Source organism: Zosterops lateralis (genome assembly GCF_965231275.1).
Source record: "Zosterops lateralis genome assembly, chromosome: 2".
Classification (NCBI taxonomy): Eukaryota; Metazoa; Chordata; class Aves; order Passeriformes; family Zosteropidae; genus Zosterops; species Zosterops lateralis.
In genome coordinates, this window is record NC_139763.1 from 48906354 (window position 1) to 49050532 (window position 144179).

The window sequence follows — 144179 nt, forward strand, 5'->3', positions numbered from 1 at the left end:
AACTCTAGAACTGGGAATGTCAGTGTTTATTTATTTATTTATTTATTTATTACAGTTACTCTGAATATCACCACAGAAGTGTGATAACAGCACAGTTCTATAAACACAGAAACGTTCAAAAACTACCTCATGGAGACAAGCCTTACCCAGTGCATTAAATGTATTTGTGAAAACCTTTTCGTGATCACTAATTTGCTTACACCATTGTGCTTCCAAATGGCTACAAAAGCAGTTTAGAGAATGAAATATCAGAAAAGTTGCTACTGTGATTATATCCATTCATTTATGTGGGGAAGCCTTAGAAGCTGTGGCTTTTTGCTGGCTGTTGTATATACAAGGATCAAAGGTAGTTGCAATGCTTGTCTAAATTATTTTCACAAGACACTGGCTTTTGTAAAGAATTGAGGGACAGATTTGAAACCAAATTAAGATTCTTATCACAATGCCTAATCTCTATGTGCCTGTCCCTTCAGAGACCCATCAGAATCCCAAGGTTAGTGACCTTTTTTACATGTTCATGGGGAGTTAACCTACAAGTTGGTGACTGTGAGTCGAGGACTTTTTACATGTTTATAGAACAGTCTCCAGAAAATTTCAGGCTCTGGTGATTTTCTGTCTACTGACAGGATGTGCTGTTCATTCTCCACTATGCAGGGAAACTGAAGTGTATCTTGTAATTGGGAAGTCCTCCTCAAAATACCTACTAAACTGGCAGCTTATTTGGTTGGCTTGACACATTCTCCAGTCTTCAACAAACTTTCAAGGATGATAATCAAGTCACAAATAATAGTGTGCAGGCAGCCTTAGCCTCCTCCAGCTCTCATTCAGCTATCTCCGTGACATTGAATTACCTGCAGTTCTCTCTCTCTGAGAACACCAGGCAGGCAGCTCAGGAGTCACCCAGAGAAAGGCAGAGTGAATGATTTCCATGGAACACTTGCCTTTGTGAGCTGCCTGTGCAGAATGCCTGGCTGGGGAGCTCAGGTGGGATGCAGATCTTTCAAAAGCGCAGATCAATCTGACTGAGGGATATCAAGGGGGGACATTTTTTCAGTGCTCGGTTGACCGCGGGTACCAGAGAAAGCAGCACGTATGTAACTCTTCATGGGAAGGGGCCACGCTGGTGGGCACAGGTGTGCAGGGCTGTTCCATGTGTTCCCACCAGCGCTGTCCATGGGGATCTCCGAGCAGCGGATGGGCTGGGCTCCCCTGCCAGGTGCACCCTGAGGAGCTGGGACCCCCTGCCTCAGGAACTCATGGAACTTTGCTGCCAACTCCCATGCTTTCAAACACAGTTTTGTTTGTTTGTTTGTTTGTTTGTTGTTTTTTTTTGTCCCACCTCTTCTTAAAAAATAATACATCTCTATCTATATATATTTATTATTTTTTTTTTTATGTTTTTCCTGTTCTTGTCAGTTGCAAACATTTATGGGAGTTTGCCTATGGGGAGCCGAGGGAGTACTGGCTGTGCCTCCCTTCCTGCTTGTCCAGGGTGTGGTTCCTTATTGCAGCAACTCCTGCTGCCCGGGAGATTGGGGAAAGCAGCCCTGCAGAGAAAGACCTGGGGGTCCCATGGACAGCGAATTGTCCATGAGCCAGCAGTGTGCTCTGGTGGCCAAGAAGGCCAATGGCATCCTGGAGTGGGTCAGGAGAAGCATTGCCAGCAGGTTGTGGGAGATGATTCTGCCCCTCTGCTCAGCCCTGGTGAGGCTACACCTGGAGTGCTGTGTCCAGTTCTGGACTCCCCAGTAAAAGACAGACATGGAACTCCTGGAGCAGGTCCAGATGCCATGGAGATGATTGAGGGGCTGGAGCATTTCTCTGACAGGGAAAGGCTGAGGGAGCTGGGCCTGTTCAATCTCAAGAAGAGACAACTGAGGGGGATCTCATCAATAATGACCAGAAGGAGGGTGCCAGAAGCAGGAGCCAGGCGCTGTTCGGTGGTTTTGAGCAATAGGACAAGAGCAATAGGCAGAAACTGATGCACAGGAAGTTCCACCTGAATCTGAGGAAGAACTTGACTGTGTAGGTGACCGTGCACAAGAACAGATTGTCCAGAGAGGTTGTGTCCCTCAAAGAGCTATTCAAGAACGATGTGGAAGCACCCCCGTTCAGTGTGCTGTGGATGTCGCTGCCAGGGCAGGGAGGTCGGGCCAGGCGACCCAGTGTGGTCCCTTCCAACCTCACCCCGTCTGTGACTCTGTGATCGTGTTAGGCAAGGCTAGCAGCGTTTCCAGGAAACAAAATAAGTACATGCGCATTTCAAACACCGGTCAGGAAGACACAATGCTATTTATTTCGCCCGTAGAGCACTGTTCCGTGCAGCCGCAGCCCCACCGGCCCCGCGGCCCGCGAAGGCTCCGGGGCCGCCCCACAGCGCGCCCCGCCCGGCCCCGCCTCCCGGCAGCCCCCGCGCGCCGCCGGGCCTCGCGAGACTCTGTGCTCTCGCGACAGCGGGGCGCCGCCATCTTACCCGCTCGCTCGGGCGCTCGCTCCGTGGGCGCTGCTCAGGCGGCGGGGCCCGCCCGTCCCGCACCGCACCGCGCCGCCGGCACCCTCCGCCGCGCCGCCTCCGCCGGGGGAACCCGCGCAGGCAGCGCCCGGGACGCGCTCCCCGGCACAGCAGCGGCGAGAGCGGGGCCCGCGGGAAGCAGCCGCCGCTCGAGTGGTTCCGCCCCCTCCGTGTCGCTGGGCCTTCGGCCCCCACCGGCGGCCTCTGCCGGACCGGGAGCGGCGGAGGGCGCGGGGAGGCGCGGCGGGAGCCGGGGCGCCGGCCGGCGGGGCGGCACGGACCCCGCCGCCGGGGCTGCTGCCGCCGCTGTTGCTGCTGGCGGGGAGGCGGGGGGCCCGGGCCGCTCTGGATGGTGGTTAAAATGATCATAGAAAACTTCGAGGCGCTGAAATCCTGGCTCAGCAAAACCTTGGAGCCCATGTGAGTAACCGCGACCCTTCCTCACCCCCTCGAAATAAACCTTCCCCTCGCAGAAGACGGGGATCGGCCGGGGCGGGAAGCGCCATCCGTGCCGGGAGTCCCGGGAGCGTCCCGGGCGATGCCCTCCGCGCCCTTCCTTCCCCGGCCGCCTCCCGGGTGAGGGGCTGCCTCGTTCTCCCGCTCTCCCGTGGCCGTCCTCGGCTGGGCGGTAGGACCATCTCCCTCCGGAGGATGCAGCTTCCCCCCCTAGCGACCGCGCTCCGGTTGCCTTTGTAGCGGGGAGCGCGGGAGGCGCGGTGTGTGCGAGAGCCGCCGCCGTGCCCCGGGAGGCCGCCCGTGCCGGGACCCCAGAGCGCTCGGGTGCCGCCGGGGCGGCCTGCGGGAGCCTGGGACCTTCCCAGGAGCGTTTTCTGCAGACTCGTCCAACATATTTCTTGGTTATTTTGAGTATTTGACGCTCTCTGGTTTCCCTTCCCCCAAATAAAAATTGCATCAGTAGAGGACTTGGGAGTAGGAGCTCCAGAGAATAATTTGCCTGTTTGTGAATACGTGCGTGCCCTCTGAGCATTACACTCATGTGAGTAAGTGGGGCTCTTCTGCAAAGGCGTCTACCTTCTCTGAATGGTATTTTAGTGGAACTGAAGCGTGAACTTAGTTTTAAAGGTTTATTCTCTAGAAGTGTGGTGTCTGCAGATGAAAGCATACACTTTTCTTGTCATTCTGAACCACTGTTTTAACATGCTGGAATTAAATTGCTGGACTTTGATTTGAGTTAAATGGACTAGAACTCCTGAATTCAATCTGGTGTTAACTTCTGCGCTGAGGTGTTTGTTTGCCCACTGCACGTTTTACTCTTGGCGAGATCAGATGGGGAGGAAGGCAAAAATTGCTTTACGGCTTCCATTGCTGTTAGTTAAGTATATGTATGTACAGATACAGTTTGTAGAGCTTATGCTGAAATAACTTTAAAAAGTTATAAAATGCTGGGACGTTTTTAGGAGAGCTTCACTTGGGTTCTTCTTTTTTTTTTTTTTTTTTTTTTTTTTTTTTTTTTTTTGAGTCGGGGGTGGGGGGTAGTAGTTCTTCTTTACTCTATCTAATCCAGACCACACTGGATGAACTATGAATTTACTTTCTGTGGGCTTTGCATTAGGCCTGCAGCAAATTGCATTGAGTGTCTTCATTATAAAAGGTTTGACGTTTAAGATTTTATTTTTTTTTTGAGGGGAAAAAAGCTGTAGTTTGGGGAAGATGAATTACTTTTTCTCTTGGGTCAGTATAATACAATATGTTGTGTTCTGAGGTAATAGACTTCCCTAGTCCTCTGCTGCATAATGCTCAGTATTAGTTTCTGGGTACTTTCTTGTGTGAATATTTTGTTAATGGCAATCAGTAGTTTGATATCCGTATTTTAGAGTGTGCTGGTTAAGAGGCTTGGAACAGACTCGGGGTGGTCCATGTTTCTTTGTTTGAATATTAAACCGTGAGCGCTCTTAGCAATAGTCAGAAGTTAAAGGGTGAAATTGAGATTTTCAGCTTTTGTGATCAGTGCAATTTTCTGCCTTTTTTTCACTAAGAAGACCAGTGTGTATGTGTTAGGTTAAATGTGGTGTCTGAGCAGATCAAATGTGGTTATCGTTTTGGAAAACTCTGGCGAGCCAGGGAGATACTAGTCTGGAGGATGATGAGTTCTCTGAATTTTTAGCTTTGGGAGGAATCAAACCAGCGGTGACTGTCATTCAGTTTTCTGCAGTGTCCTGTGTAGCTGCATTGTTGAATAGATGTTAGAATTGGTGGAGATGTATTGTCCCTTCCCAGCAGTCAAATACTCTTGAGGTGCTTTCAGTGTGAGCTTTCTGAAGTGTGTGACTACAGCCGTAGCTTGTGGCTGTATGGAAATTTCAGTGTGCAGCTACTTCTAAAGAAATAACTTGCACTGCTAGTACAGTGAGATGCTGACTACTGATCCTCTGGAGTTGTTGCTATGTTGTTGTAGCCCCAAAATGATTTTTGACTTGTCTTTTCCTGTTAATGGAACAAAAGTGCCAAATGTTTTTGTCTAGTGGCTCTTTCAGAAACCTTTAGCTGCAAGATATGTGGTTTAACCTCCTAACGACACTAAGAAAGACCCCACTGTATTAGGTCATTAGGGAGGTGATGTCTTGGTGGTTTTAAGGGGAGAAGTGCATTTAAGAAGAAACAAAAATTCTATATAAACCTAGATTTATAGATCTAGATCTATATTTATGTGCTAGTTACCTAGAGCTGAGTAGTCAGAACATGCTGCACTTTCCAAGTTGCCTTTTGCAAGGAGGTAACATTTTTTAATCAGGATGTATAACTTACTCCAAAGGCCATAATGCGTGTACTTATGAAACCTAATGTTTCAGAATAAAATATAGCAATAGCCACAAAAAATGTCTCATTTTATCTTTAAACAGTTCTGAAAATGTTGACTTCTTAATATAATGAAACAAGTGTGTTATGTAATTATATGGACTGGACACGGTTTGGTTGTTGGATTGCTTTCACATGAGGTCTCTGGGAGATGCTGTTCATAGACAAGAATGTTAGGAGGAGAGGGATGGTGGAGGATTTAAGATTTGGAATTTTTTGTTGGTGATCGGTTGTTGGGTTGCTTTGTTTGTTTTGGACCTCTCTAATGTCTTTGGCAAAGCCTTGGTGATCATCCATACAAAAAGGCCTTATCTGAGTTTTGTCTTGTTGCAGTGAGGCAGAAACTGCAAATGCTGCCATGCCGAAGCACTTGCACAGTCCAACTCCGTTTGAGGGGTAATGGGTCTCTAGGAACTTTCAAGAAGAGGCTGCTTTTGTGGTTTTGGAAATAACTCTTCTTGCAGCTCTGTGTGGTGTGCAGAGAATTGCTAAATATACACACAGAATCATTGCAGATCCAGCCATGAAAACGTAGTACCCGTTCAAATAAAGTGGCAGGAGGCTTTTTGTGCTATGGTTTGCTCTGTGTTTGACTGGAATTATCTTGTATGTTCAAGTCCAGTCAGCTCTGTAAAGAAGGCATTTGTTACCAGTCATCCTTGTTGCTTGCAGACAGCAATGAGCTAAATTTCTAGTGTTACACACTTTCTTGTCCATGGCACGGTTTCTGTCAAGTGTTGGAAAATAATGTTAAACTTGGAATATAACTGTATGCCTGTCACTTCTGATTTCTGCACTAACAAGGCACTCACTGAGCCTGTCAATTGTGATGGGTTTCTTTTCTGCAAGCCCATTCCAGATACCCTATGAACTGTGGATGTAGTCTTTGCTGGAATATCGGGATCGGGCTGGGCAAAGTTCCAAGTAGGGACTTCTTTAATTTTTTTTTTCTTGAATTTGTTTGAATCTTTACTTGTGAAAAAAATAGCTTTTTGTATGAATGCTACACTCACAATTTCGCTTTTAAGACATTGTAATGTTCTCCCCCTTGCCTTAATTCTCTACACTGGAAGATTTCCTTGGTTTTAATTACTTTGTGTAAAATAAATTAAGTTGAAATATTTCTGTGGCCCACTGAATTTTACTTTCAATTTGATTAAGGCTCCACTTCACTGTATTTACATTTTTGTGAAGGCTTATTCTTGTACTAAATCAAACTTGAAAAAAAAGATTAAATGCCTACAACATTTATGCAGTATTTAGGCACCTCATTGAAATGGAAAGGTGTTTTGCATTGGTGGATTCTGTAAGTGAATGTGGTGTTGTAACAACTTACATCAGATGGAATAAAATGAAAATTGTTTAAAGAATATTTTGAGTATATTTATCATTCGAATATTTTATGGCAAATGATCTGTGTCCTGGTGTTTTGCCCTCACTATTCTTTGTTTGTCAACCTTTTCAGCCCTTTTTTTTGGCTTCACAGGTTACTGACAAAAGGTAGTGAATAAAAGAGGTTTAACAGTGATGTAAAGAATATGCTAATAAGCCAGGACATAGAAAGCATAGAAATAAGTTAAAATCAAAAACCTTGTCATTCCTTTTGTGTGGCGTATCATCCTACCCATAACATTCATTGGGCCACCGTGAGATTTCTCTCATTTTCCACAGAACTTCCTAAGTTCAGAAGCGATAAGCGTTTCTCTTCATTTCACTTACTTTGTTAACACTTTGCATGAAGCTGTTTGTAACTAAGATAAATAAAGCACAAATGCACATCAGTAGTATGTAATTTTTAACACTAGTTACTTTTCTGCATCTGTTATGAAACTTGATAATCTGCTCACCTGGACTCACAGAGCTACTGAGTTTGAGAAATCAAGGTTCCTAGCTTAGAGTGCTGATACTGCTAAGCTTCTGGGTAAAAATACTACTTTAATATTAAAAGATGGGTATTATTATGTATAGTTGAAATCAGAAAATAAAAAGGAGAAAATTACTGCTGTTACAGAAAACCATTTTTTGTTTTTACTGCGAATATCAGCAGTGAAGTGAAACCCCTTTGACTGCATTGCAAGTCACAGAGACGCTGGGATGGGTTTTGCTCTCTGCGTTGAATGGGTGTTGGAGAGCCAGCAAGCTGACAGCTGTTCTGCCTCATGAGAGCTGCCTTCAATCTAGGGGTGGCATTCTAGGCTGCCAATTACTGCTGCAGCTGTATGAACATGTCAGATCTGGGTATCATAATAATTTAGAACTGATTTAATGGCATCATTAGCTTGAATAGCAGTTTGGAGTCTGCAGCATTCCTCAGTGTCTTTCTGTTGCTTTAAGTACTGTTAGAGAGTTAATGAAAGCCAGTATGGTGAGAGTGGTCCTCAGCTACGATAGTGTCTCAGGAGAAAAGCTAGGTCTTGCTGAATGACTTTGTCATTCATTTTACTTACTGAACACCATAGCTTTTTATAAATTTTGGTATTCTTTTTTTAGTGACAACAGAGTGGTGTAACTGCCTGAATTAGGCTGGCTGCACTGCCCAGTGTGCAGTGTACATCTTTCTGCACCCACTCAGCCCTGCAAGTACAAAGCATTTCTCTCAGTCTTCAAACACAGCCACATCCACCTTGGTTAATATCAAGAACTGAACAGTATTTTAGCAATCAGTCTTCAGGCAACAAAACTAGATTCTGAAATTTAGGTTATTAACTCTCAGGATCAGAGCATGACAAATAGCAGGCACCTACATGTTATTTCCTTCACAGCAACACCATTTGTTGCCTGGAGGACTACTGACTTGCTTTTGAGGTTTCAGAGTATTGTGGTAGTTTAAATTTGCCAAGGAACTAGTTTCAGGATTTGCAACATCTTTTCAGTTTGTACATTATTTTTAAAACTGAAGAAAAAAACCCCTTGGTGTAGTTTTTTTGCATCTTAAAGAAGTAGTGTGTGCATACAACCTAAGCTATATGTTGATAAGGGCTTTTGGACATACAGCTACACCAGTAATGTGTTTTTGCAAACACCTTTAATACCTATTCTGCATATACTGCATTTCTCAGTTAAGACTAATGTCTGTAGTTACCCGGTGATTAAAATGTCAAAGCGTGTTCTCAGAACAGATTTTATATTTAAAAAAACAGAGTATTGGAAATGGATAGGTTAAAAAGTGTTTAATGAATTACAGAGCATTCAAATAAGAAGAAAAGACTGTACTGAGAGGTGACTCAGCCAAATTACTTTTCCTTTTTCTAATATTATCTACAACAAAACAAAACAAAACCAAAAAAACCCAACAAACCCCCCCCCCAAAAAAAGCCAACCAACCAAACAAAGAAACACCAAAAAATCCAAACCAAACCAAACAAACAACCCCAACAAACAAACAAAAAACCCCTAAAAACACCAAAAAAACAAGGCTTAAATTTACCGTGACAGCTTCAGCTTTTCTGGTTTATTTGAAATAGTATTTTCAAATAATGACTGCAAAGTCAGGTGAGGTCAGAAACGTGGCGTTTTGAACTTTCTGCGAGCTTTGTTGAACTTCCTTCTGTGATTGAGCAAAATATTTGATTAGGAATTGCTTTCCTTTTTGAAGCTTCTGTTGCATAGCAATTGGATGTAGTCATATAATTCTCTGAAGAACATGTAGAGATTTAGCAAGAGAATTCTTCCATCTATGCCTATATATTCAATACTGTGTATTAAACAGGATTACATGAGCAGTCTCCCTTGTTTAATAGAGAGGAGTAGGCACTGTATATTTTCTGACTTAGAGAGTACAACCTGCAAAAAAGTATTACTAGAGGTAAAAAAATCTAACATTGCTAGGAATGATGATACATATTCAGAAATCAGGTAAGAAAACACGCTACAGTGTTTAATGGTAGCACACACTGGGATGTACTTGCTGCAGTGGAAATGAATTCAGATTACTTGTGCCAGCTGGTGTTTGTTTGTTAAAGAAAACATAAAAACGAAAACAGGAGGAGAAATTTGTGATTACAGATGTGTATTAGTGCTTGCAGCACATGCCTACAGAATGGAGGTAGGCAAATCAGAGTTGAGAAATGCTTTTCTACATGCTCTGATGAATGTGACCATTTTTCTAGTAGCCAGGTGTTACCATAAGAATGAAGTGATGTGTAAAGTTCTGTCACATGTGTAATGCACAGATTGTGTTTATGGTGACAACTCATGTACTACACTATATTCAAGTTTACCTAAGGATTTAAACCTGTATTTAATTACTGAAAATGTATATCATTCAGTGAGTGGTAGAAGCAAAGTATAATTTTTTTGGGTTTTTTTTAGAGCAACTTTCTCTATTATCTTTCAATCTGCAAGAATATACATATGCATATATTGTATAATAAATCCTTGTTCTACATAATATGTTTGCTGTCATCAGCATGGGTGCCTTTCCTGTTTTCTTTACTCTCACATTACTTGTTAACAAAACAAAGTCGATTATAAGAGCATAAAATGCAAGACAAAGAGGTTTAGAAAAACTGACAAAGCTAGCTCAAAATGAGCGAAAAATCCATGTATGCACAACAAAGACAGAGCAAGCATATTGCGTATTATTCACACACAAAGGCTGCTATTCTCTAAGAAAATACTGTTAAACTAGAGAACATAAGATCTTGTTTATGAGGAAAACTCAAGGCCTCATAATCCAAACCAGCGGATTGTGACTAAACTAGTGGATGGAGAATTTATACAGAACGTTTCAGAATTGAGTTTGAGTGAAATAGTGGAAAGGAATTGCTTTTTATAAAAGCTCCCCCCAAACAAAATGATTAAAGATCATGTCTAGAATTCTTGATAGCTATAAACAAATTTTTATGCAGACTTCCTTTATTCACAGTTTCGTAAACCGTAAATTTATTTTTTACTTTGTGAGACCAGTTGGTCCTCTCTTCCACCACTTGAAGTTGTTAGCAATTTAATTTTAGCATCATCTTAAAAAGCATTTTACAAGAGTTTGAAAAGCAATAAAAGATCAGATTATAAACTTATTAGATCTGTTTAAGATACTGTGTTCAGAAACAGTCTTCACAATAGTGTGGAGAAAACAGATAATTTGTGGGGTTTTTTAAAGCTTTGAGGAACAGATACAGAAGAGGAGACTTCTGTTTCAAGTCAGTACCTAAAAAAGGACATCAGACTCTGTGTAAAGATCATTTGCTGTTTAACTTAAAAAAATTAAAATTTAATTTAGAAGAAAACACATAAAATCCTAATGTTGGTTTCCAAAAGCATCTTCATCTCACTCTACCGCAAAACTCTCTGTATTCATTAGCACTTAATTAGTGTCAATTTGACATAATTTGCCTGTTAATATTTTTTTAAAAAGTAGTATTTGTTAAGTAGCCAAAATTGAAAGCATGTCAATTCTTATTGTTGTAGAAATTCTGCTGTACACACTGAATAATAATAATAATAACAACAGAGTAGAATTCAGTATGATTGTTTTGCATTGTTCATATGTGGTTTTACTGGGTGACAAATGTTGAAACGTGCATGAGTGCACAGCAGAAGATGATCCCATGTTTTGCAAATTATAAGTACATTTTCATTGAGAATATTTTCATAAGCATATATTGGAGTTTGGTGGATGAGTTCAAGTCTTGGGGTTGACAGTGAAGTCTGAAGTCATCATGGCAGGGAGGATGAAAACATTAACTGTTCATTTTTTTTAAACATCTTCTGTTTGTTTGGGGTTTGGATTTGTGTTTGTTGGTTTTGTGCGGTTTTGTGGGTTTTTTGGCTTGTTTTTTGGGGGATAGTTTATGGTTTGTTTATTTTGTTACAGTCTAGGTGGCTTTCCAGAGAAGATTTTCCAGTTTTTATCCTGCTCATGAAAGGGGAATTGCTTTATACTGAATATGAGGTTGTTGTGCAGTCAGTACTGCAGGAGCTGGAGAATTAAAACATTGGAGTAGCTAAGAGCAGTAGGTTTTTACTTTCTAGACTGACATGGGATTTGCCCCCTGACCCCCTAAATTTTGAGTGCATGTGTCATTTAAGTAAGTTGTAGCAGATTTTGAGCAATGACAGCTGACTGTTTGTATTATCAAATGAAAACCAAATTTATGGAAATGGAAATTAAAGAAAAACTGAGGATAAAAAAACACCTATCATGATGAAGACAGCACATTAATTTTCCATGGCACGATTCAACTTGAAACTGGGAAAGTATGGAAAATCTCAAGTGCCGTTGAAGGTGCATGAAGAAACAGTAAAAAAAGTTAATAACTTTGCAAATTCAAGGATTGAGAGGTTATGAAATGCTGGTCTTAGGGCCTGCTGAAGGCAGAGAGAGCCCTTGCTGCAGCCTGTGGTGAATACTGTTCAACTCTGGGCTTTTAGATAATCTGCTTGGCTGATGTGCTCAGGTGCTTGCAGTGTTAAGGAGTCCTGCTGCTCTCGCTGTAGAAGGTTGTGTCAGGTTGTGCACGGACTTGATGCTTGGGCAGTATTTTCTTCTGGATGAAGAATTGTTAGACTGGAATGGAGCAAAGAAATGTGAAAAATTTCTGAAGAATTTTCAGTCGGTGTGCAGTCTGGTTTTTGATTTGCAGTATATATTTTCATTTTGTTCGTTTACTGTGCGTAGGTTTTTTTGGAATGTGGGCTGATTATGAACTCCTGTTTCCTGTACCTATAAATAATGCAGACTAACATGGAATACAGTGGTATGTCCACTAGCAGCCCAAGTTGCTTTTTCAGCATGAAATTCTACTATTGCCTGCTTTCTAGAGGATGCTGGGTTACATTTGAAGCTCTGACCTTTAACTTCAGAGCTCTGTGTGTTGGGCCCCAGCTATCCTAAGTGATGCTGACAGATCAGCTTCATTTGCTTAGTGGATATGTTTGCATGAGGGATGTTGCTTGCTGTGCAGGAGATAAGTTTCTCTGATGAGAGGAATTAGGTGGTGTGATATGTTTGTTTAGGGATTTGGATTCTTTTGCTCAGTGTCCAAAATAATGTCATTTCAATGATCAACATTTAGATTAGTAATTAAGCTTCAGCATTTGTATCTTACTGATTGTGGAAGGGACTTCAAACTTCTTAATCCTTTTCTATGACTGTTGGACCTCTGTGCTAGAGCAGTATTTGTGTCATGTTCATATTCAGTGCAACTCCCTGACTGCAGATTAGTTTTTCCTGTTGGTTATTTTTGCTAGAAAACATGTACAGTTGGGATGCATTGATGCAGTTCTTTTCTTCTTGTCATTCTTCAAGACATCAGTACAAACTTAGATGACCACCCAAATCACTTGTCTGTACCACATGATCAGTATGCATCCATTGAATCCTGTGTTATTTCGTGGGACCTGAAGTCTTCCTTTGGTATATTGTAAATAAGGAGATTATGTTGTTTAACGCCAGTGTCTCACCATTTCATTAGTTACTCTTTATTCACTGTTTATGAATAGTTTTGTGCAGGAGTCTTGCTTGCTTTGGCAGGCTTTGCAACACCACCACGAAGTTCATTGTAAGTTCTTATTTGTGAAATGTTGTAAAAAAAATGCCACTTATATTAAATAATGTTCTATTGGATACATGGCTTTCTTCATTTTAAGTTCTTTATTGATGTGCATATGAACATCAGCTTCTACATTGAGGCACTCTGTATGTAATTGTTGGTTGATTTCTGAATTCAGGTATCACCTTGATAATGACCCCTAAATTTACCTCCATTTTCGGTGTACCTTTTATAGAAGTGTCTGTTAGAGTATATGAATTTAGGCTTTTGAAACCAAGTTTGAAACTGAAAAAATCAGTTTCTGTTTCCGTGTTGTTCATATGTAAGTAGTAATAAGAATGTTGAAAAGTGTATTTAGAAGAATACTCAAGGGTCTGATTTTTTTTTTTAATAGCATAGCTCACCTCTACTGTATCACTGTATTAATTTGTAATTGGATAGACTGACTTTTCCCAGATAACAGTTACTTAAGTGTTACATTCAGAATTATTGATTCCGTGTTTAGGGAGTTAGAGAGGTATTTGTTGTCTTTGTTTTTAATACAAAGCAGTTTGGCAGTTGAGGCTGTTTCTTATGAAGTAGTTTGTTCTAGTTTGCTCTGATGTTCTCTGCAGTATTGTTAGGAAATATTCTAGGCAATTGTTCGCTTGAAAAGGAAAGTGATAATTAGAAATGTTATGTATCTGGACTGTTTCGAAAAATACATCTGAATATTTTTCAATTGCTTTGGTAGGAAATGGTTTTGCCCTATATATGTATTGGTCATACCAGTTTCAGACATAATTTTCTGTGATTAAATTGCCTTTTTTTTTTTTTTCCTAACCAATTTATTTGCAGATGTGATGCAGATCCATCTGCCCTAGCTAAATATGTTCTGGCTTTGGTAAAGAAAGATAAAAGTGAAAAGGAACTGAAGGCATTGTGTGTTGATCAGCTGGATGTATTTCTTCAGAAAGGTATGGGCTTCATCATAAAATTAAGATAGAGTGACAATTCTGTCTTGTTCAATTTATTCAAGCAATCATTTACCATAGAATTGGGCTTTGATCTCTTTATTTGCTTTGTTACTTTGTAGAATGTAATTCAGTTTTCATAAAATAATTTTAAAAAGCCCAGGTGTATAGGTTAGCATGCCTATATTAGGTGTATGTTTTGTTAGTACTCACAGAGGCCCAGAATCATAGAATAGTTTGGGTTGAAAGGGGCCATAAAGATTCTCTAATTCCAGCCCCCTGTCCTGGGCAGGGACACCTCGCACTAGACCAGGTTTACCAGGGCCTTGTCTGACCTGGTCTTGATTGCTTCCAGGGCTGGGTCATCCACAGCTTCCTGGGCAAGTATTGAACCTCTGTATATATATGGCAGAAATATTCTTCCAGATGCTTTATTAAGAGACATTAAATCATTCAAGCATTGCAAACTTTTGTGAAACGTTGTTCATTATTAACATGTTCTTTGACGCTGTAAATGTCCTTTTAAAATGTAAGTTAGGAACACAGTATTTAAAGAAATTACTCTGTTTTAACTTTTAGCTGAATGCTGGTTTTGGTTGCTTGTCTGGGTTTTTTGGGTTTATTTATTTATTAATTTTTAAAGCAAAGGTTAACCATTGTTTTGTATAATGGATATGCATATGCTCTTTACTTTTAGAAACTCAAATATTTGTGGAAAAACTGTTTGATGCTGTGAATACAAAAAGCTACCTACCTCCACCAGAACAGCCATCATCAGGAAGCCTGAAAGTAGAATTTTTTCAGCACCAAGAAAAAGAGACAAAAAAAGAAGAGGTGGGCTTTTACTTTAATTTGCATGTACATCTTTTTCCTCATTCATATACTTTGCTTCTGTGTTTAACTTCATAGTGTTTGTTAATAACAGTTTTTAGTAATTTATTAGAGTTTATATCAATAATAATTAATTTTATTAATAATTACATGATAACATTAAAAAAAGTCAGAAGATTTGTACTTGGCATGTTGAGCGCTGCTGCATGATTTTTCTAACACAAGTGGGTGTTGCAAAGGTAAACCAAAATAGATTTGCCAAGGCAAAGGTGAATGAAGTCATTGAGTAGTGGAGGAGCTGCAGTACAACCTGCATTAGTTCTCTGGTCAAAATTGCTGTTGTAGTTGTGCTGCACTTTAATTCTCCATAAATCCAGGCTGCCATTCTAAATGGCAATTCTCATTCCTTCAGCTGCTTGATCCAGATAACATCCTTTTGTCACAAGTGTTTATGTTGTTCATTGAGCCAGAAGAGTGGGTTATGCTTTTCAATAGCAGCCGAGGTTTGCCTGTGTGACAGTGTTTTAAGCGTAAACTGAACTAGATAACCTGCTGATGAAAAGAAGACTTTGGTGTTGGTTGTTGAATATCCATGCCTTCTCAAGTCTTCCCAAAGCCTTAAGATGGTTTTTTTGTCTACCTGCAGTAAAAGCAGCTGTATTTTCAGTGCAGCACTATAAAGATTGGTTATTTTATATTCTCTCAAACAGAGCTTTGAATATTACTAGAAATGGAAATAAACATGTTATAAAGATTCTCTTAAGTATGTTAGAGACTGAAATATTTAATTTAGTGTTACTTCTGATTGCTCAGTTTTTATTTGGTTATGCAGAAGTCTGCATTTTTGTGTACTCATGTTTTGATCTAATGTATATTCTTTGAATTCAGATAGTTAAAGAGGAAGAGCGAGAGAAAAAGTTCTCTAGAAGGCTAAATCACAGTCCTCCTCAGTCAAGTTCTCGCTACAGAGACACCAGGTAAAAAACTTGGCTTACCCCCTTGTATTATATCAGTAATCAGATGGATTTGGATTTTTTACTGAATTAAATACTTTGTTCTGTTGTCATCTAATAAGCCTAAAAAGATTTTCGTTGCTTTTATGCATATGTAGTTAAGTGACAAGGGTGTGTCAGTGTAACCTGTCTCTCGAGTTATGCACAGCTATATCATCCTTGGAGTTTTAGGAGTGATTCTGTTGTTAGATTTGTGGTTTATATTGCAGTATTTATTCTGCTTGATACTGAGTTTGAATTTTGATTTAGAAGTGTTCCCTTCAATAAGTCTTGGTGTTTCCAACTTGGGAAATAGCAGTATTGGGCAGAAACAGAGATTTATGTATGTTTTAAAGTCTTAGGTATGGTAAAAATAAAATTAATAAGTGAAATTAATTTTAAAATCCTCCTGAGAAGAAAGGAGTAGCCATAAGTTACGTACAATTTGTAGCTCTTCTCTAGTTTGCCATTTCTTAAAGTTTTTGAGTAGTTAAGATATCAAATTACAGCTTCATAATTCTTGAAATTAACCTCTGATATTTTATTTTTAGAAGTCGCGATGAAAGGAAAAAAGATGAACGTTCTCGGAAGAGGGATTATGACCGAAATCCTCCCCGCAGAGATTCCTATAGAGATCGATACAACAGACGGAGGGGGAGGAGTCGGAGCTACAGCAGGAGTCGAAGTAGGAGTTGGAGCAAAGAGAGGTTGCGGGATCGTGATCGAGACCGGAGCAGAAGCCGGAGCAGAACGCGAAGCAGAGGTACCAACAGTTGGTCTCTAAAATACGGTGAATGTTTTCTACAAAATTTAGAAACTAAACTTGAAAACTGTTAAAAATGTACTGGAGTATTCTCTGTTGTTCTTGTTCCTTTAATCAAATTTAGCTTTGTGTTCTGTGGAAATGAGGCTTCTCAGTGCTTGTTTTCCTCTCTTACCCTCTCTTCTTCTTTAATACCTTTGTATTGAGTGGACTGTGCTGGCCCCTTTTAAACATTGTTTCAAAAGAGGCAAAAAAATACACGTTAGTTGCATTTTGTTAAGTTTTAGGAAACTTAGAATCTGGTTTGGGGAGATACAGAAATTACTACTCATCTACAAAGATGGAACTGACAGAAATTGCCTGTTTGGCTGTAAATGACTTGTCAAGCAGAACAGTACAGCTCAGTTATTTTGGTCTTGTCCCCTCTTTAGTGTCATAGATAAAGGGCTGAAATCATTACAGTAAATATTTGCATTTGTGCACATATCTGTAGGACTTAAGGCTTCAGTACAGTAGTTTGTAGAATTAAACGTCTTCAAAAAGAGGGTTGCTTTTTCAGCTGAAAGGACTGCTTTTTCCCTCAATAGTTTTTAATTGCAAATTGAGAAAGAGCAGTGAAAGTAATTTTTTGTCTTTGTCCTGTCTTAAACAATGTAAAAACACTGGTAAACCTCTCCTTTGTATTATTTTTCTTGCTGTAAAACAGGCCTTGGTAACCCTTAAAACCAGTAATGCAGATTTCTGAAAATATGAGAGCAGTTATTTTCCAAACAACTTGCTAACAAGCAAATTAAATAGCATGCAGCAGTTTAACTAAAAGATTGCAACATGATTAAGTCTTAATTTAAGGATTATTTACATAAACTGAGATGATAGTACTGTATAGACAATATTTTATCATGAAAGCTTTGTTTCTTGTTCTTAGAACATGAAGAAAAGCCTGTTTTACCCACACTGATGAGCCATCTTTAAGCTATTTCATAATGTTCCTTTAATGTGTAGTTTTTTATGTCTATTAACTTATATCATGACATAACTATTCTGTCTTAATTGGGATACTTACTGTTTATTTGGTAGTAATGATAGAAAAGAATGAATAGTTTGTATGTATTCAGAATAAAAGGTCATTTTACTTGCTGTATCTGCCCAGGAGTGTTCCACACCTGTCAAGCATTATTATTTCACCTATTATGGCAAAGCTTTGCATGCAATAAATACATGCATTCTAGTGGAACAGCAAATGAAGATCAACAAAATGAAGATACAACAATAACATCGTCTTGAAACGTTAAAGATTTGTAACTTTTATAGTATTTTCAAGCAATGGTTACCCTTTTCTTGCCATTGCTTCTCTTATTAAAAAAAACTTTCCATCTGAAGTTCTTACAATATGTCCATCACTAAAGAAGATGTACTCTGCCTGAAGTTAAATAGGGTGTCTGCTCTACTGTGGATATAGCTACTAAAATAGCCCAGGGTCTGACTATGTACTTCACAGATTATTATTTTTCTGGTTAAACCTTTGGAATGTAGAATCATGGAATAGTTGTGGTTAGAGGAGACCTCTGAAGGTGATGTAGTCTAACACCATTTATAAAAGCAAATGAACTGGAGCAGACTGCTTAGGATCAGCTGGGTTATAAATAATTCCAAGGGTGGAATTCCACAGGTACTTTGGGCAACCTGTAAAACATTTCAAGTGCTGTGTATGTATATTGAGTTGATGTGGAGTAAAGATAGTTAAAGAGTAGTGGCTGCTTCTGGTGAAAAGGTGGATAAGGAATTATCCAGTATAACTTTTATTTCTATTTTTTAATTACAGAAAGGGATTTGGGAAAGCCAAAATATGACATGGATAGAACAGATCCATTAGAGAACAATTATACTCCCGTTTCTTCTGTGACAAATATTTCATCTGGCCACTACCCTGTCCCTACACTGAGCAGTACTATTACTGTTATTGCTCCTGCTCATCATGGAAATAACACTACTGAAAGTTGGTCGGAGTTCCATGAAGAGCAGCTGGACCACAACTCCTATGGAAGACCTCCGCTGCCAAAGAAACGCTGTAGAGATTATGATGGTAAGTACATTTTAATTTTTAATTGCTTCCTGCAGCTATGATTGTCCCCTTTTTGAAAATATTGAGATAATTCACCCTTCTTTTTCTGATCTTCTCTAGTATAGTGGGGTTTTCTGTTGCACAATTCTTGAATGCAAATTTTGTACCACTTCTTACTGACTTCAGACAGCTTGCTCTTTTAGTGTTTGTATAGTTTTTTAACTTGCTAGGACTATTTTCTATAAATGAAATGTAGTATATTAAAAAGTTATTTAAAAAAATCCAGTTTTACCCAGGTTTTTTGTCTTATGTCATGTTCCAGCCAAATACTGTGTTTGATGGTTTTGACAATGGTTAGCACCATACTGATCTCATCCTATTTTGTTCTATCCTGTCAAAGAGACAATTTTTAACTACAAAGGTCTAGAGCTGAAACTTCCCAAGCTTATGTTAGACTATCATTTCTTTCCGTGTAGCTGTTTCTTAAAACTAGCTAGGTTTTCACTTATCTCTATCTTAAGCTTTCTTTTTAAATATCTTTTGCCAAAATATGCACAAGAGGCTGCTGTAACTGCTGGCAGTGCCTTAACTGAATTCAGCCGGTCAACCTGTGAGCTCAGGAGAGTTGAAATCTCCCCGTAAAGTCGCTTCTGAGGGATTTTGTTGTTGTTATTGTTGTGTACTACAATGAGGAGTGTAAGTTCTAGGCCAGTTTACATTCAGAACTCTGATTAGAATTTTTTTTAAGTAAAGAAATGGGAAACTGAGCTTTCAAGTGTTGGCAGAGTTGTACTTATGAAGAATAGCTTTGCCAGTGTACATCACAGCAATGCTGTGGAGCAAGTGGAATTGTGAATGTGTCATTTTGTTTTGAAGTTTTCTCTCTTCAGTGGCTACACAGTTCCATCATACTGTTCTTCCTATCTGCACTTTCAAATTTTCAACTTTACTCTCTGGTAAACTTTTTTTTAAACATTTCAATTTAATGTGCTGTATAATTCTTCATACTGCTTCCCCACATCATGTTTTGAGGAAGTGGACACTCCTCTTTCTTCCTATTTTACCAGAAGGTGTTTCAGCCTTTTCCCTGTATTGTGTTAACTGGTATTTTGGTGTTGTTTGTTTTTGTGGGCACGGATGCTAAACAGATAATAACAGAACAGTTTGGGCTAGAAGGGCCCTATAGGAGTCATCTAGTGTAGCATCCCTACAGTGAACGTGGTCATCTTCAACAGGATGTTGTTCAGAGGCCAGTCCAACATGACCTTGAATGTTTCCAGGGCTGGAGCATCCACCTCTTTTCTGGGCAACCTCTTCCAGTGTTTCACCACTCTCATTATAATAATTTCATATTTTTATATTTACTTTGAGTCTATGGTGTTTTAGTTTAGAACTATGTCCCCTGATCCTGTCACTTCAGGTCCCACCAAAAACTGTGAAATACTTAAAGGGTGCAGTGAGTACTTAAATTCACTGCTCTGAACATTCTCTTCTCCAGTTTGAACAGCCCCAGCTCTCTCAGCCCTTCCTCATAAGAGAGGTGCTTCGGGCTTCTGGTAATTTTTCTGGCCCTTCTTTGACCTGCTTCTATGTTTGACTTGTTGTAAAAGAAAATAAATGAATGTATATTCATTTTTATTTATATGTATTTAATATTTACAAATGCATACGTTATATGTAAATAGCAATTTTTTTTTCTCTTATGTAATCACGTGAAGCTATGGCAAATGTTTATAACGCTTCCTGAAATAATGACAGAGGAGGAAAAAAAAGATTGAATTTGCTCCTGTTGGAATTTCAAAATATTAATATCTAACTTTTAATAGGGGTTTCTCTGTCCTAATGTCTGCACTTTTTGCTTAGAAACAAATTGATTTTGTTAATGTGATGACTACTAGATTTCATTCTTTGCTTTCACTATTTGTTATAATTCGGTGCAAAATTAGTTCTTCAAGAAGAATTGAACAGTTGTGCTAGCAAGTTTCTGCAGTGTCCGTGTGCTGACTGTTAACAGTTCAGTTTAACGGTCAATTTCATTTTCTAATCTAAGTTCTGCTGGTGTGCGGAGCTCTTAATTTACAAACTGCCACATTACACATTGAATGTCTCGTATCTACCCTGAATCAAGCTACAGCTGTTGAATACTAACATCAGTTCTTTTTGATGTTTCAGAGAAGGGTTTCTGTATGAGAGGAGACATGTGCCCTTTTGATCATGGAAGCGATCCAGTAGTGGTAGAAGATGTGAATCTTCCAGGCATTCTGCCTTTTCCAGCACAACCCCCTGTTGTCGAAGGACCACCTCCTCCTGGACTTCCTCCCCCTCCACCAATTCTGAGTCCTCCTCCTGTTAACCTTAGACCTCCAGTACCACCACCAGGCCCCTTACCACCCAGCCTTCCACCTGTAACAGGTAATTAAAAATGATTAAATTCCATTTCTTAGTAGAAAAGCCTGGATCTTACTTAAATTGTATGCAGTGAAAAAAGCTGTTTTGAAGAATTCCAGCTGTATTATAAAAAGTTGAATGAGCTCTACTGTGGCATAGCTTACCTCAGAATTATTCTTTCTGATGATAATTGTTGGAGAGCTGGTTGTTGTAAAATGTTGTATGCTAAATGTCATGCTTTAATATGGAATAATATTTTCAAGTAAAATCATGACATGGCAAAATTAAATTCCTTGAGTGTTACAGAGAAATTGTCCAAAATTGACTACTGTTAAAGAAGGGAAAATCATGGAAACAACAGATCCTTATTGTTTCATTTGTATTAATAGAAGTAAAGATAATTCATGACCACATCAAATTTATACCTGCAAATATAATTTGGGATTAATTTTGAAACAAAACTTGTAACTAAGAAACTCTTCACTTTGTTTCTTGTTTCACTGGAAAGTACTTCAGCTGAAGCGCTAAAAATTACATGAAAACTTATGCTTGGCTACATTTGTAAAGTAGCCAAAGTTTAGTACTCAGTTACCTTGTGTGGTTTAAAAGCTATTATGTTCGTTTTATGTGATTATTCCTTTCTCTCTTTTTTGTTAACTTAAGTGTCCCACTTGGTAAAATTATTCAGGAGTAATTGATATTTGATACTGTTTAGAAATTTCTTAAATGGATTTAATTTCCTGTTGATAGTATCTTTAAGAAAAATCTGAATTAATATTTTCATTTCAGTTAATACAGTATATAACCTCCTCTGGGTTGGTCAGTTCTAATTTACATGCTATTTTTAGATCTGCTTCACAAGTTCAGAATTATCACTTCATAACTTCTTCTAAAACCTGCTCTTCTCAATGATTAAATTGAAGATAGGGCTTGACTGCTTAGCTTTGAAAGTGTCACATTATCTGTTGTAAAGAAAGTCAAACCAACCAAACAAAAAACCCCCTCAGTTTTAAGAAGAGTTCCATTAGGGTTGAAGGTTTCTTCTTGGGTGTTTGAAAAATAATTTCAGTCAAGTTAGTTACTGTCAGCACCGAATATTTTCGTTATATTAAGAATACTTTTTTCATTTTAAAAATAGAATTTGTTTATTTGATCAGTTTTTATTGAGCTTTAAAATGCTTCTGTTGGTAAAGATGAATACTGGGCTAGGGATTAAATTTTGCTTGTAGAGAGAAGGTGTTTGGAGAAATGTTAAATGATTCAAATGCTTTTCTCTCTAATCCAAGTTCTGAGTCATTTGCTGTTGGGGGTGGTTTCATGTGAATTTATGGTACAGCGTCAAGTCTGCAGATGTGCCCTCTCAGTTTTTTTTTCTTAAATAGCCTTAAAAGCATTTCAGATCAGTTTCCTTTTGAATGGAGTATAATGAAAGTGTAGTGGATAATAAGTTAATGCAGTGTTTTGCTTTGTTTTTGACAGGACCACCCCCTCCCCTTCCACCATTGCAGCCTGCTGGCATGGATGCCCCCCCAAACTCAGCAACCAGCTCAGTTCCTACTGTTGTTACCACAGGAATTCATCACCAGCCGCCTCCTGCTCCACCCTCTCTTTTTACAGCAGGTGTAGTACTGAGGCTTTGCCCACAAGGTTTGCTAAATAGAATAACATTGATTCATATTATACTGTACTTTATAGAGATTATAATGTCATAGTTTGGGAGAATAAGTTTGTACTGTATAGATTGTGATAGTAAATTAACATTCTTCTTTTCAGGCTTAGTTCAAGATGGAAGTAAAATTTGCATATAAAGTGAATTTTGACTGGAGAGTAGTATTTTCATTGTGTTTAAGCAGAAAACTTGGCATGACGGTTTTTTATGATAGTGGTTATACAACTCTTCTATTGTAACTCTATCTTGTAATTAAATATTATATTATATTTGAAACCTTAGGGGTTTTAACTGCAATTTATTTTAATTAGACAATTTCTTTGTTACCAGAAACGTATGACACAGATGGCTATAATCCAGAAGCTCCAAGTATAACAAATACTTCAAGACCTATGTATAGACATAGAGTACATGCCCAAAGACCAAATTTGATAGGACTCACATCAGGTGATATGGATCTACCACCCAGAGGTATGCTCTCAAAGCTATACTTAGTTTAGCTGATTTTCTTACATTAATACAGGTTGAGGAACTTTTCAAAGAATACGTGGAAAGCATTGCATTTTTCTAAAATCTTCTGGAATTAAGAGATGTTTAGTTGACTAGGGAACTATGTCCATAATTGCATTGTGTGTGCATTCTTACAGGTAAAATGAAATCTCTTGCTATAGTATTGCACAGTTTACTCTTAGCTGAAGTAACTGCTCCCTCTGTATATCTTTTGTGCAGAAAAAAGTTAATGTTTCTGTAGTAGAACTTCAGGATGATTTTTGCTGTAGAGAGGAGGGAGTCATTTTTATCTGGTAGTTTTGTGTACAAGTAGTCTTAACCTCGCAGTTCCTGTGGCCCTGCGAAGAAGCAGCAGCACATAAAATGAGAATGGAAGAGGAATAAAACCATTTTTAATGTGGTTTTTATTTGCATTTGTATGTTTTTATCTTTAATCTTACTATGTTTCTGTTGGTGTATTTTCAGTGAGGAGTCCCCCAGTGTGATTCCTGTTCTTCAGCAAAAGTGACTCCTTTCCCACTCCATCCATATATCTTGCTCCTAGGTGTTAGTGCCCTGGAGTACTGTGCATTTCCAGTCATGACCATTTTTGTGTGTGCCATCTAATAGTAGAATGGAGGTGTTAGCTGGAATGGTGTGAGCCTCAGAGTATTGCATGGGACATTGTGAATCACTGTGAATCTGAGCGCAGTCATCTCGAGGCAGATGCCTTCTGTCACACCTCTTTTGCATTCTGTATGTGTGATGTTGCTGTGACAAAATGAGTGCTATTAGCTATTTTCATCTGTCACAGCATCTGTTGATAGTAAAGAAGTCTGTGACCAAGGTTTGATTCAGTCAGAACAAGAATCATAGTAATTTCAAAATAAGCAATTGTGCTTTGCAGTGCAAATTCAGTGTGAGCAGAATACTTCTTTATAATCAAATACGCAGAAAATAAAATTTAAAAAAGTAAAATCTTCTCATCTATTTACAGAAAAACCTCCTAATAAAAGTAGTATGAGAATAGTGGTAGATGCTGAATCCAGAAAAAGAACAATTGGTGCAGGGGATGGTGGAGTTCCTACAAAGAAGACTTGGTTTGACAAGTGAGTGACTATTAACACACTGTTGACTTAAGAGTTGGAATTTCATGAACTGCTTTACTGTAATCTGAAACGTGTATATGTCTGTAAATCGCAAGTGAAACTGTGAGTACACTGATGGTACTAAAGTAAATCATACTGTAGTGTGATCTGTATTTGACTGTCTTCTCACAAAGGTAGTATACAGATAGATGAAGTTGCTTTGGATGATACTAGATCTGTTCCTTGAAAGTTGGCATGATCTAAGAAACAGGGAAGCTGCAGTATGATGGTTCTTAGAGATGACTGATTTTAGTTGTGAAATGTGAATTTTATCGCTGCTATTTTGATATGAGTTGCCAGGTATGTTACTGAGAAAAAAACAGAGAGTGCAAAGTTAGAAGAGATTTTAAGGGAGTGAGGAGAGCCTTGAAGTAATAGTTACTTGAAATAGTAGTGGGGAAATTTCGTGGAATAGCTAAGAAACAGTTTTTGGAGAGAAGCAGTGTGGAAGTCAGGAATTACTGACATGAGCAAATAACGTGAATTATCTCGCAGATTTATGTGCCAGGGTATGCTGAGAGTATCAGTGGGGAAGATGGCCATGTGTATGGGCCTGTGTCCTATACTCTCCTTCATTTTTCTAAAATTGCATTATTTTTTAACTCTGCAGATCTTTGTACTTCATACACACATGCTTCTTTGTAAGGCATATACAATTTAACATTGTGTTGGCTAGTTTGCTATGGATTTCTGGCTTGATTTTTTATTTGTTGCAGGCAAAATTTTAACAGAACAAATAGTCCAGGTTTCCAGAAGAAAGTGCAGTTTGGAAATGAAAATACAAAACTCGAATTGAGAAAAGTTCCGCCAGAACTTAACAACATTAGCAAACTTAATGAGCACTTCAGTAAGTTTGGAAACTTAGTCAACTTGCAGGTAAGAGTCAACAAAGAGAAAGCAGTTTGCTTTGATGCAAAGGTAGTAGTAGTTGCTAAAAGCAGAATGCTAAGTTTTTTCCTGGTTCCCTGAAACGCTATTATTTTCCTAACTTGTTTCTTTGACAAGATCTCGTTTTTAATGATATTGCCATTGAAGAAAGAGAAATGAAATGTTCTAGTCATCTTTTAGATTTTGAGCAAATGTGTTCCTCAGAGATAAGATTTTGAGACATTGTTTAAAACATTGAAAATGGATTGCACGTGGGTTTTTCTCACCCATTTTCTCAAGTTTGGATCTGCTATCATAAACGCTCCATATATTCGGAGATAAATTGTAAATACAGAAACCCTGTATTTCTCATCCAGAAAGCAGTCCCTGTGGCGTAATTGCTTCCTAGTTCCACAGTAATCATGATTTGTCCCTTAAATAAACTTTGTGGTTTATCGGAGTCACCCAGTAAGCAATTAAAGAGAGAGGAAAGCAATGAAAGAAGTAGGGCCAGACTTAGACTGATGTTACATATTGCAAGCTGCTTATGTAATGTCAGTATTTCATACCCAGTGTCTAAGCTATTCAGTGTGACCTTTCATCGTGCTTCTTTATCAACAAGTTTTAGATGCTATCTTGCATTTTTCTAAACCCTTTCCTATTTGCACTGAGGGCTGGAGTAAAGAGGTGCAACAATATTTTTGTACATACTGAGACAGTACTGAATAAACCTTCTGTGCCTGTCTGAACACTGTGGGATTTAAAATCTCTCTTAATTGCTTTTAAATATTTCTTAAGCCTTTCTATAGTTCACCTAAAAATACGGGTGTATTAGCAGGCAGTATTATTCATTAAGATAAGTAAAATATGGATGTGTATGGAGAGACAGGTATATATATGGAGATTGCAAGCTATACTCTTCTTGCAAAGAATATAATCTTGGCTTTTGAAGCTAAAATAATGTGTTAATGCTCAAAGGAGGGAAATCAAAATGAACTTTGCCATCTAGCTCTTATATTAGATAGGACATTTACTATCTGACCCCTGCATTTTTTGTGGTATTTTTTTTTTTACTTTGCTGATGCTTCCTTTTGTCTTTCAAACAACTACTCATATTTACAAATGGAAATACTGCTTGACTGGGGGTTTTGCTTTACTTTGTTTGAGGTTTTTTAACTATTAAAGTTTATTAGCATAGACCCAAAGTTGATTTTGACACCAGGTCTTTTAAACAGGCTCGTGAATGGAAAGTGTTAATCTAATGACACATGTTGGGTGTAAATTGTAAGCTTCTAAGTCTAAAAGCTAATGATTTAATGATCATTTAGACACAAATGAGAATCCTCTGTGTAGTAAGTTTTGTTCTTCTGTTTTTAAATCTTAGGTTGCCTATCAAGGTGATCCAGAAGGTGCCCTTATTCAGTTTGCCACGCATGAGGAAGCAAAGAAAGCTATATCAAGTACAGAAGCAGTATTAAATAATCGTTTTATTAAAGTTTATTGGCATCGAGAAGGCAGCACACCACAAATCCAGACTACTGCCCAGAAGGTAGAAGGCTAGAAGTCTGTTCTAGCATATTATGTAAAACAGAATCTTCAAAACATTCTTAAGGGAATGTTTATATCAAGTAAACCAAGTCCTTTTGAGATAATGACTATTTCATGTAATTAATTTCCAGAAGTCACTCTTAAGTTGTAAATTCTTTGACCTCATACACAGCATTCAGCAGTTGATTAGTAAGATGAGACCAAAGATATTTAAAGAAAGCTCTTTGGTGATTTTTGGTATATTCCACTCTGTTATCATCTCAAGCAAGATTTGATGCAACTCTCTGCTGAGTAACATCTGTTTTGCTTTAACTAGTATAGACTTTGTTTATTTCTTCTGGTGAGGATAAGAAAGGCAGCGTAGTTATATTTCTTTTAGTGAAGGATGATCGCCATATTCTTGCAAGAGGTTCTGTTTTTCCCTGTTCCCTGTTAAGCACCTTTCCTTTTCCTTTCCTTTTCCTTTCCTTTTCCTTTCCTTTTCCTTTCCTTTTCCTTTCCTTTTCCTTTCCTTTTCCTTTCCTTTTCCTTTCCTTTTCCTTTCCTTTTCCTTTCCTTTTCCTTTCCTTTTCTTTTCCTTTTCCTTTCCTTTTCCTTTCCTTTTCCTTTTCCTTTTCCTTTTCCTTTTCCTTTTCCTTTTCCTTTTCCTTTTCCTTTTCCTTTTCCTTTTCCTTTTCCTTTTCCTTTTCCTTTTCCTTTTCCTTTTCCTTTCCTTTCCTTCATGCATATTGTTGTACAAAGTAGCAGAAGAATTTGTTTTACACAGAGGCACCCGTGTATACACAAGTATACACACATAGATCTAAAGACTTGCAAAAAACAGTAGAAGAGGAGAACTGCATTAGAGAGACTCATTTTCTAGGAAGGGATCAGGGATATTTTTAAGTAGGGAGGTAGTTGCTGATCTCTGTGAAATCCTGGGACAGGATGTCTGGGAATGGATTGGAGGTGTATCACAAGAGGTCCAGACTGGATATGAAGCATTTCTTTACTGAGAGAGTGGTCAGACAGTGAAATATATTTTCTAGAGAGGTGACTGATGTCCCCAAGCCTGTCACTGTTTAAGAGATATTTGGACAATGTCATTAACGATGTACTTTAACTCTTGGTCAACCCTGAAGTGACCAGACAGTTGGACTAGATGATTGTTTCAAGTCCCTTACAACTGAAATACTCTAATCTACTTTTTTAAAATTGAATTGCAGAAGAACACCTTTTGGAAGTTGTCGTGTTTGTAGCAGCATTGACAACATTAAAAATAATAAAACAGCAATTATTATTTTGAAGGGTAGATTTGTAACCTGTGTCAAGCTAAATCAGACTTGTCAGCAGGACAGTAGTGGCTCTACTCAAGCAGAAGAGGAACCTTGGGTTCTCCCTAGCTCTGTGGGATATTGAGTAGAGTCTTCTCAGTTAGCAGCTGGTGTAGCAAGTCCTTCAAAATATTTGTGTATCCTGGTCTACTGCATTTGCCATCAGTGTGGAACAGCACATTCTGCACTTCAAAAATATGAGACAGACTCAGTAGAAGAAATGATCACTTTATTGTATATGCTGATATAATATGTGAATGACTTGTTAGAGGATTCTTTCAATTGCTGCTCTGAGTTGAGAATTCCTACTTTCTCTTCGTGGTGTATGTCATCATCATTCAGAATCAGTGACCTCGTTTTCCATGGCAATCCTGCTGTACGGCATTTTAACGGTTTCCTTTCTCTCCTGTAAGAAGTGCCCTGATTTTTATCTTCAGAAATTCGGTTTTAATGACATCTGTCTCACTATCTTCCCTGTTATTATCCTTTAGATCTTATCAATATCCTTAATGCTTTGTCTAAAGTAGTGCTGCTCAAAATGCTATTTATTTTCTAAGCTTGATTTTCATCTCAGCCAGAAGAGGGCAGTGGAGTATGTCATTTGCATCTCTGCAGACATTCCCTTTTACTTAAAGGATAGCTATGCTATGACTATGCTATCAGCTTATTTGCTGATTGTGCTATTCAGAGTATTACTGGAGTATTAACTCTGTATTTCCAAACAAACATTTGATCTATATATTTTTTTATTTTTAGTAGTCCCACAATTTTTAGTGGTGTTAACAGCTTCCAATCACACCCGCTGTAGCAAGTTAACTTTGCTGGTTAGAGAACAAATCCCCCTTAGTCCTGGGGACGGTATTAAATGTTCCTGCCTCACCAAGAACAGCCATTCAGCACATGTCAGCAGACTGCATTTTGAAGTCTGTTATCAGCCACAGAAGGCACATAGTAACAAGAAAAACTTTTAACAGGAAATTAAAATTTTAAGTGCAATGCTTCTGTGTTCTTCTACCCCAAGATATAACCTTTAATAAATTGTTGAGTCAGTAAACAGGTATTTTTTGTTCATAAGTCTTTCAGGAGCATGAATATTTACTTCTCTTTTCATTGAAATTAATATTATATCTGTGAGTATCGTATCTGTGAGTAGTATGGAAACTTTATACTCCTTTGTATACTATAAATATTTCTATTTTTGTCAAGATTTCTGTTAAATAATTTCAGCTGTATTTGTAATGGCTTCCAACCAGATTTTGTCGGTCAGCCACCAAAGACAGGCTTTTGAATTTTCTTCAGTGTAAAGTCAGTTGACTTTTAAATTATCCCTTCAGTAGTATCTGGTCCAGCACAATTGCTTAACCATTGCTGTTATATCAGCAGGATTACTTTGGAAAATTTTTGCTGTAGAATTTTCGAGAGTGGTGGAAGTACTTAGGTAAAAATGGTGGGAGTCCACTATAATAAATCATCAAATAAAAGGCTTCTGCCAGGAAGCAGAAAATGATATGCTCTCCATATCTGATGTAAAGAAACAGGAAGTTCTTGACTTAAAAGACAGCACAAAGAGATTTAGGTTAAATATTAAAAAAATATTTTCTAATGCCAAAGCCTACTGAAGCACTTTTGCCTAAAGAGGTGACAGGACCTGTTTCATTGAAAAATCTGTAAGAATGATCGATAGATGTTGTCAGTAATGGGATAACTGACTTTGCCCTACAGTGAAGAAATGGATTAAGTGACCTTCTGAGAGCTATAAATATGAAAATAAGCTTGCTTGGGAGCATATTTTTTGGTCTTAACTGTTGAATGTTTTTGTCAAAGAAAAAAAAGGACCAGTGTTAGCTGTCAGGGTATACCTATCCATGGTAGATTCAAAAATTATCTGCTCCCTGTTCTTTTTCTTCAGTCCATGACTGTGTGTTTCTATATCCTTTTCTTTCTATTTGTCCAAGTTAAACACATAGGAGGTGAAAAGTTACGTTATCACTGTAAAAAGTGAGAGTCTTTGATGATAGTGAGACAAGTTTGTATTCTGTCTTTTCATAACTAAATGGTTGATGGCGAAAGAGTTGTGAGAGGAATCAGAAGACTTCTTTATTACCTTTTATTTTGTTCTAACAGGTAGAATTTAAGTTAAGCTGAGTAAATGTAATTAATAGAAATAAATCAGAGTTGTTTGGTCACTTCTGTAAGCTGCAAGTGCAGCATGGATGTTACTGCCACTCACACTACACAAATATTTAATATTACACAGTAAATGAAGTGGTTGTTGATCCCATCAGGTGAAAAAGCCGTTGAATGGTAGTAGAGAAGAAGCACAAACGTCAATTCCACTGTAATTTTGTTGTGTACTAACTGAATGACGTGTGTAGCAGCCTTTTGTTGTTAATCTTGTGCTGTGCCTTTTGGGGGCTGTGGCGGTGTTCCAGGTGATCCAGCCCTTAGTGCAGCAGCCCACTTTGCCTGTGGTGAAGCAGTCGGTGAAGGAGCGGCTCGGCCCAGTACCTGCAAGTAACATTGAACCTGCAGAAGCACAGGGTGCCAACACAGAAGTCACTCAGGTTTGTATTCTAGTGACAAATTCAGTTCCCTGTTCTTTCTGAAATTAATTCCGTAGTTTGTGAATGTACCAGCTACTTCTGTAGAGCAAGTACATATTTACTACTTCAAATTGCATCTGCTTACATTGTTAGTGGTGTTTTCCTTTTAAAATTTTCCTCAGTGCAATGATATTTGGCTTTTTTACCTGAGCATGATACTTAATCTTGTAGTATCATAGCTTTTTACATAGTTTAAAAAGAAAAAACTGACAGACTGTCAGACTGTTTCAGTATTGTTGTGTTACATAGCGGGTGTCAGATTTCAAAATAAAGTGAGTCTCCATTCAGGGAACTAAAAGCAATTTTTTAAAAATGTATATATATTTTATCTGTTAAACACCTAAAACCATTAGAGAGTGAAGCTCTGTATCTGGAAGAATTTTCAGAATTTGTACATCATGCCTAATAAAAGAAACAATGTAACCACAGTACCATTGTGAACAATGACAGAATATGGTGTGTTAATGCCGTTAGAAATAGTCTTTAATGTTTTACTATATTAGCAACATTTCATTATTAGCATTACACCCCTGCTTTGGTTTTACTTCTGGAAAGGAAGACCAGCACAAATTGGAGCACATTTGCAGTTTAAATTCAAACATCTTCCTGCATTTGAGGCAGATGTAATCTGCAAATAGCAGATTCTAGAACACAAGAACTGTAGTGTATTATCTGCCTGTGCAGATAATCCTCTGCCATCTAGCATGTCTTGGACTTCGTGCAAAAAATACGTAGGATAATCTTTGATTCCAAATTTGGCTTCATATTTGTCTATACTCAATTATAGACATATACTAACTGCAAAATCAAATATCTAAAATTAATTTTATCAACAGTTTGAATATTCTTCTTGTTGCTTAAGAGGCTCTGGTTTTATTAGTTAAGTATTTTTTCTAAATTGCTAATGCTTGTGGTGTACATCTGAACTATAATTTTGCCTTGTTTTCTTAGAATGTGACTAAATTATCTGTGAAGGATAGACTGGGTTTTGTGTCAAAGCCAGTTACTCCTACGACTGAAAAGGTAAGAAAATGTCTCATATTCTCTTTTCTCGTATTCATTGTCAGTAGAATTTTTAATGAAATCCCTTGTGTCAATATTGTTTCATAACTATGAATAAAAAAATTTGTGAAGGGTTACTTTAGGAAGTATAATGAATCAAAAGTCAGCAGATGGTGAAATGATTATAAGAAGACAAAAGCTGCTATTTCATGGATTTTGTTTAATCAATCAGGTTCTTTTATTCAGTTGTAAAAAGAACTTCATCTGTTCTATAATCCTGAGTTATGTAGAAATATACAAAAATAAATTTTAAAAATAAGTAAATTTTGACATTATATATGACACTATAGAAAGCAGTTCTGTAAAAATGTTTCTGGACTTCTGTGCCCCAAAAAGGTGATGCTGTAAATATTTACCATTTTATTTGATTTTACAATTTGCAGTACTTGTGAAAAGATAAAGGTGGAAATTAATCAGTATAGAAAGGACAAAGAGAGGTAAGGTGGGAAAGGTGCATCTGAATTGTTGTTATGAGCTATATATTTTGGCCAGTGGTTCCAATTTTCAGAATACAGAGTGGTTGGTGTGTTTACTATAGTAGCAAAGTTTGTAATGCATGTTTCCAGATCTATTTAGTACTTCAGGGGACAGACTTCTCCCATGTTTTTAACATTCATTTGAGGAAACTTGTAGAAAGACAGCAAGTTTTACCCAGTAACAGGATTCCTTTGTGTAGGTATGTATGTTTTCTATTGGGAGTAAGCTTGACCTGAAATAAATAAAGTGTCCACTCTATTTCCCAACACACATCCCCTCCCACCCCTTTCCAGTATGGCAGTTGATGGATTAAGTGGCATCTAACAGGTAAAATTCCAGAGATACTTAGCATAGAAAGGTAACAATGCTTGAAGTTGATAATATTAGTTGTAGTATTAGAGAATGTGTCTGATTCATTTCAAGCCAAGCAGTCCACCTAAATGCATTGATCAAGGCTTCTTGCCTGTATTTTGTTACTACTTTGATTAGTTCCATTCTTGGTGCTCTAAATTAGTTGCAGATAAGTAACTCGCTGTGTATTCCTGAACTGCATTTTACATACGTAATACATGCTTACTTTAGAAACAAGGAAGTTTGCTTCAGCTTGAGTGGAAATACTTACTTTTCCTCATTGTGTAAGAGTTGGGTTATCCTGAAACACTTTTCTACAAAGAGTAAATTTTGTGCTAGAATGTTTTTCTGTTCTGTTGTCTTATAATACAGATGTGATTTTGCTGAGCAGCTGGGCTGTTCACTGGATTTGTTGTGAGACAGCAGTTTCCCTTGACATTTTTAGTAGGATTCTGAAGCTTGATTTGAGTTATTTTTACCTACTACTTATTTTGCCTTTTTACAAGGAAATAACCTTGCTTAGTTTGCAGTCATTGTATTCTGTTAGCATTGGAAATAAAATAATTGACATCCGTCAGAAAACAGAGGTGTCAAGTCCTACCTAGATGGTTTTTTGTGCCTGATGGAGTCCACAGTTTGACAAGAACTTGTGAGAATAGTCCTAGCAATTCTTCCCAAAAAGCAGGAGGAAAAGGTGATAAAATGGTCATTGTGAGACCTTGTAAGATCTGTATAGGGACTTAAAATTTCTGGACTTGTGAAGAGATTCACACTATTCACACTGTTCCTTCTCTTGAATAGTATTAAGCAATTTTGAAGACCTTAGTGTTGCTTTTGACCTTTGTTGGTGCAGTGGTGCCTCTCCTTACATCTCCTACATAAAAGAGATGAGGTGGTGTGGTTCACTTTGCCCTGAAGACAGTTCAGGGTGAAAGTAATGTGTCAATATTTTTGTCGCTTGATCCTCTGTTTGTCTTGTAGCCTGTCCTAAAGCTACTTTGTAATAGAAACTGTATGATTGGGATATGCATACTTTAATGTTCTTTAATAGATTTTAAAAAGTCCTTCATCTTTGTAATGGCCTGCTTAGAGCCTGCAATTTATACCACCTTCTATAGTACCCCATAATGTGTTGATTCTTTTTGCTTTTGTTTTCTATGCACTGCATACTCTTGAAAACACTTTACTGTGGGAAGAAATAGTGTAAATATCACACTGAAGTCCAAACGAACTGTTTATATGAACTGTTCCTGTTGTAAATTCTTCTAATCTCTTGGTCTTTTCTGTCTTTCTGTTTCTTGTCTGTCTCTTTTTTTTCCTCCTGTTGGTGGGCATTTTGTCTATTTTATGGAGTGCATGGGGACCAATAGAATCTGCATGCATCTTTTAATTTTCCACATACATAGAAAGTATTTTCAAACTCCTGGAAATCATACCAATTACATACTTTCTTCTATTTGATAACAAGGTGGACAAGATCATGCCTATATTATCTCTAGGACTTAGCCATGGAATTTTCAGTATTAGCATGCCCAAAAAACTCTTGAAGGAACATGCTAAGAAAACAAAATAGATCAAATCTTGAGGTATTGAGGAGATGTGCATAGTATGTTTTAGAGAGATTGTAAAGCAGTCATCAGTGTTCTGAGTAAGTGATGGAGAAATTTCATACCTCATTACAAATGTAGGAAAAAGAGAGACACAGGAGTCTCTTCCTTTGCTGTATAATGTTGAAGACTTCCTTATACTTGAGTTACTTCTTGCTGACTGTGCAAGCTCTACTTCGCACCAACTGCATATAAAAAAAACAACCTGTTGTCTCTATGTTGGACCTTAGTCTCTAAAATTATGTTGAAATTTTGCTTGGAAAATTCATGCAGCCATGAAATACTGTATTTTAGACCTCAAAACACAAAAACAACAGTTACTCTTGCAAAAATCTCAATCTTCTGTTTCCTTAGTTATGCTCAAATACGTAAATATTTATGTATTTGAAACTTGGAAGTACATATGAAATCTCAGTGGAGAGGATTTATAAGCTGATAGCTTACATATCTGATGTGGTGCTGCCTCTTCAGAAATTGCTTAACTTCAGCAACTCCAAATATAATTGCTACACCAAATTTTTATATGCCGTATCATCAAAGGCGACAAAAGAAAAGATGCTTATATCTTTTTAAGCACTCATGTGGGTTTTTTAAAAGATTGAAATTCACTGGCAAAAAAATAAAATGATTTCCTCCTATAGGTTTTATCTACTTCTACTGGCTTGACAAAAACTGTGTACAACCCTGCTGCTTTGAAGGCAGCACAGAAATCTTTGCCTGTTGTTTCCACTTCCGTGCTAGACTCTAATGAAGCACAGAAGAAAAAACAGGTAAATTAAATATGCTTCTTTTTAAAATGGACCTAGGTTGGGAACTTGTGACCTAGACATAGAGCACTATGTATATTCATCTCAAGAACGTAGATGAAACTTGTTGCAAGATTAAATTCACTATGATGTTTTTTTCCCTCACATATTACAAGAACATTCAGCATTGTTTTGTTATTTTTCTGTGTATGTTCAGGCAGTGTAAGCAGGTTCAAAACTGTTGAAATTCAAAATGTCGCTTTTTCCTGGAATCAGAATCTACACAGTGAGGCATGAATTGTCTATTGTGAGTGAAAGAGAGTATAGTATAGTCACTGTTCTTCTCTCTTAAACTATTCTGGAACTGGCCTATATTCTCAGTGTATTTTGTAGGTGTGACCAAAATTGTTTCTTCAAGAGAACTGAGAATTTTATGACTCTGCATACTTTTTGTTTCCAATCTATAGATCTTCTGCACCCATTTTTATTTTTGTGTAGGGCTAGACTTTCTCTTTTTTGTTCATGTTAGAAAGGAAATGCAACAAAAATGTATTTGGCCTTAACAGGTCACTCAGTTATAGTTTAGCTTGCATAGAGTTTTTGTGAGAGCACACAGCAAAGCTCCTTCTTCATATTTATTCTTACCATTTAGAGAAACAAAATAGAGGACATCGTTTGCCTTACTGTTTTTTAACCACAAATTACAAATACAATATTAAGTTACGTCCACATCTAAGTGTTGAAATTAGTATAATTGTTAAACAAAGAATTTGGTCACATAATGCTAAATTTCTGTCATTTATGTCTAAGGTAATTTGAACTAGGAGTCTGTTAGCTGCATGTGAGTTTTGCCATTCGTCCGGAATTCAAAGAAAGCAGTTCTGATTTTGAAATTTCGTTTCATGTTGGCCCCCTAACACATACTTTTAGAATTAGAGCCTTTACCTTTCAAGTTAAGATGCTATATGCCTGTAAAATGGCAAAAAAATTGTAATAAAATTGTTGACTCATAATGACAGCTGTAGAGGTTTTTTTAAGAGAAGACACTGAAGTTGTGCCTAAGTGATTGGCTCTTTTTTCGTGTGATCTTGTGCTCCTTCCTGCCTTCAGAGATTTCTGTTAAAATATACTAGTACTTGTGGAAAAACATGATTTTGTGGGACTGACTCCCTTCTTTTCCTTCTGTCTCCCTAGCTATTTTTCGCGTTCATCCCCTTACCTTCCCTTTCCCTTCAGAAAAGTGATTGCACACAATTGAATTACTAACATTTCGTGTGGCAGAATTTTTCAGTATTTGGGAAGGCATACAGAAACTTGACTACTATTTCTTTTTCTATGGCTGTTGTGCATTTACAGTCTTTGTATAAGATAGTCCACTTGCAGTTGATCCCAGTTAATCGTCTTCTGCCTCTCCTCTACTGTTCCATTAAATATGTTGATATCAAAGCTCTTAAGGGTTTTCTGCTAAGACTTCTATATTCTGAATTTGGGAACAAGAAGCAACTGCTTTCTTACAGGCACCATTAGTAGGCGCTGAGCACAGGGGTGGCATCTCCTCCTGCTTCTCATTCCAAGTGCAATATTGTCACTTACTGATCAGTTTCAGTTCATTTCGATTTGCCCATGCCTGGTCAAGGTTCCATTGTTGGCAGATGGAATAGCTGTACTTGTCACTTCCCAGTTAGAGTGCTCAGACACAAAAAAGGTGTTTTTCTTTAGGTGACATTTCAAGTTTAGAAAACAGAATCTGTTTTCTTTTTACTTGTAACAGTTCTGGGGACTGTGCTTTAATTAATGGCTCTTGATTTATAGTTGCTTTCAAGATAATTGTGCTTGCACATTTAAACACTTGCATGCTGTACCTCTGGAGGTAGTGTAATATGTTGCCTTTCAGCTTTCAGTGGAGTTGTGTAAGATGTTACTTTATATGTGAGCAGCAATTAAATCTTCACAGCACAGATTTAACTAAAAAAGGTAATTAGATCTTTCTTTAATTTGGTGATGCATTGTTTTCCAAAACATAGTTGAAAATACCAGTACACCTTGCATTTCCTGTTACTAATTTTTTCCCTGTTATTGTAAGTTGCCATTGTGTAGTCACCAGGTACAATATATTATTCTAGCATTATGTTTCAAAGTCTAGAAACTTTCTGTAATCTTTTTATGCTTCTAGGAAGCATTGCGACTTCAACAAGATGTGAGGAAAAAGAAGCAAGAAATCTTGGAGAAGCACATTGAAACACAGAAGGTAAAATATTAGTGTTAAAGACAGTCACCAATTCAGTTATAAAATCTCAGTTCAGTTTTATAAAATATTTCAGAATTCAGAATAGTTCACTTGAAACTGTACAAGCTTATGCAATTTTTGTCCAATTTTAGTTGATATTGCCGCATTTGGGAGGAACATGCATATGTTTGGGAGAAGAGAAAGCCTAGGATCTGTCTGACAAGAGCAGGATAGAATGATGTAGAAAATTATGCATGACTGCACTTAGGCCTAGGTAGAGGAAAAAAGCCAAAATGTCATTTAAGTTGAATAAAATATTGAAATAATTCAAGTGAGTTTACCAAATCTATCAAAATGGATTAGGAATATCAGGTATATTAGGAAACAGATCAGAGATTTAGATAAAGATTTTAATTTAATACGATGTGTTAAAAGTCATATGTGTTGATTTGTAGGTCACAGCAAAAGAAATGAAGTATTAGTTTGGTTTTTTTTTCCATTAGTTTTAATGACCACTGGAAAACAGATGTGTAGTAGTAGCAGCTGCTGAGTAAAAAGACTCTTTTTTTTCTGAACTGGACAGATGCTGATTTCAAAGCTGGAGAAGAATAAAGCCATGAAGTCAGAAGACAAAGCAGAAATCATGAAAACACTGGAAATTTTGACTAATAGCATTACCAAGTTAAAGGATGAATTAAAAGGTGTATCACCAGGAGGAGGGACTCCTTTAAAAAGCATGAAAACTAAAACTCAGGTACTCAAGTTTTGATCAGCTTTTTAGTAGATGAGTTCACATGTTTGTTTCAGAAGAATAAAAATAAGTATCAGCGGTATTTTAAATCCTAACTGGTTTATTTTTTAAGTCCTCTTTGGAGTGCGATTAGTTTTGCCTTCTTATCAAAGAAACATAGTTAATTAAAAAAAAATGCTGTTGTCTAAAAGCTGTATCTGCTGTTACACAGATACTGCATCATCTAGAAGATCAAAAAACCCAAATCAAAAGTCTTACAATTCTTTCTTTTACTTTATCTAGTGTTTTGTGTATAGTCTATTAATAATAATTTCTATTAAATTTTTAATAGAAATTACAAAAATAGTATTTCTTATGCAAAATATTATAGTTAGGCAGCACAAATATATCTTCTGGCCAGGCTTAATACACAGAACAAACTGGTACATAATTTCCTGTGACCTTTTGTGTCACAAAAATTTGTCATATATTAACCTTTTAAAATAGGAGATTATACTGGTCAGTATAATTTTCCTTTGATTTTGGTGCCCATATTTGGATTTTACCTGTGAGAACTTGGTAGCTTTTTCCTCTGCTACTATTCTTGTTGATAAATTACTTCAACAATTTCCCAGCTGCCTAAAGATGCAATTATATTACCTTTATAAAATGCAGTATTTTGCCTTTTATAGAATTATCTTTTCCTAAACAGATGACAGCCTTGAAAAGAAATACCAGGAAGAAATACTGAAATTAATTCTATGTACTCAACTATAGCTTCTTATGTAGTTTGTCAGGAAAAAGTTGAAGCAATTTGTATTTATCCTGAAAATGGGCATAAATTGCTCAGATGGTCAGACAATAAACTCATTTCGTAGTGGACAAAGTGTTCATTATCTGTGTGCAGTTTTGTTAACATTCGAAATAGCAAAAATAAATCAGCCCCATCTGACTTCTGTAGAAGTGAGGATTTTACAGAGCCCTTGGTTAAAATTTAGAACTTTGACAATTTCCTGAAAGACTTTTGTTCTTGGTTCTCTTGCATTTTTTAAGTGTTTAAGACCTAGACAGCTCTGAAGAAGACCTGGAAGATATGGAAGATGAGGCCCACATGACTGTGCCATTACCTTTACCTATTTTAGTTTCTTCCAGTTCATTCAGATTACAAAAGAGTCTTCCCTCTTAAGTGAGAAACCTCTTGATGTGTCCTGAAGGAGGTATTTTCCTCTTCAGACTTGGCACAGCTCTGTAACAGAGAAGTCTTCATTTAGACCACTAATAAACCTTAAGAGTCTTTAGTACACCTGTGCCACTGGCTCTGTGAGTGCTAACTGCTGGTCTTCATTAAACTTCAGAAGCACTTCTTTTGTCATGTCGTTGAAGTGTCGCAACACAGTGAGATTTGAGAGAAACTCTGGTTCCAATTCTGAAAATTTGGAAAACCATGATACAGGAGATAATGGATTTTTTTTCATCTGGTTGCAGTAGATAATGAGAAAATGGGGCCAAATGGACTTGAGGTTGAAGTTGCCAGTTAAATAATCAGGTTGTGGGGTTTTTTTTTCTTCTAAAGATTCCAGGAGAAAAACCCCAAACAGAAAAATCACCTTTCTTTATCAGTGGTGATACTTGGTTTCCAGCTGTCACAAGTGCAGAACACTCATCTCTGGACATGCAGCCTTTGCAAACATTCCATGCTGTTGTTTTGGATCAACACGTGTAAACATGAACTGTTTTACAATCCTCTATAGTATTTTTTATAGTTAGCCTTCATTTGTGTTGTCATTGAAATGTTTGGGTCCTGCTTCTTCCATTAAAGAAAAGAAGACAGAGAAGTTTTGCTTTGGATCAAAGCTTCAAATTAAGTTTTCATGGTCACATAAATCTTTCCTTGCGCCTCAGTGGTTGCAGTGAACATATCTTAATTGGGGTTCAGAGATACCTTTCTGTTTCATATATGTTTTCTGAACTTTAATATTTTTTTTTTAAATACTGTGTCCTGGAAGGTAGCTTTGAGTGCATCAGTCTTTTGTTAGCAAACGTCTTGTTACTTCCTGTGCTTTTTCACTGTGAACAGAACTACCAGAACTACAGGCTGAACAGAACTACCATTTGTGCTTTTGCATTATGACATTGTAATAAATTTTGATGCTTTTTCTCAGTACTGATCATAGATTTTGTGTTCATTGATAACTGTACTGCCTTTGTTTTGTTGTTGTTTTCAGTTCATCTCATCACCATAGCCATATAATTGTGAATTTTTATTGTATGTGTCTTTAGAAGAAATTCCATTTGCTTTGGCTTTGCTTGGTAGTTTAAAAGGTTTGACATGGCAAAGCTCAGATGGAAGTTTTACCTTGCCATGAAGGCTCCTAAGCTTGTTCTTGGTTTGTTTTTGAAGGTGGAAACCCAGTGTAATAAGCAGTATACCTGCAAAGTTACAGGTTTTTATTGAACAGTTGTTTCCTTAGTAGAGAATGTGAACTCTGGAACTAATAATTTACCTTAACAATTTCTTAGATGCAGAAGGAGTTACTAGATACTGAACTGGATTTATACAAGAAGATGCAAGCTGGGGAGGAAGTTACTGAATTAAGACGAAAATATACAGAACTGCAGCTGGAAGTATGTTTCTGTCTTCTTTTGTAGCAATTAACTTTTAATCAAATATTTTCCTTCGTGTTTATTAGCTTCAGTATTGTATCATGAACTATTTTTATCCAGAGTGCAGTATTAAGTTGCGTGTAGATGGAGACATATGGCAATAATATTTAAAAAAAATATTTTCTCTACTTCAGTGGAATTCAGAAATAGTATTGTCTTTAATTGCAGTTGCTAATCTGTTTAAATTCTGTAACTATTTAGATGATAGGATATTTTATTGATTTGTGGTGGTAATGCTTTCTTGAGAATATGAAGTGCTTTTAAATTGTTGCCTGAAGGTTGTTTTGTGTTTGACATAGAAAAGTTAAGAGACACTGCCTGATCTTCTGTTCTTAAGTTCTTTAGCATCCTTTTAATGAGATTAATCAAAAAGGTCTGAGGTGCCAGAAGTACTGTTATTACAGTGTTGATTTCATGGGGAGAACTTAACAAAATCAAATACAATGTTTCAAGAAGTATTCAATGTGTAGAATTACAATCTTTACTTCAGCTGCTTGCTTTGAAAAGAATTTGGGATGGCTGTACAAAATTCTTCATATGCGTGTCTAATTTTGAGAAATTATGAATGCTGTAGTCTATGTTATATTGCACTTTTTGCCTATAAGATTGTGTAATATCTACTTGAATCTCTTGATAATCTTATCTCCTTTTACTGTTAAGCAGGACTGCTGTGTTGCTTAAATTGCCCTTGTCTTAATGAAGTTTGGTCATGTCTTAAGAATACAGTGCCTAGGAATACATGCCTATGGATACAGTGCACATGCAGCAAAGTTGCTTTAAAATCTTACTTTAAAACTTAAATTGTTATGCAGCTTTGGTAATTGTGAAAACAGTTTTACTAATAAAACAAGCCAATTGAATCGAGATGACACAAAAGCTTATGTTAACAATGTATTTTGTGATGGTGAGTATACTGTATAAGTGTACTGAAAGCTTGTTTATAAATTCTACATCTCAGAAAATATGTGAATTGAATGACATGTAAAATAGGAATAGAAAAGTAGGTGCACATTCAAGATAAAATAACATCATAACTGAGTGCACTGATCCTCCATCTCTCACTAAGGTTGGTTGTATTTTGAGTTAGGTAAAAAAGTGCTTTCAGGACACTAATATTTGAATTTTCTGAAGCCTTTAGCAAATACCAGCAGAAGTAGATGGAGAAAAGCAGGGTTGCCAGTGATGCCCGCTTACTGAAATATAACCCTTGTACAAATTACAAGAGGGATATGGGTTTTTTTCCCCCATTCATGTTTGCTTGATTCTTCAGTATTCTTAAAAATTATTTTAAAAACTTCTGTTCACACATTTTGCTTGTGACTTTGACTCCCATAGTATTTTATGTGTTGCTTCTTTGACTCATAACCTGTTTTTCTGTTCCAGGTGACCCTGACTTTACTGAAAGAAAATCCAAATAGTTCACAGATTGTTTGTTGAGTCAGCATGCCCCAAATTACTCATTTAAACATTTTAAAATGTTAAAAAAACCCAAACAAAAAAACAAAATTAAAAATACCCAAATACCTCAGGATTCTGTTCATAAAAAACTAAAAAGCAAACTAGATATTATTGTAAAATTATCTGAATAATTTAATGTGCAAAGCCAGAAGAAAATTATCTCCTCATGGGTGATATCACTGACATGCATTAAAATAGTGCCATTGCTGTTTGAGTTTGTAAACACTGTAGGATTTATTAAAAGCATGGTGACTTCATTTAACATTTGATTCCTATGACAGATCTATTTGGGTTTGAAAATATTTTTTTCTTGCTGTAAACATTGAAATTAGATACCTGAAAGGGGTTTTTCAAAACTTAAAATAACTTCTGGAAATTATTTTTTAAATGACTGCCACTGTCATCAGCCTGTTGATTGTTCTTGAATAGTATATGCCAGGTTTTTAAAAAGGGTACACTGATACTATGGGAATGCATATTTTTGAGTACCTTTTGCCAAGTGTTCAGTGAATATTTTGTCCTTGGAGGTGCCCCTTAGAAGACTTTGTTTCACATCTCACAATTCTGAGGCCAAAAATTAAGCTGCAGTAGTTCCAGTCAGAATAGTCTTGGCTAAACTTCAGAGAGAAACAGATAAAGAGACTAATTAAGTAGTTAGACACTATATCAAGAAATTTTGATAATGACATTTTAGTTGTACAGCAATTGCTTTTTCCTGTGAGAAGTTTACCTTCACAGCTAAGGGCTTTTTTGATACCCAGTTCTTGTGTCCTATTTCCATCCCATTATTGGTCTGGTAATAATTAACCTTTAGTTAATTAGCTTTTCAATGTTATTTAAACGTTCACCTTCTGTTATTTGAAGACCTGCAAGCTGCTCTTTCTGGGGCTTTCTTGGGAACGCGTTTTCAGGAAACATCAGAATACGTGTTTGTTAATTCTATCTAAATATGTGGATTGTGAATTTTAATCTCTCAATACATTATGTGTGACCTTTGTAGGCTGCCAAGCGAGGGATTCTCTCCTCAGTCCGGGGCAGAGGGGTTCACGCGAGGGGCCGGGGGGCGTCGCGCAGCAGAGGCCGAGGAATTCGGGGCCGGGGCAGAGGCCGAGGGGTTCCCGTGCACGCCGTGGTGGATCATCGGCCCAGGGCGCTGGAAATCTCTGCCTTCACCGAAAGCGACAGAGAGGATCTTCTGCCTCATTTTGCGGTATGTCACAACTGCACTGGTTTTTTCCCCTTTGGATAACATTCTTCCACTGAATGGCTTGTTTTCTCCTGATTCAGTTCAGCAGGAAATATTATGTAGGAATGAATCTTTAGCATGATAAGCAGAGGATGCATTAGGAAAAGGTAAAAACGGGAAAAATACACTATTGCTTCAACTAGTTACAGCTGTAATCACATAGCATTTACAAGGCTTTCTTATTTTCTTACAGAGAAAAATGGCTTGCAATATTTATTTGCTCAGGACATATGTAAATTTTTTACCATTTTTAGGTACAAAAAGATAAAATAACTGAAGAAATGGTGAGAACAAAGATCGATTTATTGCCAAACTTTCAGTACCTGTTTGTCTTTGTTGAAGTGTTATAACAAGTGCTTAATGAAAGTTTTCTTCAAACATTTTCAGTGTTTTTGCCCAAGTTTCTGAATTAAAAAAAAAAAAAATCAAGCAAGGACCTGTCTTTATTCTTATAGGAAACTTGCTATCTTTAACAAGCCAAAATGTTAATCAGAAAGAAACTTAGTAACATGAACAAATACAATTCCATTCACTGTGTTAGTAGGATAGCTACTAATAACTACTGAGAAAAAAAAATTATTTAATTTTGCAGGTTGCAAGTTTGCTGTTTTAAACTTGTTCCAAATTCCATTGGAAGTGCTCTGAGCTGTACTTCTGTTTCTGTGATATGATACCACAGCCCTGTGCACAGGGCTGTTTTTGCATTTGCACAGATGTGGTTTTTTGTTGGCCTTTGCAGCTTACAGTGATGGCAGCATCAAAGATAGTGGTGCCATTGCAGCCAAATACAGGAATAGATTGGTTGTGTTATTAAGATGCTGAAATACAGTTAAGTTTTCAAACTTTTTCTACAGCTCCTGACTCGAGGAAATATTTCTGTTGAAGAGTTTCATTAACAGGCTAATGGAATCATTTCAAGATCCCTTTTTTCTAATAAGAAGAGAAATACTGAAGCAGAACAGCCTATTATTTCTATCATAATTTTACCTCATACCTATAGGAATTGGGAAATCTAGAGACAAGAACACTTTGGTGTTTTAGCAAGGCAAATACAAGTAACTGTATTCTTGGCTAGGACAAGTACTCTGGCATTAAGACTGTGAAATACACACTGTTCTAATTTTCTACTTTTTTTTTTAGGGCATTTGATCTAGGACTGCATTTTTAGAGGTGGGGGAACTATTTTACTAAACTTTTTTTTTTGTTTATTTATCAAAAGCAATATGGTGAAATTGAAGATTGCCAGATAGATGACTCTTCTCTCCATGCGGTGATTACTTTTAAAACAAGAGCAGAAGCTGAAGCTGTGAGTATAGTCTTTCTTGAAAATAACCTGCAGCATTCAAATACTATGTTTGTTACACTTCTGCATTTGATAAAATTTAATACTGCTAGCTATTCTAAAGCTATGGACACAAAAGTTTAAATTAAACAAAAGTGTCAGAACAGTATCGTACTGAAATACTTAGGAAATTAAGTTTATAGCAAAGCAAAGTGCAGGATGTAAGAGGGATATTAAAAGAAACACTTAGGAATTGATATTTAGTTGTCTTGGTTTATCTTCTTTTAATTGCCAGTTTTTTTCACCTGAAGACTTTGTACCCCTCATAGTCTACCTGGAATTTCACTGACATCCTGCAAAGTCAAGACTGTATATTTACTTTGGGATCATTTTGGTTTACCTTTGTCTGAAACCTTGTGGTAGTGTAAATGGGATTTGAACTGATTGGTTTTTTTTCCTTTTTACCATATTTTTTAGAAATTTTTGGAATTACAGAAGCATAGAATTGCAGAAGTAACTTCTAGAAACTAAAATCCAGAATTGACTTAGGTTATAATTCAATATGGCTGCATATGGATCATTAGAACATAATACACTTGGCTCAGCAGGACTCTGACCTTACTTGGTCCCTGGTACAGGCATATAATATAGGTATATTATGTGATCCTGAACAAATTAATGAACATAGCTGTTCTGCAAATGATTTTTTTTTCTTTAAAATCCTGGTGTCACTGGTGGGACTACAGAAAGAATGGATTGATATTTGCAGTATGGTTGTATGGAAAGATTTTGTTTTATGTTTGTATTTTGCTCAAATTCTATCCAGTGGAATTTATCTGAATGCAGTTTTCATACGTGGCCAGACTATTCTCTTTTTCACCTTGAGACAGCAGTGAGCTGGTTGACAGAAATAATGTTATTTACAGTGCAAATTAACTGCTGGGGACAATAGTTTTGAACACTTATAGTATCATTTATGGTTAAATATTTTGGTATCCATGTGCCAAAGATGTTTTACAAGAAACACAGAATTCTGTTTTGTTTGTGAAACTCCTAGCTATAGCAATGATGAGCACTGAGAGTATGGAGATAGTATTTATTCTGTGAAAAAGGAGGTGCAATTAATAGTACATGGTGTATACTGACTGATAGGGGAAAAACAGCATTGTACACCTGTAGTGATGGGACACAGTTCAACAGTGGACAGAAGGTTTGTTCAAAGATAAAAGTTGCTGTAATTAGTATATTTGTAAATGAATTGAATTAAAGTTGGAATTTTAGTTTTGGTGCTTCCTGGTATTGGATACTTCTTTTTGCAGTTCCATGTTCTTTGACATTGTTCTTACATAATAAATACTCTTAGGTGTGGAGAGAAAGTTCTGCTTTCCTGAAAAGAAGACCTGGAACAATGATCTGTTTTGTGGAGTATCCAAATAAAATGTTTACTTCTCCCAGATGGAGTATGATTCACTGCAAGGATCAGGATTTATGATCAGTGTTTGAGATGTCCATGCTCTAGTGAGCATTAAAACATTTAATTGTCAACTTTGTGTTTGATTAGACTTTTGTGTCTAATTTCACCTTCTTTTTTAAATTAAGATTTTTTTGAAAGCTGGGTTCAATCAAACCTAGGAAAATTTGTATTTTCTTTAGGATATTCTTACATATTAAATATATTTCCATTGAAATGTCTGTGTTTACAACTAAAGCATTAAGGCTGGCAATTTGGGAAGTTGTAGAAGGTAATCATTAAAAACCTCTGCTGAGGCAAATTGTAAAGTAAATGCAGCTAATATTTTACTTCCTTAAATGAAAATAGGCCTAGGCTTTATGATCATGTATGGTGTAGCCTAGAAGGAAGAGGAGGATTCCCTATTGTAGAATGCTGCATTTTTATGAAGTAGTAATTTCTCCCAAAGATTACAAGTTATTTCTGGACCTAAATGTCACATGTAAGTACTTTTAAAAATTCTAGTTGTGTGACATTGTGATGAGACCATGGACAAAAAGCTCCTGAGCTGCATTTTAATAAGCATGGAATCTTTTAAATTTATCATAAATTTATATGTACAGATTTAAAATTTATACCTGGGGACTTTAATATCACACAATTCATGTTCAGATGTCATTGAACATGTAATTGTTTCTACATTTCACATTATGCTGTACTTTCAGATTGTACTATAAATCTTTTGTGACCATGACGGTTATTTCGGAATGTTGCTAACACTGATTTATGCTCATTCATGTTACTTTAATTTGAACATACTATTTCCAAAGCAGCCACTTAATGCAGCTGCTACTAGAAAGACATGAATATCCCATAAGTTAAAAATTTTTACATTTCAATTACAACAGCTTTACAGGAAGTGGAACGTTTTCCAGTAGATTAAATTGTAATCACAAAGGGGCTTTTTTTTTCAGTTGTGTGGTTGTTGGGTTTTTACAAAATATGTTAAATAACTTGTGGTGTGTCTTACTCCTTCCAGTAAGTTATACATTAATAGTTTTGTGTCTGTGAGGTGAGGAGCCCAGCAAAATAGTACTAGAAACCAGGAAGGTGTTGGTTCAGTACATTACCCACATTACCAAATGATTTGTGGTTTTCCAAGCTTCTTTTCTTTTGAATGTATTTTCATCATTTTCCTCAAAGGATGTGTGAATTCCATGTGCAGTGAATGAAGTTGTTTCATTTAACCTAGTAACAGTACTTCAGCATGAACGTATTACAACTTAGACTTTCTTTTGTAAAGTCATGTGTAACTAAGATAGTTAAACTTGTTTTAGGCCGCAATTCATGGATCTCGTTTCAAAGGACAAGAGCTAAAGTTGGCATGGAACAAGCCTGTTGCTAGTATGTCAGCTATTGAAACAGAAGAAGCTGAACCTGATGAAGAAGAAGTAAGCTTGCTTTTTCTTTTTTTTCCTTAATTTTTCTTTTTTAAGATGCAATAATACAGCTTTTTCAAAGAAAAAATTATCTGTGGATTCATACTTGTATTTTTTAATCTCTTATTTTGGTATCATAAAGTAGATTTCTGTATATTTCTCAGGGTTTAGGGTGTTGAAATCAGATACTTTGCTTTTCCTTGCAGAAATATTTCATTTCTTACATAACAAAAAGCTTTAGAGGATATATCTAGAAAATGGAAGGCACAGGTTTGAACTTGCATGAGAGAAACTGAAGATTTTTTCTGAAACATGGGTTCGTGCCATCTACTTTTGGCACTAATTTCTTAGAGGATCATATTTCAGACTCTAGTTTTCCTTTATAGATATGGCTCAGAGAATACAGGTGAAGGAATAATTCAGAGCATTTTCTGACTTCATTCAGACATCTAAACTGCCCTTGCTGAGTGTTAGTCTTCATCGTGGTACATGAGAGATACTAAAGTCTTGTCCACATAATCCTAAATGGTTAATTAGGAATAGTGGGGCAATATGTATTGATGCAATCTAACTCATTACACTCAAAGTATTTCAGAAAAATAAATGTCACCTGGGGATAAAGTCAAGCAATCATTTTCCTAATGTATTTACTGTCAGTTAACTGTGTTCATGTAATTTGCCTAGAAAAGTTGAAGTGCACATTGACTTACTCAATGACAATATTTTGTCTGCATCTTTTTTCTGTGGCATTCTGGTGGATCTACCACAGAAGCAGCTTCACAAGTTTCTTTGATACAACCAAATTTGGTTAGTTTTCTTACACTTGGTAGTTGTTCACTTGCTGTTTTCTTCTTGAAGAAAGCCACTCTGTCTGTTTGCTTCCTGTCTCCAAAAATTTGTTTGTTTCTTGTGTGCCAGTTGAAGATAGGTGCCTCTCATATTAGACATTTGTGCTTTCCAGTTTGCTGTGAGTGAACAAGAAACTGTATTATGGAATCTTCAGAGCATCTTAGGTTTTATCACATCTCCTTCAGGGAAGTCTTGCCTGGGAAGATGAACAGCAGTGTGTTGGTGCAAGTAGTCTGCATTATTGTGAGGTCTCCTTGAGTAACCACTTCACTGAGACTTTTTGTGTAATGAAGGAAGGGCATGCAGGGATATGCAAACAGTTCAGCAGAGTAAAGGAAAGAAAGTACAAATTCCTTGGTAGGTGAACTACAGAGATCTGTCTTTTAACTGCCTTAGCTAATTATTCCTGTGGAAAATACCTTGGAGTTGAACTTGGATCAAAATCCTTAGCTGTTCATTGGTTTTGTCTACTTGCTACTTACTTAATTTGTTTTATAGCAGTAATGTAAACACATGAAAAAGGCTTTCTTCATTTTTCTGTATCTGTACTGCCATGTTAGTTCAGCTGACTACTAGGCTAGAGAAGGTAGCAGGCTTAAGACTTGAATGAAGTGGGAAACTTCGTCTCGAAAGAAGAAAAGAAAAAGAGTAAGACATAAGACAGCCTAGTGAGATTCTTAATAATGAAACGGGGTTCCTAGTCCATTTATGAAAATAGGAGGAAAGTCTTTTGGACTTGAGTGCTTTAGAAAAACCCTGGTGAGTAGCCACCTAATTACAAAAGCATCTGGTCTTCCCAGATGCCTTATGTTCTACACCTGGGTGCCTAACAAAAGAGTTGACTGCTGAGTCAACAACTGATCTCTAGAAAGAGTGTAAGTAGAGATAAGCTTTTAATCATTGAGGGTTTGCAGTTCAGGGACCTCTAGAGTCAGAGATGCGGTTTTTTTGTAGTTGAAAGGACTTGACATGTGTTTATTGTATTAATTTATCTGGTTTTTTTGGTATCTGAATAACATCTGTAACAGGGAATGCTACTGTTCAACTATGTGTTGCCTGAATAAGTATTTTCTATTGAATCTGCCACCTAAATATTCTCTCTTTGCTTTCTTTAAGATACTTAATATAAGAGGGACACTGTCATACTTTCCCTCAGTTATTTCCTCTCCCTATGGTTGTTCCCCTCTATGGAAGCCTGGCTTTTTGATCATCTCTACTACCACTCAGTCTTGTGCTCTGTAGAGTTCTGCACTGTGCGCTGCCCAGGACTCCTCCTCTTTGACTATTGCAGTGTTGCGTTTTAGCTCACTGAACATCAGGGAATATCAGCAAAGAATCTAACTCCTCAGAAAGCTTCTGTGTTTGTCAGGGTCAGACTACACAGGCATACATTGACAGAAAGGTCAGGTGTCATCAGAGCTCCTTTTGAAACTGTGTTTTCCGTATGCAAGAGCAGCGAAGATAGTAGTTTCTCCCTCTTGTAAAAGAGCCTACTGGAAAAAGAGAAGGCTTAGTTCTAGGCTTTCTTTAGCCGAGAGCATCTTCTCTCTTAGAAGACTTCATAATTTTGCAAATCAACTTTCACATCTCCTGCTGAATTTGGAAATACTGTAGCCAAAACCTGTAATTTCTTAGACACAAAGAATAAGCAAGAAAGAACACAGCTGTTACCTAACAGCTGAGCAGTTTTCTAGGGAATGACATCCTTGTGTTTTAGTCCTTTCTTTAGCTATGGCAGAGTTTGCTATCTTAGGTGTTATCATCAAAAAATTTCCAAGATAGGATAGTTAGTATACATCCCTGTATATGTAGATAGAAATTCAGGCAACTTACATTCAAAGGCTTTGAAGTCTGTCAAGTTACTGTGTTGTTATGGAATGGAATTGAAAATATACTAATACAGTTTGTCTGAATTTCTCTAAATACCTGTCTCCCTGCCTTAATTGTTTAAATTTCTGTATTGATTGTAATTTTGATTAAGCCATCAGAACCAAAAAATCCCAGATTCAACCTTTTTGATACTGTGGAACAAGTGGATTAAGTGCTTGATGGAAACAGACATAGATACTGTGAACATGCAAAAAAACGTTGCTTTTCAGTATAGCATATTAAGTTTCATGGAAACATAGGAGTTTGGACATGAATGGTATGCTGAAGAATCAGAAGAGCTGTTTAAGGATGAGGTGCATGTGTCATGATCATCTTAAAGTCTATTGAAAAAAGTTTCATTTGCCATGTAGTAATATATGTATATAAAACATACACATCCAGTGTACTTTCTTGAAAGCATTAATGTTTACCTATTCACAACCAAATATTTTTCTTTATTGAAGTGCAAGTGCCAGAGATTTGTATTTTGCCTTTTGATTTTTAACATTTTCTGATATAACAGTTATCACATTTTTCTCTTGAAGTTTCAGGAAGAATCTTTGGTGGATGACTCACTGCTTCAAGATGATGATGAAGAGGAAGAGGAGAATGAATCTCGTTCATGGAGAAGATGATTCGACTGATCAACGACAATGCTAGAACTGCACCTGTGTTGCATTAGTATTACCTAATGTACTTCTGCATCTTTGTATTAAAAGGGGTTTTGTGATGAAGTTGGATTCAGATATAGATTAAAAAGCAGCTGGTCAGTTACACATTTTGAGAGATTGATGTTTGAGTTACATTTCAGTAAATGATTGCTAAAGACATCATACTAGGAACATATGCAATGTTTTTATTACATAGTTCTACAGAAAGTTACAGAATTCTTTGGGTTCTTTGTAATTTACTGAATTGGTCAAACACAAATGACCAAAAGTTGTTATAACATAGATAATTTTTGTTCTATTCCAGATACGGAATGAAAATTTGCATTTAAAATCTTTGTGAATGTTTTCAGAAATGAATAGATAACAGTACTAAACTGAAGTCTCTAAAGTTATGTATTCATAATATTGCATAGTAGTATGCTTAGGCTTTACTATGTACTAGCCTTTTGTTGGATTTGTGTACGTATTTTACCTATGGGTTTTAATGATAAAGTGTATGACTGCTTTGCATATAAGTCCTTATGACTTTAAGATGTTAAAAAAATAAAGAAATGGAATGGTCTTAAAAAAAAAAGAAAAAGAAAAAAAAAGCAATAACCAAAAAAAGCTAAGGCAATGGTCCTTCATGATGAAAAAAAAAAAGAAAAAAAAAAAGAAAAAAAAAAGACAAAAGACCATTCCAAATGGCAACCCCCACCCCCATGTTCACAAAAGGAGCTTGAATCACTATCACTTACACTAAAATAATACTGAATATATAAAAACAATCTCAATCGTGTTTTACCTACATTAAGCCATGGTGTACTCTGCATAAAAACCTTTGGATGTTCTGAATTTAAAGTGATGTGAGTCAAATCTTGACTAGAATAGTAGTCCAACAATAAGGAATTTTTTTATTTTTCTGCACTGGGCAACTCCAGAAGAAGGTTTGATGCTGCAAAAATAACATGCAGCACTGAAATATAATTTAGAAAAATACATGAGGAGAATCTGAATACTTAGTAGGTAATATTCTAAAAATTTGAGTACACAACTAATGCATTTTTTTAAATTCCTGTGTTTTTATGATTACATTTTTTCATTTCAAAAGTAACACTTGGAAAATCCTAAGTTCACACTATAGCACATATTCACCATTCAAAAATATATGAAATATTAGTATACTCCACAGAAAATCTCCATTGGCTCTTTCTAGCAGGTCTTTCTGGTATGCAAGGTCTGAAGTTGCTTCTTGGAAAGGGGAACTGCCTACTCCTGTGCAGTAAAGGACTCCTCAGAAAGACTTGGTTTTATATCCATTTAGTGGCATTTTGCTGGACTGGTTTCAAAAGGAAACCCATTTGTTAAGTATTAAAGTCTTGGATTTTGTTTTTGTTGTGAAGGGAGTGGGTGGGGTATTGTTTTGATTTAATATTTTTTTTCTCCCATTAATTCGTTAATGAATGCATCATAAAACCACTCTTATTTATCAAATAGATGGGCATGAGCCTGTAGTGCCATTCACATCGGTGTTGGACTTGATGATCCCTGTGGGTCCTTCCAACTTGGAATATTCTGTGATTTTGTGATAGTAGTTGAGTTAATAGAGTGTTTTCTTCAGTCCATGTTTTTGTCTTTTGCTGGAAAGAGCGAGAAAACTGGTGTAAGTCATGTCCCTGTCCTTTTTTTTTAAGTCCAGAGTAGGACTGGATGAAAGTAGAAGTAGTAGCATTCTAGAGAGAAGAGCTTAAGCTGTAGAATTTTTGTTTGTGCATTTCCATTATTTGAAGGGATTTTAAGAACTGGATCCTGGTTTGGGGATTTTTTTGTTGGACTTTTGGTTTGGTTTGGTTTGGTTTTCCCCTGTGTCCTGATGTGTATGCAAAAACATGCACTTAAATTTTTGTACAGTCCTAGTTTCACATTGAAATGTCACAATTGACTGCCATGCTTGTTACGCTAAGTTCTAAATTTTGCCATAAGGAATTGTATTTGGGAAATTGATTTCCTTTTACACTGAATTTCAGGCAAAATAAAATATTTTAAGAACATTTTTATCCAGTGCTCTGAATGAGCGGTTCTAATTAACTGAATTAAGTAGACTCTTTCCTACTTTTGTAATTAATTAGGTACATTTGAAGAGTGCCAAATTGACACTCCATGAGGTGGAGATTTTTTGTGTGTTGTCTTACAGAACAGATATAGCACAGGAGAACACTGTCCATGCTCCATAAAGTGTTTGTGTGGCATGCTTTGCTGCTCAAACCTGCCTTTTCACTGCAGTCACTCAACACAATCTAATGGCAACTGTAGGATGTGTTTTTTTCATGGGTGCTTCTTACAAATCATCTGAAATTACTGTATTGTATAATTTGAAAACTTGGGTTCCAAGTCTGCCTGCTTGTTTTGAATTCAGCCTGGTAATGCATCCATCCAAGATTCATTTAATTGAAACTTTGCACTCTGCTCTACTGGTAAGGGGAGGAAACCTTTTAAAATTCTTTTTATCACCTTCCTTCTGCAAACTGCCTACTGGTGTGTATTTTGTTCCCTGCTGTTACCTTGTGACATTCTGAATGGTTGTAAAACACCTGGATCAGAATGGTTTGGTTTATTCTCACTTTAAAACCAACTCCAGTCAAAAGCAATCTGTGTTTGTATGTCATTCAACAGAAGAAAACAGTGTCCCAGTTGCAGTCTGAATGGATTCTATACAGATTTCTGTCATTATCAAATTATTTTCCTAATTTGATTTCTTGTTGGCTTGCTCTGTCTTCATTGTCTAGTTCTGCTCTCCCCTCCATCTTTTTGCTACCACCTTAGCCAACTTGTTACTTCAGTTCACTCAGATAGATCCTCATTAACATAGCTTGCAGTGAAATATTTTGTCACCTGGAGCAGCATCCTTGTTTCAGTCAACAAACCAAACATCCTGCTGGCTTGGTTTTCCTCAAGACAGCTTTTCAAAATTTCCATCGAATAAAAGGTAACATTTAAGACGGTATTTTATTTTCCACTTGGATGCTAAAAGGCTTGAATAAGATGTGAGCTGACATGCAGTTCAATGGCAATATTGTTTAAAACTAGATTTGGTTGAACTACAAAACGTTTGAAGAGAATCAGTAATTCAGACTATATCACAATCTCTACAGAACAGTAAGTTAACAAGAATATCTCTTTGAAGCAAAGCTTATGGCCAGTACTATTTGTATTTTTGTTTCTCTTAAGACCAGTCATACCCTACAGTTGTACAAATGCACAAAGTAATATAAAGGAGTAGAGACCTTCAGTGAAACACCTCATTTACTTTAATTCAATTTTGATTTTTTATGTTGCAAATAATGAAGAAATAGTCAGATTTAATCCTATATTACTTACCTGTTACTGCAACTAGGACAGTAAGTTATTATGAAAAAATTAAAAAGAGAGCAAATGAACAAATAACAGAAATTTGAGGGGTTTCTGGGAAAACAGTTGGAATTTGAAAAGATTTTACTGTTCATCATACTGTTCTGAGTGGAGCCGTATCTTACTGTATTGATGTTATAGCTCTTGGTTACTTTCAAATGAACCTGTTAAGTCAGACGAAGTAAAATTTCTTGATCAAGATAAAACAAAAATTCATCTTTGTCATATGAGCCAGTATAGATGGAAACATATCCTTGGGGAAAATGAATCTTTAGTTTTTGTGGACTCAGTGTAAAGAGGTCAGCATAGACCTTTATAAATGCACTAGTTGTGGGTGTTATACATGTGCCTAAATGCTGTAGTTTTATAGGATTATTTTTTTTTAAGTATGCCTCTGCATGTTTTATCCTGATACATGTTTTAGCTCTGAGGATGTCAAAAATACTCCTAACAAAAACAGACTTTGGTGATTTCAATCTTTATTTGAATTGTCTTGAAATCTAATGGGCACTCTAATGAGAAGGATTTAAAGAACATAACCACCTATACCACCCATACCATCTATTTTTCCTAACATAATTATTTAAAAAATCCTTCTGTATGTATTAATGCTAAAATTTATCTGAGCGATTGTACTTTGTTCTTGGTTTGTGTGAAGATTAACATTTTTTTCTTCTTCTTGCAGTAAGCTTTTAATCCTGAGACCAGTTGATGTCTTTGAAAATCATCTCATCTGACTCTGTGGTATACTGTAGTAATTTTGATATTATAATTTTAATTCTTGAATTCCAAGATCATTCCTGATTGTTAGCAGAATAGACTAATTCAGTTTCTCACCTGTCTGTGCCAAGTACTGGAATACCATGTTTAGCAAATCTGTCTGGTCTAGTTGGTGAACTGGATTTTAGTATTTCCCTATCAGCAAATGGAAAAAAATGTTTGAGACATACACTCTCCAAAATTCATTTTGCTGAAAAACATTTGCAGTAGACCTGTTTGTTTCATTTTGACCTCTGGATACAGAGAGGGTAGAATAGTCTTTTTACTCTTTTACACTATTTTATTTTTCTGTGTTGCAGATGCACATAAATATTTTGGTAGTAATTTGATGGGTAAAAATTTCTCTTTAAAAAATCAGATCCTTTAATATCATGTAGTGTATACTCTTCATTTGCAAAGAAAGGGGAGAAAAGTAACTGTGTTAAGAGTTCCTCCTGACAAACTGTGAAGATTATTTGAAATCAGAAATATTTACAGGCTCCAAAACCTCAACAGTGTAGGTGTACTTTTCCCAGTTGCTGAAGAATGACTTCTGTTTCTTAAACCTAGTGTTCTTCTAAATGCAAAAGGAAAAGAAACACTAGCTTCTCAAAAATGTTTTTGTGATGATCTGTGGCCAGATAGGATATGTCCTGGCTCTAAGGCATGACTCTTTTCTAAATAATAATTTGCTCTATAGGGAAATGACAAAAGTTTCTTAGGTTTTAAAGGTCATAATTTATTCTTTGTCTTGCACAAAATTTTGTGCAATAAAGATATTTGAGCCAAAGAGGAAAAAAAAGACTTAACAAAAATGTGTGTTGATCTATGCATGTAAAAATCTATATCCTTTAGCATGTTGCTAATTTATGTGTGTGTAGTGTAGCTGAGATCTACTGAAGCACAGAAATTCCTTTAGAGTAAAACCCCATATTTTTATAGAGCTTCCCAGTTCTGCAGAGCTCTGCTGCATAAGAGCCAAGAGTCCTTTCCATTAAAGTACCTTGTTTTAACATGAAGAAAATTCTTCCTGTCATTTGCAAACTGTCCTTTCTCTGCTTAAAAAAAAAAAAAAACCAAACAAACAAACAAACAAACAACCCACAAAAAACCTACTTCTGATTTATTGTGTGGTTGGTTGGGTTTTTTGTTGTATTTTTTTTTTGGCGGGGGAGGGTGGAGGGGTTGGGAGGGGGTGTTTTTTGGTTTTTTTGGTGTTTTTTTTTTTTTTTTTTTTTTTTTTTTTTTTTTTTTGTTTTTTGTTTTTTGTTTTGTTTTGTTTTGTTTTTGTTTTTTTTTTTTTTTTCCCTCGAGATAAAGCCTTGTGTTTTCCCTTTTGGCTGCTAGAGGGCACTATGGCTACACAAGTCAAACACAGAAGCTGGGAAGTGTTCCCATTTTAACACTTCAGTGATATTTTTCCTGTTTCAGTTCTCATGCTAATATTTGCATTTCTTGCAAAACCCTGTATACGTCTCTACTATGTCAGCAGAAATTCTGTTTGTGTGAACTGAAACAAAATATCTCTCTGGATTTAGATACCAATGATGAAACATGACTCCAGGTGTTTAAATCTGAATAAAACAGAAGAATGTTTCTGTGTTGCAAAAGGCATGTATCTGTTGCCTTTTCTGCTCTGGGAGTTGAATTAGAAAAATTTGGGTAGTTTCATCCTGTTTGTCAAAGCTTTTCATAAGAATTAATCTTTAAAACATGTTTGTGCTCTGGAATAGGGAAAGCTAAAATTTATTGCTGGAAAGTGGAGGTGGACAGAAATGGCACACAACACTGGGTTTTCATACAAACTACAAAAGAAATCACCAGCCTAACATAGTTTGAATAAATTTCACCACTGTAGCTGGTTATATTTGTGTTTTGGTAGACTCATCTTAAATACATCAAATAATTATTACTGTAGGTCCACCTACAGCTGGTATGCTGTAATTACACAAAACTTTTCAGCTGTGACATGGAATACTTGCTCATCCTTTTACACCCGTTCACTGACTCTTACTGTCTTGCCTGGGTGCCCCAGGAAGCTGCTGGTAGCCCATGCATTGTAACACTGGGTGTGCAATGGAGCACTTGGAAGTTGCAGTGCAATGCCCTTGCACATGAATCATATATAGGCCACACCATGCAGGACATGTATGTGACTCACTCTGTGTTGTTTTCTATTCCCTTTCAGTCACTAGTGCAATGTCAAAAAGGGCTGAGGCACCACAGATTTCGTTACACTCCTCCTAACTCATAAGATCAGCTCTGTGGAGATTATTACATGTTTTCCTTTTTGTCTTGAAGGAGGCCGCTGTATCAGCACCTGTGGATAAACCGCACAAAATGCTCCAAGACTTCTAGGAGTCAGTATCTTTGAATTCACCTAAAGATGGGAACCTTACTTACCAGAAGTGATTGTGAGAAGAGGAATCCTGGTTGTAAAAATTACTTGTTTTTATTTATCATGATTATTTCTTTGTATTCAGATCTCATTATTAATATTTATTCACTGGTGCCCTCAGAGAGGTGTTAGTTAATGTTTAAAATTATACATCTTCCATGTGATATTTCCTACTTAATTTTCTTGTTAAGTAGGAAATCAAAGAGTATTTTAATACAGTTTTTTATAATATTTTCCCATCTACTTTCTCTGTGGTAATACTTTACATTAGAAAACAGAGATGAGTGTTTGGCTACTAATTATTTGCTTGCACAGTTCTACAATCTTCAGCTTTTTCATTGGTGTTGTTTTCAAAATCTGCCTATTGGTTGTTACCATCATTCACATATTAGGCAAAAAATAAGTTGTGTAAAGTTAAGTAGAATTAGAATTTTTATCAAGAACACAAAAATAGAAATATCCAGTAAGAAGCAAGTGAGCAGGTTTAGAAAACTTTCCTGCAGCATAGAATCTTGTATAGATGTTTAGAAAGGTGGACTTTCTATACCCAAGTAATTGAAATCATCACCACCTTTCAAACAAGTTCTTACACTGAAGGCAAAGGTTACCTGCTTATACTTGAAAACTTTGCTTCCATGCATCATTCTAGTAATGAAATGGACCTGGATATGGAATCATAACTGCTTATGTACTTGAACACATTTTAAATGGAGTAATCTTTCTATAGAGAGATTAAAGATCTGATTTTGCTGCTACGTTGAAGAGTACATATTCAGTATCTGTGGGGTAATCTATCTACTTTTAAAGTACTAAGTCAGTAATTGGTGAATATTTGTTTCCCATATTCAAAAACTTGAACGCTGGTGGTCCTACAAGCTACTTCTGTTGGATTTTTTCTTTGTTTTTTTTTTCTCCTGGTTCTGTTGGCGTTCTTGTTTTTGTGTTCATTTTTTGTTGTTGGTTGGTTTTGGGTTTGTGGGTTTTTTGGGGGGAGGGAAGAGGGTGTTTGTGGTTTTGTTTGGGGTTTTTTTGGTTTTTTTTCCAGTGGTAAAATTTCATCAGTTACTTTGCAAAACTACCTTTTCTTATTTAGGATTTGGAATTAATTGTTCTTAGAAGCAACATCCTGTGTATCGCTTATTTTGATGCATTAATGTGATCTAGCCAAATTTATCTGTGAGAGTATTCTGTTACTGAAAAATGTGAGGTTAAAGAACAAAAAGCAATAGCTGTAGCCTTTATGGTGGAATAAGCATAGTGCTGGTCAGCAGACTTACTGCCTGACCTGAATTACAAAATAAGTTTTCTATTAGAGGTAATATAAGGATATTAGCAGTACAACAGAATGATATAGAGCACTTTTTGCTGTCAATATATAATGAAAAATTAAGGAATGTAAGTCATATTAGACCTTGTTAAGTTTCAGTGGATTAGTTCTCTTTGTATGTGCAGTTTTGTATTGGTGAACTCCCACAATATTATTTGCATGTCTTCACTAAATTTATGTTCTAATAACTTGAATATTAAAATAATTAAAAATATATTTATTTCTTCAGTTTCTGTGTTGAACTGTCTCCAAATATCCTTTCAAGTGAATTTAAAGTAAGTACTATTTATTTTCCATCCTTGTTTTCTGTGATCCTTTCTCTACTAAAAATACAGAGATATATTGCTCTTTACTGGCTCTTCTCTGCAGATGTAGTATGTATTGATTTTTTTGAAGACAGCTTACCAGGAAAACACAGAATAAGAGAATAAGTTACAGAAATTTGAATCCGAAATAACTAAAAGATAAACCAGGAGAATTTGGTACACTACCATTTTTAAGATGGCAGTATATCATGCTACAATACTATCTGTAGATAAGCTTTTGATAAACTTTTAAAGTAATTTGAGTAGGTAATTACTAGTGTGTTAGTAGTCTAAGGCAAGATTGATGGCATCTTGATTGGCTGTAGCAGTTACTAAAGTTCACATTTTATGATCTCCTTAAAAATATTAATTTAGAAGCTTATGAATTACTCTCTAGAGTCACCCTGAATTAACAAATACTTTCTGAATCTTTCTGTGAAATAATTTCTGCCCACTGTTGAACTTTATAGTGTTTTATAGAATTAATTTTCTAGATAAAACAGTATTAACTCTCTGATGGCCAGGACTAAGTTGTGAAAAATGTTCTCATAAATAGTCTTGTTCCATGCCAGCATCAGAGAGGACCCTGGCTGGTCACTACTGTCCTCTGTGCTTGACACAGCAGGTATTTGAGTGACAATGTAGTAACTGGGGAACTGAGCTATGCTTTAAAAATGGGATAGTACAAATGTATTACCTTCCTAATCTACCAGATGACTGAAAAGATGTTTTGGTGAGGGGTACTGGGACAGGAGTGAGGAGGTGAGATCAGTAGACCTCTTCATCCCATGATTCTGTTTCAAACCATGCTACATTCACTGAAAAAGCCCACACCACTGTGCTCTCCTTGGCACACATATGTTTGGCTTTAGCTCTTGGTTTGTCTCCTCTTCCCCTGATTTACCAGAGCCAGGATAAAACATTTAATAAAACCTTTAGTGAGCACAATGTGGAAGCTGAAATGCTTCCACAGAGGAGCAGTTGAGAACAGAAGCCTTGAACTTTGCACAGGACTCAGGACAAGCACAGAACAACCTATGCTTCAGCTGTGACCCACTAAATTGAATGCTACATGGCCCTGCATTTGAGTTGACTCTCTGGGCCCATTTGCATTCTTAATAGCCTTGCAAATAGGGACTTTGCTATAGGAGCTCTGGCTACTATTAGCATATCGCTCAGTGGTTCTGATGGGAAGACAGTCTCAAGTCAGCCAAAGATCACTTCCAAAAGAGGTGTGAGAAACCTTGAAAGATACTTGTCTGACTTTTAGGACCTTCGTTTAGCTTACTGTGAGCATGAAAACTTTGTGTCAAAGGCTGTGTGACTCGTATGTTAGTGCAGTGCTAATGCAGCAGCAGCAGGGTTTCCTCTTCTACTCACCATTGTGCAGCAGAGCCACTGTGCTTGCATTTGCACTTCCTAGGAGAACTCAGCTTTGCCAGCTGGGTGAAGCAGCCCTGAGGCTAGGTTGGAGCAGGAAGAGATCATTTTCTCTAATGGATGTGTGTAGAAAAGCTAAACCATTGGCAAGGAACAAAGGCAATTCTCATACCATTTAGGGACCTTAGTTGGGGAACACAGCAGGTGGGAAGAAAACAGAGTAAGTGTAGGGACGTACCATGCACTGTAGGACTTGAAATTAGGTTAAATGTTAGAAAGGCTGGCTTTGTTTAAATGGTATTGGTGAAATAAACTACCAGTATTAAAATTCTAGAAGGAGGTACTCAGGCAGATGGAAGCTGAGGTTTCAAGTTCTTGGCCAAACAATTGTTTATGTGCAGGTTTCCTTTCCTGCAATCTAGTCTCTGTCTGCCACACCTGTGGGTAGCCTAGTTTGTTGCAGACAAGCTATGCTGTAAAAAATTTGGGAAATAACTACTAAATTCAGAGAATAAGGCCAGGAAATACTGATTCTGTCTAGTACTTTCATAAAGGCTTCCATCTGGAACTTTAGAATATCATCCAAGATACCTAGAAGTAAAGAGAAGCCTCACTTTAGTGATTACTTCTGCATGGCTTAGTGACTGCAGAATTTAGTGTTCCTTGTTATGAGTCCCTGTGGAGTATGTTGTGTCAACAGTCAGTTACTCTTTGAAAGACTGCTTTTCCAGGCAATGGGTGTTTGTTCAAACCTGTTCATCCAAGTTAGGTAGGTTAACATCAACAAGTCAGGTAATGGAGCTTTCCTGTTTTTTAAGCTGTTTAACCTGTTGCTTGAGTGAACAAATTAGGAAGCAGTTACATGAGCAACTTAATGGGCAGATCATAATATCAAATGAGAAATTGCATGATGTTGAATTACTGTCATGGAACAAGGGAATTCTCTTTCATTATCATGGTGGCAGAGTAAGATGAAAGGTACTAGTCTAAACTCTTATGGTTATGTTAACAGGAGCTTGTGTCAAACCTTCAAAGTGCACACTTTTGCAGTGCAAAGAATTTCAGTGCCTAACTCCTTTCAGATATCTCTCCAGCTACACAAAGAATCAATGGTCTTGTCATGACTGTCTTTCTCTGAACTGATTTGTAGCTGTTCTGAACCTTAAAAGTGTTAGGAGCCATCCCCTAGTACTGTCGTATTTGAGAGAGGTTGTGTATGTTTCGATGTCTGCTTTCTAAAATCAGATAATCTTAATCATTCAAAATCAAAATATTTGTGTGACAGAAAGGCCAGCTGTAATCTTCAGTCTTCATTGGAGTCCAAAAATCACAATGAAAAGTAATTATCTACTTTTATCTCCATGGAGCCACATGGAAATCTCTAAAATATCTCCAAATACCAAATATACTGTTACTTGCAAAAACACACATTGGCTTTTGAAGAACTCAGCATTTTGTTTTCCTCCAAATATCTGAACAAAGAATGATTAGTCTTCTCTAACCATTCTGTTTAGTATTGTTTAGTGGTTATGGGAACAGTGTGTTAGGAACCCTCTGCATTAATTTTAAATGGTATTTTGCATTGATGTGGGTATCCTAGGACAACCTTCTGAATTTTTCTTCTACCCCAACAACCAAACAAATGGTGAGAAAAGCCCATGAATGTACTTGCAACACCAACTTATGCCTATAGCAACTTGCCTAAAGATCTTAAAAGGTGCTAGACTGTGGTGACTTCCAAATAACTCCATGTCACACAGTAATGCTGTGGTTTAGTTGCTGCATATCCAACACTATCACATTTCAGCATGTCTTCATAGCTTTTGTTTTTAGTAGAACTCACAAGAGACATAGGTTATTTCAGTGTCTTGTTCCCCATCTGACTGTTGGTATTCAGTCTCCTGGTCTACATAAATACTGGTAAATTAAACATGGCTGGGACCGTTCTTGATGCTGAGGCCAACTGGCATGGAACAACTCTCACACACACTATTAGGCCTCAAAATAGGAGAGCCATATCCACATTCTCTGCTGGAAATATCTGTCTTGGGATAGTTGATCTGGGTCTCTGAGGTGCTATGACCTAACAACATAGTAGTTGTGGAACCCACAATAGGGTTCCAGTGCTTATAATGGGTGCTGGACCTGTTTATTTCACTAATTCAGATATGTGAGTTGCCAAGCCTAGTCCAACAGTAGGTAATATGATTTGTTTCCACTGGTAGATGAGGGGACCTTAAGGAAAATCTGTTCTTTTTCAAATGCAGTGACAATTGTCAACAATGTTCTGCAAGGACTCCATCCTCTCTAGAGAGAAATGTCACTAACTGAAAGAGGGAATGGGCACTAAAAAAATAAAAATCCTGGTACTGTAGCTAATGGACAAGTAAATGGCAATTAACAATTAAAATTTTGTAGACCACAGTAACTACTGGATTTAATGAGAGGTGTAAAATACATAGTGGTCTTGTGAGGTACAGAGTTAGAAGAAACCTTATTAAAGAATATTAATAGTAATCTTCAAGCTGAAATTCATGTAGGTGATTTTATTCAAGCTTTTCTATCGTTTGTAATGTTTGGAGGTCTCTTGAACAATCTCTGAGTATTACCAACAGTCTTGAAAATTAACGTAGCAGTAATGCAGTGGTGTAGTCAAAGGGGCAAGCTGCGATACTTTCCTGGTACACCTTCCTCTAGAATTTCAGTTTCCTATAAACTGGCAGAGGGGGAGCTCTACACAGATAATTCATCCTTTAGGTCTTCATGTGTAAGTGTGCTTTTAGCACAATACATCACCTTAAGTATTATACCTTCTACAGTATATGATAATTTCTGCTGCCAAATTACTTGCAAGTACATTGTGAAAATATTTTCTGTGTCTGTATATGTATTTCATCAGCCATGCTCCCATCTGTGAAAGTAGATTGATTGATTCAATTGCCTAATCAGCTTTCCAAGTCTCCCATGCAAGCACAAAAATATCACAATGAGTTGTAGAATTACAAGGTTGGTGCATGAGCAATTATTAGAGATACCTATTAGAGTTTTCCCAAGTTCCTTATTGTAGTAGGCAACAAGCATGTTGGATTTAGCTAGATTAACAGTATGGTTATTTACTAGCAGAAGCTGATGGTTTTTCTCTCCTCTATTTTTACATTTGAGAATAAAATACAATTTATATTTTGGGCGTCATCTTGTGGAAGTTCTAAATCACTTCATGAGGCTTTCAGCCTAGGTTATGTCATTTATCCATCAGCACTCAGTCCATTTAATCCAGACCTCTCAGCTGTACAGACCTAGCTCCTGTTGTGAGTGATCGGCCTGCTTGAGTGCTCCCAGCTTCTCCTGTCACATCACATTTGCATAAAAGAGGACGGATAACCAAATTTGAGCACACAAATGAAAATGCTAAGCGCTGAACCTGTCACAGTTGTTGTTCAACTAATTGTGAAAAATTTGATTTGCTGGCTTTTCACTGTTTATCATGTGGACCCCCTTCTCAAATTTGCCTTGGCTTCTGCTTCTGTACATGTAGCTTTTAAACTCTCTACACAAGCAGCCCACCCTAGGGATTACTTACCTCTCCTACCAGCTTTTAATGTTGGCTCATCTACTTGACTAAATTAGGCCACCATGGCAAACAAACACATAATTAAAAACCTGGGAAAGACAACTGCAGTTGCACTTCTTAAATTGATTTTGCAGTCTATTACTGGTATATGCCTTTGCATTTTGCCATTTTTATCTTGTCCTTCTGTAAGCCTGGAAAATGTCTTTTCTTTTGATTGTATATAGGAGAGAGATACATTATTTCGAAATGAAAGCTAATATTTTCTCCTGAAATGGAAATAGTAAATAAAAACACTTTCTTATTTCTGGGTACTTTGCTTTATGACAGCTTTGCCAGTTTATTACAGAGGTGCTATATTCATTTGAAATTAAGACCCATTTTTGAACTGGCATTGAAAGATCTTGGATGAAGGATTTTTCAAATTATTGTGATTTTTCAGGATTCTGGAGTTTGACTCTGCTTTCCAAATGTACCTGCAACTGCTGTTGTATTTCTAATTCAGAATACTTTCTCTTTACTTAGTCATAAACACTTCTTATGATTTATACTAAGAGGTCACCAATTAAAACAGTTGAATATCATGTTGCTTTTTTGTGAGGGGTGAGGAGGTTCAGCCAAACAACTGTCTATTAAAAAAAATAGAATAATCTACAAATCAAATCATCCACCCCTCTGGTATTGTCATTGGTTGTACTCTGAATGCCAATAGCTGTCATCATTTAAGAAGGTAGAGAATAATATGGGCTTAGTGAATATAAATCTGTTAAAACCATTGAAAGCTTCTAAAAACAACTTGATAAGAAAAACTGGTATTTAGATGTATAACAAAAATCTGTATTTTTCTAGGAGTTATAAAATATGAAAATAGTTGTTTTCAAATAAAAAAAATATTCATCAGCTATGGCTGAAATATTGCTGAAAAAAATAAAATTGAAATTATTTTGCTTAAAATCCTTTTTAATTTCATTTTATTGTGTCTGTGAAGGGGTAGAAGTCCCTAAAGTGACTTTCATGTCAAGTGAAATTCACTGAAAACAGTTGTAAGTAGTAGGATGTAATCTCTTGTAAACTGATCAAGATGTATCTTAAAACTGTTGAATGTTTTCAACTGTTTCTCCAGTAAATCTGTACAACAAAAAAAAAAAAAAAAAAGCAAACAAAAAGTAACCTTATAATGCCCCCCTGCCCCCCCACCCCTTTCATATTTTCTTTTCATTTATGTAATTTGTAGCCTAAACGGACTTTCATCCAGGTTATCTGTAGTTAGGTGTCTTTTGTTTCAAATGGCTTTTCTCCCTTCATGATGTTTACTTCCTTAAGATGTTTGTCAAAAGCTGTCACTTGAAAAACTGCAACTATTCTGCCAACAGGTTTGATTCTGAAGATCAGTGAAGCAGCAACTCCTGGTCCAGAACAAAAAGACCGCTTGCAAATCTCCAGAACGTTGTCACATCTTTTAAGTTACTCTAAGCAACCTTCAACAAGATGTTCCGGAGTGAAGCTAGTATTTCCTCCCAGTTTCTCCCATTTACAAAATACATCCAATTAGCTGAAATATCCTGAGATATCTTTGTGACCAAAGAGGCAGAAGAAGACTTATCTACTCAAGGAAATAGGTTATGTTTTCAAAATCAATTTTCTTCATATAAAGAGAAGAACAAAAATTTTGTTCCCCCATTCCTCAACAGCAGGACTAATGTTTATTGCTGAACTGTTATCTCACCATACAATGATTTAATCTGAAAATCCCATAGATATGTTAAAACAGGTAGAACTGAATTAAGTATTTGGGCTTGTATGCCATTATCTGTCTTAGAAAAAACTATGATTATGTATAAGATTATTTTCTTAGATTTTAACCAGAGAACAATACAAAATAATATCTTGCTTTGTTTCTGACTTAACTTCTTGAAGCATGCAAATTTTATTGTTAAATCCTTACATTTTTGTGTACATTAAAAAAAAATAATCCTCATCCTTTTTTTTTTCCTCCCCTATCTTTCTCTGAACTTATGTGTATTATTATATTTATTCTGAAGTAGTGTGAAAAACAGAGAAGGGAAGAGAGCAAATTAAACAGCCGAAAAGCAAAATATCAGCTCTGAGGGTGTTTTACCATCAAAATACTTGTGACAGTAGGGCTTAAAGGCAGTTTCTGAAAAGGGAAGTTAGGTTCTGAACTTCCTTCATGAAGTTAATCTGTCTCCTAAGTAATTGGGAATATGCAGGTCTCCAAACTTGGATCTTGATGTAAATGTCTGATTTATAATTTCAGAAACTAACTTGCAGAATTTAAGTTCTATATTCTAATATCCTTATCCATAAAATGTTTTGCTAGGCAAGTGAGAGAAATGTCAAAGAGTGAGGGAAATAAATGTATTTAAAATTTTGAAGAAGTATTAGTGAAAAATGTTGTGCCATATTCCCTTAGCTATAATAAAATGTGCACTTTTCATTTATCCTTCTACTAGATATCTATTGATATTTCATTAAAAACAGTCTCCCCTGCTTCTGTAAGTACCTTCATGTAATTCATGGGGATTTTCTCATTTTCCCAGATCTGCTTGGGTAAATAAAGGTTTCTCCTTGACTTAGTCTCTTCGGTTGGATGTCTCTTAGAATAAACAAAGTTCCATTAACGTGTGTTTTGTTTTGCTTTAGATTGCAAGTAAATTCATCAGCATGTAAGAGAGACAACTGGTCCATCATTCCCTATATATTTCATTATACAAGGATGACCTCTTTCCCATGAGCTTTTCTCTTGACTAAATGCAAAAGAGTAACACAGAGACTTGATTAGCAGGTTACACATACACATCTCTGTGGTCTGGGTGCATACAAGGAAAGATATATAATAAATTGCCTGTTCTTTTTATATAAAAATGTAAACTTACTTACCCTATGGGTAAAATATGTATTGACCTACTGCATTACAGAACATGCATGAGCAAGGTTACTTTTTCCCCCTTTCTGCTAAATAATAAGGCAACTCATGCTGAGGGTGCACTTAAACTAGACCTATAACTCTTGGAAATTCATAGATCGTAAGGCCAAATGGGACCATTATGATCATCTTGCCTGACCTCCTCTATAGCACAAGCCATAGGGTTTCGACAACATAACAGTATTTGTAATTTCGTATCCATTAGAGTGCTATTTATAGGATATATATTGTATTGAAATGGCAGAATATTCATTGCTGTGAAATTCTTCTGGATAATTTTACTACTGTAGTGTTATCTACAGAGTTCTCTGTTGGTACCTATTAATAACCAAAAAAACCCATACAAAATTTCCAGCAATTTGCTAAAAATGTGACTTCATCCAATAAGCAAATTGCTGGTGACAACAGCTGCAAAACTATATATTTAATGTAAAAATAAAGTTTGATATAAAAGAATCCTAATAATTTATTAATTGCCAAGTACTGTAGAATCTGAAGTCTTATTAAGAAAAGAAAAATAATGACCAACTGGTCCGTTGCACTAACTGGAGTATTTTAGCAAAAATAGAGAAAACTAAGCCTAAATCTGTACAGTTTTCACAAGGCTTCTCTTGTCCTGTGTTGAAGATCTTTTTTCATTGCATTGATATCAAGAACTGTGGTGCATAATTTTCATTTTCAGGGAAGCCCTTCTATAAAATGTCTGTTATAAATGAAATCTGATTTTAAATGGTGAGTAGGGCAGAAGTAGGCACTGGCTTTTTATACATATAAAGCAAACTGAGGTAAATTCCCTGCCTTGCTTTTTAGAACTATCATTGTTACCTCTCAGTTTCATTTCCTGTCTATCTGAAAAATGAGAAAATGTTCTCTCCCTTTTCTGTGGGAGTCAGTAATGAAGAGTACTACACTTAGCAGTCCTAGAGATCCTCAACAAACCAAACCAGCTTCAGTGCTCAAATCTTTGAAACAGACAATAGGCCTTATTTTTAGAGATAAGAATCCAGATATCACCCAGACTCGTATTTGTTGCTGGGAGGAGAGTAATGAAAGAGCAATTAGGATTTCTACTGATCATTGGTTAAAATTATTTAACCAATCTTTTAGCAAGGTAGTAAAGGCTCTCAAAGTAATTATATAATTTTGTTAAATGCTAAGAATGATGAGACAAAAAAGCTTGAATTTTTTGGTCAAAGATGTTTATCTTTGTGTGTGTTTTAAAGGATTTTAAGCATTATCTTCTAGAAAAACCTATGCCATTCAGATCAATCCCTTCCTCTCCCAGTCTTCTCTAAAATTGTACAGATTTAAAGGCATACAAACAAGAATGCCTTAGAAAACCAGATAGTTTACAAAATTTTTCACTTAACAGAAACCTACAGAAATTCAGTAAAATAATCAGTAAAATACTAGTAAAATAACCAGATTTGGTATAAATGCTTTGTTCAGTGTCTCCTTGCTATGCAGGAGCTTTGAAAAACTCTTGTGACGAGTGCAGAAAGGCTGTGTCTCAAGGTTTGCATTTTGATTTCTTCACTAGTAAATTCTCCAAAAGCATAGATAATGACAACATTTAGCTAACAAAGGTTAGTTTAAAAGCAATTTTAAAATGTATTTCAATGGAGGGAAAGGGAGAAGGGCTGAAGAGACCAATTAACCAATTTTTCTTGGTCTTTCTCTCACACGCAGACACATTCTATACAAACCCCTGTTTTGATGTATTATTTTAATTAATCCCAGTCTTTTGATTTCTACAAAAAAGAAGGTTAGCAAATGTAACAATGCTCGAGAGTTTCTTTATCGTAAAAGACACATAATTTCAAGCATTTAATAAGGTAGATTTATTCTGGGTAGTTTAGTTTGCACATTCACTCAAACAGCCCTCCCCAAAGACAACATTAAAAATGTGATTAGTTAGCTGCCATCAATAACACAAAATAGGAAAACACTCTCTGAAGGGACAGCTTTGTGGAGGGCACTGCACAGTGTGTAGTAAAAATATATGGCCTAATAAGTTTACATTTGCAGGCTCATTTGTTAAAACTCTTGAATTTCTAATTTGTGTCGGAAAGATAAATGGATGGGGCCTCAGTAAAGTGTGAGATTAATACTGATGGATGGGGATTCAGATTTTTGCTAGCCTCTTACTTCTGTACAACCCAGTAGGCAGTTTATGGGGAAAACCAAATGTAAATAAAAAAGAGGACATTATTTACCTTGGTCAAGGCCAATTACCAGTTATATTGTTCTTTTCAACTTTATTGTTTGGATGTAAATTATCCTTATCTAATTATTGTTTAATGCATTTTGGTAATCAAGCTCTTACAAAGTGTAATTAGATGCTAAAAAGGACAGGCACCCCACGGTTACTTTGAAACACTGCAAATAGTCAAATAGTAGAAATGGAGGCCTCTGGGACCTTTCAGGGTGTAAGGTGGAAGAATAATAATAAAACATATTATATAATAAAAAAATTGCTTTATACCTGAATCAAAATGCTAACATAAAACTAAAATTAACTGAGGTTAGTATGAATAATAAAATAGGTGGATCTACGTATGCTGTACACAGCTGATTTCAACAGCTTTTCTTCCACATATAGTGCCACCACTGTGCTGCAAAGAGACAGACGCCAGAAGTAACAGTGGAATTTCTTACCTGTCTGGCAAAAGATACCTCTGAACTTGGATGAACTTTACCAACAAAGAGGAAGAAGTTTTTCTAACAAAGTAAGTTGATGGATACCTTTTCAAAGTAAAATACATATATATGGCAGAAGGGCATGCATTAGTAAAGGGATAAATTAAAAGGAACTCTTCAACATGAACAAAACAGAAGTCACTGCTGCTGTGCTTCTGTATGTGTAGTTTCTTTAAACAAAAGTTAATCCAGAAGTCTTCAATATTGGTAAAACATGTCAAAATGTCAGTAGAGGTTTGTAGCGGTTGCCAGATCTGAAGTCCCCAAAGAGGCACAACTTCAGGAGCCCAGCTCTGACTTGTGATGAGGCTGGAATGTATTCCCAGTAGGCAGATGCACAAGTGTGTGTGTACAATACATGTGTATAAATAAATATATCTGTCCTACCACACAGATTAATGCAGGCAGACACACATGAACACAAGTGGCACATGTGGCTTTGTCCTATTCTCTGGCTGATCAAGATGAAGGCTTGATTGTGGGAAAAATACAGATATGTATGTAACATGGATATCTCCAGTAGCTGGGCTTGGACATGCAGCCTGTCCAGTAAATTTTCCCTGGATCCTCTCTTCTCCAGGTGTCCCATGTACACCCACACTCTCAGACAACCCACAAGATTTGTCCAGCAGATGGATAGGACTTTTGTGGTGCTTCCAGTAGGCAGCTTTTTCCATGGTCTTGTCCTTAGATAACCCCTGGCTCCTGGGCCACTTTGCCTACTCACCAGCTAGTTCCTACACTGACTGTCTCACAGCAGGTCCTGTGAAATCTCAAATCACTCCTCCTTTGCATCCCATAACATGCCCCATGTCCCTGGGAAGTGATCTCCCTCAGTCCAAAAGGTATTCTGGAGATCTGCTTCCCTTGACTGGTGGTGATTGGCTTCACCCCTGAGGCTGATATCTCTTAGTTGATGGAGCTAGAGGTTGCTAGGCAGGGCTTTAGTTTGGCTATCCCAGTTACCATTTGTTCACCTTTGTGCATGTAGAGATGAGATTTTTATCACATAACCTAGCACAGACTAGTACCTTGATGAGCTGTATGCTTTAGGAATTTGAACAGACATTTTTAAGGAAGTAGGCAGAGGTAGAGACAAGACTTGTAGGTAAAAATGGTGTCCCTCCCAAAAAAAAGGAGACAAAGTGTTGCAGTGCATTTTGGGTTTTCAAAAGTTCTGTATGGTTTTTGTTACTAAGTTTCTGTAATAGTTCATCCCTACCCAGCCCCCCTTTCCCTAATTCCTGTCGTTTCCCCTCACAATAGGCTTCTCCCAGTTCTTTATAATCCTTCCCTGATAAGACACATTGACACATCCTAGTGCTCAATCACTCTGGCAGAGCCAGGTGACTCAGCCAGGCTTCAGGTATCCCCACTCCCCTTTTGCCCCAAAATGGCCATGCCAATGCCCCCTATTCCTAAGACACTCTCCCTCATTCTCAAAGGTAACGCCCCTGTACTTCAGGACAGGTTAGAGCTAGAACAGGCACTCACACCAGGGCCATTGGCCTGAATAAACCTTCCTTACCACCAAGTGTGAGTCTGCTCCTTCTTCCAGCCTGGAACACGTCTCTGTCTGGAATCTGGACCCACAGGAATAACTTGTTTATATGGTTATCTGAAAAGCAAGCTGGCCGGGAGACCAGCTCAGAAGAACCATAACAAAGGATCAAAATTGTCTTAAAACTAATTTAAGATGTGGTTGCAATCAGAAAAGTGATTTATATCTTTTTTACCTTTACTGAAGTGTAATGGAATAGGTGTTTTCTTGATCTGTACTCTTCCTCAACTATTAGTGGTATTTAATTATTTTTTATTCTCTGTTGCAGAGGAAATATAATCGTCAAAATTTGTAGGAAGGTTTTTCTTCAGCTAAAGTATCATCCATTGAAATTTAAGTTGCATTATTGCTATAGGTATTTCAACTTGTAGCCTTACTCCACAGATACATGGATCAGGATATCAGTTCTCTGTGAACCAAAGAAATCAAATCCCAGCTTCCTTTTCTTCAATAAGAAAGGGAGCTAATTTTCTTCATAGCAGCTCATTTAGAACTGTGGTTTAAACTGGTGACCAAAATGGTGTAGATAACACTGATTTTTTAGAGGCTGCTGAGGCAGTACTTAAACAGCTTCAAAGGCTTTCTCTGTTTCTCACTGTCTCCTCCACCAGTGAGGAGGCTGGGAGTGGGTAAGAGGTTGGGAGGAGGTGATGCCTGAAGAAGGCTACCTGGAACAGAAGCTAGACAGAGTTAGAAGAATAAGGTAGGTATTTATGGAAAGGTCTTCACAGGGTACCCCTTGGGTAATGCAAGAGTCTCACAGAGACTACAACCAAGATGGTTGGTTGGACAGATATAAGCTTGGTTCATCTCCATATCAGAAGCCAATTGTCCAAATATAGCTTCAGGTAGTGGAGTCCCATTCTCCAGTTTGTCCCCCTCTCCTTGCCGCTCTTTGTTGTTTACATTTTTTGGGGCTTGGAAAAACAGTGTCCTTGAAGATGGGACCTAGAGAGAAGTTGAATAAAATAGTAAGACAGTAGCTGACAGGCTATGGAGTTTTAGAGTTATACATTAAAGCAGTGCTCATCTGGAATATATAAAAGTTAAGCCATCAGAGGCACAGCCAGAACAGCTGACCCCAATGGACCAGAGGGGTATTTGATGGACTACATGGTGTCATGCTTAGCAATAAAACTGGGGAGTAGTTCAAAGTTGCTCAGAGGCTGGCTGAGCACAGATCTGCTAGTGGAAGGTGATTGCCTTTGCATCGCTTGTTTTGTGATTTTTTTTCTTTCACTTATTAAACTGTCTTTATTTCAACCCATGGTTGTCCTCTAGTTTTCGCTTTCCCAATTCTCTCCCCCATCCCACTGCAAGACAAGTAAGTGAGTGAGAAGCTAGTGGATGCTTAGTTGCACTACAGTAGATACGGCATATGCAATGTGTTTGTGTGTCTATATATATATAATATACTGCAAAAGTAAAGATAAAACTGAAGAATATATCCTAATGGACATATGTAAGTAGTTCTTAGTTTAGTTTTTTTTTTTAAAGATGAGCCAGTAACTTAAGGTATTCTACATAAACAGAAAGTCCTTCAAACTAGGGGTAAATTTTAACAAGGATAATTTAGACAATAATTCACTGTTATGTGGCATTTTTAAATTAAGATTTGATGTCTTCTTAAGGACAAGGCTGAGCCAGTTCTCTGTCGAGTGAATGCCTGTATCCATGCTTCTCTCTTGCACACAGGCATTTTGAGCTCTTGAACCTGCAGCTTTGGAACAACCTGCCTCACTGCCTGTTTTGCATTGAGAACATAAAAGGGCAGGATTCATCCTCTTCCTGCAACTCTTTCCTAAGTGCTGTGCTCTAATTCAGCCATATATTACTATACATGATGTAGAAACTACTGACTGAAATTCTACAGCTGGTGTTAATACAGAGGTCAGAATAGATATGCTCATGCCACTTCTTACTAGCTTTGCAAAGTCTGATTTTCTTAAAATGGATACTTATGTCTCATACGCAAATAATAACTGAAGAAAACTGATGGCTGTTATTACTATACAAGTTTAGCTCTAGTTTCTCTATTACTCATGCATTGATATGAGTGCATGTTTAAATGCATGTTTATTTGAAAAGGTCATACAATAATCATAGCACTAATGCCAGAACAGCCCTTTTGCTGTGAATAAAGATATTGCCTTATTTGTAACAGGCTGCCGCTCTACATTCTGGCTAGATAAAGAATCCATTTGTATACAGAAGCTCATGGCCTGAAATTTGAATTTCATCACTGGAAGCAATTACAGTATCAGTGCAGTCTCTGCACGTAATCCCTCATTTAGTAATTTAATTAAAAACAAGTAGTACCATGAGCACCAGAACTAATGAAGCTTCGTTTTCAATAGAACTGTGTCATGTGGTTGATTGACTTTTAGCTGAGCTATGAGGAAGCTTCTGTGTGAGTCCCTCTTCTGTTTCCATAATTCAGGAAAATTTCCTTTTTCTAGTTCAACAGCATTAAACATTTTGTATGTCTATTGCTCCTGACATAATTCAGCACTGCAGGAAGGAAGCAAGTTTGGCTGGGGCAGCTATAGCAAGAAAAGGATTCTCAGAACTCAGCACACACAACCCAAACAACCACTGCTTCAAGCATACTAAGCTTGCTTCCTCGCAGCTCTGAATCATGGGTTCTGTACAGCATAAGCCTGGGCAAGAAAACCAGTAACAATCAGAGTTGTTCAAAAAATTCCATTTAGAAGTAACAGTTTCTACAGATACCATATACTGGGCTGCATATCCCCAGAGTTCATTAGTTTCCCAGAACTTGTGTACACAGAACTGGTGAGCATACTTGCTTTATTTGTAAGGTTCTCTGGCTACAGAAGCTTAGCTCTTTTAGGGAATTCAAACATGGCTCTGGAAAGCTCGGTTTAGGCCCCTGCTTTAAAAATGTGTTACCATGCAAAACTTCAGAGCTGTACTAAAAATGTAACACAAAAAAATTGACCTGCTGAAATGAGTCCAGAAAAGGCTGCTAAGTTGATCAGAGGGCTGGAGCACCTCACCTATGAAGATGGGCTGAGAGAGCTGGGGCTTTTCAGCCTGGAGAAGTCTCCAGGGAGACCTTGGAGCACATTCCAGTACCTGAATGTGGCTTACAAGAAGGCTGGTGATGGTCATTTCACAAGGGCATGTAGTGTCAGGACAAGAGGGAATGGCAAGTGCAAGAGAGCAGGTTTCAATTAGATATTGGGAAGAAATTCTTTACTGTGAAGGTGGTGAGATACTAAAACAAGTTTTCCAGAGAAGCTGTGGATGCCCCCATCCCTGGAGGTGTTCAAGGCCAGGTTGGATAGGGCTTGGAGCAATCTGGTCTAGTGCAAGGTGTCCCTGCCCATGTCAAGGGGATTGAACTAGATGATCTTTAGAGTCCCTTCCAATGCAAAACGTTTTATGATTCTGTGATTCTAAATGTGAGATCAGAGCTGTATGCTCAAAAGTTTCAGCAACAAAAGGGTCAGGAGAGGGCAGGTTCGATGACCCTGGCTTTACTGCACACCTGAATGAATGTTAGCTAAAAAGTGTGTAGTATTCTCAAAAGTTAAACCAATTAAGTAGCAGAACTGGGGCTGGCTGGTTACATTATTCTTCATGAATTTTATGCAGAACAAGTGTAAGTTCTGTAGTGAATCCATGTGCAATTGCTTTCAACTCTTCTCCAAGTGGATGACAGTGCTATGCATGTTCATCCACATTTGCAGCTCAGAAGGATCACTATGTTTGACATTTCAAAGACTAAAAATGATCTAAAAAATAAACACTGCAATAATTTTGAAGGCTGATCAGCCTTTTAATGTAGTGTCACTTGACTGTATTTTGTAAATTAGGCAGCGATTTGATTCTTTATCAATTTTTAGTGGTGTTTAACATCCCCTAACTCATGAAGAAGGCAGCATTGGTAGCCTGAAATGTAATGAAGCTTTAATCTACTTGAGAAACAATGACAAGTCTTTTAAAAATTTGGGATGACTTAAGAATTCATGAAAGAGATGTAACACAGATACCACGCCAGGGTGCCTTGTGAGCTTCTAGGCAGTGCTCTGATAAGTCCCCTCCATCTGCCAGCAGCAGTTTTAGGAAGGGGTATCTGCTTGAGCAGTGAATCTTGTTGAAAAAGGGGGAATTCGAACCCAAAGAGGTGATACAGATAGTGAGTTCCCCTGGATTTGGGACTTATTTGTTTCATGTCTCCAGCAATGGAAAGTATACTCCCAAAAACACTTAACAGGGGACTGGCTTTGGTGGTTTCAATGGAGGGGAACTCCTTAAGCCTCAGTTTTGAGGGATGACTATAATATTATTAATGTGACTCAGCCAATGTTACTGGTAATCAGAATTGAAACAGGTGTTTCATTTGGTTTAGGAGGGGTTTTTATTGAGGTTTTACACATGCCACAGATTTTTTTAGAGGATTTTTTATTTTATTTTTGAGGAGTTCAAGATCCTAACACAAAAACATAAGAGGCATCATGCTGTAGGGTGTATCTAAAGAAAGGAATTTTGTCTTGAAGAGGTGTTTGGATCATAGAATCATAGGATATCCTGAGTAGAAAGAGATCTACAAGGATCACCAAGTCCAGCTCCCAGCCCTGCAAACGACCACCCCAAGAATCACATCATATGCCTGAAAAATATTATATAAACGCTTCTGGAACTCTGTCACTTTTGTGCTCTGACCATTTTCCTTGGAAGCTATTCTAGAACCCAGCCACTCTCTGGGTAAAGAATCTTTTCCTGATAGCCAGCCTAAACCTCCACTGACACAGCTTCAGGCCATTCCCTCAGGTCCTGTCCCTGGTCACCACAGAGCAGAGATCAGCGTCTGCCCCTCCTCTTCCCCTCACAAGGAACTTGTAACTTCCATGAGGTCTCCCCTCAGTCTCATTTTCTCTTGACTGAACAGAACAAGTGACCTTAGCCACTCCTTGTATTGGTTCACCTCTAGGTCCTTCACCATCTAGGTAGCCTTCTTTTGGATGCCATTATTAAAAATGATAAGATATTGTAAAATCTTCTGCAGAAGACCTTTGCTCACAGAGATATTGAACACTTCAGTCAAGGCTACCCTTAAAATTTATTTTTTACTTCTAAGTGATTTTGTCAGAGACAGAAACAACTTCATTAATAGCTTTCAGCACAATACATTAACAGTGAAATTGCTGTCCAGGTATTTTTTCTTTCCAGTCTCACTTTCATGGAGGTGAAGAGTGTGTTTTGGATTAATTTAATTTACAGTTAAATTTGTCATTTGAATTACTTGACCATAAAAGAACAGTTCTGTGTGTAGCAGACAGATCTGTGGTAGTGTGGAAACAATTTGTGTTGCCTATAATTTGGCTGGTTTGACTATAATTTAAAAGAGAAAAGGTGGATTTGAGGTGTCTTGAGTGGACAAGCAAATAGAATATGGATTTGATTAGAAATAAAGTGCGGTCTACTCTGCATCTAAATTACAGGTGATGACGTGGTTGGTTACCCTCCAGTAAAATTATTAACACCAGCCATCACCAAGTGAGTTAGGTTTTTCTAAAAAGAAAGTTGACAATCCTCCTTACAATATTTTCCAAAAAACAGGGAGTCTAAATTCTTTATACTTGTGCCATCAAAATGGCATAATGACCTGTCTTTCAGGCCTTGAGTTCCGCCTTAACACAGAAAATTTTGTCTTCTGTGAGTTCTTACCATATCAGGTAAGACAGTCTGACTTCCGAAGTCAGCTTCACCAAAACTGGTTTTCTGAACTGCAAACCTCACAGGTATTTGATGGAGACATAGATGCATTTACGACAAAAATTCTGGCCTCTCTTATGCCTGAGTGAACCCAAAGCAAATGTAATGAGATGCCTCAGGGATGAGGAAGCAATGCCATGCAGGTGAGGAGTCTTCTGGATTGCAATGCTGGAACAATGGCTTACTCATTGGTTGTACAGCTCCTAAAAGTGGTAGCTAATAGTTTCAAATATACTCTCTCTTTTAAATGGTGAAATAATTACCTGTGCATAGTGACTATTAGGAAGTATATGAGCAGCAAATAATTTACTGCTGGCATTATCTAATAATTATCTCTAGATGAAATTGCAAGACTGCAGTGGGTTTAGAGCCCATTTGTGACCCATAAAATGTGGGTTAAAACCTCACATTCCACCACTTGCTTTTGCAATTATTACTGCAAATGGTGGGAAAGTATAAAGTAATCACCAGTAGAAAAGATCTTTTAATTACTATCATTTCTAAAACTATTAAAAAAGATAGAACTTACCCAAAAACTTGATAGCTGATCTCATTATATTCACCAGTGAGACAACATAAATGTAACTTGTAGTATTAGTTTAGATAACTTTCCATATTAATCTTCTTCTAAGTGATAATATAATTTTTCTGTCATAAGAGACAATTAGATAGTCTAAGCTTACATATAGAATGGAAATTAAGGCAGTAAAGGATGGTCCAGAGCAGGATAAGACTATCTTCTAGAAACCTATCAGGCCACTTATGGGGGAAATTAGAGAGTTTCAGCCATGTCATAAAATAAGTTTTTCTCATAATAAAGGTATGTGACAGATGACAATAATTTATTCTATTGATTACAGCAACAACAAGAAAGCACATGAAAAATGGGGACAAAGCACCAGAAGGAATGGTTTTAATGCAGAGTTTCTCAAATTCATGAGAGAGACAATATGTTCTACCCAGTCATTGTCAGGAATATTGAATTGGAGTTCTAAAATTTTGTAATGAAAATGAAACCTACAGTCAGGGAATATTATGCAAGGAAAACCTTATCACTAGTAGTGCCTCCTATAAGAGATATTCATGCTCTTGGAAAGCTCACACAATGTAAAATTTAGAAAATGTAGCTTGGGACTCAAGATACAATCAAGAAAAATTTAGGAGCCCAGTTCTTGAGCCCTAGTTCTGAGACTAATTTTCATTTTATTAGATCAGATTCAACATCAAGTTTCAGGTCCAAAGATAACTTAAATACAAAATAGGCTGCAGGCAAAGCATGAGAGAGAGATGTCTGCAACGTTGAAGAGGATATGTAAATATACAAGTGAAAGGCTTTAACCTTAGAGGCATGTTGACTTCAACCAGTAATAACCTTATAAACTCTGATGACTGGAAGCAAAAAGTTTTTTCCAAACTGTTTGTGTAAGAAACCAAACCGAATCCAGTCGAAACCAAAACAAATCCCTGTGCTCCTGCCCCCAGCAGAGTGAAAATAAATGAGCTGATTCATGGCAGATGTCTGCCCTTTCATGGAATCTGCATTCCTCTCCCCTCGCCATGCTGCATCCCTATCACTGAGTGGCACTGTGTTAAAGGAGATCCACAGGCACGCCACAAGTATTACAAAGCCCCATAATCCAAAATGGTTACATGCCAATGTCGACTTTCCCTGGCTCCACATAAAAATACTGACCTATTGATGTAAGAAAAAGTTTCCCTTGTCTCCACCTCTTGAGATCAAAAGTATTTAGAAGAAACTAGGTGTGAAACACAGTGACTTCATAAATGCATTCATGCTTCTTTCTTTTCATTCACAGGAAATTTTGGAAGAGGTGTTACTGGGAATATTGAAACAGTAAAAATTGAAATTATGAAATTGAAAATATGAAATTATGGAAGTAACTGTAATTCATACTGATCTCACTGGGACCGTATTTTATGATATCATCCCAAGCTACTCAGCAGGGACCAACATAATCTGTGTAGCTGTGGCTTCTGCAGAAGAGTCTTGGGCGAACCCGTGGTAGAAACCATCTTCTCCAGACTCTGAAGAAAACATATCAGCATACAGCCACTGTTTTGCTGGTGAAGTGTATAGGGATAGGTAGAAACTGAGTCACTCACTATGCATTTGGATTTTTTTTTTCTGGAAAGGTACCTGCCCTGATCTATTAAGAAAGGACCCCACTTCTAACTGAGACATCCTTGAGTTTTCCACAATTTCTCATTTGATCGTTATTGCTACATTCCTTCTTGAAGATTGTTATTGCTACATTCTTTCTTGAACCTCTTTGGTTTGAGCCGTAGCTCAAAGGAAAGGCACTTTGCTGCACAGTTCAATGTAAAAAACTTTGACAGTAATGCAGTAATCTGCAACACTAGATACCAGAAACACTGGATACAGTGTCTTCAGTAAGGAATTTTGCTAGGCAGCAAGGAAGAGGGAAGCAGAAAGGAGAAGGAAGGAACTGGGATTCCCACAGTTTTGTCTGAGCCATTGATCAATCGTGAGCAGGAATCTCAGGCGTGTCACCTGCAGCATCACACATGCTTTACAAAGATCAGTGTTCAGTGTTGGGATAGACCTCCCCAAAACACGTTACAATAGATGCCATCTCTAGTGTCATCAATTACTCCATTACTCTTAAAAACATAAAAGGATTGATATTACCTACTTTAACTCCATCAAAAGAGAGTGAGATGAGGTCAGGTATCCCTTATCTCTGACACTGTGGTGATGAGTGCAATGAAAATACAATATCACTCTCCATGCACTGTAGTCCTTTTCCGCAAAAGGCAATTTCGGGTGCCTCATGCTTTAAAAATTACTTTCTAGTGCTAATTTGCTAGTATTTTTGAACTTTCCTATCCATCGGTTCAATAAGATAGGAAAAACTCTCAGTTAAATTTTGTGAATAAAATAGAAGCATTTAAAAGTAGCACGGCCCAAGCACTGCTGAAACCTGAAACAGTGCAACACAAGAGACATCTGATGCTCTCTCTTTGCAAGTGAAAGTGACACTTGACTAAACATGTTTCCATGGAGGAGAGAAGGAGGTAGAAACTGACCCTGACATGTATAACAGGGGCCTAATAGGCATCTATTCCACTCTCATTACCTGCAATGCTTTCTTGTCTTTCCCGGTCCAATCTAGCTCTCAAGGGAGAATGTGTTCCAGGATCTCCCTAACAGTTTCAACAGCTCTCACAGCTACCAGGCACAAATTCCCACAGATGCTGTTTGTCTCCAAACTCACTTTGAGGAAGGGAAATGGAGAAAATCCTTTCTCCAGAAATGATGCTGTCTTGTCCATCTAATTGAGAGGACATCATCCATTCCACCTCTGTCAGAAATGAATACTGCTCTCGCAGAGACTCTAAGTGGCACAGCTTGGAATGGGAGAGAGAAAATATTATCTAGAAACCTGCATCCATGGATAAGGTTCTTTTGAGTTTTTTTCCTTTTTTTTTTTTTTTTTTGGTAGGGAGGGTTTGGGGTGCATGTTTTTTCAGATTTAATTTTTACACTGGAGTTTTGGAACAGGCTGAGAATACAAAGTTGGCAATACTAAGGTAGTCTTGCAAATACTTTGGGGCAAAAAATAAGTCTGAAAATACTAAAATATCTAGTTAATTTCCAAAATTTTTCATTTATTACAATCTTGCTGCTTTTCAAACAGCTAGAACTCTCAGCCTTTCAAATCAACAAACATAATTATTTTCTTTGGAACAAAATACTATAATTCATCTGTTTTCCCAAGAATATGAAAATCACATGATTATACTCTGTCGTCATTTGTGTATGTACACGTTGTCAGGCATGTATGCATACCTATCTGTACTGCTCAGGATAATAGTTACAAATGTATTACCCAATTTCAATGCTATTTGATAAGTTGGTACATTTTTCCAAGTCTTGTAGATGGTTATAGAAATCAGCAGGTGTTCTATTCCTTCCCCAGAGGACTGAAAGGCTACAATGCAAGTACTGACACTACAGGTAATTCACACAGGAGCTGAGCCTGAAGATGTAAATTCTTAAAAAATGAGATATCTACTCTGCTGGTTTTGGAACAAGAAGTAAACCAATTGATAACTTCTTTGAGAAACAAGTTTCTGCTATAAGGTATCTTGGGACCATTTTGTCTTTCCTGAATACAGCCATCTTTCCCACCCAGAGCCCTGAATGGCACTTGAGTTTGGCTTCCTTTTAGATCTTGTAACACATCCTTTAACATAGGACCAAAAAAAAAAAAAAATTCTCATTAGTAATGCTGAAGGGCTCACTACTTCCATATTCCCCGAAGATCTTGTCACTTACTCCATTTCAACTCCCAGATGAACTTCTCGCAGGGCAGGGTTATTAATTTGCTGAATGGTAGCATCAAAGAATATTAGTTCCTGATGGAGTTCTATGTTGGGGCTCTGCTTCCTACTTCAGTTTCCCCTTTATCTGTAGCATTAGTTTAAATCCTTGCTTGATAGCAATATTTCCACACTCTGCGTGTGCATGAACACCGCAACATTGACTGTATTTTCTTGTGGCCCCATCTCAGCAGAAAGTGGCTGATGCGTCAGACTAGGGAGTCCTTGAGGGCAGAAAGGAGATTCGTGGTACTGAAATAAATAGTTTTTTTGGGAGATGAGGGACAGCGTTGACCACAGATCTCTGTCTCAAAGGTTTCAGCACACTGTCTAGAGAGAGAAATATTCTTCCCTTGTATTTCTGACATTTCTGCCAATTCCTTTACTTCACATGCTGTTCTCACCTTCCAACAGTTGACCTTTTCTCTTCCCATTCACCTCCCTATTTAACAAGTCTCTCTCCCTCCCTTTTGCCATTGAAAGATGTACTGCCACTTGGCAAACTGCTTGACATCAAAGCTGTGTGTGTGACTTAGGGACGTCTGATTTCTGGCTCCATTAGGTCAGCACAGACTCGTTCAATATTCTTCAGATACCAAGCTGGCTCGCTCTTCTGCATAGAGCTGGCAAAGAAATGTTCCCTCCCTCTCCTCTTCATTTTATGTGCACATTAAAAGTATCCATGACCAAATCAAAAATTGTGCAGCTGTTTCAATAGCTGCAAAACTGCTTAGAACAGAGAGCCCAGAGTATAGAGAAAGAGACCTTTGTGAATTGAACACTCTCTGAACTAACTTGTTTGTGAAAACCCATGTATAATTAAAGCCTCTCTTGTTAGTGAACGGAGCCATACTTAAATACACACAATGTATATCTTTATTTCCAGCTCAATTTTTTTTTATGGGACATTTTCCAGCAATGTGTATTATGTGGCTTTGGCAACTGCAGTGCATCATCATCATCATCATTCAAACAGTGGAGCTCCCTGCTTCATTATGAGCATCTTTCCCCTAAAATACTTTTTGATGGACTGCAGTATAGGCAGTCTAGACCTGAACTGCATAATAAATGGATGCTATGATTCCTCTAATGGCAAGGTCCTTCTCCCACTGCAAATGGAGATGTAATTCAGATGCACACTATCTCACCCTTTGCATGCTGAGAGACAAAATAAACAGCAGCATTCATTTGTCTGTTTCCATTTCCCTTACCAAAAAGTCAACTTCCAAAGAAAATGTTTACCAAAATATTTCCCTGAACAATCTGAATAATATTTTAATGGACCACTTACTTAGTTAGTATCTAATTAAATTTTGCATCACAAAGAGCATAGTCAAGTCACTGTGGTATTGTGAATAAGGTTTCAATAAAAAATACAGAATAAAAGAAATATGCAAAATAACCACCATTAAACTAATGAGTAAAAATTCAGCAGCTATAATAAAATCCACCAGAGAACAAATAAACTGCAAACAACCGTATTACCAAACAATATTAGTCAGGTTTCATCTTGTTCCCTCAAGCATCCCAGCACAGAACAGGAAAAAAAAGAAATACTCAGAGGAGAACTTTTTGATGGAAGGGCCAAACACACACACACAGGGAGATGCAGTAAACACTAGCAGCTGCATGGCTTAAGGTACAAAATAGTATAACATCTCTTAATTAAAAAATGAATTCATTGTTGTGAGTATGTTTCTCTTGACAAAGCACATTTTCTCTTCTGTAGAATGCAGTTGTTAACACATTGAAAAACTAAACTCAGTTATTTTGACATAATGCAAGGGTGTAAAATTAAGGAAGCAGGCAATCAGTCTTCCTCTTTCACTTGAACTTGGGCTTGTCACACCCCACCTGGATCCTGTAAATTTTTTCCTAAAGGTTGTTCAATTTCTGCACCTCTCCACAACCCAATTCAGCAACAGACATCCATAATACTAAGCCTGAACTCCGACACTGAAATCGATCCTCACGTGCCTAAGTGCTTTGCTGTGAAGGGGACTGCTGTAAGACCATTGCCCTGTCACTCCATGTAGAGTGATTTCCCTGCTGTGCAGTATAACTCGGTAAATGTAATCTGTTCAGTGCTCCAAATAAATACCTCCATTGGAACATTCACCTAGGGCTTATTTGTGACGTGTGTGGAGGTTATTTATTAGAAAATTTAAACATTATTGCAGCCAATTAGAAAAGCACTTTTTATTACTTGCAGCCTTTGCCGCTGCCAGTGCCCCATGTCCTCCCCCTTGACACCACCATTATATACTGGCTCACTTAAAAGGCACAGCCAGCAAGTGCGCCCTGCTCTGCAAAGGATTTCTGTCACCTGAGGCCCAGGCGTGCTGGTAGGCTGATTTTGGCTGTTCTGCCGGCGCTTAAAATCAAGCAGGCAAGAGCACAAGTATTTGCAGGATCCAAATATCTACAGATTTGTAAATTAGGAGTTCAACTAGCCTAAGAGAGGGGTTCCCTCCTCTGAGCTGTAGTTCCAAATACAGAACGTATTTCTGAAAGAATAACGTCCTGTACTCCATGCTCCCAATTTTTGGGATACTTTCCAGTCCACTTGCTCTTGGCCCAAGTTTGGACAAAATCCAAACTACAGATATCAGAAGCCCCTCCATGTATATTGGTTTTCTGCAGGTAAAACAGTACTTGCAGAAAAAGCAAGTACTTCCTGAAGAATTTCACTTTTAGTGCTGTTCACCTGAGCTTTCTTTAAATGTCTGCTCATTGAGGAGGTAGGGGAGGCTGCCAGTTTGTAAATGCACTGTTGCAAAGACCCATAAAGAATGGCAGATCAACCCTACAATTTAAATACACAAAATGTATATTCTCTTTTGCATAGACATCCTTAGCTGTATAAACAAAAAGTGGATTTACATGGTGGATTTCTGAGAAAACTTCTCAAAACCAATTAATTTGGATGAATGTTTGACCTAAAGAAGATTATTTTCATTCCATCTTCATGCATATTTATAGTCGTCTCTGAAAGGTATTGTGATAGCAAAATGCAGACAGCTTTGACTCCAGCTGCCAGCCCACAAAATCAAAAGTAATTTTGTGGTAAAATTGTGTATATTTGTATCACAGACACTACCTGCAGAAGCTGTAAAAACAAAATATTAAAAAGAATATGCTTAACATAGACACTTAACTTTGCCTGAAACCATAGTATGGGTGGCTTAATCCTACAGCCGTGGTGGCTTCATTTCTCATTAATGTCAGCGAAAGCACGGAGAAGTTTTCAAAGGATCTCAAAGGAAAGAACCTTAATTTTATCTAAATTTGGACATGATCACCTGCTTTTTGAGACCTTGTAATACACTCACTGCTTTCCACTGAGGAAACAGGGTACCTAACTACTCCAAAACACTGGGAAGAGTTACCTAACTTAACATGACTGCTTTCTCTGCAGCTTACAATTAAGTCAAGGCTAGGTGATTTCTGCCTCAGGATCTGAGTTAGGCTCTGAGCAGTTTGCTCCTGTTTGGTTTTGAAGTCTCTGTGTCTGGAGCTGACCAAGGAGTCAAATTTAGTTTGGGGAGGTAGAAAGTAGGAAAAGGATTGCTGTGGATATATTCAAACCAATGGATCACATCTGTTTGTTTGTAAGTCTAAATATGTACATTAATTTGTTGTTTATTAAAAATTTGCTCTATGAGAGAGAAAAGAATATGCTGCATATGAGAGAAAGACATACTAACTAAAAATACTTTCTATTGGTGAAAAACTTAACAGAGAAAGGAAAATAAGCCCAGCTGAAAGCATATATATATGCCATAAAATACATAGAAATATATACATATATAGGTACACAGATTTATATAAAAGAATAGATGAATGCTTATCATTCTTAAATTCTGAAATAATACTGCCTTTAGTTATTTTGCCTATATTCTGTCTAGTTTGGGGTTTTTTTAAGATATTTATTTAAATTTAGCTGAGAGCTTTCCAACTCCTTTCAACTCATTTTCCATGAAACATACAGTACTAATCTGAATCCCAGTGGTGTTATTTTTGTTATAATATGTCTACACACCTCTGAAATGACTCCTCAGCAGTACTGAGCAATGGCAGAGGCAATGTTATAAACCTTGTATATTATTTTTCATTAATTCTTTGTCAGATGTGTAGGTCTCATTCTTCAAGCATTCTCCTGACCTGTTACCTTGCAGTAAACAAGGGTGGAAAAAGAGAGAAGAGTTGGCAAACTTTGGTAGGATATATCAGCAGAAAAGATGTTCCTCCTTTACTCAGTAACCTGACATTTAGGACCTGCCAGGGTATAAGAGCCCCAGTTTCAACTCACTCTTCTGTGTGGCAATATTTGACTGTCAGTCTCCCATTGCCCCAGGGTCTGACTTGCTGCTGCAATCGTGCCAGGTTCTTAATTTCTCTTTAGCTGCTTTTTCCTTTTGTATAATTATTAAATATTAATGGGAGAAGGAGCTGGTGTCCAGATCTCTCACACTCTGGATGCATACCCTAATCAATAGGTTACCACAAAAAAGGACAGACTCTGCAAATGTATCTTTTCATGTCCTTGTTTTTCTCCTAAGCTCTTAAAATCAAGGTATTTTATTGTATTCAGCATAAAATCAAGTTCTTACACTTTTTCACTTTTTTTTTTTTAATGGAAAATTTAAATTAAGCTTCAAGCTTAGTTTAGTTTAAAGCTTTTATTCTTGCCACCAAAAAGAACCTCACCTTCTCCCATACCTTAAATCAGAGTCAACTCAAGACTAGAGAGGAGACACAAACAGAATGGGAGACGAGGGGCAGCAGCACAAATGAAGCAGCTATGAACAGAGCTCCTGGCCAGACTTGTGTCTGCATGTGTGATATTTCCTAATTAAAAAGTACAGTTTCTATCATCTCTGCCACTCACAGTAAGAGAAATGTTACACTGCCATTGCCTAATGGGAACTGACAGGAGAAGGGTTGCTGACAATGTCACAAAAGCAAGGCATCCTTTAAGGAGTTCTACAGCCTCAGCTGAATACTCTTCTCAAGTAAACTCTGCTTCCAGCCTGGAATATATCCCTTTGTCAACATGGCTGTTCCACTTTAATAAAAAAGCATTTACTCTTTAAGCCAAAATCAAGCACAAATACTATCTGCCACAAACAGGTGGAAAGAGTCTTGAGCAACAGTAAAAGAGACAGAACTGCCACCAAACTAACTTTGCCGTTATCATGTTAGATTTTCTATATGCATGTATAACTTTTAGATTAGTGATTCTCTCTGGGTTATTTCTTTATTTGCTGTTCTGCCATGGTCTCGGTGTTGAGGTGTTGCAGCCTCCTCCTGCCTCGCCTGGCCAGTCCTGATACCAGCTGCAGGAAAGGTACAGTCCAGTATCCAGGGATACCTTCCCCATCCTGTGAGGTCTTTGCCACCACGAGAGCTGAGTGATGACGAGAAATGAAGGAAGGACTCTGATGGGTGAAGAGCAGCTGGAGTTTATTGATGTCCACGAGGAACCACCTTAACCCCAGAGAGTCTGCCCAACAGAGCACAGATCATCTCTGGGCAGCATCTTAAATGCAGGGGAGGAGCAAGGGGAAGGGCAAGAGTGGCTCTGTGCATAAAGGACAAACAGTAGAACAAATCAAGAAGGCAAAGGAGGGAACAGCTGGAATCCTGCCCAATCACTCGACGTCCTCACTGGAATTTTCTAGACCCAGAGTGAGGCCTCGAAGTGATGGACAGGACCTGGGGGTTGTATGACTGATGATTGGCATGTAACTGTGATTGGGGTAACACTAGAAAGGGTTAAATACGGGGGTACAAGGAACAAACCATTATAACTTATACACACAGCATGAAAGCATGGAACAATACATACATGGAATGGATAAAACTAAAACCACACCACTACACTGTTCCATCCCATTTTGTTTTTATGCATTCAGCTAAAGACGTTTTCCACAAGGTATGCCCTTGACCATATCACCTGTCTTTACTGGATAGTAATCTCTGCAAAGTGATAATTACGATATGGAAAGTGGAATCCCAGAATCTTACAGAAAATCTGAAATTTTTGAAATGCGAAAGCAGGTGAACAGCAAGAAGAAGATGTCTTTAATAGAAATTACTCTTACTGTACAGCCACCATTAGACATTCATGTCTAATTAGCTGTTTGAGATATAAGCTTTTGAGAGGAGGATGTCACACAGTCCAACACAGTTTCAAAGTTCTGTTTATTGTCTTTGGGAAGGAGAGGAAACAGACTTTTCCGACTCTCTCAGATTTGACTACGCCAGCCCCAGCTGAAATCTTTTCCCCATTCTGGGTAAAACTCTGGGCAATGCCTTTAAGGACTGAGTGGCTTCTTCCTCATCCACTTAGTCTCCAGTAGCTGCATAGTCCAATCCAGTAGTAGAAATCCTGTATCTCACCAATCCTGAAATTGGCAAGAAATGTATTTGGGGCCTTTTTCTTCCCTAGCCCAGGTTTTGAAGGCTTACAATATATTCACCCATGGCCAAAGGTATTTTGGCAATAATTCCAAATCATTTAAAGTTTAATTTGCAGTGTAAGTTGATAAAATACATGAACAACAGCCAAACTGAAGAGTTAACGTAATTTTTGCTCAATACAATTATTTTAGGGACATGTATATAGACTGTTTCTTCAGAAAGGTGTTTCAGTGGGAAGACAGAAAATGTAGTGGATCTGTATGAGCCTTTAGAGTTTTTCCCATGCAAGAAAAGAGAAAGAATCTGTTTTAAAGTGCATCAACACAAAGCCCTGATTTTTACTTCCACTTAGCAACCATATTGTAATTAGAATGATGTAAAATCCTAATAAAGACAAAAAAGAAAACTTGCCATTTTCACATACTAGCAGATAAAACCTTTTTGGAATATGGCTGATTTATCTCAGTGTACTCAAAGACCAGAAAAGCTAAGATCTTATCACAAATAAATAATATATTTTATGAATAAAAATATATATTCTAGTTGAGCTGAAAAGAATTTAATTTGTGTTGACCAGTCATGGACTTGCATTGCTTCACACAGAACAAAAGAGCATGAAGAATTTATTTCTCCACTTGGAACATTTTCAATCCTAGTCACAGAAGAGAGCTAATACCACTCAGTAAGCAAAATTGTATTAAGAGCAATTGATGGAAATGCTTACTCTATGTTTTTGAAAAGGTACTAATATCCATCCACAACAAACCCTGTTTTAGGCTATATATGCTCACTGACACATTTTAGTGGCCCAGATGAGATGTACACACTTTGCTTTTATTTAATTTTAAATATTTTCACCCAAATGGTGGGAAGAAGGTCTTAATTTATAGAAGGAGCTCCAGGGGGTACTTCATTGTTCAGCTAAAGAAGCTACTTCAACTACCTGCTATAGAAAGAATCTCAAAATATTACATTTACTAGAAAAAAGAATGGAACTACCTATGAAATGGTGTTTACCTATGTGAAGAAAAATTCTGGCAACTTACAAAGAAGTGTTGAAATACTCATGAGTTGGAATGTTTTATTTTAAAATGACTCTTCAGAAGATTTAACAGAATATTTTATTCTACAATTATTTTAACATGAAATCTCTCTCACACACATACACAAATCAGCCATCACACTAAACTGCTGAATTATTGCCTACTTGGTAAGACCCAATACTTCTTCCTTCCTAGCCACCCCAGCAGATAAAGATAACTTTTCCTCTGTTCTTTATAAACATTGTCAATATTTGAAAGTTATTTTCAAATGGAGCATTTCAAGAACAACCCATAATAACTACCTGGCTTTGAAGCTTACCTCACCTTTTTATATAATTTTATAAGACAATTGCACAGAGTTTTGCTTCCTCCTGTTAATATGCCCACTCTAACCAGGCAAAAGCTCTAATAAACAGCATCTTCTTATTCATGCTGGCATCACACCTTCACTTACTGCACCAGGAGAGACCTAAGGAATCCAGCTTAAAAATTTGCTTCTGCACTTCATGGTAACCAAAGGGATCGGCTCATGCGTCATGGTGAAGTATCTACAAAGCAAAAAAATACCCAAACTCAGAAAAAATCCTCCCCCACAGTGTGTGTATATATATATATATGTACTAATATATATATATATATTAGTAATAATAATATTAAATTAGGAAATAATAATGTGCCGGACATCTAAAATAAGGTGGTAAAACTTGCTTTGACAAACTACCACCACCTAGTCTATATCATGAGTTTGCTAGGTTGGGATCCACTTTATCTATTAAAAACTGAAAACTTATAAAGCAATACTAAAATGCTCCAACCCAAATTAATAATTTTAAACAATGAAAGGAGTTCAAAGCTACTGAGACACAAATAACACTTCAGAAGCTGAGAATATGCTTGATTTTCCACAGAAATGGGTCCCTTTTGGAATGGGTAAAAACCTTATCGACAAGATTGACTTTGCAATACTTAACAGTGTGCATACTCCAAGAAAAGAAAGAATTAAAAAGAATTTCTATGATTTATTAGTGACTTTGTGAACACTATAATGAAAATGTATCCAGTGAGATCTCTTGAATCTTATCAATCTTTGTTACAAATTATTAGATTTTTTTAGAATAACATATATGCTTCACATAATCTATAATTAAATGAATTCCATTAGTTAAATGAAATTTCATACATAAATTGAATTTGAAAAATTATGAGTCAATTATAATGAAACAGTTACTAATACCCACTGTATTAAGTGGTTACAATCACCAGATTCAGGTAACTAAAAAGTGGATCTTTTGAGACATGAGCAGTAACACAATAAAATATTACCTTCTCTTGTAATTAACATAGATAGAAGTATTTTACTACACTCAGTCAGCACGGACTCAACTTCCTTGCCTGGTAGTTTCATCTGCTCACCTCTTTCTGCTTTTTAAATGATCTGCTTACAGGGCTGCTGGTAATTAAAGATGCATTTAAGGCACCTGTGGGCTCTCAGGTTGTTTTTTTCAGAGGAAACAGCACAGGGGGATGAAAAGAGAAAGAGCTAAAAGTGCTCAATGTGAAAATATTAGCATTTTTTCAGCCTCCCATTTCTAAGAGTACTGGTTTTGGAATGTTTTCTCCCATAAAAAATAGTACAGTGAAAAATGAAGTCTAGAAGTGTTGCTTTTTGGCATATTGCACCAATGCAGTATCACAGGTGCTTTTTAACTGGCCAATATACTCTAGATGCTCATTGATGATATTTTGAGATCCGAAAGAATCCTTTAAGGCACTGCTTGTTTCCCAGACTGCTGGCTCTTAAGCTAAAGTGTGAGGTGTAATTTTTGTTGTGATCTCTCAGAAAAATTCAATTGCAAAAGAAGGTCTTGTAACCAGAAATAAGAAGACACTGCTGGACCTTCAGGAATAGCTGAAATCATGAGGTAATGATTTCAGAAATTGCTTCCTTATACTATATGGTGTGGTCTCATTGACACCATCACTGTCACTATCACACAGTGCTCCTTTGCATTAACTGTATGTTCATCCTCTATATTTGGGAAAAAAATCTCTGGAAGTTTTCCTCACATATATTTTTTGGCTGCTTTTCCCACAGTTCTTAGATTCATCTATATAACCACAGTCCACTTTAGAGTCAAGATTAAAAGTTATGTGCAGGATTTCCCTCGTGAAAGGTTGTCATTCCCCCAAGTCTCTGAACCTGCAATGTGAAAGAGAGGGAAAGGTCCTTCCTTGCATTCAGAAGCTTATACAGACCCTCACCAGAGGCCCTGGCTCAAAAGCATCAATAGTGAATTCAGATAGGAAGGGGAGAACTCTGTTCACTAATTTTGATCAAGTCAGTCATAATGTCTTCTTCCCTCAGAAGACCTTTTGAGTGCTGTGGAAACTCCCACAGCAGCTTTCAACACCTGATTGTGATCCACTAACTGCAGTGAAAAGGAAATTCTCTAGTTATTTATTTCGAAACTTAGAGGGGAGTTTTTCTGTCACATTTTACTTTCTGCAAGGTGAGGGCTCATGTAGTAGTGAGCTGTGCAGTGTTTGAGTTGAAAAGCCTTACAAGGATGGAGGGGTAACCTGCACGTCTGTCTCTTCCTCCTGTTGCTGCTGCAGCCAGGCGTGCTCTGATTTATTCAAATTACAGCAGGCGATCAGCAATGAGCCACTAATGGAGTAATTTATGTCTCCCTTCATTCCCCTGATGTTTGTAGCAGGAGAAAGTGTTGAGACAATGCAATGAAAAAGAAAAGAAGAAAAGAAGTAAAGCAGGGGAGAAGCAGAAAAGCAAATGAAAAGTGAAATCCTGACTGAAGAACAGACTGACTCCTCTAGTATGTGTACCAAAACTTCTGATATATTTGCTGGCTTCTGAGAGGAACAGAATGGTATGTTGTTCCTAATGCAAACATCATTCCGAGGCTGTTCGTTTTCATATTTAGTCATATCACAGCAAAGCTAAGGGGGTGTCAGTCACACTCGGTACATCTGACTGGGAGAGCGCTCCCTTCACAGCTGCATCTGGCAGAATACACTCCATATTTATTATATTTTTAGTAAGGCATGCTATCTTGTTCATGTGTGAGAAACTGTAATGCATCTTTCACATTTAAAGTGCCCTCTGAAGCTTTCTGCCTCACAACCTCCTGCCTACTTTCACTGTTACCACTAAATTTTTTATATTGTCTCGAGCATCTCTGAAAGAATTGCAAATTCCAGATAGAACATGATTAATTTAGCACTATCGTCTCCTACAATATAGTGTACAGCCGTCCATCCTGCTTCTGTGCGGCCGTGTCTTATCTCGGCTCTTAGTGAGAAACTAAATTAAGGCAAAGGCTGAAGTCACTCATGTGTACTACTTTTAAAATTAATTTTTGCTGACAGCACCACAGAGTCAAAAGCATGTAGTTGCATTATGAAAGCCAGAAGAGAGATTAAAATATATGTGCATTTTTTTTATTCCAGGAAAGAGAGTCTTTTACTCCTTCTACATTAGTCATTTTCCCAAAGGACTCTACATCTTTCCTTATTTGGGGAGTAAAAGTTGAAACATCTCTCTCCTTTCCATTTGCTAAAGATTTTTGCTTTTTATTGTGCTTAACTCCTTATACTTGCTATCTTCTTTGTAAGATGTGAGTGAAGTTTTATGATGGGCAATTTGGGTGAGGGAGAGGAAGGACAATTTGAAGATAATAACATTGTTTGCAATATGTCTCATTTTCAATAAATGATTTAATTTGAGAGGAATCCTCCTTGGTCTCTAAAAGCTTAAAATGGTTCAGTTCCATGCACTTGAAACAATCTTCTCCCTAAAATTGACTTTTATTTTAACTTTAAAGTTGTAATATGTTCAGAAATGAAACATTGACTTTCTAACTGAACTTTACATTTTTCTCAACTTTTTGATTATCTGGGAATACAATACTCTCTTATTTTGTCCTAAAACAAGTCCAGCATTGTAGTTTTTAAAACTATGTCAAACCCCAAATCTGTATTTATCTGGATTTATTTCCTTTTTCTCTCCCTGGTATTAACAGAAGCCACTTTTCACCTCTGTGATGCAGAGATGAAACTGAAAGAAAAGCAATGGGGAAGCTAATATGTTTTCTAAGCTGCAGCTGCTTCCCTGAACCTACATCATCACTGTTCCAGCTGATATGAAGTGCAGCACAGGCAGACTCTGCCATTCTTTGTTTACTGCTCTCTGAAGCAGGGTGAACTGTATGTTCACTATTTTCCAGATTACCAGTGAGGTTTAGTTGATGCTTCTTAGTCAGATCAAAGATGGAGAGAATGGAGACAAGCTCCGCAGCAGACTTGCTCATCCCTTTCAACATTCCCTTTCAACTCGACTAATGTCAGGCAATAGTGTAGCTTTTCTCACAGTGACCACACTTACAAGAAGCCTTTGCAACAGCTCTGAAGAGTATCTCTTCCAGGAGTACCACCCAGCACAAACAGCCCCTTTGAAAACATGTTTGAAAACAGAGTGATGTGCTATCAAACTGAGCTCCTCACAATACACGAATCAAAGAGAGCAGTTAGAGCAGCAAGAAGACAGTGTTGTGCAAGGCTTAACATGGACTCCCCATGCTGCAATTGCACTTGTCAAGGGACATTAAAAATTGTATCCTGGTATGTGAGACCCTGTGTGTGACTCTATTGCAGAAAAAGACTTTCAGGAATGAGTAAGGAATCAGAATTATTTTGATGAATAAGAGCAACATTCTACATATGATCTAGAAAACTACATATAAACTAGGATTTATAATAGATCCCAAACTAAATATGATTGAAAATATCTTTCAGAGAGACAAAGTTCACAATGTGATATATCAATAGGATCACAGCTTTCAAGACACATCAGTACATACTTCTGGTCTTGACAGCCTTGATAAGTCCTCTACTGTAATCTTTTTCTAATTCCAGGTACAGTATTGCAAAGCAGATGTGGGCTAAGGCAAGAAGTGCAGTGAGTTTCAAGAATTAGAAGAGATTTAGAGAGCTTTTGGACTTCTATAATTGGGATTGTTCAATCTAAAGAACAGCAATTCAGGTGGGGACATGGTAAGAATTTCCAAGAGCATGAATTTTATTCTCATGTAATTATTTTACAGGAAGAAAAAAAAAAGACTTGTTTTCACATTCATGTAACCAGAAAAAGAAGGAACACATTGCATTCATAACAGAAGAAGCTTTTAATGGTAAGGGATTTTGAAACACTGGGATAGTCTGTGCGTATCTGTTGTGGATTATTTTTTTCTCTAATGTGCCCTTTGCAGAGCACATTAGAGAAAAAGTGGTCAGGAGTGATGTGAACAGAGCTGATCCTGTACTGCAGCAATACAGTGAACAAGATAAAGTCTCCAGGACCTTTTCCTACTGACTTTTTTTACAATAATCCCTGAGACAGACTGTGAATATTGGGGTTTAATACTACATTGAGCCACTTCCAATGAGTACATATGCAGGTCAAAAGTGACTGGGGAAAGTCTGCTGACAGAAAGCTTATAGTGGTATTTTGGATGAGATACTTTTGCACTTTTTTTTCTAAAATACGTAACAGATTGTGTCCTGGCCTCTAATGGATAAAACCATTATCTTTGGATAACAGATGGATAAAAAGCTTCTCCAAGAAAGGAAATTTTTTCCATGTATTAGAACAGTAAGACATTAGGTAACACATGCAGAGAAGCACAGATCAGTGACAAAAGCCTAGATTTTTCTTTTAACAAAAGCCAGAAAGCCTTGAGCAAAGCATGCAGGTAGCTTGAAGCAACCAAGACACTAAAAGCCCTGTGTGACAGTGCTCTCCTGGCAGATATCTATCCCAGCACAGCTACTTGGCCTCTGCTGAAGTCCATGAATGGAGGTCTTCCAGACCTAGACATAAGGGAAAGAAACAACTCGATCCAGAATTATTAAGGCTGAAACTTTGCATTGAGTAGATACGGGCAAGAGCTGCTCAACTCATGTTGATCTCTGTGGCAACTGGAATATATTGGGAATATACAGGAATCAAAACAAGACAGAATAATATTTTGGAAAAATCCTAAAATTTTTACTAATTAATTCTTTGGGAATTCTCCAAAGGATGATTCTTTTTTGACTTCCAATATTTCAGTGGAAGACTGAAAACACTGAAATGAACATCAGAGCTTTCATTGAATTAATTCCATTAAAAGTATGATCAGAAACTGTACCACTTTTTTGTGGATCTTTTTCTTCTATTAAAAATTATCCACAAAAATATGTTGAATTATTTTGCAATAAATTGGACTTTTTTTTCAAGATATCTACATGATTTAGGAGTCAAACTCTCATCTTCAAATGGAGTGAAACAATAATTTTAAAAAAATAGTCTCATCTTCTTATTAGCTCATCAGGCCATATTTTATATCTACTTGATTAAGACTCAGAGGGGTGATCAAGTGTTTTGCTTATGGAAAGGAATTTGGTATTGTAGTTAGGATTTAGGAGGACTGTTTCAGTTCTTAATTTTGCCTCCAAACTGACAGTAAGACAAGAAGTACATAATGAAACTTAAGGGCCCACAGTTAACTTTTCCATGCCTGAGGGGTCATTTTTCATGCGGAAGCAGACTCACATAATTACTTGGAATAACTGTGTTGCTGCAGTGAGTGCAGTTTCAGTGTTGGATGTACAAATACTGGGAAAAAGAGAAGGTATTTAAAAAATAAAATCATACCAAAATTAATGGAATAAGTGTGAATGACAGGGTTTTTGTATACCAAATTAATGGGAAGGGGGGAAAAGAAAGAGATAAGTCTTTTATTTTTCTTCAGGTAAAAAATAAAACTAAGACACTTCCTTTCAGGTAGACTTGAAAAGATTTTTCACTGAAAAGATTCAAATTAAGAAAACAAAATACTTCATCGTAAAAACACTGAAATGAAAACTTCTCACTCGACAATTTATCTACTGACTGCCTCATTTTTCTGTTTATTTGCATCATAGCTATTTGTCAAATTCACAAGGTACTATACAGTCTGTTGAACTACATCTTTTGTTGGTTTTTTACAAAGCCACAAATTAAGGTAACTTATTCCTAAATTTCTGGCCATATATTTGTTAGCTGTAATGTGCACAGCTTTCATTACCTCCCAAAAAACCCCCTTTATCCATCAATTTCCTTGGAAAAAAAAATAGCTTAAAATATAGCTCCCATGAAAGTCAATAAGACTTAAGGAGTCTATGTCACTTCATCATTTTAGCAAATTACCTTCCAAACTCCTACACATACATGTGTATACAGATTTCTCCATACTGAATTTATTATAAATGAATTAATATTAAAACAGCATTATGGAAAAAAAGAAAATTAGAAGGAAATTCTGAGATTTACCTATCATATATATGAGCTTTAGAAGGAATCAAATACACAGATGAGAGGAAACTGCTACCACAAGTGCTTCAATGTTAACTTTTAGGGTTCCAGATAATTTTTAATTAGCTCTCTACAGCCCCCTGCCCATGTTCCCATTCTCCTCCCCGGGCAAGCAACTAAACAAGAGAAATAGCAGCAGTTTACACACCAAGTTTGTGGTTTCACAGACTCTAAAGAAAATATTATAAATGACAAATTGTCTAGAGTGAATTAAGAGTGGTATTTGCACATTTTTCTGCTTGGCTGAGCTCATACTGTTTCTCTGGGAATAAGCTATCAGTTTTTAACATTTCCTTTGCCTTATTCCCCTAGCACAGCATCACTCGCCTTTTACATTTTCTGCTGTTTTATCTCTGTGAGAAAGAGGTGTAAGTTAATTTTGCTCTTGGGATAGAGATGTGTAAGAAGCAAAATTTCCAAACTTCCGATTAATGGCTGGAGGCAACCAAAGGATCGTCTTTGTCCCGAGATTAAAGGACTGTTTCATGCTGAGTGAGGCTTTCAGGCACTTGGAGTTTGCACCCAAAGCCTATCATTTAAATTGCTGGCACCAAATAGGTTGTTTGAAAGAGAAGGGCCTGCACCGCTTCCCCAGTCTTCACTTCTATCTGTAAAGAAATTCCTCAGTGTCTACAGAAAAGTGCTGTGCCACTGGATTCATTATTCTGATCTTTTCCTGCATAGAGCATTTGAACACCCAATCCTGTAAATGTGTGAAAGCTGTTTGGTACCTCCTAAATTTACAGAATCCTTTCACTTCTGTCTTCCTTTTCACTAATAATGGTGGGTTTTGGATGACATAGGCAGGGAGGAAAATGCAGGACACATGGTTCAGATGAGGAGTCTTACCACTACATATGTGATGGGAGGCGCATTATTCTTAGATGTGTGATAATCTCCACAGAACAGAGGATATCTTAGGAAGAACATGATGTCCTTTTGCTTCTCTGCTTATAGAATCATACACTTTCCTAAGGTATTTTCCTTTGTGGGAGATTTACAGGACTAATGTAGCAAGGTGTGACTTGTTCCCAAGCTCAAGAACGAGTTATTTCCCAGGTTCATTTTTATAACACACCTTTTGTTTGAAGTGGGGGATGAAAGAGTCCACAGTCTTTGTCCTCTTCTTCCATTCTCACACCAGCGAAAGCATCCAGCATTTTTAGGCCCAGGGTAGGCAGCAGAGATATTAAGGCAAAGCCACATCAGGTCTCGGCGTGTTTATAGCACAGACAAATGTCAGAGGAGGACTTTTGTGTTGAATTTCAATCACAGGGACTGCAACTCTCACGCAAGACACCATCACATGGTCTGAGCAACAGGAAGATAGCACACAGAGATGATTTCGCTCAGCTCATATTTTAAAAATGAACCTGTATGTAATAGCTTTCAACTTACTGCTGGAGGAAATGCAGGGTCCTTGGCTGGATGAGCAGAAGAAGCTAAACCCACAAACTTGAGGTGCTCTGCCAGAGAGGGTGCCCTCTCTTAGCACAGGTCCATTATCACCACAGCAGGCTCTGAAAGCCCTTGTTCAACTCCAAGCAGCAAAATGTGAAGTATTTTAAGGACTTCTTCACTTTCTCCTGTGCTGCAGGAGTAATCTTTTCACCCTGTAACGGAGTTTGTGGGTGACAAATGTCAGCATTTTTGCTGAGGGTCCTTGTGAGAAGCATGTGCTAGAAGGGCAACTCTCTCATACTCAGCTGAGCTCCCCTTGTCACCCACCAGCTTCTCAACATTTCATGCCTCAGAAGTCTTCAACTCTAACAGGAACTGTTGTGATGACAATATCTAACAAATCCTCTGCAAAATCTCACAAAAAACAATTAGTGCTGTGATAAGTTTACTGTTCAGCTTAATGACTAAGCAACAGATGTGTGAGACAGAAAGCTACACATAAGAATGATGACAAAACTACAGCTCCCACAGTAACAAACAGACATTTCTCTGCAGGCAATCCCAAAAGAAGCTCCAGAAGCCTGAGACTGTGTAAGTGAAAATGCTAATGGAGTTTTTTCAATGTCTTTCAATGGGATGTGCAAGGAAGGTACAGAAATACATGTGATATTTAGGTCAGTGGGCAGTATAGGATGAGCATTCAGTGGTGCTGCCTGTGAGGTTGTGGTAATGGCCAATAAAGCCCCACCACATTAAAACTTACAGTTTTCATAAGAACATATTCTTAAAAATTTTAGGAAAGAAATCAAGAAAAAAAAAGTATTTCTCTGTCACTTAAAACTGACACAAGGCACTTTCTATAAGACAATGTTTGCTGAAACACTGTATTCAATTTTATATGGTTATGTGTCTTTTTAAGAGAAAAAGAAGCCTGTGTCTCTCTGACGCAAAGAAAACCATTTCAGAAACTGTAAATACTGAGTTGTACATTCAATACAGATACTATCAGATGTAAAACTGCTTGGTGCACATAGCAGGAGTTTACTGCAGCTAAAGCTAATAATACTGTGTAATTTGCTGAATAAAAGTTTGTGCAATATGATAATACAAAGGAATTTGATTATCTGTTTAAAATAGTTTGTAGGAAAATGACTGATTTATACAGACAAAAATGCAGAGTTGTCTGTGAGCAACCAACTTTTCACAGTTGTTCTCCTCTGACAAGGTCTGGGAAACCAGAGTCTTTGTATAGCATCTTGAAGGCTGTGCAGCAAAAGCAAGCCTGTTACACCACCATCTAATCCCACTTTGCCCACAGGGTCTACAGATTAAAAGCTAATGGTTTCAGTAAAAACCAAAACTGTGCATCCCCAAAATAAGTCTGGCCTCTTTGAAATGAAGGAGTTTGTTCAGAAATGTGTTTCTTCCCCAAACTTTGAACACACGATAAGATTTTTGTGTTGCAAATGCAATCACAAAAGGAAATCATTAATGAAATGTTGTTCAGAAGACATGTTCTTTCAGCCTGAGAAATTCAAATAACCTTGTTTGAGCTGCCTACAGGTTCCCAGAAGGGAAACGTGTAAAGCTTTAACTGTACCGGAATTTCATAAGGCTTTTTAAAATCAGTCTCTCCATAGGAGGAAGTATAGCACTTCAGCCTGTTAGACTGAGGGGACAGCTGTAGAAAGATTCTCCTCATTATTACAGGAAAGAAGTGGTCGCCTTAGCTGCACATAGTGTGTTCAGCTCTGGACTCTTCAGCACAAGAAAGACTTGTGTTGTAGTGTGTTTTTGGGTTTTTCCAGTTTCAGTATGCATCTGTTCTTTGTTTTACAATGGTTTGTCCCATGTATCCCATGTTGAACCCTTCTTGGTTTCTCCCAAGTGATTGTCAGGTGTCAATCACAATTATGGGTCCTGTGCATCACTTCACAGCCTCACCCTGAAGTCTGGAAAATTCTTGTGAAGACATTGAGGGATTGGCAGGGTCCCTGTTCTCCCCTCCTCTGGATTTATTGATTGGTGCTATTGATTGTCATGTATGTTCTGGGTCACTCCCCCCACCTTCTGGATTGGTTCAGGCTGTCCCTTTCCCCACCCCCATACTTAAGGTGCAGTACAAGGGAGAAAACTCACTTTTTCATGGGCTGTCTCCCTGGGTGTGTACAAGTCCCTCAGGGACTTAATAAACCCCAGTTGAATTTCTCACAAGAGTCCTCCCTTCTTCTTCGCCACTGCTCATGCTTCTGCCAAAGGCAAGAACCCAAAAAGATCAGGGAGATACCTTAGCATCCCAAAACCATACCTTTCACTGCGGCTCCGGTGCCAGAGCCAGCCAGAAATGGGATATGGGGTCCCGAGAAAGACCAGACCACCGCAGACATGGACCTGTTGGAGCGAGCCCCGAGGAGGGCCACCAAGATGATTAGAGGGATGGAGTACCTCTCGTAAGACTGAGAGAAAATGCGATTGTTCAGCCTGGAAAACAGAAGGCTTCAGGGTGACCTAACTGCAGCCTTTCAGTACCTGAAGAGAGCCCACAGGAAGACAGAAAGGCACTTTTTACAAGAGCCTGTAGTGACAGGACAAGGGGCAATGGATTCAAATTAAAAGAAAGTAGGTTTAGGTTAGATATTAGGAGGAAGTTCTTTACTGTGAGTGGTGAGACACTGGCACAGGTTCTCCGGAGAAGTTGTGGATGCCCCATCCCCCAAGGTGTTCAAGGCCAGGCTGGATGGAGCTCTGAGTAACCTGGGCTGGTGAAAGTTGTCTCTGCCCATATCAAGGGAGCTGGAACTAGATGATCTTTAAGGTTGCTTCCAAACCAAACCATTCTATGATTCTATGATTCTGTGATTCTCTGACCTGTACACCAGATGCTGCTAAGATGCACAGTGTTGTTGTTCCCCCCAAAAGAAGGTGATTTGGGGCCTTCTAGATGAATATGCATTTAGCTTAGGCACTAAAGTTAAGTTCTCCTTGTGGAACTTTCCGTTGCATTCTTGCATAGATTAGATGTGGAACTTCTGCATCTGTGAAGTCCTGCTTCTCTGAGTAGGGACAACTGAGATACGAATCAGGTATCCCAGTTCATCCAGGGAGACCTGGTCACTTTGCCTCTTGCAGCATGTATGAAACAGTTTGGGACCTGTCATTGCCAAGTGCAGGAAAAAGCAGGAGACCTTACCAGGACTGACCGCCAACCCAAATGTCATCTGTGCTGGCAACCTGCTGATTCTTCTTTTGATTTGAGGACAGCCTTCAAGGCCTGTTTCTCCAGTTAAGCAGAAATCCCAGTCTAGCATTCTAGCTAAATTAAATTTCTTTAAAAAGTTACCTTTACAACCCAATTAAAGCACTATTCAAACACCACTTTATGCATTATGTTATACTTTTGAGGCAGCTAATCATCATTCCTAGAGTCAGGTGATTTGTGAAAGAGCAGATGGATCAGTTGTCTAACATTTCTCACTGAGAGAGTGTCATAACTCTGATTATACCCCGGAGCTTCTAACCTCACAGCTGCCAGCATTTACCATCTTTGTGCCCACTCCCCCATCTCTTGTACTGCTCAGTTGTATCACACGCACTTGGCTTTACAACCTTACTCCACAAGGGCAAAATCTGCTTTTCTTTGTGCATAGCAAAGGCTTCCCAAACCAAAGTAACCCAGAAAGGCAGAGTCAAGGCTGATCTTATGACTTACTGAATACCCATGTGCCCCACAGAGGAGAGATACCCTGACCAGCCAACAGTGAGAAAACTTCAGAATGGGGTTGTTTAGCAAGACACCTGAATTCAAATCTACTGCCCCATTCAGTAGTAAGCCTGGCTTTCTTTTTAAGGAGTTCCCATAAAAAAGATGATTATTTTTTTCTTAAAAATAAGTTTAAAAATTAATTGACTGATTATGCATGCAAAGTTTGAAGAACTAAGGCTGAAAGCTAAAAAGCAATGAGGGAAACAAAACACCTTTTTTTTTTTTTTTTTTTTTTTTTTTTTTTTTTTTTTTTTTTTTTTTTTTATGTGAGTAAACCCTGACAATGCCTGTATTAGAGTTTTATCTCCTTGCTTGAAAAACTTGGACTACCAGCACAATGTCATTGATCATTCTTCATGCTACTTCTTAATTAGATTAAATGAAAGACAAAGTAATTTGCTTTGCCTCTGTTGAAGTACTGAAGAGGACTTTTGTGTGGCTTTATTGAGAAGAGGTACAGATCATCCTCAATTTTTTTCCTGAAACCTTAAGTTCAAGCTCTTGCCAGCACATTTCTAGACCATACCCCAATTTCTGGGGAAATTAAAAATATTTGGATGTTTCAGGAAGTCTCTTGCAATTTTTTAATGCATTTTCATCTCTACAAGTAAACTGATTTTAGGTATGAGTAAGATTAAGATATGACCCTCTGTATAAGCTAATAACTTTAGAGTGTTAAAAAAATTTCTATCCTCAATTTACAACACTCAGGGTGGGAAACAAAAGAGAGAGAGAGCAAGCTAAGGCCATTATGATTTTAAAAGTAAAAAACTGCCAAACTACTTTATAACAATGTTATATAATATCAGAAATAACTGCTTAGCAAGCACATCAAGTCCACAATGATATTTACCTTACAGTGGTCCCCCACAGACTTCTTATCTATTTATCTTTAAATGCTTAAAGAAATTCTTCACAGAGTTTTACATCCTTTCCACTGAGAAGTATGTCACCAGTGGTCATAATTTTACCCTAGCATGTGAGGTCCCACTGCAATAACCATGGCAGAATTATTTTAGAACATGTTATTACTATATCCTTGAAATATTTTGTTGATCAAGCATCTTTCAGAATCTTGTTTTGCAGGGGAAAAAGAATCACAACAACTTAGGCTAATTTTGGAAAGAAAATATCACCAATAACTACATTGCTTTAGTGGAAGTAAATTTTGGATTCCTCAGAAATCAACAAATGAAATATATGCGAGTCTTAAAATTCATTGTTTTAGGGAATCCTTGCATTGCAGCCATTGTTAGTTCTGGCTCAGCAGAATTGATTTCAAACTGCATGTTCAGTTTGCTTTTATTGATATTGCTCTTGTGCTGACAATAGGTATTTGATTTCAGTTGTCTTTTCCTTTGTTTTGGTTCATGAATACCTGTCACAAGCAACTCCCCAGGCACTTTGTTTATCTGTCTTCTCCTGATTAAATGTACCATTACTCTAGATTTTAAAAGATCACTTTCCAAGCAGAGGTCCACAGCAAGACAGAGAATTTTCTTCTAGTATCTTTCTCCCTCTTTTGAAAATTAGAGCTGGATATCTTCATAACGAATGTGCTATCCCCCACAGGAGTCATCTACTCTTTATAGAGTTTAATGAGTAAAGCACTCAAGCCTGTATTAATCCAAATTCCATTACATGGTTATAATAGTCCTTTTATCAGTTTTAAAGGTGTGCAGTTTAATTTTCAGTAGCAAAGAAAGATCTCTCAATCTTTAGTCTCAGGCTGATTTTGCCTCAGTTTCACCAGAAGAAGCCCAGTAGTGCAGTCTGTGTCAGCAGGTGACTCCAGACCACAACTTTCCCTCCTTCACTGTCTGAGTGATGACTCAATAATAAATGAAAGTGACCCCAGAAAGGTGTTAAAAACATTTAATGTAAGGCTATTTCCTCTATTTAATGCAAAATCACTTCTTAAAAAATCTGAATTTCTACATCTGGTTTGAATCTCAATAGACAGAGATGAAGAGTTCAGTAGATAAAAGAGCTTTTACCTGGGTGGTTATTTAACTTTGCAGGCTCATTAATCAAGTAGGACAAACCTCATTCAACAAACAGGTGTTTAATTGAATAGGTTTTTTCATCCATCCAATTTATGTTAAAATACCCTGTGCTAATTAGTTCACAGTTACTCCCAAGTTGATTCACAATCAATTCATGTTATTCACAAACATTGCTACTGTTTTCAGGTGAGAAGCACACAACAAATATGGTATTTTGAACAGACCTGAGATATTGCCATGATGATGCTGTAAATGTTGAGGCAAAATGCTAATCACAGTGACCACAGAGAGCAAAACCAGGCAGAACAAAAAATAAAGATTTAATTGCAGGATGCGGAATGTCCTGCTTCACTGGTACATCTCTAAAACAATGTGGACTTTGTAGCAGGGAGCAAGGAAATTAATTTGAATGGTCTATGAGAAGAAAGGGAATCAAAATGGATTTTGAGATGAAGGATGTACACAATCATAGTCTTCAGCATGTAAGTCCCAAACTGGCTGTGAGAGGACAGAAGCCTTATGCAAGACCCTGGAAAGACTGAACTTCAGCAATCAAAAACAAAAGAAAAAAGCCCGGCATGTGTATAAAGGACATATAAGTGACTAACTTGTAGGCAGATGAGGGTACTCTGTTCCTGGCACCTCCTCCAAATTGCCATAATGAAAATTCCATTCTTTGCTTTTGGTTTTGGGAAGGTTGCTACCAGCTCTGCCTTGAAAATATTCCTGGTATTGGCATATCTCTCATATCTTAGAGTCTTTAGAGGAAAACCCATTAGCTGTTGTGAGAAAGGCCAACTGCTACTGTGTTCTGGTCTTGAGGGTTTGGTGGGGGGTAACTCGCTGGCAATGGTTTCTGGCTGGACACAAGAAAATTCACAATACTTTCTTTCAAAATTGTTTTGAGTACAAGATTATGAAAATAATATAATTTTGGACCTTGATTCCTTTTGGCTTTTAAGATGCCTGCCTCTGATTTTACCGTGGTAGAAAAATCTGTAGGTGTAGAACGAGTCAGTTTCCTACTTGTGGGGATGACACTGTAATCCCAGATACATAACAACCCTTTGGAGGTGAACTGTATAGCAACTGCATTGTAAAGAACACTGTGCAAAAATAAGGAATATGAAAGCCTGGTGTGGTGGATGAGGAGGATCTGGAACATCAGAATGACTGATTTTTAACTTTTAACTTGATTTTATTTTAATAACTATGTTTTATATATGACATTTTGGGATCTCATCTGCCTTTGACAGAGTATTAGGTGAGCAGAGAAGGGAAACCAGGAGGATGAGTTTTCAATGTCAGCTTAACCTTGTTTGTGACACAAACAACTTCAAGAATGAACATATATGAGGAGGATTTCTGAACTCTAAAATGGAAAATAAAACTGAGAGATGTTGTTTTAAGATACTAAAGTCTTAACACAGGCTTTTGGAGCTGCTTTTTCAGCTCTGTAAATAAGAAATTATCTATGCCAAGAGACAAGCAGACAACTCTTCTTTTCAAAGGAGCAGATGGCAGAAGCATTGGAGGCATCCTACTTCTTTCTTCTTCTGTGCAAATAAATATATTTTAAAATGCTGAACCTGATATGAAGTTTATTTCAATAATTAATGTAAGTGGTATGCACTTGGAGTCTAGGAATTCCCATCACTTCTGGGCAGTGTCCACAGAGAGATCTTGGAATAGAAGAATCCTGTGCCCTTCAAACTGTCACAGATTTTTTTTTTTTCATAGAGAATGCATTCGTTTGTTCTATCAGCATATTTGTGGAGATGTTAGAAAAATGTATAATGTAAAACAAAAAAAATGTATAAAAGCAACATTTTCTATTTTGAAACCTAAGAATCTTCTCCAGTTTTGTCTGTTGCTTTCCTCCCCGCACTCCACCCCCCAACCCAGCTGCTCTTTGATCTGTCTCTTCCTAAGCAGATAAATATATTTTAAATTATTGCTAGCCCCAGGGGACCCGAACCGGTGTAAGCTGGCAATGAGATGCTTTTAGGAAATGTCACTAATGTAGGTGGTGAAAATGGCAAGGACCTGTTCAGGACTGCAACATCTCAGCTAGTTCTGAGCCAAACTTAGGCTGAAATAAATGAGTGCAATGTTCAGTGTCTTCTTTGGCCTATTCAGCCTCTAAACATCTCTGAAATTTCCTGATTGTTCTGTCTTCTCATTAGGAATTGGGGAATGGGAGCTTCTAAGGAGAGTGGTTTTCTCTCATATGCAACTTTTGTTTAAAATACACCAGGCTTACCGAAAGCTGAGGTCTCTGGAAATGTACAGACTTGGAGCTTCATTTTCTACTGCTTTTTGTCGCCCATAAAATAGCAGTAAGCTGTGATCATTCTAATTTGTTGACTACTCTTGTCAGTTAGGCTAGTTGTGTCTAATTAGAGCCAAAGTTTTAGGAGAAATCAAACAAGCCCTTGAGTTGGAGGAAGAAGGACATCTTAAGTGGCCCATGTAGAAACGCATGCACCAGATTACAAACAACCAGAGTGGATTTCTGGTCTTTGTACTGATTAAGATCTCCCACATGGAAAGTCTAGATAGCTTACAGGGTCAAAAGAGGTAGTTAATGTTTGTGAAAACCAGTTAAGGGGTAGCAAGCCAGAACTCTACTCCTTTGCATCATCCACAGAGGGATATAAAGCACCTCTGTAAGAGGGCCTCAGAGTCAGGAGACTGAGTCTGGAACAGTCTGGGTGTAACTTGCAGGTATGAGCAGAACAAAGGTCAAGCTGGATGCATCTCAGAGAGACATTCTCACCTGCTGGGATGCAGAGAGTTGATGGAAGATGCCAAGATGCCTCTCAATATGGAGAGAAGAGGTTCCTTCCTCCACATAAAATTTATTCCTAGAAAATGGGTTTATTTCTCCTGCTTCAGTTTTTGATTCTAGAGGAAGTGGACAGCTCAGTGCTCTTGGAGGAAGTCACTCGCTTATCAAGCTATAGTCTCCCTTGTTTTGGTCTTCTCATCTACCTTTGTAAATCCTATGTGCCATTCTACACATCAGAATCAGAAGGAACGATGAACTCCATCTAAGGTGACCCTTCTTCTTGTCCTGCAGTTGTGTGCAGCTTGGTTAGTGAGGGATAGTCCTGGTATGCAGAGACAATATCTGAAAAAAAACCCTGGACAGGAACAAAAAGTGAACTATAGCACAGGTTATGCTTTTTGAGATCAACACAATTATTAAATTTCACTATATTACATGCAATCTGATTACACTGTATGAATCAAACCCTCCTGTAAAGTGATGTTTGCCTCTTCCCAAATGCAGGCATTACTGAATGTTGCACGTGCAACAACTTTTTTCAACAATGTGTAAAAATTCTCAAAACTATCTTAAATATAAGGTGAACAACATTGTAAATTTTTCTTCCAGTTCTGTCCTCAATACTAGTAAAAGTGGCAACAGCTTTAACCTGCCCTGGTTTCACTGTGGGAAGAGACCAAGTAGATTGAGTCTGGCAGTGTGTAGGACTGCTCATTTGATATACAAAATGTTCTATGATATAGACAGCTGTGCCAGCATTCTGGAGAACTGCTGTAGCTTTTTGCTAAAAACAATTGATTTATCTCCCTTGCAGTTTATTTTGGTTATATGAAGGACTTTCTAATGCTCTATTGAGTACTTCACTGGTTTTCTTGGAAATATGTGTGGCTGGTGGTGATTCATCTTGCAGAGAATAATTAATTGGCATTTTCAAGTGATGATCAATCTAGAATGATGTGATTGGGATTATTTGCTTAAAATAGTATTTCACTTATTGACAGTGTATGGTTTCTGTCATTATTTTGATTTGTAGTGGCAGAATGCTCCAAATAAATACAGCTGAAGCAATATATAGCTGTTACAGACAACAGGAAAAAGAGCTGTATTCTGTTGAAACCATGGGATGGTTTTCATTGAGTTCACACAATGGACTCCTGGACATTATTAAACAACATGTGGAATTCATAAGCTCACAAAGCTCCCTTCAGAAAGCCATTGCCCTAAAATGTGTAGTCTTAAACATCTTTAATGAAATCCTCAGAGCAACAAGTAACTCCCTCTCCCTACAAGTGGATTATTACAGTCTTCACAGCCTTGTGGAAGTTTTAATTGAAGGGCACTACTTAAAGGGATCGTGTGGGATGACTCTAAGGTAAGATTGATCAGTACAGGCAGAATTTTATTACAAGTGTCAATTAGATTGAAAAGTGTTATAAAAAAGATCATTTGCATAGCTTTAGGGGACAAGGAGACACATTATTCTGAAATCTCCTTTGCTGATTGTTTAGTGATTCTCTAAGGGTAACAGGGAGGAAATATTCCCTCCTGCAAGTGGAGATAGTAGCCACTTTCTGACTGGCTTTGATTTAAAGCTCATTAATGAGATATGTGCAGCTAATTAAGAGCAGGGAGAATTTAGCTATATACCACAGTGGAGAAGAGCATTTATCAGAGAGGATTGGACTATTGCCCTATGGAAGTTCAGTGCTGTGCTACCGGGAACAATTCAGTTCCAATGCTGCAGAGAAGGACAATATAGCAAATAGCTAAAACTGGTTGAAGATACATTTTTTTCCCCTAGAAAAAAATAAGGCTGCACTGAAAATGCATTATTTTTGTGAAAACCCTCATTTTTATTAATTCAACGCAGTAAGGACAAGATCTTTCTTTTCATTTTTACCCTTTTTTTACCCCTGGAGGGAAGGGACAAATTACAAGACAGAAAGCCTTTGGCTGCTGCAGCTACATCTTTTTTGGAACTTGAGATAGATCACGTGAGTGTCTACAGTAGCATTTTGGTTGGGAGCTGGACCATCTTACCAAATCAAAGGCTTGCTGCAGCCCCTCACTTTCTATACTTCTGTTTTCATCACAAAAATGAAAATGTAATCACAGAAACGATTGTGCATGAATTATATTTCTTTTCAGACTGAAACATGTCTGAAAGATGTACTCCAGGCAGGCACCTTGTCTGCTCCAGCTGCTAGTGAGCATCCAGGCCCTTCAATATGTAAACATAGGCATCTGTATGTATTTGTAAGCTTGTTGTTTATATTCCACTAAAGTCAGTGGAAATAGATGACCTCAATATTGGTCCATTTTTGGACATCCCGAGCACCTACCTGGGCTCCAGGAGACCTGGTCTGTCAGCTTGTACATGTGGTGTAGAGATCACACGTGGCATAGATTAAGTGAAGATGGTGAACCCCACCTTGACACAATAGAGTCAATGAAACCTAGAGAGCCAGTCAGTTCACCTGAAAGTAGATGTGTGACAGGGTTTGGTTGCACATGGGGCTGTAGGAGAACACCTCAAGGAATAAAGAATATCTGCATTGGGCTGGTAGCTCTGACATGGGGTTTATGGGAGCCTTCTGCAGCTGTACACCAAGGTGAAATACCCTAAAGGGCTGAAACAAGCCAAGAGACCTATGTTTAGCAATGGTCACAGACAGAGCAGCACACTGTATGAACAAGGATAACATATTTTGTCATTTGTTCTGTAACTTCTCGCTTCATTATCATCCAAAATTTTCCTAATTTTGGGAAAGGTAGTGAATATGCATTGCCAGATGGAAATTGTGAGAAAGTGAAATATTCTGGGGAAAGTATTCACAACAAAACATCAAACTTCTGCCTTCAAGTCCTTTTCTTTCTGTGTCCTTTCCAACAGATGACTTCCCATCAAGACCCAAATGTATGTTAAGAAAATGTAAGTTTTTCAGTATTGTGTGACTGTAGAACTCCTCTGTGCAAGAGAGAGCTAGGCACATCCCAGCCTAGAATATGGATATCCCCTGGCTGTATTTTTGTCCACAGATTTGGTATAGTGTTTCTATAGGTAGATGAGATCACCTTCTTGAGAGAAATTAAAACTTGAGATTTATCTTAAAATTTTTCTAATACAGTGTATATTAATTGACTTATTAATTATAAATTTTATTCATTTTTTTCTGTGGTAATATTATAGTTTATGATAAATACATTTATTGTCAGAAGAAGCTGATTTGTTATGAATATTTTCAGTTTCTAAATTACACTTTTGACTGCTTACCTAATCCCAAACAGTCATTCTTTTGTCATGTGAACTGAAACTCTAAAACTTCATTAAAAAATAAACTGAGACCAATTTGAAATGGTACATTTGATATTTGTAGGTAATAGAGTGATATAGTCACAATGTGGGCTATTGCTACATACAGGTGTCTCATTTCTGCCATTTCTAGCTAGCAAACTTGTGTTAAAGCAGTTCTTAGTATTCATCTCTCAGTGCATCACTTTGCACTTTGTAAAATTAATTTTTAAACATTTTTCTTTATTAAAATCTCCATAGTAATTTACCTGTTTCTATGAAATATATCAACATTTTATTGATGTGTGATGCAACTTCATGTCACCAGCAAATATCTTCTAAACACAGATAGATCTTTTGCCTAACTCAGACATTAAAATGTTAAATGTTTGGTCTCAGAATTTTGGGAAAGCCTAGAAAGATCTCCCTCCTATTCCAGTGCAAGTCCTTGTAGCACAGTCCTTGAGTTGTCAGTATTTTATCAAACACATATTTCTTGTTTTATGTGAAAGCTTACTCTTTTCTCAATTTTTCCCCTAGTAATGGACATAGAACAAAAATAAATAGCTACTCGATGATATATTTGCCTCTTAAAATGCAAGAATTTGCATTGCTTTTCTCTCAAGCATGGCAATTTCTTTAATTGACAAATTAATGGAAAAATATTGTTCTGGTGGCACAGCTTATGCAGGTAGCTTGTCAGCACGGAGTGACTTGCTAGTGGTCAAACTAAGTGTGCAGTTCTGAGAAACTGAGCTGTGCATATTCCCTTGCTGTTGGCTTTGATCACTGACTAGAATGTAACATAGAGATTGGTGCTGGGTTTTGTGGATGTGGATTTGCATACTTTTTTGTGTGGAAGTCAGCTTCAGAAGCACAGAATCATGGAACCATAAAAATGTTGGTTGGAAGAGGATCTGGCCAGCCCCCTGCATGAAATGGGAATATGGTCAATGCTGGATTGGGTCAGACATGTCTCCTCCTGGTCTTTGGTGGATACAATTTCACATGTATTTGCTTGAGTGCTTTAACGTTCAAGGAAAGCAAAAACAAATGGGTCATGAGAAAGGGTGATGTGGAATTCAGATTTGCATTTGAATGAATATTCTTAGATCTCTTTCATATTATTCCCTTGGGCCATGAAAAGAACAGACATAGATTACTGAGAAGTCTCTAGACTGACTGATTGATATGGTTGGTATTTGCCATGTAAATGTATAATGTTTAATACTGTATCTATACAAATATAATGCTGATTGACAAACTTGCCCAGAAACAGTCATCTCCTAGGAGGAGGAAGTCATTAACATTTTAAAAAGCAAAATCCTAAAGGAAGGCTGTTCAGGCACTGCAAAGGAAGGTGCTACTTTGAAATGTGCAAAGGTATGAGCAGTCAATATTAAGGATTCCTTTGTTTTTATTGGAACAAAATTCAAGGATTTTTTTTTCCAGTAGGAGAATCACTTGATATGCAAACTAGAAGAATTCAAAAAGGATTGCGGAATAATTAATTTTATGATATATATAGGAACATAAAAACAGAATTCTAAATTGCATATTTAAATTTTAAAAAATGAGAAAATGTACATCACATTAAAGAAGCTTTAGCATTCAAGCTCCGCAGAGGACTTCTAAAGGGGAAGGACACTAGCTCTTAACATAGCCTACTTGCTCACAAGTTTCCATAGAGCATAAGCCAAACAATATGCTGCTGATCAGGGGAAAAGCTAGGCACAATTATTAAGGACGGGCAGAGTTTTGGCCAATGTAACTTACAGCACATGAGTAAAATGCCAGTTGAGATGGTCACCATTTATCGTAGTGCCCTGCCTTGAAGAATGGGAAATTAGTTTTCATTTTAATGAGAAGTTGTAAAGTAGGATGTTAGTTTATACAGCATCAGGGAGAGAATTGCTGGTGCCGTGAGGAAGAAGCATAATGAGTTTTGTTTTTATCAGCAAAGTTTGCTGCATCCTTCTGTTTCCTTTTCAATCCCAGTGCATTGTCTTTTCAGAAAGGGTTGTGGAACTTTTCTGGGTGTCCTCAATCTACTTTGCCTCTGTTGATCCTATATGCCATCCTTTTGCTTTGACTTTTTCACTCCTTTCAACATTTGTCTTTTCACTGTTTGCCTTCCCACTCACTGCTTCCTCTCCTGATGGCTAAAATGGGACACGTCTTCTCCAAGGGCACCCCAGACACCATGCATTTTAAAACAATGGAGTTTGTGAGCATCTTTCCTGGTCTTTGCATGTCAAAACAGAGCACAAGTCTTATGATGGAGTGGAAGTCTTATGATGAGTGGCTGAGGGAGGTGGGGTTGTTTAGCGTGGAGAAAAGGAGGTTCAAGGAGACCTTGTTGCTCTTTACTACATGAAAGGAGGCTATAGTGAGGTGAAGACAGTTCTTTTCTCTGGGGTAACAAGTAATAGGAGAAGAAGAAATGGCCCCATGTTGCATCAGAGGGTATTTAGACTGGATATTAGGAAGAAATTCTTCACTGAAATGGTGGTCAAGTATAAGAACAGGCTGTGTAGAGAAGTGTTTGAAAGGTGTGCTGATGTACCATGATTTCATGGCAGACCTGTCAGTGTTAGGTTAATGGTTGGATCCTATGATCTCAAAGGTCTCTTACAGCTTTAATGAGTCTATGATTCTATGAAAATAAAAAGACCAGCCCAACTGTTTCGATCAACTATGCAGAATGCTTTCATCTTCCTCAAAACACTGAGGAAGGATGATCAATAGCACATCAAAAGCTGTGCTTGATTTAATCTGCTGCATGATCACACAAACCTATAACATGCTTATCATTTATTGCAGGACTTGTAGTTAACCTTTAAAATTGTAGCTTTGTGAGACTGCATAAGCCAGACATGCAGCTCCAACAGAGGTATGAAGTTGACCAAGCGACTGGAGCATCTATTTTAAGTGGAAAGGCTGAGGGAACTGGGCTTGTTCCACCTCAAGAAGGGATGACTGAGAGAGTACCTCATCAATTTATGCAAGTATCTGAAAGGAGAGTGCTAAGACAATGGGCCCAGGGTCTACTCGGTGGTGCCAAGCAATAGGACAAGCAACAGGGAGAAACTGGAACACAGCAAGTTCCCCCGAATGTAAGGAGGAACTTCTTTACTGTGCAGTTGAACTGCTCTGGAAGACATTGCCCAGAGAGGTTGTGGAATCTCTCTCACTGGAGGCATTCAAGAACCCTTTGGGCACAATCCTGTGCCTTGTGCTCTAGGGTGGCCCTCCTTGAGAAGAGGGGTTGCACCAGATGTCCCGTTGTGGTCCCTTCCAACCTTACTCACTCTGTGATTCTGTGATAAGTCAGTTCCTCACTTTGCTGTGGCACATCTGAAACAGAACACAAATGACATGGAACAGGCCTGCAACATATGATGCCTGTAAGATCCATTTCCTTTCCAAAAGCAGGAGATGGTCCTGTGAGCCTCCCACACTAGCTCTCTGCAGGGTGGCCAGCAACAAGCAAAACATGGCATCAAAGGTCACTTAGGCTGTGCTTGAAGGCAAGCTGCTGTCCCTGTAGTTCAGTAACAACTAAAAGTTATTTTGAAATGCACCAAACCAGGAAACTGGAAATGCAATGTCTAGATGGCAGTGTCACCCTTTTTCTTTCTAGAAACAGTAGTATTTTTCTGTAGCACTAGGACTTCTCCTTTATTTCCATTTTAATCCATGTGTTGACTTGTAGATACGATTGCTAATTCTGTTTCTCAGTCAATAAACTTCCTAAAATATTCAGCCTTCTTTTCAGGAAATCATGGAAGGTGCTGTTTTACTTCCTGATTTCTCTGGTAGGCACAGAGTTTCCAGAGGCTATCTATTTGCTCTTCTTCTGCACTTGCCATGAGTTATTGTGTATGCAGTAGTATTTTTTCAGCTGCTTGTGCAGTTATGACCTAAAATGGGTCACTGTAGTGAACCTATGTTTTACAAGCCTTCCAAAGGAATTGGGCATGATGCCAAAGCTGATTTCTCAGCACTGGTAACTAGCACATTTATTCAAAGCCCATTCATTCAATATTATTTGATACTTGCAGTATTCTAGGCCTAATACCAACCAGCTGCTCACTGGTTCCAGACTCATAAAATACTTGTAAAGCTTTCTGCTCCACTCCTGCTTAATCCTTCAGCCTCCCCTCCTTATCTGCCCTTCTCCTTATCTTCTCCTCTGCTTTTAATACACATACTACTTCTCCTTGAATTTCAGGTTCTCTATGTTACACTCTTTGGCCAATTATGTGAGGCTGGGACAGGGGAAAAGCAAGCAAAATGTTTTCCTTTAAGAAAAAGATCACTTTGTGCCTAGCTCTAAGTCCACTGGATGCAGCTGGAATCTTTCAATAGGTGAAGGATCAGTTATGGCAGAGGACAAACCTTTGCTCCTCTTGGTTTATCTGCTCTATTTATAAATACAATTTCAGATATAGAGGGGTAGCCTTGCAGTGTTTGATTACTTATTGCGAACACAAGCGTTTTAAATCTATGGGTGAAAAGTATTAATCTTATATCAGGTAATCTTTTTTATTGTGATTCAAAATTACAGAAGGTAAAAAGAAATAAGTAATTAGGTTGGTGTTTATTCTGCAATAATGAACTATGTAGAGACAGAAATTTTCTTAGGACCTATTTGCTGCAAGAAGCTTAGTATAGCAGGTCTAATGCTGTTTAATGAGACTTACACATATATATCCAAAATATTTTAAATACAAAATGAGTACCAATTGAAATATAAAATCCATTGTTTTTTCACTGCAATTTTAGTCACTCATATAATTGAATCTCAATATCTGTATTTGTAATAGCATTGTGGGTTTTGTCTTGGTCCCTCCCTAAGAGTACTGCAGTTACAGATGTTTTGAGATCAAAAAATCTTAATAGATTTTGATGGCATCAATAGAGATTATTGAATTTTGCAGAAAAATAAATTAATATTTACCTAATTTAAATGAGCTCCCAACGAGTTTTATCTGTTGTGAGCAGAATACACATTTGTTTATATATGCTAGAATCATCACATTTTGCAAGGCTGAAAAGTGCTTAACAAATAATTTTAATTATTTTTTAAAGCTAAATTTGATTTTGCATTTTTACTTGCTGCCTTAGAATATTATGCTCATTTCTATGAGGTAGATATTCTAAAAGCTCTTCCCTAATAAGGTAAAAGTTGTAAAAAACATGCATTTGAGATTTTGTAATTAAGTACTCAATTTGAGCACACTTACAAGTGCCAGAGGTAATGATTCTTTGAAGTTTATCGTTCATAGTAATCTTTTCATACTACAAAAAAGGCAAGTAATACTGTGACCAAACAAAATTAGAACCATAAATCAGATTAGCCCCTTGCTTAGTTTTTCACCAAACAACAGTTCAATAAATCACTCTGCATGCTCTATACATTATGCTTACTGCTTTTCCTGTATCTACATCAGCACAACAGTGGGCCACAGTTATTTGATATCTGCAAAGAGAGTTAATGGGTATTTTTAAGAGAAAAAAAAGATAAGAGAAAGACTATTTTTACTATTTTAAAAGCAGTACTGTTTTCACATGATATTGGGTTGGAGAATACAAACTGGCTGTAGCTGTGCAGCAGGAGCACACAGTAAATCTCTTCACTGCCATGATATGGTCAGTGACTGGCTACCCTAAGCAACAGGGCCAGCTTCACCTCTCTGTGAAGGTTAAACTGTGTGATTCCTTTAGGTATGTCTGGAATGAAACACCTACATATGCCTTTGGAGTTTTTTGTATGTGGAATGTTCCTGTTGATCTCTGGTTCCACTGGTAGAGTTGGTCCATGACTGTACTCCCCCTCTTCCATTTTGCAGTCTTTCACAAATGATCAGCATGCTTGCATTTCCCCTATCCTTGCAATACAGCCCTGCATAAAATCCTGCATGTATTGTCTCACAGTTTTTACAAAATGCAACACATCTATCCATGTGTTTTCCTGGTGTGGTCTAGAGGCAGCAGGAGTGATCTGCAATGCTCAATGAAAGAGAGAAGTTAGGTGGTGTTGGAAAGGTTGTTGCAGCCAAAATCAAAGATCCATTTTCTGTTTTCTCTGCCTCTAACTGTAAGAAAATTGTGAAGACCTCAAATTTGACTGGCAATAAGGAGAGTTGAAAAATTACTCTTTCAACCATCCCAAGGTAATAATAATGGATAAACAAATGAATAAAGAAATAAGAATTGGTCCTTGATGCAGAGTTGATTAGATCCCTTGTCTCCTGACTCTATTTCAATGCTTATGTTATCTAGTTGGCATCTCTAAATGGTTAGAAACAACAGTAGACACAACCTAAGTACAAGCTGAAAATATGAATACCTTGGAGTTGTAAATTAACATTCCTGCTTTTTGAAGCTGAGTCATTAAAACTGCTTAGCATGGAATATTTCTTATTTATAAGTACTGATTTTTATGTGGGTATTTTTCTGAAATCAAAACTATTCTTACAAACAATGATTGTGACCTGGCTTTTGTTGGAAAGGTACCAAGGTGGAGCTTGAGACTATACAGTAGCACTTGCCAACTAGCAAATATTAATGATATGTGCTGTAACTCACTACTAACTATCAATCTCTAATCATGATGGTGGTAAACTGTTTATCTACAGAACAGGAGATCCTTAATCTGCATTTATCAAAGCAGGGACTTGCATGGTGATTTTGCATGTCTTGGTTTAGGGTCTTTGGATTACAGAGGATTTTTTGTCTCATGTGCTTTCACAAATGTTTATGAACAGACCTAGATTTCATTCTGTATAATTTTTTTAAACATTTAATTCTAGAAATACTTCACAAAATTTAGCTTATGTTTTCTGTTATATTTATCTGGAAAGTGTCTCAAGAAAGAGACATTTTAGATACTGTGAAAAACTGGAACATATTCTCCTCTCTGATATGCATTTTGACTTATTGAAGATATTTATAAGCAGAGATTAGAGTATCAAACAGCCTGAACACCCTCTCTTTTATAAAACGCTTTTTTGTTGACTACACTACTTTATAACTAAGCTTTTTTATGAACTACCCAGCTGTCTTTCCCTTGTTTTAGAAATGAGCCAGGAAGCCAGGAAGTCACTTATTCTTGGTTTGGTCCTGGCTGGAAATAGAAGCCAAGACTGTGAAAAAGCTGACCCGTGTTTCATAGTGAGTCTTCTTGCGTTCTACTGGATATGTTAAATCTTGGTATTATTGATAATCATTTTTAACCTTGCACTTCAGAATGTCCAGGGTGAAGCCTAAACAGATTCTTCTTCTGTCTCACAGCAGTTTACCACAAACTTATTTCTTAAAGACTACATGATCCGTCAACAGCTGTCCTGCGATATTCTTTCCTGAAGTGGAAGAGCTGAACCTATCAGCAATCATCATTTTCATTGCATCATTTTAACCTTTTTAATACAACACATAATATAGATGTTTATTTATAAGACTCCTTTTTGATGCTTACTTGGGAAACATGGATATGTTGACATTTACTGATTAATACAAACTAATTTTTACAGTCCTTTTGTTCCTTCATGGCCAGAAGGGAACTCAGTCATCTGAGATTTTAAATTAATCATTTCTAATGAGACTTTGATCACTGTGACCTCTTTGAGAAAAAAAAATAAAATTGCTGTCTTCAGATTTTAGGTCTGTGTCCTAAACACACTGCCATGACTCAGATGTTTGGCAGTGTTGCTCTACATAAAACCAATCAAGTTAATTTACTGAGGTGTCAGTCTCACTCCTTTCCCTAGTGTTAGATTTTTTCTTTAAATATCAGATGTTTATAGACAGTTTGTTTTTAATATAGTATGGTATTTTACACTGAGAGCCCCAAAATATGTGAGACACGAGAATGAACAAATCACAAATGTACAGTGTAGCAAATTCTTAGTGACATTGTATATTCCTGCTAGGATTATAATGTACTAGGTGGGTTGGACAGAAAACTGTCTGAGTATGGAAAGGATTCTTTATTTTCATTTTTTCATCTATTTGTATAAGGCAAAAGACTATCAATTATATGTTCCCGAGGAAAAAAAATAATATTGTTAGTGAAATAATTTTAAAAACAAGAGATCTTGTTGTCTAATATTGCCTAGATTCTTAGGTACTTGACTTTTTATCTCCCAGTCAGTCAACATGAGCCAAAAGTGGCCTAAAGGCTTAGATGTTCCAGTGGTTACTCCAGCACAATCTAATCTGTGACCTCTATCCCTTTGGTTTTTATAATGTCCTTATAAAAACATAATACATTTAAGTATGCTTAAAGTGCTACTGGCTATAATTAAAGTTCTGTCAGCCTTTCCATTATAAATCCCTCTTTTCAAGGTTTAATATCTCAGCGGTTTCAATTCCCACTGGGCTAAACTTGATACAGAAGCTGTCAGCATGAATGCAAATCCCTCCTACCTTCAAAAATATTTTCAATTCATAAAGTTGCTGGTTTTTATTGTTACAGTCCTACAGATTGCAAGAGCACTTCTGATAAATCTCCTCCCAAAGTCTCTCACGCTGCTCTGTCTCATCTTACACAAATCAAGACAGAAATGTGTCCTAACTTTGAAATGCACAAACAGAATGATGGAGATCCCTCTTTCCTTGTTTTAGGCTATAGGTTGAGTGCAGCTTCTACCCACATTGAAAACCACTGACTTCAGGTTAGATCCCCAGACTCCTCCAGACTGCATCTGCTAGGATATGGAAAGCAAAGTTAATCACCTTGGCCATAAAGCAGTGTATCCCACATCTACCATTCCCATTTCTCATTTTCCTGGAGATGACGCATGTTCATTCTTTTAACTTTGAACTTCTTTACAGAGTCTCAAACAATTGCTGCTGTAATCAAAAAATATTGAATCATAATTTCTTGTTCTCCATTCTGACTCCATGAATATTGCATTTCTGAACAAGAAATGTACTTCAAAACAACAAATGTACTTCAGCTTCTCTCATTCTCCACTCTAGGCTTGTGACTAGTGTACATTTCAGGAAGGGGAGGTGATTTATGTGACTAAAGACCTCAGAAATAGGACGATTTTGGTCATCCCATTCTGGGTGACTACTCAAACTTTGGGATCCAAAAAGATAGCATCTGTCAGTGTGGAGGAGATCAGGGTTTGGAGCTTAGTTACACAACCAAAAATCTCTCACTGAATCTGCAGTATGCTATCACATACACAGATTTTGAAATGTTTTTTTTCTCTGGTGTCTAACTGGCTTCCCTTGGCATGCCAGTCATCATGAGTTCTGCTGCTCTGAATCCTATTCTAGGCAGTGTGTCCGGAGACACACCAATGAACAAGGATTCATGTCTATCTGTGTAAACTTAAATTTTAACATTGTAAAAGAAAGAAAAATACCTTATTTTTTCTTGTGTGTGTATATATATATATATATGTACTTGTGAATGCACCTTGATATGCACTTAAATGCATATACACATGTACTTTGGAGCATACTTTGCGTTAGTTTGTTTATTCTGTGGCAGATTTGAAATGGGAAAACTCAGTCAAAATAACGGAAATGTTATCATGTTTCTTTTTTATGGCTTTTTTTTATTTAGATCTAATAAGGACCTGCAAATTACACTAAAACTATATGCTAAAATGAAAAGACTACTTGTTTGTAAAAGAACCCCAAAAATTTCTTGCACTGCAAGTCGGGGTATTTTCACCAATTACAATTCACTGGGTAATGTCCAGTAGATAGTGTATTGTAGAAAAAATTATCTCTGAAAAATAATGGAATATTCTGTTAGAACACAAAGGTATCTGACATTCCTGAATAAGAACTTGAACTAGGCTCATATGTGGAGCCCAAATTAGCTGGAGAGTAGCACTAGTAAGAGAAAAAGATGCAAGAGATGAAAAAGCATTCACCATAAAATAGTAAGGAGTGAAAATGAGTCAGAGAGACGGTCAGGCCAGTTAGAACTAATGCTTGTTAAATCTCAAATAAAATATGCAATCAAGAAAAGTTCAGCGTCCTACTTTTCATAAGAAAAGTTGAATGCAAAGTGTTGCTTTTGGTCTGGTACAGCCCAGTGCCAGAATACATAGGCACATTGTCTGCTCAGAAGCCTACAGCTGTTGTGCTTTTCACTTTGGTTCACTTGAGTTCCTTTGTCATTCAGGTGCACTGCCTTATTGAACTAAATCCCCATGTATTTGGAAGTCACTGAAAAGAGGCTACATTTGTAGGCATTCTAACTGTGCTTGTTATTGTTTGTGACTTGAAGTGGGTTCATAAGATGGTGGAATAAAATATTAATGAAAATGCATTGGAAATGTGTTAAAGCAACCATTTCTGAAATATCTAAAAAGAGAGCTTTTTTGAGGGGAAGGAAGCAATTTAGTTTGAGTTTTTAAATATATTTATATACATATAAATACAAACATAAACACACACAAACAAATGCACAGCCTTCTAAACAATTATACTTTTAAACGTATCCTTAGAAATCCAGCTGCAATCATAAGTATTATTTGATGAATAGATTAACTTTGTATCTGAAAATAATTTAATAATCATCATAGTATTGTAAGGAATATACTACACCAAACACTTTGGATTTTTGTAAATCTCTTTCATATTGGCAAGATCTAACAAAGATACATGCTTCTATTACACAATTTACACAATGCTAAATATTTTTAGATTGATTTCAGTAGAAATACTCAGAGGCAACTCTTGCAAGAATCTCGTGAGAATCTAGTTTAGCAGTAATTTTATACAAGTGAAAAAAACCCAAGAAATGTAATAGAATTTGAGGATTTAATCTGTTTGCCTTTTAACCTTTATGAAATGTTAGACCTTGCATTTTCAGTGTAATAAATGGTTTGAAGAAATTTAAATCTAATGTAAATCTAATATTTTTCCTTATAACTATTGATTCTGCTTTAGTAATTTTGAACCCCTCTCATACAAACAGTAGAAAGAGGAGTACATGAAGGAAATGATCAAATGATTGTGCACGTATATTGTTTCAACTAGTTTTTCTGTTACTTGCAAATTTAAGTGTGTTAAACTAGAATAATGCACATCAAAGTGACCCAGAGCTCAGCTCTACCCAGCCTTTTTACTTCAACAAAGATCTAAACATTTGTCTCCAATGAGATAAAATACACAGTAAGACAAGGACACGCCAGCTCATACAAAACCTAGCAGGAGAAGCTCTCTTTTATTTTATGAGGCTTTTGTATTTGAGGGAAAGTAGCTGGTAGCCAGTAAATGTTATATTTCTCCCATGCTGTCTTTTCTCATATCTGTAGTTTCACAGCGCAATCTTCATTTACTAGAAAATACAGCAGAAAGTTGTTTTGCAGGGAGCAGGCAATGAGGCTAAGAATTTAATTTTCGAGCTTGGATCCAAACTCAGATGTGTTCCCCAATTCAGCTCTTATCCACATTAATAAATGTCTTTGCCAAGGCTGTGTGATGTCCATCTGGGCTCTTGGCCCTCCTGTGGGTGGAGAAAAGCTGGGGTAAAGTCGTGACTGTTAATTTTATTCTTTCTGTAGCACAACTAGATCAATGTGAAGTCAAGGGCTCTGGTTTTTCAAGAAATAGAAAAGAGAATAAAGTTTTTATTTCTCCTGTTTCAGCTCTCTTTGAGCTGTTGGGGACAGACGAACTAGCTTACAATAGCTGAGAAGATAAAGTTACCAGCTGAGATAAAATCTGTTTGCTCAAAGCTCTTCATTCAGCTGTGCCTTTTCTGTGGGCACATATGGTCACTCTACAAGGGCATCTATGTACCTTAGCCCCTTTAGTCCTTTTCTATTTGTGGCTGAGGATGCTCTGATATTTATGTGTGGCTGAAGAGGCTCTGATGTTATAGCATTTATGTAAGTAAATCTGTCACATTAGGGCATGAGCTTACATGCTCTGTACAGAAATTTATTGTGATTAGGATTTTTCAAGAAAATACAGTTTGTAGGACTGTGCTTCTATATTTCATTTCTGCTGATCCTGTGCAGTGGGGGAAACTTGAATGCTTCTTGATTCCCAAATGACCTGAAAGTTTATCCGATGCTCTTAAATCTTTTGGCTGTTCATGGTTTCTGTGTAATCATTTACATTGTGTTTATCACCATGATGGCAGTGTCTTATCAGTGTGTGCATCCAGAAGATCACTGTGATCATAATTCTGGGTCAGATGTTTAGTAGTTATCAAGGTTTTCCACAGGTTTTCCAGATAAGACAAGGTGAGAAATAATAAACTGAGAAATTGTTCTTCTTTATATATCCTCTGAAGGCAATTTGGTGTTTCAAATGACATTTACGATAAAACTGAACAAAAAAGGACATGATGAATTTTAGCACTGTTACTGGAAACAATAAACAATTTTTGTTGTTCTAACTCCATGATGGAAAAGAATCAGCCAACTTGTTTTGCTTGCCCTTAGGTCATTGTAAAGTGTTGTAAGGCTCACAACACAAAACCGGTAATGAATAAGCAACTGAGTAATTTCTTTCATGTTTCCAGAAATTAGAAGTGTTTTATTTTTACCAGCCTAATTTTTATCCTCCATTTGTTCACTTAAATTTCTCTCTAACAGAGAGAACTTCATAGGTTCATAAATGTGGCTGCATTTTTCTGAGAGGCTATAGAAAACTGCATCTGCAATTTTTATTGTAAACTGCCATGAAACATAAGGTTTGGCTTACTAATGAAACTGCTCACAGTTTGCTAAGACATAAAGAGGCAAAAAGCACAAGGAATAACAAAGTTGTCTGGAGACAGACTCTGCCTGGATTAAAAAAAAAAGGAGTAATAAAAGAGTAAGAGAATGCTTTCAAGAAAAAAAAAAAAAAAAAAAAAAAAAAAAGAAAAAAAAAGGAAAAAAAGCTTAAAATTTCAAAGGAAAATAAAAAGGTATAAGTTATCACATGAAAGAGAAGGGGTCAGGTCATTTTTACAAACAAGTGAACATGAACACTTCATAGAGTGGAATCAGCTTTAATCACACAAATTTTTTCTCCAAACAAAAAATATTTTTCCTTAAACCAAAAGATAGAATGCTCCATGTAAGAGTTACCTCTCATGATACTGTTGGGTTCTAGAGTGCAACAAGAACAAGGATTTAATGTAAAAGTACACAGGTATAATTAAATAAGACCTCATTTACAAATTTGCTTTTCAGTTAGGAAAATCACACTGGCATTATTTGGTCACCATGATTGTACAACTTTACATTGCATTACACAATCTAATAATAAAAAGATACAGTAGTGCAAGGAGTCAGATTTCTTGTTTTTTTGTAAAATATTTTGCAGCTCTTTTCAAATACATACTAAATGCTTAAGATCAATTGTACATGGTCTGAGAATCAGGAAAAATATTTTGTTATCATAAAATTCCTTATTCTCTGAAAATCACAGCAATAATGAGAGATATAGCACCTTGAATACTAATTTCTCATCACATCCTTCTGCACAGCCTTGGTGTGGTAACTGAACTCTCCAATTCTTTTTTCCCTTGACCAACTGATCTTCCTCAGAGGAAGCAGCAGTAGATAGAAGAATTCAGGCATTTTTTCTTTTTTCTTTTTTTAGCATTTAATGTTCTTACCTTGACCTTGCTACAGTTTTGAGGGTATGAACAGAAAGGCAAATTATCACAGTGATATAAATGCATTTATGACACCTCCACTTTTCCATGTTGCATAGGTTATATACATTTTATCATGGATAATGTGCTATACCTTTAGCTCACTAAGCTATGCTTATTGCTGGGAGAAGGTACAAGCACAAAAAGTTACCATGAAATAGCTGGTGCATGGAGAAGCATTTGCATTCTATCATTTTTCACTGGTTTGTTACATGAAAGCCCTTACAATGGAGGCATCTCTGCCACTGCTCCTTTGAAAGGGACTCACCAAAGATCCAGGGTCTTTCAGGCTGCTCTTGTAAGAAGGTTATTAACCTTAGAGTCTTGTTTCTCTTTAGTGCAATTCAATTCTTTCAGTTTTTGAACTGGAAAGACACAGCAAACCCCAGATCCTAATTTTCAATTTATTTTGGTTAGCAGCCTCCAAAACCTTTTCTCTGTAGATTTTTTCTTCTAGAGTTTCCTCCAATTCTCTTTGGACCCATGCTCTCTTTCAGCACCTGAATCAAGCTCTTCATGTATGTTTCAACATGTGACCCCCAGCACAATTTCACACATCGAGAGACTGAATTCTTGAGCAGACCTGGTGAAATGGAGTGTGAGCAGGTGAGAGATAGAAAGGGAAATAATCAGTGACATGAACCTGTCTCTAGCAGCTATGTTCAGAGGAGCTTGGTCTTCATGACCCCGGAATGCTGGAGTGAAAGAGGCCAGCAGCTCCTCTGGCCTGAGACTAAAGCGTTGTGCAGATGGTTCTCCTGACCCAACTGCCATGGGGACTCAGCAGCACCAGAAAATGTTAGCCATGGACTAGTGAGGCACCACTTCAGCTGCTTTGGATTCCAGGTGTGTAAGTCTGTGGGTTTAGTGAGGGAGGACATACTTTCCTTCACTTGATGGTGGTTCAAAAAGCCACTGTGGAGGTTCAAAAGCAGGCCTAAGGAGAATTGGATTTTGCATTTAAAAAACAGGGAAGAAATTATGAGCTTCAGCATACTTTTGACCATTCTGTTCAAAATGAGTTAATTAAACTCCAGAGATGAGGAAGACCTATTGAAATGTTGGGAACATTGACCTTTTCCTTTGACTGTCACCTTATTTAAATAATTCCAGGTTTAATTAACTGACTTGGAATGAATTGATAAAGGGTTACTGTCACTTATAATTTCTCCTCTTTGAAATGCAACAGTTCTGTACAATTACTGTAGCCTCTTATAGTAACCCTAATTATTAAAGTGAATAGTTTTAAAAGTTGCATTTTTACTTTTAAATGTCTAATAATTGGCTTATAAATACTGCTAGAAACATTTGATTGGGTAAATAATACTTAACGTATACATAAGCACACATATACCTGCAATGCATGATGGTCTAAAACTTTTATCTAGATCAGTCACTCTTAAAATTTAGGATTTCTGTTGAAGATGTATGTAAATATACAGAAGAAATGTTGGCCTCTTGGAATTTTAGTAACACTTTATAAAGATGAAAAAGTCCTGGCTTCTCCATCTAGATAAGAATCCTAGCTTGAGATCCTGTAAGTTGAGAAATGCCTTTAAAATACCAAAGAAAATAATTCAGATATGTTGGTCAAGACAGTCCATAGGCTGAAGTTTGAACTTTATCTGAAAAAAAAAAAAAACAAATGCTTTTCTTTTAACCTTCTCATTTTAATATACTCACAGTAATCTTTAGCTGATAAGCCAAGAAATGACAAAGAAAAATTCATTACTCTTGAGAAGTGGAGGAGTATCTTTCCAGAACGAATGAATGATGCAGCCTTGGGGTATTGTGCACTGAGACTGGCACAGTTCTGCTGGCAAAGACTTAAGCTGTGTGGTCAGCTGGAGCAAAGTGCCCCCATCCGTCTGTTCCTGAGACCTCCTCTATTTAGCTGTACTAACAAAGCTTATCAGAACAGTAATCAAGATTTCCAAAACAAAAGAAACAGTTCTCCTCACTTTTTTTTCACACTCTTGCTCTCTTTGAATATACATACATGACAGTGTGTGTGTACATATCTATAACTATTTTGTATGCTTTTTGCAAGGAATAACATCTATGTGCATGCTACTGTATGTAAGTGTTGATGTATACGCATGCACACGTGTGTAATTTGCTAGATTACTTTGGACTGTCAAATAAAGGTTCTTGTGTTTATTATTCATGACTCAGAAAGGCAAAGAAATAGCCTAAGGAAGGGCAAAAAGAAATGCAGAGCTTACAGAAAACACATCTCAATTTTATCGATGGGGATTTCAAAACATGCTACTTTCTTTATAGTATATCCATATCATGAACCATCAATTACAATAGTCAGGAAAGTGATACTGCAGCTTAATGACATAGCACATTATTATCTGACCTAAAGAGCTGTGAGACATAACCTCCATCAAACCTGCTATTATTATCACTTTGTTCTTTCTGATCATGTGGAATGGATTCTCTGTCTCCTTGTATATCTTGAAGGGATTAGTTTGTAATTTTCTGGTGTCATTTGCTGTACCTCATCATTTGCCTCATGAAAGAAAACAGAAAACCAACTTCATTAAACAGTAAATAAAACTCAAGATGAAGACAAAACATCTAGGATGGATGCTGATAATTAGTTTCTTCATGGAAATTACTGTTGTGAAGGAATGGCTTGATAGTTATGTTTTGGGTTGTTGAGTTTTTTTCTCTTTCTCTCTAATATTTTTCTGGATTTGAATAATGATGGAGTTTGAGGTTATTAGAACTTCTATTCTACATCTTTGGACAGTCTTGAAAGTAATAATACGATTTTTTTTTTCCTGCAGTGCTTACCATGATTGTTTGCAGCACATCACAGAAAGTCTTTAGAACAAATTAGGTTCTGATCATAACAGGAATTTATGGCTATCAAAATGGTATTTAGTTGCCTAAATATAGGTGTTCAGTGACATACTATGTCCACAGGGTATCTTCCTTGACCCCCACACACTAGTCTTGTAGGTCCTGTGTAAAAGTAAAGATTCATCTCCAATGCAATGTTGTACAATGTTAATCTACAATATTAATGTACAAAGCTCCAACTGACTTGGAACAAAAGGAGCCTGGACAGATTCTGGACAGTGAGATCAGCTCCCTCACTGAAGTCTGAATCCAAAGAGAAGACACCCTGGCTATAGCTTCATTTCAAAGTCCACCTAAGCTGTCCAGAACCGCGGGAAATAGCTGCAACATGAGTTGATATCCAAACTGCACAGATTAATTGTGCATGGGCACCAAGAGTACGGACGACAGGAGACAATTCTACTGTGAAGAGACATTCACTTTTCATTCCCCTTTCCTTGACTCCAGAGTCAAATCTCTTCATCTGTTCTGTGTCTATTCTCACTGGCCCAAGGAAAGTAAGATAGTTCTGCATTTTCAGCTTTATTTTATGAATGTCTCTTCCGTGGTATGAACCAAAGTGTTCAAAAGCACAGCATCAGGGAAAAGGCTGCAGGAAAGCACAGTATCTGGAGCAGCTGCAATGCTGTTAGAGCTGTATGAAACTTTATTTCTTGAGCTTGACAGAAAAAAAATGAGGAATTTAAAATATATTTTTGGGTCTGTACTGTATCAAGTTTATACATACTCAACTTTTTTTTTTTGTGGCCAGAGGAAGCCCACTGCTGTTTTAGTTTTCCTCTAAATAAAATATTGCACGCATCTCTAAATAAAGGGACTGAGTAATTTTAAGGAAGATCTTCACTCTCATTTGCTTCTTGGACAGAAACAGTACTGCCAGCAGGACATGAGATTCCCATGGGTTCCTGGTGACCTGGCCTCATTAACCAAGTTGTAAAATACTGTGATGGGGAAAAAGAGTCTTTCCTGCAGAGGCAGTTCTGTTCTGATGGCTAATTAGTCATTCAAAGGGAGGAGCTGAGGCACCCAGCCTTCCTCACGGGCACCCCAAGAATCAGTCTGACAGGTTCATTCTTATTCTTTCGGAACTCTCAGTCAAACTGATGGGTAACAGGGTAAGTATATACTCCCTCTGCAAAACTTTTTTTGCTGTGTTTTCAGTCATCATTTTAAAAGGATGTGAATGATATTTTTACATTCCTCAGCCAGTAAACAAATAGCAGGTTCCCTAGATTATGACAAGAAGTAATTTTAACTCCCATTTCACTGCATTAGCAGATGATGATGATTATTATGATTTTCAATACACTTAATACTATTGATATAATTATTACTACTGCTAATATTTGTACTAACTGAATAACTGAATTCCATTTCAGGAATAACCACCGGAAGAACAGTATAAGGCCAAAAGCTTTCCAATGATTTTTAATTTTTTTTATTATTATTGTATAGTTTTTCCTTACTTTGTGATCTTCTTTTTCCATTTCTTTACAAAAGAAATATCACTAGTTGATGTTCTCATATTGGAAGCTTGTTCATGTAAGCCACAACTTCTATAGAAGTCTCTGAATAGCCTTATATACTTTTAATATGTCTGATCTTCAACCAAAAGTCCTTTTTTGATCGTGGTCTCTGCACTGCTGTTCAAGCTGAGCAGCATAACTGTCAAGACCTTTTTCCTCTTGAACAACATGTACTCCACTTGTACTCCACAGGATCTGGGGTGGCTGCATTGCATTCTGCCAGAAAGAGGTATTTTTCCACAGTTATTTGGCTCTGGAATGCACTGGGTCACACAACAGTGTCTGTGTGTGTGCATTAGGCAGTACACAAACTAGTTAAACTGGATGGCTCTGCAGGGCTTAGTAGATCAATTGCCATTTTCATTTGGGACAGCACTTGAAATCCTAATGAGAGTAACAACACTTGTAATTAGAAGTCTACAAAATCCTCTAAAATAATCACTTAAATTTAAAATGTAAATGTGACTGTAATTAATTAGTCTATTTAGAATAAAGTTTTCTAATTAACAAATGTAAATTGGGAATTTTTTGTAGATTTCATAAGGACAAAAGTGTTTCCCATGGGAACTGAAAGGAGATGTGTTTCCCTCTGAATGCATATTAGACCCTGGTGGCTCACACCTCTGCACAAGCCTGTGGCAGTAAGAGGGACTGTCTGTGATAAGATCGTATTAACACCTGAGCCACAGAGATTTTCCTAAGACCTATTATATGAAACATTACTTTTTAAAATAGGAATTCTTTAAGCTAAAGGTTATGCTTTTCAAAGATGTAGAACTGAATTCTAATCTGTAAGGATGACTGACCACCACTTGTCTGCTGAAGACAGTGATTGATTATGGAAGTAAAAAAAAAAAAACAACAAAAAAACCCAGGAAATTTAAACTTCTGAAATCTGATTTCATTTCACATCAGGATCATACAAAGAAAAAAGCCAAAAAAAGCAAAGTGATCAAAGTGATTTTGGCACTTACTGCATGACAGAACCCCAAAATTTTACTTAGAGCTTAATATATTTTCATTTCTTTTTCTATTTGATTATATTTAAATTCTTTCATGATATTTTAGTAATACTAAGTCAATGATTACCCTGTTTTATTCTAACACAGACAGGAGAATTGAATGGCTGAAAAGTCAGGTAAATGATGTGTAGCTCCACACTGCCACAGCATTGTCTACTTTCAAACTGCACTGGGCATCCTCATTCAGGCAGTGGAATAGTCAATACAGTCTATGCTCATCTTTGTATGAGCTGCTGAAAAGCTTTCCAGATCCCTCTGACTGTGACTTGTTCCCAGCTGACTCCAGTAAGAGCTCAGATACCTGTCTCTCCTTGAACACATGCCTTGTAGTGCCTAGAAGTATCCAAAAGTAGACGTCAAGATCTGCAGCTGTGTCCCAATGTCTCTGACTGTCCACAAAATAGTGTTGACATGAAAAAGAGATAAAGCTAAAAATCTCCAAACTGAAATAAGTCCTAACCATTCTCTTCCTGCAGTTTTTAGCATCAATATGAGTGCTTTGTTCCTGCATCTGTTTATGTTGAAACAACTTTGGAAAGAAAAGAAGGGGGTGAGGGGGACAGGGAGAGGGAGGGAGAGAGGGAAGAAGGAAGGAAAGCAACAAAGAGAGAATGCCAACACAATTTTTCCAACACATATGATGAGTATGCACCATCTATAATGATGATATTGTTTTGGTGTAGTTTCTAAGTGTCCTTTAATAAATATTTTTCTCTGTTTATTTGTGTTAGGCAGCTAGCTGCCTTTCAGAAAGGGATGATTCCCAGTTGTTACTGTCTAGAATCAAATTAAAACAGTTCTACGGAGATAATGGTACACCTCCAATTATCATTACCCTTAGTTCTAGCATGCCAGTCCGCTAATTAATACATACCTTTTAAAGTTGTATTTGTCACAAATAGTGTTTTAAGGTGACTCCTCAAATCACAGTTCAGCCTGGGGGGTGGAGGGGATAATACACCACCATCATACTGGTGATTCCAGTATAGAAAAACAAACAGAAACACATCAGTTAGGGAGAGATCAAAAAAGGCAAATGGAAACATCTTTCATAGATGAAAATGCATTTAGGTTTTAATGTGTGCCTCAGTTTAGCTCTCTGAAGCAGATGGACTTTTTCACTTTTCTTGTGCAGTAGAAACATTCCATGGCATTTCTGATGTTGTCCAACAGTTGTTGCCTTGTGAGTAAGTACTATTGCACAGGTATTGTATCAATTCTTTAAAAATGAGTCACAACAGAAAATATTACTCATTTTCAATATCGCCTAATTGGGACTTATTTAAGTATAAGAAATTTAGGTTCTTGAACACACTGAAAGTATGATTGGGATATGTCTGCAAACCTCTAAAATTCCCATGTGAAAAGCAAAGATTAACTGTACAGTATTTACACCTTTTCATTGATAACTAACACCATAAAACTGTACAAATTGCAATTTGTTTCTTTTTCCCACAATCCCTTTGGCTTTTAAGGGATGTTCCTCAATTAGTTGAACTGTGTTTCCTCTTGCTTGCTAAGCACTTTTGGTCAAACAAGGAATGGCAGAGGTCCACAATTAGATCAAAAGATCAATCCTAATGTACCATTTTCTCCTCACCCTCCTGCTTTAATAAAGTGGCTGCAGTTCTCCAGGGGACAACTCAAAATCCGAGTACTGATATTTCTAAATTAGCTGACTCTGTGACCTTGCTAGTAATTGCATTAGTTTATCAATGTTCAACACAATTTATTACTCTCCAATATGTACCAAAACGTTTATCTCTCAACACTAACAATATTAAAAACCTAAACAATCTGTTGAGAAACAAAGGACTATTCAATAAGAAAGATACATAATAAACTGGAAGAGACTACGCTGATGGGTAAGAGGATTAATATAGGAAGTAGTCATAAGTGAAATAAGGAAAGAATGTTTATGCTGTGTTGCATTTAGGGCACTTTTAAAATCTGTAAACTGCAGATAATTTAAACAAAACCTTTCTTTTTGTTCCATTCATCCTGACACTCTTCCTTTATTTCTTTTCTTTCTTTTAAAACCAGGAATGAGCTACTGATTTTTTATAACACTGAGCATGTTGCCCAGGCTCCAGTGAGAAAAATGAAGACTGATAAAACCTTATCTAAGCATTTAAAAGTCATTTGGACACATTGATCAAAACTCACTCTGAAATTAAACATATTAAATTTAGATGGAGGAAAAAAGGCATTAAGTTGATGGAACCCAATTTTTGTATGAAGCAAACAAATGGCATCATTTCCCCAACCTTCTCATCTTGATCACATTGCTATGCATTATTTAAAATATGCACTTGATTTGGTAGTTAATAAGCTATCTGTAAACTTGGAGTAAATTTGATCGTGGGCAGTGCTCTTCTAGTTCCTACAGAAGGATTATTGATTTGTTTTTACTTCTGTGAGATGTCAGTTTGTGGCATTGTGCCACCAACCATGAATCAGTGTAACTATCTCTGCTCATGGTGAGATAAGAACGATAAAGAGCAGAAATGCACAGAGTATGTGCAATCTTTTAAATTATCCCATTTACTTAGAGCTGTCAGCAGCTCAGCACTTCTCTTTGCCAGCAGCAGACATACATGATTCTGCTGCTGTGGGCATTGAATCTTCTCTCCTTTGGGGGTTTCAACTGAAGTCCCAAGTCAAATGGAAGAAAACTAAAATTTACCCTAATCCAGAAGTTAAAACAGTAAAAATGACCAATGTGATGTTTTAATTTCTGCTGTAGAGAAACACTGATCAAGTCTGCTGAAAATTTAGAATCATAAAATCATACTTGCAAGCTTCTCTACAATTTCTCTACAAATCAGTCATCTTAATTTACTTTTATAAAACCAGTAATTTGTCCTTTTTCGATTCTTTGGGACTACATCTAATTTAGAAGAGTTGTGGAGGAATAGGAGCAGGCAAATATGAAAAATGGTTATGAGTGGCCCACCTGCAGTGACAGCCACACTGAGTCTTTTGTGGTTGGAGTTGACTTTGGAATGGTTCTTTCTCATTCTGAAGGCTGCCCACCTCAGCTGTCAAAGGATGTAAGGTGGTTCCTGAAGAACAGCTCCTCCTAAAAACGATGTGGCTCCTCCATTCACACCACAGTGGGAATCAAGATGGTAGGCAGCATGACCAGGGAGTTCACTTCAACAATACATTCCTGTTCTGACATAAAACAGGGTAAAATAGACGAGCTTGCTAAATACTACCATGAAATTCTTAAAATCTCTTTGAATTAAATTATTAACTGCATACCATGTAATCTTCTTAAAGAACAAAGGTATTGACTGTATTTTACAACCTTCCTAATACTTCCACAGAAAAAACATAGTCTGAAAAATGTTTTAAAAGTGGTATTTTATCTGTCAATTTATTACCAGATTAAAGAGCAAAATTAGTTGTAATGGCACAGAACTAATTTGTATGGTGAAATTAACGTCAGCTAACTTAAGGCTTCTAACACGGGTGGCATGCTCTAAACCCCAGAGGTGCTCATTTTCCTTCTTGGACAGAGTCTTATACAATTGGCTTAGAAGTCAATAAATAGATTTTAAATAGTGAGATGAATCCTATACTACAGGGAAGTGTAAAAACCTTCACAACAGACAAAGTTATTCCTTCTTTCAGTGCACTGCCTCAGAGACCTTTGTGCACATCAGTTCTTTTGCACAAACATGTTCTTGTTTCTCCATATTATTTTAAAAAGTAATTTATTTTAAAGAGTATGAATTTTATAAGATGTAATACTTCCCTATAAATCAGCTTTGCACAACTCCAAGGTGCTCCAATAAATTGTTTTACATATGTTCTAGGGAATATTCTTACTTTGAACATTCTCTTTTGCTTAGTGTGTATCTTAATTCTGTGAGTGAATATTATTTCTCTTCTAGAACTCCACCAGTTAACCACGTGACATACAGTCTTCTTCATGCATCATCTTTTCATTTTGCATCTGCCTTAAGATCAGAGTTTCTCTCCATCCTGTTTAGAGTCAGTTGGTCACATTAGGTTACTGTGACTGGATATAATAGGACATGACAGATTCGAGGCACATGACGCATTTGAGAAATACACTGAAAGCAGATGTGGGGTTGGTTGGTTTTTTTTTTTTTAGATAAAAGCCTCATGCTCTGTAATTTCAGTCTATTATTTACTTGCTTTGCCATACTTTGTGATCTGGTTTGGGTTGGAAAGGACTGCGTCAAGCCTGCTAAGGTCTTTTTGGGTGTCATCCCTTCCCTCCAGCATGTCAGCCACACCAGGTATTTTGGCAAAATTGGACAATTTACTGGTGGTGAACTCAATCCTGCTGTCCTTGTTACTGGCAAAGATGTTAAACAATGATGGTCCCAATACCAGTCCCTGGGGAATGACAGTAGTCTCTGCCTGGATGTAAGTCATTGGCTACAGTTCTTTATGTGTGACCTCCAACCAATACCTTATCCACTGTTTCCTCCATCAAATCCATGTCTCTCCAATGTACGGACTAGAATGTTATGCAGGACAGTGTCAGACGCTTTGAACAAGTCCAGCCATCAGGATCCAATGAGAGAACAAAAAAGGGAACAAAAGCATATATCCTGGTACTAATACCTCTAGTAGAGAATTGTGTGGGATCCATTATGCCAAACTTTAGGTTATCAGATGAAGTACTTGTATTTCTAATCACTCCAATGTCCTTAAATAATTCCTGTCAAAGAAAGATGAATTGTCACCTTTGGAGAACAGCTAGGACCTGGTCTACCTCTTTTTTTAGTAATGGAACTAAATACTCTGGCTTTATATAAGCGTTGTATAATCTTGAATAACTCTTGAGAAAACGAATTCTTTTTTTCCTAAAGTGAGTTGCTGAGATGTCAGGTAAACTGATCTGAAAATAGATGTTTGGCAGGTTAAACTGCTTCAGGATGATTTGTGCAAGCAGGGTAATTCATGAGTTGCACAGTGTTTGTATCCTGCCATGTCCTATTAACCAGTAAGATTTTAAGGAGTATGTTCAAGGTCACACAATAGCTTCATACATCTTGTTGGTTTTGATGGTGATAAGAGCACTAGAAAATATGGAAGGACCAGAGTAGTTCTTAACTGGCATATATTGTTTGGGGAATTTGTGAAATCTTCATCTCTGACATTTTAAAAAGCTGGCTGGACTAATGACTGTCAGGAGGGATTGAGTAGAATTCATTCACCCCTGCCTTCAGTCATATCTGTGGATCTATAAATGCATTGGCTCACTATGTTGGAGTTCATTCTAAAACCTGTATCTTATTAATAGTAAAATAAATTGCAGCCTGGGTAACCTAAAGCTTGACTTGGGGAGTTATCGTCATATTTGTGAAAGAGATTGAAAAATAGAAGTAGAGCTTTGTGGATATATGAAAGCAAGTTTTTTATTCTTTTTATGCAGATAATGTAGCAGACAGGGTAGGTAGATTTATAATACTGTACCCTTGCCCAAAGCATGGGTAACAGAGACTGATCTGTATAACAGTGTTGAGAGCCAGCTACCACTGGAACTAATCTGAACATCCTCATCACACAGTGTTTTTCCTGGATCTCCTTGGGAGTTCTGTGGTGTTTCACTTCTATAAATCTTGTGGGGTGTGGTTCTTTTGCAGGTGACAGGGTGCTCAGTTTCAGTTTACAGGAGGAGTGCGTAACTACATGTCCTGGGACTGTGTGGGGTGTAACATCATGTGAGATGTCTAGGACTGCAAATTTTGCTGAGGTCATGCTGCAGGGCTGTAGGGGAAGAAAGAAGCCAAACCTCTCTTCCATTCTGCAGTCTATGTAAAGCAACAGATCTCTTTGAAGGCAATTCAGACAAGGAACTCAGACATCCTTGTGTTCCTCTTTCATTTTCTCTCATCCACTGTGCATGACTGGAAAAGGTCTGGTCATTCCTAGCAGACATTGGAGAAGACTGATTATGTTAATTGTGTCCAAATTCATCAATTCAGTCACAGATCAATAGATTTTGGAGTGCTGTTTATTGGGAATCACTTCCTAATCACAGATGCTAGTTCTTTTTTCTTTCTTCTGGTTCCTGTTGGCAAGCATCAAAAAGTGTTTCTCCATTATGTTCCACTCATGTCAGGTCTACTGGATGTGTCTCACTGAGACCTAAATGTATTTCAGGATTCACAGGTGGAATTGCTGCTGCATGGATGAGGGTGTGGCTCTGCTCCTGTGGAAGTCAGTACCAGTTCCACAGTGGACTTCACTTGAAAGAGGGCTGAAATCAAAGCTCAGTGCTTTTGAAATCCACTCCCTACATATTTAAATTCCTCCACTCCTTCCTCATGAACTTGATTTTCATAATAGTTTTCCTTTCAATTGGGAAGATATGCTTACTATGTCCATGAAACGCTATACCAAAACAATTAAAAAATAATGATATCTATGTTCTTTTATCACTACTAAAATTTATAAATTATTTCTGCTATTGCTTGAAATCTGTATTGTCTCATAATGTAAGGTCTTGTCATTGCTTTATTTTGTCTCTTTCCTGAGTGTATAAACATATAGATATGGATAAATATAAATATAAATATAAATATAAATATAAATATAATGAACTTAGTATTTTGGAGTGCTTACTATTGAGATCTTTGTAAGTAAACCCAGTATAAAGTTAGAATGAATCAACTATGTATTTCTTGATACACTAAAATGCTAGTCACAAAAAACTCATTCACTTGTCTTGTAGCATCGTATAAAAAGCAAGATGACAATCAGCGTGTATTTTCTTCTGTTGTAAATAAAAGTGTAATACTGCCACATTAGTGGCATCAGTGATTAAAATAATATGAGCTGAAAGCAGTGTTACTTTTTGTGTTCATTGATAAATAGCTAAACACAGTTCAGGTACGTCCACATTTCTTCCTCCCAAAGAAAATGTTATGTCACAGCCTAAAAGTTTGTTTTATTGGTCTCCTGAGGACCAATAAGAACAGCCTGAATATAGCCAGAGCTAAACTGCCAGGGAAATCTAATAGGTAAGTGCTCTGTGCTGCTGTCTGTTGGTCAAATTGTAGAATCAGAATTAAATAGTTGAGTTTGTGCCCATGGTGGGTACACAATCTTTCTCCTCTTCACCATCCTATCAGCTCATGCCCCATGGTTAAGCTGTTGAATTTCAGATGTTGTATTGTTACAGAGGTTATAGCTTCTGCAATTTAACTGAAAAGCAATTGGATTAATTACTTAATATATTTGATACTTAATGCATTGCTCAATATATTGTGAGTAGCTGACCACAGCTGAACCTGTCTGGATGGTGAAATCAAGGCAGAAAGAAGGACCAGAAGGTCTTTGATGGGTTGGGGATGGAGTGCTCACTTTAGGTTAAATGTGCCTCTAGGACTCAACCTTCTGTACTGTGCTGACATCTGGCATCTGCCACCTTAGTGTCACAAGACACAGATTTTTTCAGTGATTTACAAGAGATCAGCTGATAGACCCAAAGTCAAAATTCCTTTCTATTTTTCTTAAAATCACTGTGACAGAATGATTAACTTGAGCAGGGAGACAGCATCGCCCTGTCCCAGATAAGAACAGAGATTCAGCTCTCATGAATGGAATCACTGAGGTCTTTGGACTGATCCAGGCTAAAAGGGAAATTGTATAGGTTATGGCAGAGTTTCTCTAATGTCAAATTAAGCAACACTCCCTCTTCTTCAAATTTAGATGAACATATTTTAGAGGATTCATGGGCTCTTGGGCTTCAATGTGGTTTAAGAGCAAGGCCTAAGATGCACACATGTGAAAGCAAAAGGAAGATGAAAGGGCCCCAAGTGCTAAGGATGCTGGCTGAAGACCCATTTTTCAGTTGGTTCTGCCTCCATGTCCAGTTCACCCATTATTTTCCAGATACTGTTTTAAAATGTAGCCTTCATGGAGGAGGCTCATGTTTTTATTTTTGTAAATGCAATTGTCAGTTCAAACAGTCAACATCAGGATCTGTGATTTACTCCCTAGTCCAGTGAATTCATACATACATATATATATATATATATACATGTGTATATATATACAAATAACATGAGGTAGGACAATTTGAAGAGGTGAAATTGAGGCAAAACGTCTGAAAATACGCTGTGGCAGTGCACAGCGTTCTCCCTTAGAAAGGAGATGATATTTGGACAAAAATCACTGCTTCTTATCAGAGGAAGAATATGGACTTCACTAGCCCTGAAATACTGAATAAGATAGTAGCATTTCACCTCAGTTTACTTCCAAAAATGACTGATTTCATGCCTCAACCAAATTGAGAGCTCAGTATTATGAATAAGAGACAGAAATAGATCTCTCTCTTCACCTTAGAATTATGCATAAATTTTTCAGGCCTGATGCATCCTTCTCTCAGTAGTTCTTGACTACTTTAGTCCTCCCCCTTTTCATACAACAACCTTCCTCATATTCTGCCTTAAACTCTTGGTATGTCGAGCAGAGTGGCCCAATTAAGTGGTGAAAATATCAACTGGTGTAAAAGCCAATAGGTGCCTACATGTTTAAGTTAGCCCTTGTGTCACTAGTTATCAGGTGGAGAACAGGATTCAAGAAAACTGTTGGCAAACATATTACTGTCAAGGAAAATCTCAAGAGTTCTAGGAGGAATCCCTGTTCAGAAGAAAAAAACCTCACCCATCCCTTTGACGATCAAACTTTTTGTAAGTGGTAGCTAAACAAGAGATTTCAGATGGAGTTATAAATTGTTTATTTTTTTTTTTTAATGGATGTGCTATCTCAGGTTGCAGAGAGACTGTAAACTCCCAGTTCTATGACAACAGGAGCTGGGTTTTGGGCTTACCTAAAATCAAAATACCAATCCCAGAACAAAAACCCTAACAACCCAAACCCTAAATCCCTTACTTGTGCATCTCAGAGTGGTCCTTCTAAAGCAGGAGAAATTTGCACCTAAATTATTTTGATTGATCAGTCTTCTGTCTCTGAATTGGGAGCATGACTGGGGGTCTTCATATTCTTATAAGGATATCGTAAGATGGCATTGATTAACATTTGAGCACTGCAGTGATGGAAAATCTGATGACATGATAGTTCTGTCTTTAGACAAGTGTTTGAAATCTGAAAAGCAAGTTTTTAAGTACGGTTTCACCCTGTTAGTACTTTCAGCAGAGTCTGATACCCTTAAGATGTGTGCATTTACTGTGCCATGGTCTTACAGGGTGTTATCAGCAGTTGCTGTGCTGCACTCAATAAGAGGTGGAAATTTGGCACCATAGAGTTACCTCAGAAAGCATTGTAGACTGTAATTACTTCATGTTTGCTTTTGTGTTTTGACACCACCAGGTGAGAGGTGTTGGTGGTGTGCATGGTGTAGTTGTCATTAAATATAACCGAGCTGAATGTTTGATGAAGTGAAGAAAAGATAAAGCAAACTAGGCATACAGTCAGACCTTTAAAAGCAATCTTGATGTAAATGAGGAGAGGCTTTGTTAGTATATCAGCAGACTGCAGAACTGTTCAATCCCCAGTTTGCAATGAAAGCCTTTCATGCTATGCTACTGTAGCATGATAATTTTTTTCCTATGGTTTTATTGCTGAAGCTGTGATAGTGTGTGTGCATATATACATACTCATACAGGCAAAATTTGTGTAATGAGATTAATGAAAACAGCAATAAATACGTTTTCAACATCATGCAGCTGGCAAAAAATGAGGATTGTATCTAGAAATGCATTAAATCTACAAAAATAGATTAATTTTAGGGCATTTATTGTTATTATTTTTATTGCTATTATTTTTATTTCTAAGACCTACTAGACTTCATTCTTTCAGACAAAAACATGCATATCAGCTTTGCAGTATGATTGCCTTATGGGCATAAAGCTTTGCATATTTACTGCCCATGAATCATACAAGTATGTGAAATCCAGTGAAGATTCAATTTTTCCTCCTAGATGCACCTCTAGCCGTTTAATTAAAATATGTATTATTAATAAAACTAGATTTAAGTCATATTTTTTGCAGATATGACTGAAACATTAAGGGCAAATTGTTTGATACTTTCACAGTAATTTGCTTTTAATGTTTTGTGCCTTAATCAAGGTAATCCTGGGATAAGGTTTGTACTGCTCATGACTTCATGATGTTCAAGTTACTGAAAAGAGATTTAAGAGTTCTCCAACACAAAGTCACATTTACTTATGAAATTGGCTTCAGATTTTTGCTGCAGAGGGAACCCTACATATAAGCAAAATGCAATAAAATGTACCTATTTATAAAACTCTGCTTGTTGTGCAGATTGCAGTCTATTATATCCATCTTCACTAAATAACTGTCAGGTTATTGTTTTATTCCAACTCTTGTGAAGCTGTAGATGTCACAGTGCCCTGTTCACTGAATTTATTTTCCATTTCCTGGTAAATTTCCCTGGATCTCCTCTAATGTTTGGTATATAGATGTACGGACAGCTGTGGTGGTACTGAGCATACCTGTTAGAAAAGAATCAATAACACTCTCAGCTTCATCTTATCCTGCCTACCACTGAATTCTGCATAACTGTGGGGTTTGTGTCTGATGAAGCTTTCAGCAGCAACAAGCTTACTAATTACTTTTAAGAAAGATTTTAAAATTTAAATTCTAAGTTATCTTATAATCCTACTGGAAGTATGGCTAGTGGGAGTTTGAGAGGATATTTTCCCTAAGAAAGAGGTAAAATGTAATTAAAAATATCATTCAATTGTGTTAAAAATTGCAGATATGAAATTCTTATGTAAATTTGTCAGCCAGAGAGCAAGCAGTGATTAAGGGAATAAAGGGAAGAATTTATATATTTTCTATTCAATTTATTCTTTTTCGGCTGTGAAGAATCACTCTACTCTGCACAGGTCTGTTGGAATCTATGGTATATCATTTCATCACATATTAATAAAATCACTGCGCACCAGTAAGTTTCCTAGACATTACAGGTGTACATAACACTTTGGCAGATATGAAAAAATATAGGGAAATCTGTGAGATGTCTCCAGGGAGGAGACCACATGTCTATCATGAAACCAACCTCAAGAACTCATGAAAACTACGGGACAGAGGATTCCAATTCTAGCTTAATTTATCTCCAATTTTTAAAATTATTGGGAAAACAAAAATAAATGTTTGCAGCAAAAACAATTTTGAAAGTCAAGAACAGAAGAATCATTTGTATTCTAAAGTGTGCCTTTGCCACACAGTTAGAGAAACATAGAATGGTTTGGGTTGGGTGGGTCCTTTAAAGATCATCTTTTTCCCACCTTCTGCAATGAGTAGGGACATTCAGCTACATCAGGTTTCTCAGAGCCACATCCAACCTGGCCTTGAATGTTTCCAGCAATGGGGCATCCACCACTTCTCTGGATCACCTGCTCCAAATGCTGGTTTTACTACCAGCATTGTAAAAACTTTCTCTTTTATAGAAAGAATAGAAAACATATAGAAAGCATACTATATATTTTTAATATACTAATATGTTTCTGATTTTCATAACTATTCTCTTTACTCTGATAATTTAAAGATTTATTTGACAACATAGCATATACCAAAAAACCCCCCCAAACCCTATACTACTATAAGAAATAAAATTAGCATAAAAAACTTGACTCATGCCTTTTTATTAAAAGCACAAAGTTTGCTGAAATGGCCACTTAGTACAAAGCAGAAGAAAATGACAAATATATTTTCTTTTTGTTTCCCTACTAGTTTTTGAACTCTGAGGGTCCCATATTCAAACTTTTTTACACAAACATGTAATTAAGAGAACTTTTATTTTAGAAAAGCAAAGTCAAAGTTACTATGTAATGACTTCCGAAACATGGGCTCTAAGAAAGACTGTCATGAGAATGGCAATAGCATTTTAAGAATAGCAGTTCTGGCCTGACTGCTGGATCTCTGGTCAAACATTTATTTCCATAAATGAAAGGACAGCATACACTTTGTAATGGGGCTAAAATATTATAGAATTACAGACACCCCAAAGACAAAACATATTCCAGAGTAACCAATTTGATTTGTTAGTGGCAAACTGTTCTTTGCTGTAGGGAGTCACACAGTATAAAAACAAGACACAGTCTTGGAAATTTGAAACTGTGGTGCAAATAAATCATAACCAGAAGTGGTGTTAAAATGATATATATTTGTTATATAACTGTGTATACTACACTGGTATAGTAAGATTACCATATTTTGTAAGAAAATATAAAATACTTACATGTTTTCTCAAATGACTTGTTAAAAATAACACAGAATGTGTTACATTTACATAATACACTACATAAGTAGTGTATTACACTAACCCACTGCATAAGTGTTGTAATATTCTTAAATATATATTTTTTTACTCTAAATTCAAGAGACATTAATGTGTAATATCAGTTCCTATCCTTTCTGTGTTTCTGTGTCTGAATGATTAAGTTGATCTCTCATGGATGCTAAAGGATGGTGAAAAGTAAAATCATATGCCTAACACCTTTTGAGAAATTTTAAAATAAATCTTTCATAGACATTAATTTTATAATTTTGTTCTCATAGAGTGTTGCAAAGCAAACCTCCTCCATGGCAGAAATTCCTGTCCTGCTAGAAGTGTATGCAGAATAGATGACTATAAGGTCATCTGCTCTCCTGAGGTTACTGAAGAAGTATCCACACCAAAAGAGTAAGGGTTCAGTTCTGCAAAATCTTGGAAACTGCTCTTTCCCAGAGAATTTTGCATCCATCACAGGGGGGTTAAAAACCTTCTCTGGTGAATAAGCCCTTGTATCCTGTTATGTTGCTTATTATAGCATTACTCTGCAGTCCAGAGCAAGATTTACAATTTCCAGAAGATTAACTTTCCTCCCATAGGACTTTGGGGACTACTGATCATTGAACATACAGATGTTCCAACATTTTGGAATATCTATATGTTCAATGATCAATTTGTTTGCCCCCACTAGGAGGCATAAACATAAATAAGAATTATAAAAAAAAACACTTTCAAAGAGAAGTGCTGAAAACAGAAAGAGTACACTGCAATAATGGAGATACATCAGGTTAATGTAATTTTTAGTCTTCTCAGAAAAAGCTGGAGAGATTTAAAAATAAATAAATAGAACTTTGTTTTAGAAAGAGGATCTTAACTATAAAATCATCACTGTGTTATCAGAGAATGACAAATCCCTCTAGCAAATGCCCAGCTTTATATATCTTTAATAGTTGGAACTACTGAAAAGCCCGAATTGGGTCAGAGTGCTTTTAACCTGGCTGAAAAAAATCTAAAGATGGGATTGTTCAATTCTATCAATTCTTCATTTCCCATTACCAGAAATCCTGTTTGGGGGCTTCAATATATGAAAGGTAAAAAGATCACGAGGCAACACTGAAGCAGGTAAATATTGACAGATCCAAAGCACATACCAGTGTCCTACTGAGACTTAAAACAACTGCCTGTGCTGCTCAGGGACCAAGTCAATCCTATGGATGGGAGCTGTCAGGGTAAAACTTCCACAGTTTTCTCATTTTTCTGTATAAATGTGCTCCTTCTATTAGATTTCTTTATCCCTTTTAGCCTTTCTAAATGACAATTAACTCTGCCTACCCTATCAATAGCAGGTAATTTATTTGTTTTTACATCTGAGCCTGACTGCCATTGATTTTATTGGAGTAATTTGCTGGAAATGATTTTTTAATGTTAGATTTATTACAGAGGCACTTCATTGTCCGATAAATGGAGTAAATTGTATTTTAAAAGTAGCAAAATTAAAGAACCACTGAAATTTGAATGAGTTTTTTACAAGCATGTTAGTTCAAAAGGTCCCCTATGCATCTCTTTTATGGACCCCAGTTTGCACACAAGAGGTTTTATCCTAGGCTGGTGTGGGCTCCCAAAAGCACAAGCCTAAACCCCACAGAAGCAGACCTGGCTGCAGTGGTGACTCCGAGAGGGATTGTGCCCTCCCTGCTCACTCCAACTGGTACTATGTGAATTCATCCAGTTTAGTGGGACTGATACTCACTACAAAGAAGGATATTGAAAATGAACCTTTTAATTTATTGATGTATTTCCCCTTTTATTGGCTGTCTTCCTCAGTTTTCAAACCTCTTGCTTACTCTGTTTTAACCAGCTGCAGTAGGGAGTAGGATTTGTGATTTGCTCACCTTTTAGATCTGCTCTCTATATTGTTTCAATTGCTCTGCATAAAGATGCTGCAATCCATCCTGGAGAACAGTAAATTACAGATTATCACCTCTGCCTCTCAGTGTAGTTTACAGTAAGACTTTTAGCTGAATGTGGCATAAGTTTCCATTGTATTTAGAGTAAAATAAAATTAGGTTATGTTGTGTGCACTTCACTTTTCAGGCCTTTTTGTTCACTGAAAGAGTGGCCACACTATGCTGTACTGAGCAAAATACATTTTCAACAACTCTCTCTGTGCTGTCCCAGTGAAGAGCTCTGCCTTCAGGACATGATTGCAGGCCTGCAGGATGGACAATGGTGCTGAGCAGTATTGGCACATCCCGCACTCCTCCCTCCCATTCCCATTGTTGTTTTGTGGCATTAATACGTGACATTTGCTGCCATCAGACTGTTCACCTTCGTAAAACTGGTGTACACATAGATTTTTATCTCCCTTGTTTATTTAAATTGCAAGCTCTTTAGCACATGGGTTGTCTGCTAATATGTATCTGTCTAAAATGCTTTTAATCTGTTTGAAAGTCAAGGGACACCTTTCAATTCTTTGTGTGTGCACTATCAGGATATAACATTATCATTGATAACAGCAATAATAATATTATTATCGTAAGAATGGCTGCAATTATAATTATTTGCATGAACAAGAAAGGCATCCCTTTTCTAAATTTGCACATTTTTATTTGTAAGTTGATTTTACATTTCTCAAGGCAGATCACAAAAGTCAGTCTTGTAAAAGCTGTATTTAGACACCCAAATAAAATTATCATGTCAGCAATCACAGTGAGACTTATTCTATTTTTTTTTTTTTTTTTTTTTGCAGTGGTTAAAGATGCCATTAATAGTTTAAATGTTTTCTTGTTCAGGTGTCTCTGAGACCTTTATATGGCACTTCAAGAGGGAGTCCTCTTAGGAACCTGCTATAGCTTTTTTGTTCACCTGGCTCCCAAGCCAGTGTAATTCCCCTCAAAAAGAAAATTGATGCCCAAGTGTTTTACAGACAGAAATTGAATCTGAGCAATTTGGACCTGAGGGAAATGCCAGCACTAGTGAGAGCTGGTTGTTTCTCTGCTGCTCTACAAAGGATCACATGAAAAATTAAATCTCAGGTTTCATTTGAGAATAAGGGATTCAAATCTCTGATATTTCCAATTTGAACAAGGATTGTGAAACAGCACCCTAGTGGAGTGTGTAAACCACTGGAGTCACAATCTTCTTTCTGATCTGGGAAAAGAAAAACAGTTGTTTATTTAGGTGTTGTGGTGCTCTGGACATACGTGCCTCTGATCTGTCAGTGACTGATGAAGTTCCTGATCTCCACATTCTGCTTTACACTTCTTCCAGGTTAGATTGGACATCTTCCTGGTCATTTTTCTTCTGAGGATCCTTGATGTGAGTCCCTAATTGCTCACCTGCCTGGATGATGCATAAAAGTAAACTTATTTCTGTCTGACTTGTGTGCTGCTCTATCAATGCATCTTGGAAGAATTATGTACTCAGTACTTTTGTAAATAAGGTGACTCTAACTTGGAATCTGACTTTACCCTAACTTTTGGTATCTAGATATGAATATTTTTAGGTTTTGCAGATATTCATAAAAAACCCCCAAACCAAACCAAAATAAACTATGAGGACTAGCTGCACAAAGCTGCACAATAGGCATGCCTTTTTGCTATTTAAACAGGATTTGAAGCAACTTCTACAAAATGTATGCCAGTGGTCTCACTTTATTTCATACTATGCCTTTTTTGAAGATCAAATCAATGTGTGAAGCAAAATTAAAAATACAAA

General features: G+C 37.1%; 1 protein-coding gene across 3 annotated transcripts; it reads left to right on the forward strand.

The window, feature by feature from the left end:
• The first annotated feature begins 2803 nt into the window (after positions 1 to 2803).
• Positions 2804 to 51248, forward strand: RBM26 (RNA binding motif protein 26). 3 transcript variants are annotated; one of them, XM_083883253.1, is made up of 22 exons: positions 2804 to 2932; positions 13660 to 13778; positions 14473 to 14609; positions 15495 to 15583; positions 16150 to 16361; positions 18184 to 18444; positions 20596 to 20835; positions 22291 to 22458; positions 22811 to 22951; positions 23967 to 24078; positions 24834 to 24993; positions 26369 to 26533; positions 30278 to 30409; positions 31400 to 31471; positions 34587 to 34715; positions 36865 to 36939; positions 37502 to 37672; positions 40169 to 40273; positions 42771 to 42980; positions 44236 to 44322; positions 47086 to 47199; positions 50451 to 51248. In XM_083883253.1, exons 1-22 carry the CDS (start codon positions 2862 to 2864, stop codon positions 50538 to 50540), a joined length of 3060 nt encoding a protein of 1019 aa, XP_083739379.1. In that variant the 5' UTR covers positions 2804 to 2861; the 3' UTR covers positions 50541 to 51248. The 3 variants fall into 3 exon arrangements, with proteins under 3 accessions (XP_083739379.1, XP_083739380.1, XP_083739381.1); XM_083883254.1 differs by having other exon boundaries at positions 22291 to 22431; XM_083883255.1 differs by lacking the exon at positions 34587 to 34715.
• The last annotated feature ends 92931 nt before the right edge of the window (positions 51249 to 144179 follow it).

Excerpts from the sequence above, each read along its gene's own strand:
- RBM26 (XM_083883253.1), top strand. The coding sequence starts at position 2,862 with ATGGTGGTTAAAATGATCATAGAAAACTTCGAGGCGCTGAAATCCTGG. Across the intron at positions 40,274-42,770 it reads ATACAGAACTGCAGCTGGAA|GCTGCCAAGCGAGGGATTCT; the intron begins GTATGTTTCTGT and ends TGACCTTTGTAG. Across the intron at positions 47,200-50,450 it reads CTGAACCTGATGAAGAAGAA|TTTCAGGAAGAATCTTTGGT; the intron begins GTAAGCTTGCTT and ends TTTCTCTTGAAG.